Source organism: Camarhynchus parvulus, chromosome 1, assembly GCF_901933205.1.
Source record: "Camarhynchus parvulus chromosome 1, STF_HiC, whole genome shotgun sequence".
Taxonomy (NCBI): Eukaryota; Metazoa; Chordata; class Aves; order Passeriformes; family Thraupidae; genus Camarhynchus; species Camarhynchus parvulus.
The window spans coordinates 14,516,709-14,650,897 of record NC_044571.1 but is presented as its reverse complement, the minus strand read 5'-3'; the positions used below and the strand labels follow the sequence as shown (position 1 = coordinate 14,650,897).

The 134,189-nt window shown below is 40.4% G+C and overlaps 1 protein-coding gene across 1 annotated transcript; it reads left to right on the top strand.

Moving 5' to 3' along the window:
• Positions 1-13,599: 13,599 nt before the first annotated feature.
• On the top strand, positions 13,600-114,889 carry PHEX (phosphate regulating endopeptidase homolog X-linked). Its single transcript, XM_030952775.1, has 22 exons — positions 13,600-14,226; positions 18,337-18,405; positions 19,575-19,736; positions 35,454-35,540; positions 36,589-36,815; positions 39,930-39,998; positions 40,552-40,668; positions 43,717-43,800; positions 44,100-44,245; positions 50,866-50,959; positions 55,923-56,051; positions 59,513-59,614; positions 75,583-75,660; positions 77,243-77,346; positions 84,641-84,699; positions 97,034-97,088; positions 100,171-100,238; positions 101,610-101,740; positions 104,671-104,736; positions 104,849-104,953; positions 106,651-106,727; positions 109,852-114,889. Exons 1-22 carry the CDS (start codon positions 14,115-14,117, stop codon positions 109,952-109,954), a joined length of 2,244 nt encoding a protein of 747 aa, XP_030808635.1. The 5' UTR covers positions 13,600-14,114; the 3' UTR covers positions 109,955-114,889.
• Positions 114,890-134,189: the final 19,300 nt, after the last annotated feature.

Genomic DNA, 134,189 nt, shown 5'->3' with positions numbered 1-134,189 from the left:
TTTTAGATGTGAATTCTTTGAAGTTCTCTAAGTGGAAGTTTGAATTTTTCTGCTGAAGCAGTAAGTTGGCTTTGGGGGATGGTGACTCATTGTGTGGCACAGAGAAAAGACAGGCTTAGGAGAAGTCAGTGTGACATTGAGAATGATGGAAACTGGCACAGAAGTTTAGGAAACAGGGAGAAGGGCACAAACAGGATGGGGACATCAAAGAAGTTAGCCTTACCAAATCACACCCCAGAATAATGTCATACAATGAAAGAAAGACATTACTCCCAGAAAATATAGAGAGGTTTACATGAATTCCAGCCAACTGGAAAAGAGAAATATTCACATCTGCATTAAGTACAGTGATAGCAGAAAGCTTGCTAGTAGGGAAAAAGAAAGGGAGAAGGCTTAACTTTGAGGGGAAAAAAGTCTGACATAGACTTGAGGGTAGAATAAGGAGTAATTTTGGAGTGCCTGCATGCACAGTAGGGAAGATAGGTATCTTGGGTTTTTATTTTTGCTGTTTGAGAGTCTGAGGTGTTGACAGCTTGCTGGAGGGAACAAGGTGAGGGGATGGGTGAGAGGAAGAGAACTCAATTTCTTGTTTTAATTGAGGAATAGGAGACTGCAGATGATGTTGCCTGTGGGTAATAGGAGAAAGCTGAGAAACTTTGCCCACAGAGAGAAGAGTAGTTGGAGTCATTAGAGATGCCAAGGGAGCAAGTGAGAGAAGTAGCAAAGTAAGCAACTGCTGCAGTGATTAATAATAGCACTGAGCAGCTCAGAAGTGCCTTTTTGAAATGTGGAAAGTTGTAGGAAGCAAGGAATGAAGCATGTGGAATGGGAACTGGGAGGATATCAAGAAGTTCATACTGTGGTCATACGTTGCAGTAAACTTGAGCTTCAGAGGTAGAAGGGGAGAAGGTAGAAAGAAGGAAAAGTAAAATGTGAAATTGATTTCATAATTGGAAGTGTGATGAGAAGTATTCCTGTGCAGTGTCAAGAGCGGAAAGGATGCAGGGGCAAGAGACATTAAGTTGAAAAGGAACTGAGGAAATGAGCCAGGAAGAAGAACCAAGAAACAGGACAGCACAACAGATGTGGTGTGGGGATTTGGGGAACACATCTGGACATAGAAAAAAGTACCAGTCACACTGCCCAGCCTGTTCTCTGATGCTATTGGATGGAGAAAGAGGAGAAATTGGAAACATTTGGATTTGTTTTGTTGTTTTTTTTCTAACTGAGTAATGAGTGCAAGATGTCTTTTAAGTATTTTAGAAGGAAAAGAGCTTAACTGCTGGAAATTAAATGAAGACTAAAAGGAAACTTCAGATTAAGGAGTGTTTAAGGGTAGACTGATTACTGAAGCAAATAAATACAAACTTCATGAGGTCCAAGGGCAGGGCAGCTGTGGGATTTAACTGTTGTGGATTGTCACTGAGCATGGAAGGAAGGAAGGCAGGAGGATACCAGTGGCATCTCTACTGCCTTCAGCTCATGGAACTGGAAATGCTGATCAGAACTGGCAAATGTATGATAATAACAAAAAAGCACTGCTACAGCCATCTGACTTCAACATGCCATGATAACTTTGTGTGTTACCTGAGAGGAAGTTGACATCAATGGTGAATGCACAGCACAATGTGCCATATTGCCTGTGCAGCACCCAAATACAAAAGTATGTTATTGGTGTATAATGGAAACATTTTAATGCAACTGTTCTTTGTATAGGCACAGAAATGCACCAATGGAATAAAACAATGGTTTTAGTAGATGGGAATAACAAAGATGAGTGTGTACAGCTCTGTGAAGCCTTTTGTTCTTCTGGTAGCTGCTAGTGTTATCTGACACTTCCCTGTTTAACTTAATTATCAAACCTGATGGCTTTGATTTTAAAAATTATTTTATGCCATGCTTTGTCCTGATTCTGCTCTTAAGCTCTTCACTGGACATCCTGTGAAATTACTTCCTAGTGATTGGCATGTCTTGTAACACTTAGGTGTTTTCAATGATGTGTTATAACCACTGGTTAGTTAATTGGGGTGGAAGGATGACAGGTTTTTTTCAGGAAACAAATTTTTGACAGTTCATTGTTTAAAATCACAATGAAGACTGACAGAACACTTACAGGAACATGCCATGACTTTTCTTTTTAGAAAGGACCAAATACTGTTAGAAATTTTCACTTGTGTCTTGAATTAAAATGTTTATACTAGGATTGTAAAATTCTTGCAGTATATATAACAGTTAAATACTAAGGAAAGGAAAGTTATGTGCTGGCATTTTCTGGAGCTGATTTGCAGACAGCCATGTGGCTTACGTTGTAGTCTAGATGCACGTAATAGAAGCATGAAGATAATCAACAATTAACCTAATACTGCCAATACTAAAGCATGTCCCTGAATGCCATATCTGCTCCATGGATGGTGACTCATCTGCTTCCCTGGACAGCCTGTTCCAGTGCTTCACAATGCTTTCAGTGAAGAAAATTGTTCTTAATCACCAGTGTAAACTGCCTGTGGCACTGAGTGAGGCCACTGGCTCTTGTCCTGCTGTTTATTGCTTGGGGGAAAGGAGTGACCCCCACCTCTACAACCTCCTTTCAGGTGGTTACAGAGAGCAGTAACGTCTCCCCAGTCTTTTTTCAAGGCTAGAGAAACCATCTTGCCTCAGCTGCCCCTCCTGAGGTTTTTGCTTTTAGGTCCCAAAAAGTGAACCCCCAGAGGCCTGTGGAGGCCCCTGAGTTATCTGTTCCTGACTGTCAGACCTTCACCCACTGCTGGAGCCTCACCCACCTCTGGATGCAGTTTGATGGCTTCTGAGAGATGGCCTTGTGTACAGAGACTTCTGGTTTTTGCTTTTCTTTCTGCATTGCTCCAAAGTAGAAGCATTGCCTGTGTCTCCTGGGCAGCTCCAAGGGTCGCTCATGGTGCAGGTAAATAAATGGGTGTCTTTGGCCTGGGTCTCTGGGCCTGGGAGCAGCGAAGCTGCAGGAGTGGCTGGGCTGAGAAGTGACAAAATGCTGCACAGTGGAGTTGGGAACAGTTCAGTGAGCAGCAAGGTGGGAGGAGGAAGAGGGGAGAAAGTACTGCAGGCCTTGGAGGAGAGATTCCCCTGGTGCCCTGGGCAAGGCTCCAGTGGAGCATGGGCTCCCTGCAGCCCTTGGAGGGAGCTAGGCCGGAGCAGGGATCCACACTGCTCTCCACAGGACTTGCACTGGGGCACGTGGCTATTTCCTGAAGAAACTCTCTGGCCTCAGGTTTATCCTGAAGGACTGTGGTCCTTGGGTGGGATCCCACTCTGGAGCAAGGGAACAGTGTGTGGAAGATGGGTCGAGTTGGTGATAGTGACTGAGCCCAGCTTGGTGCCTTGCACCTCTCAGGGAAGCGGGGCAAGAAGGGGCAGGAGTGAATTTGAGCCCAAGAAAAAAAGATGAGGTGTGAGAGGTGTTTAATCTTTGTTGCTCCCTTCCCTGCATTTTTAACTGGCAACATATTGGACCAGTTTGGTAACTGGTAAAATGGTTAGTGGAACAGAAGCTTAGCTGGAAGGAACACTAGAGCAAAAAGAAGTATCTAGTCCAACTTCCTGACCACTTCAGAGTGACCAAAAATTAGAGCATGCTGTTAAAGGGCATTATCCAAATGCCTCTTAAATGCTGACAGGCTTGAGGCATTCACCACCTCTCTTGGAGGCCTGTAGGATGGACATTTTTCTTAGGTCTCCCTGGAACACCTTCAAGCTTTAAAAAAACAGGTGATACATTAGGTGTGACTGGGAAAACAAGAGAGGAATTTAGTGCTCTTGTGGGTAAGTAGGGCAAGAGACAACCTCATTAAAACTGAGAAGTCCAAACCATTTTCAAGTTGCTGACTGCTTAGCCTGGAGGCATGAAAATACTAACGACTTGTGGAACTTCTGGAACAATGAAAGAGGTTGTTCTCTTGAGCTAAATCCAAAGAGCCAAACTCCTGGCAAACCTTTCTATTGCAGTGTGTTTTCAGCCTAGGGGCTGTGCTAGAACTATTTTAAGGGCTTGCTCCCAGTACAGACCTAACCCTTAGATTTGCAGAAGCTAGAGGGTAGGGTCCCTCTTTTCCCCTGTCCCTCTAAGCTTCTGTTTCTAGAAGTGCTGCAAATAATTATGAGATGTATGGAAATTTAATTAGCTGTAACTTCTCAAAGATAAATATTTCAGACTTTCTTGACTGGAGTGTTTTCTAAGCTCTGTTTAACCCAGTCCCCCCAGTGCTACAGCTTATGGGAAAGGGTTGCTGTGGAGTCATTTCTTGCACTAGCTGTGCCATGTGAATAGTCCCAGCCATCTCTGCCCTCTCATTGCTATGGCCTTATGTTGTCCCCTCTGCCACGAGAGTTTCAGGGAGCTCTCCCATGGCCATGTGACAAACCAAGTGGGTTAAAAACAAGCAAGCAGAGATGTTAAAGGTAAATGGGAAACTGATGTTGCTCAGCTACACTGCTGAAATGAATGGACAAAAAAAGCTGTCTGTGCTTCAAATAGACCTGTCTGGCTCCTCATGTGCTGCCAGACCTCAGTGGTGAGCAGGATTGGGAACTGGTGGTGGGATTGAGAAGCAAGTCACACCGGGTGTAGAATATGGGAAAAATGCTTAAAGTAAAGGCTGCAGGACACCATGGTTTATACTTGCTTTAGAAATAGGGAGAGGATTATTAAGGGGGCTACCTCTTGTTTTTTTCTTTTCTCTGACCCCATCTACTGAATTACTTATGGGTCCCTTCCAACTAAAGATATTCTATGGTATTTTGATTTCAGTCATCCAGGAGTTTCAAATCATTTGAACTTTTGACAGCACATAAAAGGTGAGTTAGTAACTTTGATCTAGTGGGAGTTAAAAGCTTTATCTGTGTTAGTACTCTGATGGTGGTGTAGCTTTGTAGGGGGGATGTGTTGTTTTTCAGTTTCTTGTTGCCATTCATACCTTCAAAACTTTTAAATAAAATTTTATGTCAGCAATTTGGCTGTCTCAGTTGATTTTGGTTACATGGACTGGTTTTCTTCTGTTCTTCTGAGAATTAGATTAAAAATATGATAATACTACTCAAGCTTTAGATACATTTTCTCACAAGGAATTTATTTTAAAGAATATGGGGACAGCACCCATTTTGTGCAGTGTGGGCTTCCTTGCTCTTGACCTTCTTTGCTCTGTTCTTTAAAAAAAAAAGAAACGTGAGGCCCATTATTTAATGTCATTTTTACTACAAGCAAAATTGGCAATGTGGTTTTAGATGCCTTTGCACAAGGAGTGCTGTTATATGCTATCATAAAGGCAAGCCATTTCTCAGTGAGTTACAGTGGCAGGGTACCTGTGTTGCCACTGTGAGTTCCTTCATCCAGTAGAAGTGTTTTGCTGAATTGAGCATGCATTATTTGGGAGAGCAGAACAACATGGTCTAAGTCTGAATCATGTCTGGATCATGCTTGTGACCTGGCTTTCCAGCACCTGCTTGGCTGTCTGGTGGCAGTGAGTAAATAGTTTTTCCAGTGAACAGAAATGTGGCCATATTAAAGCATTTAATTGTGAACAAATGATACTCAAATACATCTGAACTTCAAACACACTAAAATGCATTTTATGTCATGCTGATCAAAATATATTTGAATAGCTTTAAATATTTTATAGTGCATCCAGATTCATGCAACAATGGATGAGTTTCATTCAGTATTTTATTTAGCTTAAAATTATGTTTTATAGTTGCTTTTATGCCCAGATATAGGGAAGAAAAATATGTAGTTAAAATAAAAGCAGCAAGCCATAAATGTTTCTATGAAATGAGGTTGAAAGCATTCCATACCTCTTAAGAATGTGTTTTCCAAAGGCAAAGGCTTCAATATCCCAAGAAAATGTAGTCATGTCATCACACTATGAAAGCCTAGACAGGAGTGTGAGTTCATCTGATTGACTCAGAGTGAAGTGAGCTGCATTTGCATCATTCCTGGTAATGTGTTCTGGTGCTCTGAAAAGTGGGAGTAGTGACAGCAAAGGGAATGAATTCATTTCAGCAACAGTCAGCACCTTGGTGAAAAGCAGGAACATGGCACTACATTTTTTCAGACTGCTTTTCCAGGGAAAGACTTGGAACCAGAGAAAGTTAGGAAAGGCCTGTGTGAGGGGAGCAGGTCTGAGCCTCTAGGAAGTGTAAGAAAGTCCTGTGAGGAAATGGAGGGCTTTCACTTAACACGGTTGATGAGCTGTGGTACCACATTCTGGCTGGCTACAGCATAGCCTGGGATCCTGATCTCTCTGATGCCCATGGCACATGGGAATTCTCATCAAGGTCTTCCCAGTGTTCTTCTGTCCCAAGCTGCCCTGAACATGCTGGGGGCTGTACCCAGGTGAGGAGCTAAGGTTTGGGAAGCCAGTAAGAAATTCTTTTGTGTGTCTTAGTCCAGATGTAGTCTGGCTCTGAGTGCTTTTGCTCTGCTTTGGGGAGGTGGAATATGCCTGTCTGGGCTCTTATTTTCTTTCATTAATTGCTGCTTCAAAAGCCATGATACTCCTATGTTGTTTTTAGAAACTTACTGCCAGTCTGCAGACTTTTTCATCATCATGGAAATTTTACTTGAGTATTGTTTTAAAGTTGGATAATGAATGTCCCATTTCAGTCAACCAGTTCAACCAAGGAACGGGCTGATTGTGTTTGCAGCAATTTCAAAGAACTAGCAACAGAAACAGCATTAAATTATTAAAACCCCATGAATTTATCAGCATCTTTTAGTGGACTAAGATTCTATAATTTTCTTGGGAAGTGCATATTGAAGAAGTTAAGGAAACTTTTTCAGAAGAGCATGGTTCCTTCTGCAAGTTGTAGAAAAGGATTTAGCTTTGATCAGCATAGTTTTCCTTCCCTTTAAGCAAGCTTGGGCATGACTATTTTTGTCATTAACTTTGCTGACAGTATTGCTAATTCCTTTGCATGGTTATTTAAATGTCTAAGAGTAGCTAGTTAGAGCCATACTGAGGCCCTTTCATGAGTTTCCCTAGTCCAGCTACTTGTTCTTAGGTTAGCGAAAATTTATAGGGAGAAATACCATGTAATGATCAACTTTTGATCTATAGATCAAACAAGTAGTTTGGGTATGTTTAGTAGTACAGAAATCCTTATCCTGTTCTAAAACCTTGTGTTAATAGTAAAGAAGACAACAAATCTTTATTTGAAATAGAGATGTTGGAAACTTAAGGGAAGGGCTGTCAGAGACATAGCAATTTGACTTATAAAGATAATTATAGTTGGTGCCTAACTGATTTTTGAGGATTTCAGGAAAGCAAATGTTTGGTCTCAATGATCCTGTCCCATGGGGCCTCATGCTGTGGTTTCAACCTGATCCGACTCTGCTCTCTCCTTTCCAGAGAGCTCGCTGACTAAACACATTTAAACTCTGCTGAGGGGCTGCTGCTTACCATTATTAGATACATACATAGTTACTGGAGTTGCATCAAGATGAGGACAAGATGAGAAATATCTAGAAATACCTCCACTGAATTAATACACACAAAATCTCACATTGTCAAGGGGCGTTTTATTTAGGACATCATATTTAATGTGAGATTTTTCTGGCTTTTAGCTGTGTGCAAAGTGAATTTTAATTTCATTTTGAGATGAAGGAAAAGAACTCAGTGGAATAAAATGCTTTGAAATAAAACTAACTTCAGTAAGACCCTGAGCTGGTTGTAGCAAATGCCCTGGAAGAGCAGGATTTGGTTTTTCAGGTTTATGGGTGGGATTTTTTTGTTGTTGGTTTTCTTGGTTTTTTGGGTTTTTTTTTGCCAGGCTGATTTCTTCTGAAAACAGAGGTTATGCAGTCGTGCTTTCCTGTCTCTGTATCCCCTCTCTCCCACCCAGCCTTGCTAAATAATGCTGCATCTTGTCAGCCAGCTTCAGTCAAATTTGACAGAAGGGATTTGGGTTCAAAGACATTAATTCTGACAAGTCTTTGCCTGGATGAAAAGATCTCTTATTTCTGCTACCAGCCCGTGGTTAGGTGCATTTGTTATACAGAGGGATGTGACCCAACAGCCCCTGTGTGAGAAGAGCTTTCACCAGAGTTTGTGCCTGATGGGACTGCTGAGCTCTACTGCCTTGGGGTTAAAGCACTTGGAGGAGTTTCTGCTTCACTTTTTTTTGTTTCCTACAAAAGTTATCACAAGCAGGCTCTGAGTAGATAGCAGTGACACAGTGCCTGTTACCTGCTCAGTGGCACCTCTGTGGAGCAATTGCTCTGCTCCTGGCTGCAGCTGTCTCTGAGCTCTGGTGCTGCCAAAGACAGATTTGGGCTGCTGGAGATCCAAGTGGGAGAGCAGGCAGAAACCATTGCTTCTGCAGAGGCAGTCGTGCTTCTCTGAGAGACAGGAGCTCACAGTGTGGAGGGATCTCTTTGGCAGATGCTGACTGCAGTCACATGCAGGCCTGGTGGCTCTCCTCCTCTTTTAATTTAAAATGCTGGTGAATGTGTGTCTCATTGCACACCTGAAAATTCATCCGTGGGACACAAACTCCTTGGTAATCAAGCTTTTTGCTTCCACTCATATAAAGAGACTTTGACAGCTGCCAGCAAACATCTGGACAAAGCAAAATAAGTGGGTAAAGCCCTGGTAGAATGATGCAATATTTCAAGGAAACAACAGATATTTATTTGTGTTCTATTTCCCTGTACCTACAGCTGTAGTCACTGGAAAAGTGATATTTCCCAGCAATGTCTTTTTCAGTGTCTTTACAGCCTATGTACATAGTTAGATTATATGAAAAAAAGCAAAAATTTGCTCTGAGTTATGCCAGGGTATTTTGTATATTTCTTAATCCCCAACTGAAATGCCTTTCTACAGCCCATGTCAGCATGCACCCTTGTTTAATCTCTGCAGCAGGATGACAGATGGGAAGGATGCCCATGTGATGGCTGAGTGTAAACACTTTCTGGCTGTAGTGAGAATGTGGTCTTTAGGAGAAGTAGTGTTTGGTTTAGCCAGAATTTAATGTGCTTCTTGACGAAAAATTGCCGGAAGACCTAAAGCAGTTCCTTCTGCTTGAGAACATATGCATTGCTTCATTAAAGTGCTTTTTCAAAAGAAGCAAATAAAAAGCTTGCAAACTTGAGTGGCGTAACTTTAATCATCCCAGATGTTGGGTTTCATAGTCAGTTGCTGTTTGGGTTAGATATAAGCACCTTTTGGTCAGAGAATGCAATGTTTCCTGCAGAAGGGAAAAATTTTTCTTGGAGTAATGAGAATAGCTTAGTCTACTTGGAATTGAAAAAGAAAAAATTGATTTGGGTATTAAATGTTGGAGAACAAAGTTTTCTGCTTTGCAGGCTGTTCTCCTTACAGTTGCAGTTATAGTTAGTGGAGAAGCTTGCCACCAGCAGTGTTTAGAGCCCTGCAAATCCTGTTGGCTCAGTATTGACTCCTAATTAATGATCCACATTCTCACAGATGCACTGAGGCCTTCTGTGATGTGGCTGGACCAGTGGAAAACAATAGAATCATTTATTTCCAGCTGTATTTGTCCCATGAATAAAGGACATGAATTAGTGCCAGCGTGTGGTTTCTGTTGGCTGCTGTACAGAAATTTGGCAGCTTTTGTAGCCAAGGGAGTGTAATTTATAAAATTCAGAGATCTGATGACAACTGGTCAAGCTGTCTTCAAATGCAACATGTTGGGCTTTTCTCGAGTTCGCTTTGTGTACATAAAGCCCAGCTCTGGCTACAGCAGCTGCATAGTCCAAAAAACAGTTCAAGGCCCAGGGTGAAATGGGATGGAATACAGCCCTTACTCTGACCCACACTAATTAATCTCTTTCAATGAAGCCAGCATATACCTCTGTTTCCACGAGGAAGCCACTCAAGCTGTATCTGGTGTCTCTGCTTCCATCAGTGTGATGGTGACTGTGTTTTCCTCTTACCATGGGCTAAAAATGCTCAACAGTACATCACCAAATCTTGATGCTGTGATTGTGGACTGCTTCTGATAAGCTGTCCTTGCACTAAAGTACTTTAGGAACCTCTCAGGTAGGGCAAGTCTTTAATGTGCCCCATGAGGACAGTGTCCTCTGAGGCAATGTCTGTAACTCATGTGTTGGTGTAACCTAATATGTTTTACCTGTGTTACATTGGGGTTGACATCTAGAACTGAACTGGGATTTTTCTCTCTTTTTATAAATAGTATCAGTGATTGTTTTAATATGTTTTGAAGTTATCTAAATGCCAGTAAGATGAAATATTTTACAGTACTCAAGCTCATTGCATGCAGGTTCTTTAAGCAAACTTGGGCTGACCATGTGCTGTCCTCAGGGTGTTTTGCTGTTCCAGACATTCACCAACACCTATGCAACTGGTTTGGACTGTTCCAGTGAAAACTGAGCAATATGTGTGATTTTGTTGATAAATTGAATAATCAAACCTTGGGCCAAGCTATATGAGGTGAAGCTGACATGGTGCTATTGATTTTAGTTCTGATAATGCTCTTGTCTGACTCTGACATAATGGCTGGAAGTGAGAATTGTGTCTGCTTGTGGAAGAGCAGGATAACACACACTTCTGTGTGTTTGTGAGTGTATGTTCATGTGCATACACACACACACACACACACACACTTATATTCTCAGACAGACCTTTTCTAGAGGCTGGGACACTTGCTGTGGTTCAGCCCAGAGCATGTTCCAGAGGGTTGGCCAGCTCTGGCACATGACCATGGATAGAATTGTTTATGCATGTCCTGGCTTTGTTGTAAGTGCCAGAATGATCCCATTGTTTGAGTGGGATCTTGGTCAGATGGAATTCTGAGTGAATGAAGCGTGGTTTGGAGCATGTAGCATTTAGTTATTACTTTTTTGCCTGTTATATCTGTTCAATGTTTTATGAATGTTTAGCAGAGTCTTTGCACAGCCTCATTAAGTGCCTTATTGGGCTGCAATGGCCAGGAGTGCTGTTGGGAGTTCCAGCAGGAGGTGTGGCCATGTATCCTGTACCTGCCAAAGAGCTGCTGGACTTGGGAAGAGCAAGACAACCAAATCCTAGAATGCTCATCAAAAACACAAATTAAATTCCACAAGCTTCTGTCACAGATCATCAGTATCAGGAACTTACTCACATGTGCTTTGTGCACCTTTTCAAACACAGCCAGAAATGGACTTCTGCAGCTGCTGCCTGCAGCTGTTTGTGGTTTAGCTGTAATTTCACAGTTCTGTACATGCTGGACAAACCAAGATGGTTTATTGACTACAGGCATGCTCTACAGCCAGAGGAAAGGACACTTTTTACTATGCCACAGTGTAAATAAGCCCACAAACCCAAACATGGAAAAGTCATTCTGTTGCTGACAGCTGATTTTTGATTTTTCTTTCCACAAGGATTAGGTGCTGCTTGGAGCTGATTTGCCAGAAGACTTGTGTAGTTGGAGCTTGCTGGATTTTGTTGGGGTAGCTCCATGTTCCCATAGTCCTCAACTTCTTGTGTTTGGGAAAGGGGAATGAATTATCTAGGTTCTCCCTGCTCTTTCTCTTTCCCTCTTTCCTTTCCCTCTTCCCCTGACACAGATTTCCAAAGAGAAATAACAGGTTGCTGCTTTGTCTGTTGAAAGCTGTTCTTAGTTTCTGGCTTGATGTTGTCCTAGAAAGAGCTCAATTGTGACGATGCAGAGTGATGCCGAGTCCCAAGGCAGAGCAAAGGAGAGCTGCTTTATTGCAAAAACCAGGCCTTTTTAAGCAGTTAGCCATTTATCAGTTTACCTAATTTTAAGGCACAACAAGCCCAAGTCAGCCAACCACTGTGCAGCACGATGTGGACATGCAACAGTCACACAGCACATCTTTCACATCTCTCACATCTCTCTACCCCTATTCCAGCTGAGTCACTCTCCCATAGTCCCTTCTACTTAGCCTAAGTAGCAGGCCTGAGCCATGATTTTACAAGGGTAACAAGGCCCTTATTTTATAAGGCTTTTCCTATGTGCAACAATTGATGAAAGCAAAATCCTGCTAGTGAAACACTGACAGAGCATGATGTTCAGTACATATAAGTACTTCTCAAGGGGGAAGAAGCTGAAATTTAAAAATTCTGGGGGAATTGAATAAGCATATGATAATTCAGTGTTGGTTAGGGGGACATAAAGCTGACAGTATGAATAGGTCTAATAGCTCAGCACTTGTAGTGTTGGGGTTCAGTAGAAAAACCATCAGGTAGCCAACAGCAAATACTTGTCAAAAGGTCCTTCTGAGATTTACTCAGTGTTCAGGTCATGGATAGAGTGAATTAAGTGTTGAGATCACATGGTGTCCATGCATTTTCTGTCAATACCCTGCCCTTTTGGCAGCCCCTTTGAGATCATAGTGGTTTCTGATATGAGGACTCAATTGCGCCAATGTCACAAAAATACCTTCCCAAACCTGTGCTGGTAACAGTCTTGTGCTGAGTATTTCTTATAACCAGGTATTTGCTCACACCCATGGAGTCATTCACACATGACTGGGAATTTTTATAGTGGGAGGCATGTGGTCCTCCTGGTTCTGCAGCAGCATTTCCCTCTCCTGCCTCAGCAAATGGATGTCAAAATCATGGGTTATATGTGGGACAACAGGCAGGTGAAAAGGAGCAAATGTTTTTTTCCTGTTCTGCATCAAGCAGAGATGGGAATGCCCTCTTGGAGCTTCCTGGTGAAGAGGGACGGGAATAAGAACTGAGGGCATTTTGTTTGCAGGACACCAACAAGGCAGTAGAGGGGGATGAGAAGTTTGGATTTCAGGACCTTCAAACTCTAAGTCTTCTTCTAGCTAGAGTGGGCTTTATGTCTGTGTGACATCCAGGACAGCTTGTGTGCAGGTACTCACATGGTAAAAGGTTTCAGTCTCCAAGCTGATAACTGCCATTACACACATTTTGTGACACATGTATGTCTTCTCTCTCTACTTGTGCAACTTTTTATCAGGATGGTTGGGGGCTGAGATAAGGACTTTTAAGTCCCCATGAAAGTAAGTAACTCAGTAACATAAACTGTTGTTGAGAGCATGAGCATGATTCTGCCTCTCCCTGCATCCTTATGCTTTGTATGAGAGTCCAGCTCTTGAGAAAGCAAGAGCTCCTCAGAGGGCTAAATGTCACACTCAGCTCAGAGAATTCACCCTGAAATGGCTATTTTTTTACTTGATGAATGGAGAATGTTTGCTACATGGAGGGGACTACCATGTCTACTCCACTGAGAAATATAAATAAGTTGGTTTTTTTAATCCCCCATCATCTTAAAGTGCCAAATAGATAGTTTTCCACTAAGCTCATAGTAGTACTTGACTTGGAAGCATAGGATCGTCTCTTAAAATGTGTTGTGTACCAGCAAGGACTGAAATATCTTGCCTAGAAAAAAACAGATCTAGCTTTTAGAGCAGGACTTCTCTGTAGGTTGGCTGATTACTGCTTTGTGCTGCTTGACTGTGATTTTTGGCACACAGTGTCACATACCAAATTCCCGAAATAAAATGCTACATGATATTCTAAGTGTTCTTAGGAAGCTTTAAAAAGGGATTTGCCTGCTGAGTGGGTACCTCTTCTGAAGCCAAATGATGCAGCAGCAATGGTTTAAAAGGAGAAAACTTTAGTCAGCAGATAATTAGTCTTTTTAAATACGTGCAAAGAGAAAAAAATAAAACCTTCCATCAGACTTGTGTTTGTAGAAGTTGTCAGCAATCCTGCTTTGATTGGAGAGGGTATGCAGCCCTTTGAATAGTTAAAACATCTGTTCAGCGACGTTGTGAAATGCTCGTGTTGGGAACCCCTGATAAGGGGGACTGCTGAGCGCTTGGCTCTCACAGGCTCTACAGGCAGCAAGGGCTGCATTAACTGTGGCCACTGCTTGCCTTTCCTCCTCCTGGGCAGAGCACAACGTAGGAGACAGCTACTATTCTACATGTGATTTTGCTTTGAGAGGGAGAGAGCAGGAAGTGCCTAGGAAATGGTTCATGACAGAAACCTGGAGTTTTAAATAGGAGAGAAGAGGAGGAGGAGGAGAGCACATGGGCACAGTTTGTGAACAGTTGAAACACTGACACAACAGCAGCAGGGGAAAACCAGACTTCTGAGAGAGCAAGCACCTCCCAAGCTGTCCAGATGGAAGGAGAGACAGTCCCCGAGGCCAGGGGAGCAGGCAGCAAAGCCACTCGGATCGCCCTCGGTGTCTTTGTGAGCGGCACTGTTGTGCTTGGCACCGCTCTTTTCTTGGGTAAGTGAAAGCCTTGACACTAACCTGAGCACAACCTCCAGCCTGCCTGCTGGGTGCTCGTGTTTGTGTCTCATGATGTCTTTTGGTGAAAATCGAAATCTCTTTTTCTTCCCCCCCACTTTTTATATTCATCCTGGAGGGGATATGTGTCAGTAAAGGAGTTCTTGTAGTGGGAATGCTAGAGCTGGGAGATGCAATGGGAACTCATGTAATGTTTTGAATGCTGAATTTAAATTTTGATACTCAGTTGAATGTGTTCTGACCAGACTTGGGTTCTTCCACAGGACAGAGAGAAGCAGGTGAGAATATGCTGATTACGGATTCAGTGGTTGTGACTGATGTGGAATAATATTCTCTGTTTCCTGAAAATGAATCTGTGTAGTGCATGCATTTTATGGAAACTTTTTGGATTTTCCTTCATTTGGTTTTCATTTAGGGCTTGACTAAAACCCCTGTAGAAATCTTCAATGGTGCATATGTGTGCACATTTTTTAGATCTTTCTGTTCTTCTACAATTAATTGCAAAGTTGCCTTTACAAAAGTCATAAAGAGTGCATCTAGGATGAAATCGAAATATTTTTGTTAGATATATAAGCTGTAACTAGATGCAACAGAGAAGGAAATGGTTTTTCCTCTCCCAGATTTGGAATTACCTGTAGATTGGTTTTGTTAGCATAACTTGAAAGCATATGCCTACACTTCTGAAATTATGTGTAGAAGTATAAATATGCCCAGAAACTCCAACCAAAGATGAAGCTGTGTTTTATCCTGTAAGAACTTTGCAGAGTTGGTTCCTCTTTTGGAACAATTCTGCCCAACTTTTTGTTTCTTTAGACCAACACAGATTTCCCTAGATGGGTGGAAGCCTTGCCTCTAAGTGTATCTTTTTCTTTCATCCAATCCTTTATGATCTTGTTTGAAAGGTCTGCTTTGTTTATAGCCACAAAACGATGTCAGGTTTTCTATAGAATATTTAAAGCACCAGGCTCACTCTTGGTTAGAGCTTTTCTGCTCTAGAGCAATTTCTGCAACATTTGCAGGAAAATAACTTCTGTGTTAGTGATCCCATTCAAGTTAACTTTTTATAACCATGAGTGAGTTTGAATCTCCAAATTTCTAGATAAAAGAAAAAGTTTTTCCCTTAAAGAATGCAGTATAAACACCAGGGAGTAATAATGGAGAGATTTTATTTCTTTTTGCCTGCTCTAGATTTGTTTGTTTATTGCTTAGAGCAACAAAAGGAATTGACATTTGCCACTACAGCTTCTCAGAGATAGAACTGCTTTATCCATAGGCCAGGTGTGAAAATTCAAGCAAATATATTAATTCTTGCAGAGAGTTTTCCAAGTGTGCCTGTGGCATGTTCTGTAGGCAGCGATTCAATATCAAAATTTTCATTGGCATAACTGCTAAGAAAATAAAAATGCTGGCATTGGGTCAGCCAAAATGCTTTTAGGATTTCTTTGGAAATGGTCTGAAATTTTCAACCTAAAGAACCAAGGGAAAAAAGTTAAATTGTTTTGGTTTAACATTTTTTCAATTAGATGTTTCCACACTTCATCGTGACATGGGTTTGTTTGTAAGTTTGAGCTATTTTGTTTTTTAAGTTTTACTTAACTGTAGAAATGGACATCATTTTTTCTGTCCATATGAAACATTTCAGGCACCTCAAGATGTTCTTTTTTCGTCAGTTTTCATTTCATCTGCAAAACTTATTGTTTCTGGTACACCTCAAATTAATTTTCCAGCCTGAGGAGTGAAAGGTAGCTTTCTCCTGCTTTCTTCTTCTCATAGTTCCTACAAGCCTGAGGAGGATGCGGGAGAATCAGGTATTGTTATAACTGTTCCTTGCTCGTGCTGGCTGTGAGCTCACTGTGACTCCAGTGGGGAGCATTGCTGGGGCCCTGCCTGTGGCACTCTGGCAGGAGTGGGGGCTGTGGCAGGACAGGGGCCTTGGAGGAAGCAGATTGCTCTCCAGTGCCCTTGGGTGAGAAGTCAGGCAGCTTTGCATCTCAATTTGAGAGCCTCTTCTACAGACTTGGTAGTCCTTTAGGCTGCTCAGATCACAGGAACATTATTTGCATCTGTGCATTTGTATTGTTTTCCTTTCCCCTTATAGATTTATTTTTTTAAACTCAGTTGTGGAGTGTATTTGCTTAAGAATCTGGAAACAGGATTATCAGGGAGGAAGCTAGGATGCTGTGGGTTATAACCATGACTCTAAGTAATAATGTTGTGATTAGTTATTTTAACAATAACACAAGAGGAAAAAACTGTGCAAAGTTTTTTTTTTCTGTCAAAATTAGCTGTTATTTAAAATGGAAATATTACTACCAAAAATTTATTCTAATGATAAAATTGTAGGTTTCCCAGTTAAAATGGTGTTTTGTGTTTGTTTAGAAGTATCAAAAGCACAAGGGCTGCCTCAGATTAAGCATGAAATTATGTCTGGGCTTTTCCCTTCTTTCTCTGCTTTGTTAAGAAAAAAGTCTAGCAAGCATTCAACACCTGGATGGATTCTAAAGGACTAAATTCTAATCAGGGAAAAAGGTGAGTTGGGAGGAGTGCAACACTTAATTAGAAGGGACAGTATCTATTATTTGTAGTTCGTCTTTGGAGTGGCTCAAAATCATATTCTGGAGATCTCCACTTCTCTGTTTTCTCCTGGTTTTCAGTATTCCAATTACAACCTTTGTATGCCTCAGAATCTTGTGTATTTCTTGGCTAATTGACAGAGGTGTTTGAGGTGTTGTGTTTCACTAAACCAATGAAAGCTTTGGAAAAGCTGTCCAGAAATAGTTTTACATTCCCATTTTTTGACAAACTTGGATTGAAATCCAGCTATTTCTGTCATTAATTGCCATTAAAACTATGAGACTGGAAAAGAGGAAACAGCTTTATATTCAATTCTAGCTTTAGGACGCTTTGCAAAAAAATTTTCCTGGGCTGAAATGAAATTTCACATTTTTCTATCACTTTAAAACAACATATAATTACAGCAGAAATTGCTTTAGAGCTATCAACACTGTTAAAGCTATGGTACCATGATATATTCCATTGTCGGGTTTTTCGTTCAGTGTTATTTGCTTTTTTTGTTTTTGCCATGTACTGTTATTAAGATAATGGATATAATGAGACATTTCTTTATGCCTACTGAGCACATCTAGTGAGAACTATTTCACCTATCCCTTGGGATTCTCCCTTCCTAAACCCAAGTATTAATTATCTGCATATTTGCTGCCTGAGAGCAGTGTCTGAAATTAGCAATTCCTGTGCTTAAATTTCAGTGGCAGTTGTAATACATGTTTTTAAAAGATGAGCAAAATTAACTGACAATTTCATAGTTCTTCTCAGCAAGGCTATTGGAAGCAAATGCAATTACAATACTTTTGGGAGACAATTCAGACAGAACCTGGGTTGTGCCGTATGAAGCGCAGCTATCCTTGTGCCCATTGCAATCTGCTCTGTTCCAGGCTGGAATGAGGAGACCCTGGGAGGGTCCTGTTGGTGCTGGGTTGTGCTGGGCAGTGCAGTGCTGCTGCAGGGCAGTGTGGGCAGCACAGCTCAGGGGAGCTCTGGAAACCCTGCAGAGGGTGGGGAGACCTCTCCAGGTTGCATTTCCAGCCATGGAAGGTGCAGCCTGGTCCTGTGGAAGGTCCCTGCCCATGGCAGAGCATTGGAATTAGAGGATCTTTAAGGCCCCTTCTAAGCCTAGCCATCCTGTTCTCCTGTGTTTCCCAGCTCTGGAGGATGATAACAATGCTGAATAGTTTGTATGTGGTGGTGCTCACTGCCAGTGAGTAGGGCTGAAGTGAAGCTACTCCAGGCACTGTGCACAGACAGCCCTTCCTCTGTGCTGCCTGGGAGCAAAGAGGGGCAAGGAGAAAGCAGGACTAGGAGGGGGAAGTTATTTGTACAAGCTGCAGTATTTACATAATATATATTATAAATATTTACTTAATATACATTCTAAGTGCTCTAAATCAGTGCAGTCAGAGAGGCACTGGGGCCAGAGGCTACACTGATATTGGAATGATTGAGTGTACAACACTTGGCTGCAGCTGTCAAAATTCATTGCAAATGATCTCATTATGGTTTTCCATTTTGCAGTTAGCCAAGGTCTTATAAAGTTTCATCCGAAGCAACAGTACTGTTTGACTGCAGAATGCATTGAAGCTGGTAAGCAGCAATTTTATCTTCTCAATTATATCATGATTATAGTATGTTAATGAGATATTTGTACCATTTAATTTTTTCCCATTATACAGTTTACTCAGAAAGCTCAATTAATGAGGGAGAAAGAATGACAATCCCAAACTTTTTAGAAAGTCACTGCTCAAGTTGCTTCTGTTTTGTTTATTTTGTACAATTAAAATTCGTGTTTTAATTTGGTCTAATAGTAGTCTAACTAGGTTGACTCAAAGTTTCCCATAGGGGTTACTTTTCTTTTTTTTTTTAGGAAACAAAATGTTGAGCGACTAGACCTTCAGGAATATTTTGTTGCTTCCTTTCCAGTTATCAGAAAACTAGCAAGTGTATTGTTAAGCACAGAGATGCTTTTGTACCAGATCTGACACACACTTTATATGATTTTATATAAAAAGAGGGTAGATTCAGACTAGTTATATGGAAGAAAATTTTTATGATGAGGGTGGTGAAACACTGGCACAAATCACTCAGAAAAGTTGTCAATGCCCCATTCTGGAGGTGTTCAAGGTCAGATTGGATCAGGGACTCTGAGCAACTTGGTCTAGTTGATGATGTCCCTGCTTTTGGCAGAAGGTTGGACTAGGTGACCTTTAAGGGTTCCTTCCGAGCCAAACTATTCTATGATTTTATGATTATGGACTGACAAGCTACTGAGTCTTGGGCTTGTCAGACTGATCTCTTTCTTACCACCCCTCTTTCACTGACAATAGTAACTGGTAAGGAAGCAGTCACAAAATGGAGCTGAAAATGCTGAAAATCTTTTCCAATGAATGGTAGATCAGAATTTGATTTGTTTTCTGGTGCAGTATTGAACTAGAGGTAAACACTGCGTAGTTACTGAAATGCTAATCACAATCGACTTAGTATGTATCACTACTACATTCCTCAGGCAATTAATTCTATCATGGCAACAGTGGAGAGCCTGTCTTCAAGTGTCTGGCTCCAGCAGCTCATGTTCATGTAGTGCTAAGTTCAGTCATCATTGCTGTATGTGTCTCAAGAAGATTCATTGCAGATATTTTGTCTTTTTTGTTTGTTTGTTTGTTTCTCATTAATCATAATTTCTGGACTGTAGCCCTGTCTAATTCTCTATTTACGGAAAAGTGGTCCACAAAATCTATGCGGTGTCTTTTTTACAGCTGCTAGCATCCTGAGCAAGATAAATCAATCTGTAGATCCATGTGAGAACTTCTATCGATTTGCATGTGATGGCTGGATAGATAATAACCCCATTCCTGAAGATATGTCCAACTATGGTGTTTATCCCTGGCTGCGACACAAAGTGGACCTCAAACTAAAGGGTAAATAGATAATTTCTCAAAGTATTTGGTTGGCTTGTCACTGTAACCTGTTAATTGGCTGGGTTTGAGATGACCAAAAATCTTCACAGTTCTCATCACTGGATAACATCCAACAGCCTGACTTGTTCTCTTTTAAGGATATTTTTTTTTTTTTTTTCCTAACTGAAAATTACATTGAGAGATAATGAATTTAAACATAATTTGGGAGGAAGAATAGAACTGCTTGGAATTCTGGTAATTCCACCAGTTAAGAATGAATGGATGAAATTATATTGATTATAGCAAAAGGCAAGGACAAAGGGATTTAACTCTTTCCCCCTTGAAGCAGATGGTTAGACCAGAGTGCAAGAGCTCAGCACACACAGTTAAGAATGTCCCAAAATCAATCATCAGTCCAGGGTAGCAGGCTGCCTCTAACAGTGGCCAACAGCAGGGAGGAATGTAATAAAGCCAAACCAGGATGATATTTTCCAGTACACTCACCTAGCCCTTGGCAGAGGCAATTCTCGGGCTTCTGGAGGTGGAGGTTGTTTGGGTACTGGGTTTCCTTCCCACTGCCATTCAGGCTGCCACTGAAGTACCTGAGCTATCATCAGTGAAACAGAAAGTTGCTTAAGAATGTGTTTCTGGAGGAAAAAATAGATCCAGGGTGGAAATGTGTAGGAAGAAGGGTATTTTAATTTGTATGGGACTTGACTTTGGGCTATACTCTGCAGTGTGGCTACCTCGCCAGGAAGCCCTGCAGGCCAGCTGGGCAGAAAGGATGGTGATTATTGTTAGGTCGGAAAATCTCACTAGATTCTTTTAGTCTCGACTAGAAGTGAGTCATTCAAAAAAAGGGAGACATGCAAGATTTAATATTGTTGGTGGTGTGCTTGAGCTTTGCCCACCTTGAGTGCATAATTGACATAAGAGCCCAGCCTGAGCTCACCACAGAACAGAGGTCAGTTTTAGAATTTAATGCTTAAATAGAGCACTTGTTTTTCTTTGGATTTTGTGTAGGTACCAAAGCCCTTCTCCAATTGCTTTCTTCAGTCTTTTTGTACACAATTTTCACATCATTAAGTATTTTAAAAGCTGCATTTGGGTTCAGAATATGTGTTTTGGTTTTCAGCATAATACGTGATCTCAAGACTTCTGTTTAAAGTCTGCTGAAGATGTCACAAGGAAAGGAAAATAATATTGCCAGATCCTGTTTTAAGTTATGCTTTGCATTCTAATTGCTCTGATGCCAGAATTGGGCTGTATTAGATGAGTGCACGTCCATAGCATGAACAAAGAGGCCAGTCTTAATTGAATATAGAGTAGCAAGCTGTCACTGTCATCCTTAATTTCCTCTTTTTACAGGTCCTAATCAAGGACATCATGCTAAGCCAGATTTTTATTTGGTTTTCTTTCTGCAGTTCCTTTAGAAGTTGCTAGTACATAGCTAGAACAAATGCAAGACAAAGAAAGAAATATCCAAGTGGGAAGTATTTGCTTAATGAAAACTCCATATCAGATAAAGGGAGTTTATACAAATTTATTTAATAAGAGGCCCTTGGCACAGATAGACACAAAAAGATGTGAAATGCTGGTTGGTGTACAGGAGTGTTTTTAAAATAACATTTCCCATCTCTTCCTTAACTTTTTACTTCATGAACTTTCCAAAATATATTTTTTGTAATTAAAAAAAAGGAAAACAGAAAGCATCAGTTGCTGAAATAATAAGCATAACTTCAGCCTCTAGGTATATTTGTGTTTTCTCTTGAGTTATTTCAATATATTAGCTCAACACTGTGTTATTAATTTGTGTATGACCACAACCTTGCTAGCAGTTTTAGTAAGAGGAAGAACTCCTGCACAGAGACACAGTTATAGGGTCGAATAGACCTTGGAAGCAAATTTAATCTATCCTTTCTCAAGAACTCTTAGTAGAACTTTGCACCACATGGTAAATATGCCTGTTTGACATTTGGTAGATTAAAATAAACCTCGGTCTTTAAAGACCTGGTCATTATGCAAGTTCTATGCTCTGAAATACTTATCATGTTAAAGAAAACTATTAATCTTAAAATGATAACATGGCTTGGCCAGAAAGACACATTTTTCATATTTGATTTTCTTTGATGGTATGGTATAGATGGAAACATTTATTCAGGCTATATATTAAAAAATATGTTACTTAAAAGAAGCTATTTGGACATCTAATCTGTTTTTGGTCCCTCAATGTTCCTGAGCCTACTCCTGTTCCGAAGAAAGGGATTTTGGGCAAAGACCTGTTACACAGATTGCACAAGTGTATCTTCAATATTCTGGAAACTTTTTTGGTTTTTTTTTGTTCAGGAGCAATTGCTACACAAGAAGATCTTCCAGTAGATAATGCATAGCGAGTGTAAGAATTAATTTTGTCTTAGCAAAAAAAGGTAGTTGTGGCTGTGTAATGTAATGTACTGAGCCCTGCATTAGGTGTTGGTGAGCTTGAGAACAAAGAATTTTTTAATATTTTTGGTGTGCTTTTGTTTGTTTGTGGTTTCTTTGTTTGGTGGGTTTGTTTTGTTTAGTTTTGTTTGTTTTTTGTTTCTTTTAGTGTGTGTGTGCAGTTTTGGGTTTTGTTTAGTTTTCTCTTTTTCTGGTGTTTTTTTGCTGTGTTTTTGGAGTTTTTTTGAGACTCACAAGAGCAAACAGCTTTTCAGGTGTCAGCTTCAAAAAAGGGTAGAACATTTTCTGTATCAGTGAAGGTTTTTGGCGCCTTAATAGGGAATTCCAAAGAGAGGAAATCATATTAGGTCAATCCAAAATAGCTAAGAACTACTGGGTGGTAGATTTTTTGTCTGCATATCTCTGGCTGATTAAAGGATCAGGATTAGAAACATTAATTTTGGAGTTCTTCTAGATATCCAAATTGTAATGTGATAGTTAAAAAAACTCTTTTTTTAAGATTTGTGTTTATAATGGGGTAGGAATATATATATATGATGCTCCCATGGGTTTCTCTAGCAGCCTTAAGCTGCATTCAAGCTAAAATCGTATCATCATTTCCCCTTCAATTTCTTTTCCATACGTTGTTTGAGGGTACTTGGGTTTATTTTTCTGCGCTCAGAGGAATCCACAAACCACATGTGTAACTTGCTTTGATCTCCTGACTATACAAAATAAATAAAGCTCCAGCCTGGAGAAAGTAGTGGTAGGCCTTTCCTTGGATGTGACCTTCAGCAGGATTTCAGGCGTTGTGGAGGAATGTAAAGGAGATAATTGTAGAGAGCCAAAAATACCTCAAAAGCAGAGGCCTGTGGTTTGGGTTATGATCCAAACCTAGGTAAGGGACATGTAAAATTTAGGTTAAAATTTCTTATAGAGCTGTTCCTTATAGAACTTTCCTGGAGAGGACTGACATACGACTACTTCCCCTTAACCATTCCTGGCTGCACCAGGTTGTCCCTGACCTGAAGCCAGCCTTTCCTTTTCAGCTACACCACAGGCATGTTAAAAAGTACCTCACTAAAGAAGAAATTCTCCTAGTGCCCAATAGGCCTCTGATGAGGAGGTTCTTGGAGTTCTTCAAAATGGAAAGAATAATTTGGCTGTGGCCTGTGTTGAATGAACAGAAGCAATCTCAAACTGCAACAGCTTCAGTCTCATGTCAGGTCAAGATAGCAGTAACTCTAGGAGTTACTAAATGGTTTTTCCAATTACATAATATTTCCTGCAAAGCTATTTGTGTTCCTGATGAATTTTTCCATTTTGATTTGATGACCTCCATTAAGGTTTTAGGAGTACTTTGTCTTACCACTGAAAAGCAAGTGGCATTTTGTGAACAGTTCAGAGCTGGAGATCTGAGGCACATAATTCAGTGCTTATTACCCGTGGTGAACGTCGACAGTGAACCCAGAATCTTCTTTTCCTTTCTGCGAAGTACAATGGTATACAGCTGGCTTATTTGTTCTTTCCGGGAGTGATCATACAGGAAGCAATAAATTAAAATAAAAACAACAAAACAAAACTCCACAAACATTCCTAAATCTCAGCACTACAAAGGAGCTGATTTAAATTATGTGAATAATTTGTGAACATGTCTTCCAGATCTTTTAAATTATGACTGTGGAAACCAGTTTACAAATTAAGTTTCCATTCTGTTCCTGGTCCAGTGAGACACCTACTTCAGGCTGATTTGCTGTGCTAAGCTTTGTAGTGTGGCTGTTTTCTGAATGTCAGTCAGTTTAAAACGAGGAATTTCCAATGTGGTAAACAGAAAGAAATGGAGGCCTTTTAGGAGGATATGGTGTGTGGGTTTATGAAGAATGAGACAGACAGCAAACAAAATATCTTGGCAGCATAGGCAGCTTTTCCCAAGATAATCTACAATGATTTCCTTTGGAAAAGAAATTGTTTATAAGTAAAACCGGTAAGTAAAAATATCTCTTTGGAAATTGATACTGTTTGACTATAGGATATCCTTTCAGACTGATCCCAGGAGTTGGTGTTGAGCAGTTGTTGCTGTTGAGTGGTTGCTGTCCTGCACAGAGGACCCTGTGCCACAGGGCTCTTTTAGGGCTGGGTTTTGTCTCCCACCATCCAACTGGTGCTCAGCTGGGTCCACTGGGATAGTTTGGATGTGTCCCATGAAATCTGTAATGCAGCTGCTGACACTCATCCCCAGGTTTCCATATTAGCTCACCTGTCTCTTGTGATTTGTTTCCTTCAAAGTTATTTGGGCTTTTTGAGAGCTGTCTCAAGTATGAGGAAGAATACCAGTAGCAATTAAAATAAAAGAGGAGATTTATGGTTTTGCCTCCAACATATTGCTGGCTAACTGCTCTTGAATAACAAGAAGGCAGAAAAAATCAATAGCACTTCATGCTGTTTTGCTTGGTCTTTTCTGCCATAAACGGATCTCTTTTCAATGGTACAGACACCTTTTCAGTGGTCCAAATCTTTCCTATAGTGACTTATTTACCTGAATGTAAGAAAAAACAAAAGTGACACAAATCAGGTAAATGTCTCCAGGCAAGAAGTTGGTAGCTTTTTGGTAAGTACCTAAGTCAAAAGTGGAGAAGCCAGGACTTTTTCCAGGCTTTGTGGCTGCTCAGAATGAAAATTGTGTTTGTAATGGGTGATTTTTGGGAAACCATGAGTACAGAGAGGAGACAATTTTGGTTCCTAAATGAGGTTTAAAGGCAGCACAGCAACTGAGCCGCAGGATTCCCACAGCAGCTGCCTGGTTTGGAGACAAGAATGGCATCCTCCTCTGAGCCCTCAGCTAGAACCAGAGCAGGGCATCCTGCTCACTCCTGTTCCACATGTGGCACATATTTCCCTTAAATTTACAGTGAACCTGGGGTTTGTATGATATGTGCCACTCATACTTGCTGATACTGAATTTCAAAATTTTTGATGGCTGTGTTTGGGTGGGTAATTTTACAGAACCAGGACTGATGCCTTGGAAGGCACAGCAATCCATGACATATGATTCCCCTTTTTTACAAACAAATTTTCCACAAGTACATGTTGAAAGTATTATTGTAATGAAGTAAATGTAATGCTGCCATTTAGTATGGAGCTCCACCTATATTGTAATGATTGGGAAATTTGCAATGTTCTGGTGTAAATGCGGTTTAAAATCTTTTGTTTAATGTTATAATAACATGTGTTATCCCCTAAAGCATAATACTAGGAGGCCAGAAGGGCAGGGCAGCGAAGAGGGCAATTCTACTCAAATGAGTAAGATTTATTATTGAAATTTAATTTATGAACAGAGGCTCTCACCTCCTTATAAAACATTTTTGTTTGGTCACAGTGTGTGTACAGTTATGTTGACTTTTGGAGGAACTCACATGATGGGCTTATCTCTTGATATACAAACTCAGAGTATTTACCAAATGCTGAAACTGTAAACAAACAACATTTCCGTTTGGGAAATGTGCTGTGTGTTAGGGCACTGAGCAGCACTAGGAAGCATTTATGTAAGCACAGCTGTGTGAATGCTATTTCCATGAGAACTGCCATATTGCTAAAATGGATATTCAAGGAAAGAATTTGTGGGGCAATTTCTTTTCAAGGGGCGAGGGGGAACCCTAGAATGTCAGTATATTGGTTAGGTTTATTTGTCTAAATAGAGAATCCTTTAATGAAATTTGTATTTGGGAATATTTTTTTGTTCTACTTGGTTTATGTTCCTTGGGAACTAGAACCTATATGAATAGATTAATTACAAGATTGTCATGAATTCCTGTGGAAATGCATATTCATATTAATTACATCCTCATGAGTGCAAAATTAATTCATAATGATTTAAATGTTCCATTGGAATATCAGAAAAATTAATAACAAAGGGCTGTTATTTTCAAGAGTCACTGCTCCATCCATGATGAGGTGAATGCTGCCATCAAGAAATTGGCTGATGGACATTAATTGCATCAAATAAAAAAGATAGTTTCCTGAATTGATAACTGGTGTCTTGATCATGATTAAATACCTTTAAGAAAAACCAACAAAACAAAACCCCAAAACAAACAAAAAACCCCAACCAACCCCCTAAAAACCAAAACAATGAAAAAAATAGCAAACAAACTAAATTCCTCCCAGCAACCAGCTGCCATCCTCAACACCAACAGCCCATCCTCAACACTAAAAACCCATCCTCTCCCCACAGCTCACAAAATAAAACAAGGGGAGGAGGGAGACACAGTTTATCAAAGCAAGGCAGACCTAGATAAAGGCATCACCTCCACAAGGGCTATTCTGAGGAATGAACTTATGGAGCTGCAGAAAACACTGGTAGTTTTAGTAAAGAAAAAAACCAAACACAAAGTAGTTACTGGTTTGAAAATAGGGAAACTTTTATATTTCATATCTAAGGCATATCTGAGGCTATGTAAGCCAACACAAGGCCTTCCAAAAGTGACTAATGGCCCCGTCCATTGACATCCTGGGTGGTTCTGCCTTCCAAAGAACTGGGAATATACAATACAGCAGATGTAGGGCAATCTGAGAGAAGGCTAGTGCTCTGCATTATCATTTCATATTTCTGTGTGAACAAGGGGTTTGCCATTATGAAATTTGCATTGAGTGATTATTTCAATCGCTTATGTACACCAGGAAGATGATTCTGGTGATCTGATTATTAACAATGGGGAGCCGAGAGAAGAAATGTAAGAAAGTAGTAGAAGGCTGGTTAAGAAGGGAATGCAAAAGACATGAAAGTGGAAATAAGGTGTGCTTTGGAAAAATTTAAAAACTGCATTATAAGCACCAGAAAGGTGTATTGATTTGCTATCTTATTTTACTTTAGACACTCAAAGCAAAAGGCTTTAATTAGGCAAGGATAGTTTTAACCATATGGAGAAGGATTTTTTTTTTGCAAGCCTTTGATGCTAGCTTGTTCTCCCATATATATATTTAGCAAACAGTAGAGAAATATGGACTATAATTATTCAGAAACTCAAAATAGGTATTTATAAAATGCAATGAAATATATTTTGTACTGCATTAGGCTTGGATACTTTCCTTCCTATGCTCTGAAACTGAGAATTCTTTATAGCCACCAACGCACAAGGAAAAGGAAGAAGAGCCTTAATGTCAGTAACAATTTAGCAATTATTTAATTTATTTACAGTGGCGAGAAATTTTTTCATCACTTTTCATGCTTGTTTCCTTGTGAGGGAGTAAAGATTTTATCTTTAGATTGTGTATTTTTGTATTTTGGACTTTTGGAAACAAATTTTTATTTGAAAACCAATTATTTGCAGTTCACTTCTAATAAAGTGTCTGGTGGGGAAAAGGACTCCAGACTTCACATGTCAGACTGTGCATAAAATATGTGAACTAGCAAGAAGCAATGCAGAGCAATTAGCAGAATTAAAAGTTTACAAAAAAGAAATAAATTTAGGTTAGCTCATATTTTAGGGAAACCTCAGAAACCAAATATTGCTATCAATTGCTACTAGAGGAAATTAGTGATTTTGCACATTTAAGTTGCCTATCAGGAGACATTCTCCGCAGAACTTGTGTTTTAAAGGCATGGAGGAATTTAATGAGGCCTTGAAATTATGAATTTGAGGTTAGGTTGCACTGGCATCAGACGAGAACTGTGAGCAGTCATCTGCACCTCCACTGAGATTTGCCTCTGTGGTATTTTCCAGGCAGGCAAGATCTTGCTTTGCTCTCCTTCCAAGGCTTCCAAATGCAAAACAATTCTGAAATGGAAGCTGGGCAGGTGCATTAGTGTGGGAGTTTGACCTGTGCTATTAACCTGCTAAGAGGGATAAAGTTGTACTGAAACATTAAATGTTGTGTCCTACAGCAGATGTCCATGTCTTTTTCAGAAGAGTGCTCTGAAGAAACAGATTTAACTCTAAGAATAGCCTTGGCTTGATGATACTTGTCTTGTTCCCCAGAAATATGTTCAGCTTGAAATATCAATTAAGTCTATCACTTCCATTTAGAACATATATACATACATATATATATATAAAATAGTCTTCACTCTCCCCTCAAGACCCCATTCCAGTTATAAGTCCCTTTTCCAAACTGATGAGAATAAAAATATATGTATCAGATTTTCTTCTTTGACTATTTTGTAGCCTGGAATTTTGCAGTCTAATTAAATTCTTATTTTCATATATCAAGACAGAAATGTTACCATTGGTCAAAAGATCTCAGCAATCTTGTGTATAATTTTATATGCTGTGGCCAGTGCTTTTATTTTGGGGTAGAACATTGTGCCCCTCGTAGGAACAATGATACCTAGCACTGCCAGCTCTCCTTCACTTTGGACTCTGAGAAGGAGGAAGTGGAAACCAGATACTCTAAATGAATGTCAACTGGCCCCAAACCATTCTGAAATGATCACTCTTGAAACGTGTAAAGCTCATGTTGCTTCAGACTGTACATTTGTCTAGCTGTGATTCTGTAATAGCAGTGTGGTTTCAAAGTTCTTTGTGTGCCCTTTGGCATCCTGGCCAAATCTCTGCTCTGTGAACCATCCTGACCTTGACTTCTGAAATCCAGAGTGCTGGGAGTTCGAAGGGGGTGATGCCTTCATGCTACAGTTGGAGGGCTAAACAACCCCAGTGGCACAGGTGGAGGTGGATACTTGGTTTTAGAGGTTACTTTTCAGGAACTCTTTTGCCATACCTCTTAAGCATGAAGAAAATGTGGGAATTGAAGATTTAGACATTTTTAAGGAAGACTAGATTAATCATAATTATCTTATAGTTCAGGGACCTCAAGGGATGACATTCTGTACATGTGTTGTGTGTTTGGTTTGACTGCTAAACTCCAACTAAGGTTTGAGAAGGTTTTTCTCTACATTTAAGAGGTAATTCCTCACAGAACATCCTTAAAAGAACCTGCTGTTGGCATCAGAGGACCATGTGCAATTTTCCAAAAGATAACTTGGTTTTTGTTTTTTCACAGAGGGAGCATATAACAGTGCTAACTTAGGGAGGAAACAAAGGTTGTCACTGATAGCTGGAGATGGGAACAGCTCTTTTAATTATTCTTCTCATCAGTTAAGAAACTCAGTTCTTATAGCTGTAGAGCACATTGAGGGCAGGGTGACTAGCAGAGTCTTTATTGCACAAGTATTGAAAAACAAATTATCTATCATTGGGTATTTACAAAGAAGCCTGCTGAATGTGCAGGCCCTTGGGCTGCTTTCTGAGTCTGATCCCAAAAGAATGCATTACAAGCTGCTTTCAGTTTAGTGCTGAGCATCATCTGGACAATGCCAAGCAACTCCCACTGTCTCTGAAATGAAAAGGGCTGAGGGGCATTCACTGTCTCCAAAGGATCAAGCTCTTTGAGTGTGTGGATCAAGTTCAGCAAGCCTTCTGCTCACAAAGGAGCACTATTCCAATCACTAGGAGGCTGACATTAGTTAGATAAGGAGCAATCTGTGGCTCACTTTCTTTATCTGCAACAATGGATAATGGCTGTGTCTCTGCTCTGTCATGCCTAAGAGTGCTTTGAGATCTGTACCCTAAATGTATGGAGTGCAATTGCAGGAGTAACCGCTAGATTATTTCCTGTGACCTTTTTTGTGTCACAGACAATTACATTACCCACGTAGTGCAGCTCAGTAGCTTGCACTGGGATAAAACATAATTGACTTTGGGGTAAAGTTTATCTCCCAAAAAAGCGTGAAGTCTTGAAGATATTAAGGGGCAAAGAAGCCACTATCTCCTCTAGTTGCTGGTTCCAGTGGTGAATCACTGTCACTGATGAATTTGTCTTCATTGTTCAACTGTTGGCTTTCTTTGTGCCTTTTTGCCATAGACTTCTAAAGACCTCTCTAGCACCAAGCATTTTCTAAAAGTGTTTTGATATCGTGTTCCCATCACCCTTTCACATCTCTTGTGAGAAAAATCATGTTCCCTCACTGCATGCTTCTTTTGTCCCTCCCTTCTATTTCTCAAGCCACACCCTCTGAAGAAAAAACCCAATTGTTTTGATATTTTTTTGCCCTCTGTCCAACTGTCCAACATTGTTTTTACAATTCAGACAGCCAAAGGGCAGGCTGTGTTCCAGTCTGTCTCACCAGCCTGTGTACACACTAAGGTCATCTCCCCATTTTGATACTTCTCTGGTTTTGCAATCCAAGACTCCTGTCTGTTCTAACATTGCCCTGGGAGTTCACACTGCATTATTTGTCTGCTGCTAGCTTTTCACTCCTCCAGGGTTACAACTTTCCAGGAAATAGGATGTCCCTCGGGGTTCTTGTATAATTTTTGGGGTTTTTTTAGTCCAAGCATATTCCCTGGGGGATGTTTGCGCATGGAGTTCTTTTTCTTCGAGATACAAAGCATTATAATACATTTTAGATCATTGCCAGATAGCACTGTGCAAACACTTGAGCTTGCATTTTCCACACAGAGCAAATGTTTGTAAAAGGATAAGGACAAAAACTAATGGAAAAAATGCTACTGTCTTTACCAACTAGATATTTCCCTATATTTAGGGTTGTAAATTGCAGAGAAAACTTTTATTTTTCTCACTAAAATAGGAAATAAATGCCATGAATAACACAGTATTTCTCAGGATTTAAACACAATATATATAGAAAACTGCCTGATAGTGTACAGTATATATACAATATGATCAGGACACTGATAAATTGAATCAATATTTCTAATCTGAATGAATGGTGTGCATGTTTCTTTTCTCTGCAAATCTGGCTTTACAATCCTTTTTCATGCAGTCCAAGTCAGAAAAAGGAAAGGTACAAGATTTCTTTGTGCCATAAATAAAATATGATGGTAGAAAACCAAAGTGAAGCTGTGCAAGACAGTGGGCTGGAAAATCAACAAGGGCTGGAAATGGAAAGTGAGATTAAAGGTAACACTTAGCCACAAGACTATCCTTAGCAGCTTTAGAATAGTATGCAGTTAAATAAACACACATGCAAAGCTTACTTTGTAATGTGCCTCGCTCTCACTTTTAACAGCAGATGATTGCTATTTACTCAAGGGTAGTGAACCACAGGAAGCTGGCCTTTTTTAGCCCTCTTGCCTTGGAAAAGAACTATGTGAAGGCAACTCAATATAAACTCTCTTCCTTCCTTCCTTCCCAGCTCCCCACCCACAGCTGTGCCTTTTTTTCCTTGGCTGTATATCTGAGCATCTCCAGTTCAGACAAATGAAGAGCACTCCCAGCTATGGAGTGGTTTTTGCTGGTGATGCTGAGACTTTGTGTTTTATATGAGAGTCAGGGAGTGCAGTGATGCAAACCTGCCTGACCTGGGGTGACAGAAATTCAAGAACCTTGACTGAAATGGGAACTTCTACACCCTCATCTCCTTTATACAAGAAGGTGAATGATGAAGCCATTTGCAACCTCAGGAAGTTTAGGATATTGTGCAAACCTTTAGCCAGTTTCTGACTGTGCAAGTGGTAGTTGCTTAATGACATGAGTTATGTTATTACAGCACTGTGGAGTGCAATAGCTAATAGGTGTTGACACTTGCCATAACCAAGTTTTATGTGAAGGGAAACATAAATCTTGCATTTGAGCATCCTGTGCATATGGAAACATGAACAATGAGGTGCTGACGTCAGTAATAGAGGCAAAGGTCTTTTTTTATCCCAAAGAAAATGACTTTGGAAATAATTTAGAAGTGAAGAAAGTGAAAGATGTAACTGAAAAAGAACTGTTTTGCTAAAAAAGCTATTCAAACATATACTTGATATTTGGCTAAGGAAATGAGATCCAAACTGTATATTCAGCTGGCTTAAGCTATGCTGGTTCACTTTGTTTGTCCTGGTGAATTTGGTTATGATATTCTGCTTTGCAGGCAGGCTAGCAGTATAACTCAGTAGCAGCAAAAAATTGTTAAATTTTGGTTGACGTTAAGAACAATTCTGAGCTTTGTCAGATGCCTGGAAATCAGCTTGGATTGTGGTTTTTTTTTAACCTCTGCAGATTTTGTTGGAGTGATGTGTATTTCCTAACCTGATCAAAACTATTTATTCCTAACAATTCTTCTTTAAAGGTAAAAAATGATGTCCTAAAATGAAACATTGCTTTAAGGTATTATAACTTTTAGTTTGAAACAAGAAAACAGAAAGCAAGCAAGCAAAAAAGCTCCAAGAAGAAGCTCAGTGTCCTTCTCAGTGCTAAATGAGCTGTTTTAGTCAAAATGTTGGTAGCCCTGATCTCCCTAACTAGGTCAAAGTTTAAGGAAACTGTACTTAAGTAAAGCCTATCAGACTGAACCTCTCAGTGGATTTGCATGAATACACACAATTCCTTAGTGAGGCATGAGTTGGAGCTTGGAAAGACAAAGTAAAAAACTAAACAGCAAATCTGTGGTCTCTCATGATGCACAACATTAACTGGTCTTTGGTGGTCTTTCTCTCCCTATCCCTCGAAAGACAACATAGGTTTTGATTACATTTTGGTGTCAAAACAGAAAATATCTGAAGCTATTACAGTTTTTTAAAATGGAAAGACAATTCTCCCAGACAAGTGTAGTTCAGGTGAATTTTTTCAGAGGGGCTGAATTTGCTCTCTGTGTGTCACTGGCTGGCATTTCCCTTGCTGCAGATGAGAGCCTGAAATCCATGTCACATGCCAGGAGGTGAAGCACTGCTCAGGGTGTGTGGGATGGCCCTGGGGCAGGTTTGCTCAGCTTGCAGAGCCCTGGGAGAGCCGACTGAGCTGCTGCCCTGTAGAGAGCAGCGTGCATCGACCCACGCAAACAGATTTGCTCTGTTGGGTGGGTTTGTCAGAGCCTGCAGCTGCGACCAAGCTGCTCACAGCACCCAATATTGCTAATTTAAAGAGAGCTTGATGGGCCTACATTGATTTCAATCACAGTAGTGACTTTCTTTCCATGAATAAGCAACCTCTAGACAGACTAATTGATTACATATATCTTTGTTCAGTATGCTGTGCTTCTTGCCTTTTCTTGCTGTTCTTGCCTTTTCTTGCTGTTCATCTTTAAGAATTTAAATGCTCAAGCACACGTAAAATCCATATGTATTTGTGAGCTAAATGAGCAAATTTCTAATTTCTGTGTTTGGATTTTATACTAGCTAAAGTAGAGATCATGTGGATGTGAGCAGCGCTCCAGGTTTAAGCTTTTAAATCTTTCTGAAGAACTGAGATTAAGGCTGGGACGCCTCCATAGCCTAAAGACCATCCATGGATCACACCCCCTATTTCAGTGTCCACAGGATTCAAGTATCTTATTGAGTCTTTCATATTTGATCACTGGATTTTATGTTATCAGAACTGAGAATTGTCTTCATAAAACAATTCTGAGCAAGTTGCCAGCATCTACCCCACCTCACTCTTTGAAGTAATGAGGTGGGGTAGATGTCACATTAATGAGATGGTTTGATAGGAAAACACCAGGTCTGATTTTAACACAATTTGATGCAGTTTTATCTCTAGAGTTGATTTTATTGGCTCTTATAATCTGTTTCTCTCTTGAGCTTTAGCCATTGGATTTTATTAGCTTCAAAATTTCATGGTTGTACAGCTCCCTGGCAAAGACAGAAATTATTGTAATGGCTTTAATGGGAGGGTAGTTTTTCTTCCTTAGTTTTATGAAGGATTCATTTATCATTTCTTTCAAAATCCCATTTTAAAAATGTGAAGAGGTCTGATTATGCTGCTATGAATTGTACACATTGAACATATATATAGGTGCTTTGCATTACATTGGATTTAACTATTTGGGAAATATTTGAGGATTTGAAACCAAAGCTATCCTCTCCAGAAGTATTTTTATGGAAAAATCTTATTTATAACTAAGAGAGAATAATCTCATTAAATCTCTTAAGGGTCTAAGCAAACGAATTGGGCAATGAGGTTTTTTGTTTGTTTGTGTAAGGAGAAAAGGGGTCAGAGGGGGAGAAAAGGGGTCAGAGGGAGAGAAAAGTTGCATTGCTCATCACTATGGTGTTCCTTGAGTAATAAAGTAATAAACAGTGTGAAGTCTGCATTATGGTCCCCTGAGTGCTCACATGAGCTCAGGTGGGGAATGCCTAAGAGGCGCAGCATGTCTGGTTCCTCAGGGGGCTAGGGAAATTTTGGGAAATAAGTGCCTTAAGATCCTGCCTCAAGCTGTGAGCTCCTAACACTGAGAGAAGCTGTGCAAACCCAGGCTGTTCTCAGCTGAATAACCCAGCAGTCACACCCACCTTTTGCCTCCCTGAGAGGAGGCATTGTGGGGTGGAAGGAGCAGGGCTGGAGAGTGAGCACCTGCCACTGTTTGCAGGAGGGTGCTGCTTTTGGATGGCAGTGCCACCATCCCTTCTGTACTCTGCTGAGGAATAACGTTGCATTGGCCCTGATCCAGCTGTGTGTGGGAGCTGTTTGGTCTCGCCATGGCTGGTGTTATGGAGCCTCAGTGGTTCTCTGCATTCACAGGCCTCTGGGACTCTTGTTTTCTTTGTTCCCCCTTTTGTGTGGGACATGCTTCTCTGCACACTTGCACTTTGCTGCCTCTGCTAATTTGAAACCCAGAGCCAAGGGTGGTGCTTTGGTGCTGGGAAGGGAGTCTTGAATTTTTCAAGGCTTTCTAGCTCTGGCTGAGCACATAACAGGAGGGACTTGATGCCAGCAAAGCCACTTGTTCCAGCGGTCCCAGTAACATTAAGGTAAGGCTGTGCAGGACCTGCTTGGGTCTTGCAAAACCAGACGAGGTCCAACAGAGTTTGCCAGCCCTGTTCCTGTGCTGTGCTCAAGTGCTACCTGCTTCTCTTGGCCATGAAAGTGCTTGTGCTGCGCAGCACCTGAGCTGACAGATCTCTCTGAAGCTTAGCTGCCTCTACATTTATCCACAGTACTTTGTACCTGCAGCTGCATTGTGGCTGATTTACAGCTTGCTCCTGGAATCCTGTAACCTTCTCCATTAGGTCCTGATTTCATAATGTACCAGCACCAGCAGCTGAGCCACTTGAAAAAATTCCTGACTCCCTGCTCTGTATGTTGGTTCCCACCCTACAATTGCCTGTCGCCTCAGTTTGCTGAGGGTAGCTGGTTGTGAGGATGAGTAACAAGCTGCATCTGTCATTTGGCTTTATATCAGTTTTCCTTAAAATAAAGAAATAAAAAATCCTTCTCTTTGGGGATTGAAAAAGGTGCAATTATGTCTGTGCTACTGCTTAAGAAAGTACACATGGAGCCTCATACTTAGTCAAACAAATCCTATGGTTAAAGCCAATGCTGAAACAGGCAAACAATATCTACATTTTCCATAGTATTGAAAAAAATTACTTCTTTTTTCAGCATTGCTAGAGAAACCCATCAGCAAAAGACGAGACAGTGAAGCTGTACAGAAGGCCAAGATCCTTTATGCATCCTGCATGAATGAGGGTAAGTAGATTGATTTGAGGAGGGCACAGATGCATTCCCTGCATTTATAAAGGCAGGCTTTTTGTCTCTCTGCAGAGCTCTGTGAAGCTCTGTGCATATGCATGGATTTTGCTGATATGTATTCAGCTGGGGTTGAGGGTCTTTTGCACATTTAAAGCTGTGAATTGAGACTGAGGTATACTCAGGCACAAGTCAGTTTTAGAGAAACCCCTGCTTGTCAGAAGTGTGAAGAGATATTTATCTGTGCAAAAGGATGTTAAACTGTGCCCCAGGGTTGTGGGGTTAGTACCTGGGATTATTAAATCAGAAGAACCCTCTGATGAAATTCTCATATTGATATTTTCAAGAGCCTGTTGCTCATCATCTTCTACATTTCTCTAAATCTGTTTAATCAAAACACTACCCCAGGGCTGGGTATAGACAGCCCTGGACTCTTTAGCTTTGGTATCTGCATGTCAAGCAAGTCAGCCATGTTTACAGAGTGCTTTTCCTCGGCTTGTAAATGCTGCTGTAAGGTAATGTTCACTAATTTGGGACACATCACTACTCTTAGGTAGCTGCACAGGTGAAAGAAGGCTTCAAAGTCCCCTTTGTCCTTCGGACTCTTTCGGGATTTATTTCCTGCACAGTTTTCTTCCAGTGTGGCCTGTCTGACTGCCAGCAAGTGAGATAGCTTGCTCTACAGATTTGGTGCCCAGATATTGGCTCTCTAGCTTTGATTATGAGCAATAACCTCCCAACTTTCCCTAAAACCAGTGAAATATCTATGCTAGTTCCTAAGCAAGGAGTGGTTTTTTTTAAAATTTCCCTAATTCCAGCCTTTGCCTTTTTGGAAAGGCACTGACTTGCCTCTCTTATTCTTGATACAGATAAACAGGATTGGACTGCTATGCTGCTGTGCTCACAGGCAGAGCAGAGGCTTTGACTTTCAGCTATTGTGATTGCTCTGCCTGGAAATCAATTGGTGCCAATAAATCTTTGTCTCGTGTGGCTGCTGCTGGATTTGAATTGTCTGGAATGTAATTGTTGTCACACTTTGACATTTCAGATAAAATTGAAAAAGCCGATGTGAAACCCCTGTTAAGTATCCTGAAGCATTCACCTTTCCGCTGGCCTGTGTTGGAATCCAATATTGGACCTGAAGGGCTGTGGTCAGAAAGGAGGTTCAGCTTAGTCCAAGCCTTGGCAGCTCTGCGTGGCCAGTACAGCAGCTCTGTCTTCATCCGTTTGTACGTGGCTGCTGATGACAAAATCTCCCACCGCTACATCCTGAAGGTGTGTACAACACAGCATCTCTAATAGCTTATGTTGCACGCTGTTTTATGGTCTCTTTTTTTAAAAACACGTTTACATACCAAAGGTTTACATTTGATTGTTGTTGTTATTATCTACTGGCTTACAGATGTATGTAGGTGCTGGTTTATGGGAATGTAGAAGCCACTAGCAACCACATGCTATTGGAATGTATTTCTGTACAGGTTTTCTTCTTTCAAATGGAAAAAAACCCCATAAAAATGTCCCAGTAGACCAATAGCCAGGGTCTACATGCATGAGAATAAGAGCTCAATATCTAATTCTGTGCGCTGCTTATGAGTCATTGGCTGCATGAAGAAGGCTTTTTGTCTGTGAGGATGAAAAATGGTCCATCAGTAGCAGATATTTTGAACTTGAGCTGTTTTTCTTGAGATGGAAACACTTAATCTGGTGCTTATACAGAACCTTACAACACAGATTTATCCCAAGTGCTTTTAAATGTGAAATAAGAGAATTCACATTTTTCCTGAAATCCTTTTAGACCTGAAATTGCTTTTCGACCAACTGAAATTTTCCTGAAATTGCTTTTAGACCAAAACATTACCAAACTGTTAACAGTGCATGGCATTAAATAACAATTTAGTAAGAAAAAGACTCAAGAAATGTTGCCTCCCTGTAGTCTGACAAAACTCCAGATAAAATTGTATAACTGTGGCAAGACTGAGTGCCTGGGCCAAATGCATTGTTGTTTAAGAACCTCAGATGAGAAGCCAGAGCAGACTTTCCCCCCACAGCTGCAAGAAAATAGTTCATGAGGGCAAGAGTGAAGAAGCAAATAAGAAAGTTATGATGGCATTCATCACAGCAAAAAAAGGATCTAAGATCCTTATTTTGCTGGCATCTTGGCTAGCTGTAGGAATGTAGCCAAGAATACATTGTATTTAGGGACCGTGGTGGTACTGGAGTGGATGTCAGTTCTAAGTCAGTTCTTCATTATGTCTTTTGACTGAGGCATTTAACTGGCATAAAGTTAAAGGGTAACTTTCCCTCATCTCTAGGACATTTTCCAGGATAATCAACAGCAAATCAACAGTTTGCTGTATTAAAGGTGTCATTCTGCTATGATGCTGTTTAGATCCTGTCAGGTTTTCTTCAGCTGGAGAGTCACTCGAAAGAACTGAAGGTGTAGAATCAGGGAGATGTTTATCCAAGTGTCTCCTGTCATAATATTTCAGTTCAAGTCACCTGGCAGCAAATGGCTGGGCAGGGACACCCTCACTGCTGGTCTCCTGGAAATGATTTACAAGCAGCAGCACCTTCACTCTCTGTGCTTAGGGGCACCTAGGAATTAAATATCTAACTGGAGCACGGCATGCTGTGAGTGACGTATTATTCTGTAGGGTGTTCTGATGTTAGTTTGATTAGGACCTTGATCTGCAGAATGCATCAGCCAGTGCTCTACTTTGTCCATGTTTTAACAAATTCCCTGAGGTGTAGATGTACCACACACTATTTCAATCTGCTTGAAAAATGGCTTTATTGCAAAATTCTTTTTGTTCAGCATTGCAAAATCATCAATGGGTCATAAAAGAAGTGGAAACTCCAAATAAAACTTTGTTCAGCATTCAACGTGATTTTTTTTCTTTTATTTTCATGAGTGCTGAAGCTGTTGGTTAACATTTTTTGTTTATTTCTCATATTTTTGCTCTCTTAGTTTAATGTGCTGTCAAATCTAATTCTTAAGATCAGGGAATTTGAATGAGCATTTAATGTAACAGTCACATTATTGAAATTCCCCAAATAATCAGGAGTTAACTATTGCAAAGACACATGTACAAAAAGCATAAGAGTACATTCTGTTTGCACCATTGTGCTGAGAAAAGAAAGTGATGCTGTTTTTCAAAGAATGAGGATTGCACTGAGCATCACAATTACTCCTTTCTGAGGATGGTTTGTTTTGTATAGGAAAAGATTACATTTATTCATTCACTTTAAATTCTAAGTTTTATTTATTTTTCGCATGTAGAAAATGTGAACTATAAATCACTTAACCTAAAGTATTTAGATTAAATAAGACTTATATGAATTGTCTGAATAAATACAGTCTATTGTCACTAGACTTATCTTTCAAAAACAATTGCAGCTTCAAACCAAAAATGTTTAGAACATCTAAGAAGTTGTTTCTGCTCCAATCAGTATCTTATTCAGAGTTTGGAAGCTGGTTGGTGGAAGTTTTCAGCTTTGGCTTCCATACCCTAACCTAACTTGATCAAACTGAAAAGTTCTGGGAAATCTCTGTTCCCAGTAATTATTATAAAATATGTGCTGCGTAGTGAGTTTTTCCTGGTTAGGAAAATTCCTATCTTTCAAATGAAACAGTATGCAAATATTCCCATGTAGATGTTTTACTCAAGACAGTAAATGCAAATCTCAAACTTTCAGGCCTAATTCCAATATTAGGGTGAATGTAGACCAGAAAATCTGATCTATGTGTAGATGGGAAAGGTAAGTGAAGGCCAAAGATCCATCTGGACTATAAGACACCTTTAGCTAAAATACTGGGGACATAACAATATCCTGTGCATGCAATCCTGGCAGGTAGGCACTTCAGTTTCAGTTCACCTGTTCAAAAGACTGAGTACAGCCCTCAGTGCTGGTCTAGGGTGAAGCTCCAGCACCTCAGGGGCATTTGGTGCATACACTTGACTGGTGTGATCCCAAGCGGAATCTTGTACCCCTGAAATAGGCATGGGATGGATGCATGGTCATCAGAACCAGTGGTTTGATCCTGTAGACCCAGTCCTTTTGCATGTTCCACTCACTGATGTAACTGTTTTAGACACCTAAATCCCACCTGTGATTCTTTTCTTTAGGTGGCTTAGCCATTGCAGGGGTCATCTGAGGCTCCCCAGATCACAGTAATGTGATTTAGTTAATACCTGTCAGACAGCATAGCATTTTCCTGTTTTGAAATCTTGTCCAACTCAGACTGGTGCAGTGTTTTAGGTGTTAGGTATTTGCACACAACTACTGTAATTGTCAAAAAAACATGAACCCTTCCAAAGCTGCTTGTCAGTTTGTCTTTGAATCTGATGAATTTACCTGTTAAATGTTACTTTTTGTTATTTTTAACAGCTTGATCAAGCAAGCCTCTCTCTGTCATCTCGAGAGGATTACCTAGAAAATACCACAGAAGCCAAATCTGTAAGTATTGTCAGCTGGATAATAGAGCCATCATTTCCTCCCTCATCTCTTTTAATTGTTGGTTTTGTTTTGTTGAGCTCCAAACTGAGAAAGGGTTGTGCTTTGTTTGGATTTGGGTTTTGCAGGGTATCTAGCAGCAAACACACTTCTATCAAATACTCTTGCAAAGTTTCCTAAATGAAGCTTGCACTTGTATACAAGTACTTCTGTCCCATGGTGGTTACTGTATTAGTTGACCTAAAATACTGGTGTACACTTTTACACAATGTCTAATCCATTTGTAAGAGCTGAAAGTTGTCAGTCTAATCCAGAACTGTCTTTGCATTTCCTGAGACTTGAACTCCCTGAACCACAGCAGCTGTCTCTGTCACGCACGGTATTTTTACAGTGTTATTTCTCCTTTTTACCTTGCTTGCCATTCAAGGTAAGGAAAGCACAACCTTGGCATGAAAGTAATATACCCCTTGCTATAGCTGGGCATTTCTGGTCTGCTGCTGCAACTCTCCTCAAGAGCAAATTCTGTTGTCATTTCAGTCTTTCTCTTTCTTTACAGTACCGAGATGCCTTTTTGAAGTTCATGGTTGATACAGCAGTGCTGCTGGGTGCAAATGCCTCCCGAGCTGAATCTGATATGAAATCAGTACTAAAACTGGAAGTTAAAATAGCAGAGGTTGGTAATCCAATATAATCCTTTCTTGAAATGAAAAGCCATTGTATCAACAGCTTTAGCAAAGAGATTTTAGAAGCAGAAGGAAAGGAACAGACCCTGATGAAGAAAGGATGAATAATATTTCTCCCTTAGTTAATTGCTAAACCAAATAAAATTGCTAATTTTGTTCTCAGGGGAAAAACTTTACCTATATACTACCCTTGGTGTTTTAAATTGTAATGTCACCCAGGCTGACCAGAGGCAAGCCTGGGGGTGGCATGGCAATGTTTAAGGGATGGTGTATTAGCGAGGCCCTTTGGTCTGCCATCTCAGTGGAGGTGGGGGATGGAAATCCATATGGCAACAGAGATACAGGGGCTGTTGAGGGTTAGACACTGTGGAAGTGCCTGAGGATGGTCCCATAGGAATTAGGGCTTCTCCTTCCAAAAAGGTGATGAGATCAAAATCCCAGCTGAAGTGCATCTACACCAATTCACTGGTACTCACTGGGCAGCTGGAAAAATATGACATAACTCAAGACCTTACATGTCTTTTTCAATCTAAGTGATTCTATAATTTTGAAGCTGCATAGAATCTGAGCTCTGGCCACACACCTGTGTTGAGAATACACAACACCTCTGTTGTTTAAGAAGCAGACTAAAAATTAATGGGATGCTACAGCAGACTGGACTGATTCTCTTTGTAAGAGTCTAAAAGCAGTGCAAGACTTAGGTGGGATCTTGGATCTTGGTGAGAGGTGGTGTTTACAGCATTACCACCCTTGGGTCCTGAAGTGTTTTCATGAAGTAGTCTGGGAGAGTGGATGTTTTAATTTAGGGGATCAACTGAATTGAGTAAAGCTAAGCATATTTAAAACTGGTACTTGGTTCTGACATTTACTTGGTGACATTTTTGCAAGGAGTTTAATTTATGCCACAAGATTATTGCAGGTTGAAGGAGCGTTTTTGCTTCTCTATGTCTCTGTTTCAGTGTGGCTACTACAGGAATCCCACTCATGGGAGTGGCAAGTTCATTATCATTTCAGCCTGTACTAAAACTAGAGAGAAAGGTTGGCCTCAGTGGTCACAACCCTTTGTGGTTGGGAAACCACAAAAAGTAAGGGTACAGACTTGATGCTGGTTTGCAGAACTGGCAGCTGAGCTGAGTATTCCTTCATATTGGCAAGGAAAGGAGCTATCCCTGTGAAATGCTGGTCTCCTCTTAGCAGAGAAGCCTGTTGCACAGGACAGGTGATGCAGCAGATGTCTTTTATCTGGATCCTGCTGTTGCAGTCTACAGGATGCTTCTTAATGCCGTGTTTGTACAGAAGTGAGGGCCACCCACAATAGTAGCCAATCAGGGTTTCTATCTCTCTGCTGAAAGGGATGAAATTTTGTTAAATGTCTAAGCCAAACCCAAAATTAATTTTCAGTTACTTAGCATGGATGGACTAATGCACAAATACTTCCTTGTGACCCAGCATACTTGAAAAACGGTACATATTGGTTCTGTTTATCAGAGATGGCATAAGAAGATGTATCCTTAGCTCTGGTAGCTCTAATGCTTTTCTTAACAAGTGTCTTACAGGGCATTAATCCACAAAGTATGTAAGGGGAAGCTGGCATGTAAGATGACATGGATCATGTAACAACCCTCAGCATCAGTAATGCACATCGTTATGCAACAAGCCATGCTTGCTTACAGGTTCTTTTAGTAAGAATAATCCTCCTAACATCTGTCCACATATTAGGCATGAGTCAATGGACATGGATTGTTGCATAAACCCTAATAAACATAATGATTATATAAACATCTTACTCTGTGATGGAGGTAGTCCTGTTTGTCACTGGAGGTTTTACTGTATGCATTGTTCCTCTGCATTTTTTCAAGTAAACATATGTAATGGAGAATTTCTGTGCTCAGGAAGAGGCAGCAAGAATACTTTGGATATAGGAATAAATGGCATGCTTTGAGAGATCTTATTGTGTACAAGGAAGATTTTTTTTTATTAAGTTTGAATCACTGGAGCAAGAGGGAAGGTTTTGAGGGGAAGGGAGTAAATGGCTTCAAGAAGTGTTTAAAGATTTTTCAGATAAATGAAATTTGCAGAAAGGGAAAAAAAAGTAATTTTTTCCCCTATGGCTTAAGCAATACTAAAACCATAAACACTTACTGGAGAATTTTGATTGGAGAAGTGCCAGCTGTCTGGTTAGTCTGGTGTCAATCTCTGTCCTTTAGACTGCCCAGCATGCAGCCTGTTGTATAGGATTTACCTTACAGCAAGGCTGGAATTGCCATTGGGAATTTTTGTTTCTCTTGAACACTGAGAAAATTTTGAGCTATATCTTGTACTTAGTTTGTTTTACTAATATGAACCACAGGGGTGTCTTGGAGTCTGCATGTCCTTCTTGTCAGTTATAAAAGGACTTGCTTCATATTTAGGATTTCTTTTGCTGTATCCTTGGAGGCTGCAGAGGAACTTGACATCCATCTCCTCTGGTCACACAGATGAGAGGCCCGGTTGGGGAATGCTTTATTTGTGTCTGGCCTATAGACTCAGGTTTCCTGCTATGGAATCAGGATGATGGGGTGAAATGGGGAGAAACTTGTGTGTATATGGCTCTTCCCCCAGGTGGAGTAAATCCCTAGGAAGAAAACATTCAAAGACATGAGATGCACTTCTAGTTAGGAAGATGCACCTATCTCAGATTTGACCTGTTAAATCTGACGTTGGCTTCTACTCGATAGGAAGGAATGAATAAATATTAATGCTCAAGGTGTACTTTTATCTCTTATGTATTAGCATAATCAGAGCTAAATCAGTCTGAAGTCCAAAGAAGTCATGCAGCTCATTAAATTTCCCAGCAATAAGTTAAACATAAAAGGAACTATGTTCCATTTCTTCCAGTTAAATGCAATCCTCAGAAACAGAGGTTAATGCCATAAATGCTTGGAAAACAGGTGGTGAGATATTTCTACACCAGGATTATGAAGGATGGTAATGATGTAAGAGTCCCTGCAAGATAAACCTTGTTTTGATGGTTTTGTGCATTTTTTTCTCTTCACCAGATCATGATTCCATATGAAAATCGAACAAGTGAGGTGATGTACAATAAAATGAACATATCAGAGCTTAGTGCCATGATTCCACAGGTTGGTTGGGGAGAACTGATTTTTTTTTAATATCTGACCTGTATAATTAAAACTGTCTTTAGTGTTCAGAGCAGCATGTTAAAAAAGTATCACTCGGAATGTGCCTGCTCATTTGCAGTGTATGCTCTTTTAAATATAGTTCCAACTTTAATGAGGATTGAAAACATATGTAATGACAAAGTGTAATAGTTTCTAAGTTTTTAATAAGTAAAACATTGAAACCATTAATTTTATAGGTGTAACTTAGTTAAAAAATCATCTATAATGTGCTTTAACCAGCCTTCTCTTTGTCGTTGCAGTTTGACTGGCTGGGATACATCAAGAAGGTGATTGACACCAAACTCTATCCTGAGCTTAAAGATATAGGTCCTTCAGAAAATGTGATTGTCCGTGTTCCCCAGTACTTCAAAGATTTATTCAGGATACTAGAAAATGAAAGGAAAAAGTAAGGATCCTATGATGGTTTCACTCACACTTGTAAGGGGACATCAAATGCTTTTTCTATTTTTTTTCCCATGAGTTTCAGCTATTCTTGGAATCAAGTCTCTAGGCAAACAGTCTGTTTGGTTTTGTCTGAATGAGGATTTAGATATTACCTTGTGCACAGCAAGAGAATTTTCAGTTTCAACACATTTCTTCTATGGTTAACACAGGTTGCAGTAAAGCTGCTCTTTCCAGAAGCATTCAGCATCTCTTACTTTTATAGGGTCTTGTATCTTGTGAAATCCTTTACACTTGTAGAACATAGTTGTAAAATGCAGGTAGCTCAGATTATACATGGTAGATGTGCAAGACAGCTTTGGGCAGTAATGAAAAAGTGACATCCCACTTGAAACATCCTTACTGACGACATCTAAGGGATTTCTCTGATAATTTGGTCTCTGAGGCATGTTACTGAACTTGAAAATAAATTTTGTTAAGATATTGTCTCCAAATATCAATCTGTGCTGATTGTACAGTATGGCCACAACCAAATGTATTTCAGGAAAAAAAGGACAAAGATTATTCTTGTATTGTCTCTCTCTGTCACTAGGGATGGAATGCTTACATTAGTTCATAGTACCTGTAAAAATAGAACACAAATCAAACAATCAGAAAAATAAAAATTACTGATTTGCCTACAGATCATCAAATATACTTTCTTTAAAAAGATTCAGATAAGTAGGATTACTGCTGTCAATATTAATCTATTGAAGAAAGTTTTTAAAATTATTTGGTCTGTCCCTGCTCTCTAACTCAAAGTTTGTTACATCGGTGGGTATAAATGATTATTTAGACGATGCATATCTAGCAAGATAACAGGGAATTAGTTATTTCTTGCATAAAAATACACTTAGATGCAAATATATTTTGTAACTACAGAGTAAATACCTGGAGATATTTTTCATTAGTTTCTTATTTAAGGAAAATCTGACTATTCAAGAGAATTTAAGCCAGCCTGTATGTCTGAAGGCTGGAGTAAGACCAGAAATAATTGCAATGCCTGTCTTTAGCAAAGCTCAAGACCAGGTTTCTGACCTCACAGGTCAGGGGGAGAGGGTGAGCAAAACCAGTTCCAGAATATTCACACTGCATATTTTATAGGTGTTAATGGCATAGGCATTTTCTGTCCAGTCTTATCCTAAGAAATTGGCATCATAAATGTTAGAAATGGCAAATAGTGCTAAACTGAACCCAAGCAGGCTTCAAACTCTTGTGTGTAAAATGTATCCAAACAGCCCAGGCCTGATAAGCAAGATCATGTTCAGCTATTAGGTGAGAATGTTCATTACTTAAAATGTCAGAGTCTGCTCCAGAGGTAACCTTGCTATCTGGCCTGAGAAAATTTGGAAATCATTTCGATGTGGACTCCTAACAATGAGGTCTCAGCATTTCCCTGTAGGGTGAACTGTGAAATCTTAACAAGAATGCTTTCTTTTAGATAATCTCATTTGTCATTCTCCATATGACGTTTTAAAGATTTATTTAATGTAAACAACATGAATTTGATTTGTTACTGTAAATATCTAGACCTGAAATTCCTAGAAAATAATTTAAAAATTTTAGATTTTCTTCAGTGTTCATAATGGGAATTATCTTCTCATCACTTTAGGAGATGGAGTGTCATTAGGAAAAGCAGGTACTTTCACCAAGTTCATATTCTTTTCAGTTACAAGGCTATCCCTAAAATATACTTTTATTCCACTGCCTTGTGTGTCCTCTTCCTGAATGAGCACCCTGCTAGCCTGGATACTATTTAAAATGTTACAAAAAGATGGCTCATGCCCCAGTATTTTACCCAGTGATCTGGTAAAGTATTTCATGAAGTTTATTTCAGGTGGAGGAAAGAATGGAGTGAAAATTAAGTCTGGCTACAGAAGCAATTTGTGTTGGAGGTGGCAAGTTGTACAGACTCACAATCCTTGTATTAAAAATTTCTCCCTCAGAGAACCTGCTGAGCAATCTTGAATTGTGAAATCATTCATGGGGCAATACTACTAGAAGAGAGCACATTGACATGGTGTAGCATGAGTTTAGCAGAATTTTTCTTAACTGCATATAATCAAGTTACTGTGGGGAGCTTGAAATAGGTGCAGCAGTGTCCAGAGGTCAGTCTGAAGTCCCCAAGCCAGGGCACTGCTGTGACTCCAGCCCAGGAGCTGGGCTCTCCATGGTGAGCTGCCCAAGAAGCTCAGCACTGGCCTGCAGGAGTTTCCACCAGCTTGGGAATTGCTAGCCCTAGTCATGTCAGGTGCTGAAGTAAGTCACACATTTGTAAGAGGCCTTCAGAGATTCCTTCAGCTTTTTGGTGTACTAATTTGTTTCTATGGGGTTTATCTCTATTAGAGGAAGAAGAGAAGTGTGTATGTAGCTGTGATGCAAATGAGCCATGGCAGAGCTCCAGTACAGCTGTGCCATGTAAAGGGAGAGACAGAACTGTGCTGGCACTAATTGGGAGCTTATATCCCTTCCCTGTTACCGGTGTGCTGGTGCTTTATGGGAGCCATAAATAGGATACCCTAAATCCATCCTTTCTGGAGATCTTTGCAGCTGTTGAAAGAAGCAGCTTTATCATTCTCATAGATGTCAGAATGCATAATTAATTTAATAGAATCATAGAATGGTTTGGATTGGAAGGGACCCTATATATGGTGGATCATCGATTACAGAACAGGCTCCTCTAGGTGGGTTTGGGGCACCACCAAGTCCTTAGAGTTTTAAGCATTAGTGCTCATAGTTCTTGGGCAGATGCTTTAGTAGGGGTAAGCATCAAGATTTAGGGCCAGGCATAGTGGGGTATCTAATCCCAATTTGTGCCCTGGCTTTCGTGGAGTTCAATTAATCATTGTTCTAAGATCTTCTTTGCTGTGGAGGCCTTATTGGCATCTTGGGCTTGTGACAGCTCAGTTGCTTTTAAATCTTTGCTACTTGGATAACATGTGACCATTCTTTACACCAATATAAGGTTAATTTGGGTTTCCTGTATGACCGACCACGGTGGCTGGCACAGGATTTACCAACCCTAGATTTGCTATGGCTAAGTCGAGTTTACCCTTCTTGCAGCAGCCCTGCCACAGGCAGGAACTCTTGCTCTAGGCTGGGCTGCTCAGAGCCCCATTGTGATGACCCACTCTTAAGGGCAAGGGCAGCCTGGCCTTGAGCACTTCCAGGGATGGGGCATCCACAGCTTCATCTTGGACAACTTGTTCAGTGCCTCATCTCCCTCACAGTAAAGAATTTCCTCCTAACAGATGATAAATCTGTTGTTTTTCAGTCTAAAGCCAGTTCCCCTTGTCTATCACTATATGTCCTTGTAAAATGTCCCTCTCCAGCTTTCTTGCAGGCCCCTTTTCCTTTTGTCTTACCCTCCCATATCTTTGCAATATGGGGCTGATCATTGAGAAGAACTCTAATTCATATAGCATATGAGGAATTTTCTTCAGAGATGGAGGGAGGCTCTGGATCTCTTTTCTGGTCTTAGTCTGTGTCTGAAAAATCAGAGAAGTTACAATAATTTGCCTTGAATTAGTGCCTCTAGCAATAGAGGCAAAAGTTTTTCAGTACTTATAATTTGATTCGTGACTCAGTTCTGAATAGAATTTTCAAACAGATCTAAAATTTGTGAGAGATCTTTTTCTTAAAATGTCAATTAATTTTTCCACCTATCTCATATTAAATCTGTCCTCTTTAATTGCTACCATGTCTGTTGATTAAAATATTGCAAACTCACAGAATTTTACATGAGCAACCTACTTTATTCTCAGACAGGACAGAAAGTGCTTTAGTAAATATTCATAAGTACTGGTATAATTTTAACTGTCCCAGCAAACAATCTCTCTACCACTTCCTTTGGGAGTGTGTGTCATAATAAGGGTCATACTGGTTAAAAGTGAGCCTACACTTTCTGCAACAGGCATTTAACAGGAAGTTAAAATAGAGTGTACTCTTCTGAAAGGTTACAACAACAAATAGTCTGGTCTCATTGAAAGAGCAGAGAGGATTTTTATATTTTATTTGTGTACTGGATTTTGCTCTATGTGTAGAGATTAACTTCTCTGAGCCTCAGTGAACTTATTTGTGAAACTAGGATGAAAATCACCCCAAGATCTGCACTGTAGTAACTTTATCAGCAAAAAGTGTCAGTTTTTAAGCCAATTGAAGATAATAAAATGATTTGAAGTTTGCATAGTTAGTCCAAAATGTAAAATAATCGTTTCCCAAATAGGTAAACAAATTCAGTTAAATTAACATTTTATTTTGTTTTGAAAAACAAACTAAAGCACACTGGGCTTCAAACACATGACAACAAACCCCCTCAACCTTTCCACCTGTTTCCCACCCCTGATTCATAAGCATTAAGTGAAACTTCCCTGTTGTTTAATGCATTGTGGATTCTGTTGTGGTTACAATCTGGAATTATTACTGTCTCATCAGACAGCTTGGTTTTAGCATGTGTCAGCCTTTTCCTTCCCAAATTAAAACAATCTCCAATTAATTATATTTCCTACAACTGTCATCCACCTTCATTACTTATATCTGACACAAACATTTCTGGATTCTTGTTGATATTACTGACTTTCAATAAGTCACCTTTTGACTTATTTTTATGAATTTCAGTCTTTTCATTCATTGCCATTTTGAGAGAGGTTCCCCAACTCAAATGTAAGGACAAACATTGCTGTGTGAAAACAAGTACACAGAAGACAGAATTGATTTTGGTTTTGTGAGCAAGTTACAATTACCAAATTGTAATACATAATTGGTGCGTGATATTGATTTATTTAGCTAAGGATTTTCCCCAAGGCTTTTGACTTGAAGCAGATCTTTAACCTTTTAATCTGTGAGATTTGTATAAATGCTGCAGAAGTTCCTACAGCTGGAGATTCTTCAGCTGTGCTGAAATATCTGAGGCAGATTTTTGTGAGGTTTCTGGAGTTTGAGTAATTTAACAAAACAATGAGAGCCGAATGCTTTTAAGGCACTTCACTTGTCATTGAGTAAGAAAATTCCACATTGTCTGAAACTTGTTAAGGGAAAAGTCTGAACTTTGTGGCATTTCTCAGGTTGAAATGAATTTTTAATGATCCTCAACATTATCTAAAAATGGTGTGATTATCTAAACAGAGCTAACTGTTTTGGCTTTTGTGACTTGTACTATCTTATAAATGTACATGTCACATGCTAAAAAATCTTTTCCAGATATGTTTTACAATTATTGTGGGCATTTAGGTGCATTATAGAATATATCTGTGTACTAAAAGAGGGAATATATCCAGTGTGAGAGATGCAACAACACCTCTTGAGCTGAAGGCTTTGTGTGGGTGGACTGGAGCTTGGTTAGAGGCAAAACCAAAGTTATGTCTCAAGCAAATGCTGCTGTCAAGACAGCGTGCCCACAAAGTGTGTTCCCAAGCTGTTATGATTCAGAGGAGGGAGCTGCTTGGGATGTGTCTCTGAGTGAAGTGATGTGTCTCTAATGGAGTGACGCTGCAGCAACAGCTGCATTGCCCCACACCTATGGCAATGGGAGATTGCAGAAATGGGATTTTAGAGATGGGGGAGTTGTTCAGACAGCCCATAATAGCACTCTTGGTTGCATAGGAGCCATTTTCCTATTCACAGAGAAGTCTATGGCCTGTCAAAAATGTTATGTATATCCCAGTGGGGAGCAAATAACATTTGAATATCCTGGCTTTGAAGCCATGACTGTCCTTGAAAAATATGTCATGTATAAAAGAAGGTGAGAATAGTAAGTGTAGGCCATTGTTGGACTTGTTTTGAGACTGTTTGAGGTTGAATTGTGTATTTCAGAATGCACCTTTAGCTCATACAGCCACTGCTGAACATGGAGAGATATCAATCCAGGCTGGATAAATCCTCCAGTCAAGTGCCCAAAGTTTTAGAAAAGGGGCATGGATGCCTGATCTCCTGGGAGTTTTAAACAAGCTCTTCCTTGATCTCTCAGCCTAATTCTTAAGAGATTTTTGTTACTGATACTTCTCTTTTTTGGTATTTCAATTATCCATCTGACAAAATAGGAATGGTAATACTTTAATAACTTTGTGAATAGTAGAAGTTTTCAAAGCATATTGATAACTTCTAATGAAAGATACAAATATGAGATAATGACAGTGTATATGGGATGCACTCTTATCTATTCTGTTACCATTTATGTGCCCTACTAATGAGGGGAGATAACATTCACTTTGATCTACAAAAGAAAAACCAGTTAGTCTCTGGATAGAACTTTGATGCAACTATTATTATAACACGGTTCTTGCCACTTCTAAGGAAAATCAAAGCTGCCTTTTGAAAAAAAGTTACCTAAAAATTACATACTAGGTGATCGTCCTGTTATAAATTATCCCTAGCAGATGGTTATTATGGGGCAATTATATATTAAATGGCTGCAATCATAAAGATTCTTCCATGTAATTGGGATTTATCAATTTGGCCATCACTCATTAATTTTTAAGGTGAAGTTTCCACCATTGGGGTAAAATGTTTGGGGAGCTATTTCTGTGAGTGCTTTGTGGTACATCATATGTGATTACATGTCTGATAAAAATATGCCTGATTTAACAGGACTCTTGCCAATTACCTGGTATGGAGGATGGTTTATTCAAGGTTATTTAACCTCAGTAGACGCTTTCAGTATCGGTGGCTGGAATTTTCTCGGGTAAGTTATGCTTTCACAGCATTTACAAGGGTCCTAATGTTAACACTGTTGGTTTCCCTTATAGTTGCCTATACCTTTGCAAAACACAAAATGTTTTCCATGCTGGATACATTTCTTGAATAAATTTTTTTATTTTTGAAGACACACTATAAAACAATTGATATACATATTTTTGTGTTTGACACTAAAATATTTATATGACACTAAAACAAAAAAAAGTCTTTTAGATTATGTTAAAGAGGTTTTGAAATCTCCCCTTTAAAAAACTTAGTCTTCTTTTGCAGAAACTTGAGGTTAGGTGGGCTGTGACATTCAGGCCAAACCCTTTTGACCAAAATCTATACTTTTTGAAAACTACTCTTTGCCCATTTATAAATACAGCTGTACTAAACCAGAAGTCTAGGATTTCAATTTTTTAAAGCTTGCTCAATGCTCTCCCATGCTCTAATGCCATGACATGAGCTCTAGCACAAGGATATCCAGCCATTTCCACAGAGAAGATGATCAGATGCCTTCCAGCTTGGGGTTGCAGAAGAAGCAGAAAAGTGCCACAAGCTGTGAGAGCAGAACTAATTATCTGTTCAGTAATATGGGCATCTATGTAAAACATATACATTTGATTCAGTGAACCCTGAATAGAAATCCACCTTGGTAATCATGTGGGCAGTGTGAGGGCTCCTTAAGTAAACCAAGGATGAAACTGAAACTGAATGGTACTTGGTCTTGTGTCTAAGCTTCTTTGGATGGCGAACTTTATTTGCCATTATGAAAATTAGCAGACAACAGGAGGCTGGCATGGTGCAGGAGGTATGGGTGTTCTGTCCTCCCTGGTGAGACATGCAGGTGACTAATTAAAGAACCTATACTGTTTTGCTTTGAGTAATACTGGAATAGTTCTGAGTTGATCACATACCTAACAATAAACTCCAATAGCTTGATGGAAACTACATAGGAAAGGCAGTCTCTTGTACTTCTGAGATCATATTCAAAATAGTCTTGTTAAAGATGCTATTTTCTTCATGTAAAATATGAGAAATTGGCTGTCAGAACAACAGTGACAAGTTTGTAGGTATCCTCTCCTGGGACATTTTTTGCTAGTCAGGTAAAATAGACTGATGCTGGCTATCAGCCAGTCTGTAGCACAATACTGAGTTACACTGAGTTATGTAATGGCAGAAAAAATCCTGAAAGGAAATATTAAGCTTTGGGTTACCATATTAAAAGCTGTGCATTTTAATATGGTAACTGGCTGCTGTTGCATCTCTGGGACATAGAAGCTTAGAGAGAAATCAAATTCAAAGTGATTCGGTGCTTAATAATCTCATCAAGGCTGTCATAGAATTACAGAATGGGTCAGATTGGAAGGGACCACAGTGGGGTCACCTGGTCCAACCTCCCTCCCTGCTCAAGCAGGGCCATCCCAGAGCACCTGGCACAGGACTGTGCCCAGATGGTTCTTGAACATCTCCAGTGAAGGAGATTCCACACCCTCTCTGGGCAATCTGTGCCAGTGCTCCTTCCCTGCAGAGGGAAGAAGTTCTTCCTCATGTTCAGGTGGAGCTTCCTGTGCATCAATTTCTGCCTCTGGTCCTATTGTTCAGCATCACAGAAAAGAGCCTCCAAAAGGCTCCATCCTATTGGCACCTCCCCTGCAGACACTTTAAAACAGTGATGAGCTTCCCTCAGTTGTCTCTTCTCAAGGCTGAGCAGGCCCAGCTCCCTCAGACTTTCCTCATAAGAGAGATGTTCCAGTCTCTCCATCCTTGTTTCCCTGCACTGGACCTGCTCCAGGAAATCTCCGTCTGTCTTGTGCTGAGGAGCCCAGAGCTGGACACAGCCCTCCAGACACCTCACTGGGGCTGGGTGGAGGGGCAGGATCCCCTCCCTGCCCTGCTGGCACTGCTGTCCCTGATGCACCCCAGGATCCCCTTGGCCCTCTTGGCCCCAGGGCACTGCTGGCTCATGGACAGCTCATTGTCCATGGGGCCCCCAGGCCCTTCTCTGCAGAGCTGCTTTCCAGCAGGGCACCCCAGCCTGTGCTGGTGCCTGGGCTGGTCCTTCCCCAGGGCAGGACCCTGCATTTGCCTTTTCTGAATTCCAGACCATTCCTGTGCCCCTCTGTCCAGCCTGTCAAGGCCCTTCTGAAGGGCTGCCCAGCTCTCGGGGGGATTGGCCACTCCTCCCAGCTCTGGGTCTGCAGTGAGCTCACTGAGGAGGCCTCTGCCCCTTCCTGTAGTCACTGATGGATAAGTTAAACAATTCTGGCCATGTATATCACTGTAGATTTCACAGATCAATAGAAAGGATACAAAGAATGGAGCCCAAGGCATTGGACTAGTCTGTTTTTGAATAAGATTTGTCTAGTCAGAGGATTGAGAACTAGAGGCACTTTAAGATCATAAAAAGGATCCACCAACCCCTCTGCCAGGTAAGAGAATAAAACATTGAATTACTACTCAAAAGATATGACCTTGAGACGAATCAGTGACCCTTAAAGGAAAGGATGTATTTTATACATTTATTGTTTCATTAATTCAGTCAGCCTCAACCATCATAAGCAGACTATTTTTTTTCTCCAGTTTCTCATTTTCTATCGGTGGCTTTTATACCTTGTGTGTAGAAATCTTGGCACCAGGGCCTTAAAATCTTTGCAAAGAGAAGGAAAAATGCATGATGAGACTTTAAAAAAACTTCAGGTTTAGAAATAGAACAAACCTGCTGACTCTAGAGAAAGTGCTTTGAGTACCACACCAGCAACTATCAGCAGCTCCTCTGCAGTGGCACTTTGAGACCTTGTAAATGTGCAGTGGCACTTGGGGAAGAGGTTGGTTAATTGTGTCGTGAAGCTCTGAATTGGCTGGGAGGGCTTGAAACCTGCTATTTATAGCCACTGTTACTACCTGAAGTACTGTGTTTTAGAGTGGTACATTAATATTAGGAGGACCATTTGAGGGAGTTCCTGTTGGCTGTTGTGACATAAATACCAATAAACCAGCTGTGAGATATAATCTGTTCCTCTCAGCTCTATTTTTATTGGTCTCACAGCCTGTGCTGCCTTTATGTCCTCCTTGCAGTCAAGCCTCCCTCAAAATAATGATAATTATTATGTTGTAATAATAGTATGCCACAGTCTAAAAGCCAGCTCCATCTCCTGACTATTTCTATGGCTGATGCATACTCACAGCTTTTGGAAGGAATTTCAAGCTCTGATGACTAATACCATAACTCCCCTTCTTTCCCCTGCATCAGGAAAAAGCTCCATTGCAGGTTTACTCTGACCCCAGAGAGAAATTTTCTTCTCTTTTGTTCTTATCTTTTTTTGAGTGTTTTGTTTTGTTATGTATAAAGGTTGAAGAATTTGGAAAAGGAGTTGATTGTCAAATTTGGCTTTGCTTAGAAAAAAAAATCACCTTATTGTGTATTGGTTTGACTAATAGGGGTTCTTTTTAGAAGCAATGTACTCTTTGCCATCAAAAATTATTACTGCATATACAGTATTAATAAAAAGCACTTGGAAATGCAATTCACTGGTGTATTTAAGTGTGAGTCATTGATTATGCTTAATTACAGACAATATGATAGGGAAAATCAATCTTTGAACTACCAAAATATCTCACCTTCAATAGCTGAGGGTTAAGCTGCTCTGGAATTTTCCAATGAAATATTTTCCTATTGGAAAAAGACAAATCCAAACCCTTAATTTTGCTGGACATTTAATCTTGTGCTCAAAGGAGGAGAATAATGGGAAAAAAGAAAGGGCTCAGAAACTGCAAAATTGGTGCTTAAGAGGCTTTTATAATCTGTGAGAGGCCAAAATCTCTATCCCACCTGCTCTGGTCTGATGCTGACTATGGTCTGCCTTTACACTGCTGTCAGGTGTTGACTGCTGGACTGGAATTGTGCTTGTTCTCTGTGGAAAAGTTAAGAAGTTCCTTAAGTGGGAAGGAAACACTTTGAACATTGAAAATAACAAAAGTTTCTTAAACCAGTGCTGTTTATTGCTCACATGAGCTCATCTTCTATCTTGTGTGCAGGATTTATTTACACAAACTGCATCTTGATGAGCAATTTAATGTTAGCTAGGTAAGCACCCACAGTAATAACTTTGCTCCTGAGAGAAACAGAAACCAAGGCACCAAATGCTCTTGAGTTCTGTTTTACCTTGTTCCTTGTTGTGTTGACCATTCTCAACTGTTTCTTTTGAAACTCATTTATCAGTGACATTATCAGAGCCTGAAAGTATGGATTGAATACCATTCCTTTAGTAAAACATGCAAGTTGTTCTACCAACATCGTTCTACTGCAACATAGAGTGATTTTTTAATTTTTTTGGGGGGGGAGACAAACATATTCAGTGTTCTTGATGATTTAAACCTCAAACCTCTTTTCTCCTGAAAATACTCCATTTGAGAAAGGAACTGAAAGCAATTTTACTATATTACACGAACTGCCATAAAAGTAGTTGGACAGGTAAATGACAAGAAGGTGTGAACACGTACCTATCTGTGTTAGATGTCATTAGTTCACGGCAATGGAGGGCTCTGCGGGAGGTGTTTCATAAGGACTAACCCAATCTTCATGAGGACAATATTCCTAGGCTTCTCACCCTGTCAGAGGAGAGGGAAACATTTTCAGGAGATATCTCACAGCACAGTTTTTCCAGAGGAAATTGTCTCTCACACAGAAAGAATACCAAGATTAGTCCAAAGTAAGCACTACTTCTCAAAGCCTAGTCTCTCTAAGTCACTGCTACCATTGTACTGTTCTGAAGTTTAAAACCTTACAGGTATTTTGTGGTGTTCAAAATATTTGTCATAGCATTGGATGAAAATAGAAATAACTGTAGAGTATCATTATTGTTTTCTTTTGGTGGCTTTTTGACAAATATGCTTTGGTGAATACCCTGTGTGGATTCTTCTTAAACAGCATGATGTTATGGCCTAATACTTGCCCCTGTCAACAGGTGATCCATGGGACTACAACTTTGCTGCCTCAGTGGGATAAATGTGTGGACCTTGTAGAAAATGCCCTCCCTTATGTTGTGGGTAAGATGTTTGTGAAAGCCCATTTTAAAGAAGACAAGAAAGAGATGGTGAGTCCTCTGCAGTCTCTATCTGGAAATTTTCAGTTCATGGTTTCATCCTCACAAATTGCCTCTGATGTTAGAACAAAGTTTAAAATGTGATAAGATTATTGAAAATGTTTTTATTTAATTTAAAAACCCCAAAACTTTAGGAGAAAATGGAATGAATTTGAAGAAGTGTTACCTTTCTGCCCATCTGGGCCCTGCCCCTTCTTTCCATCTGCAGTCCCACAGACAATTAAGCAGCCAGTTCAGAACCAGCCTGAACACCATTTATTTATGTAAATAGTGACAGCCAGGCTGTGCAGGAACAGACTGAGGGCTATTGATGAGAAATGGTTTGTTATTGCTAATATAATTTATTATGGTAAAGTTTTTACTGAGTAATCAAAAAACTGGTTGAGATTTCTCTGCTTTAGGATTGCTCTTTGAAAACTGTGACTGCTACCCAGTAGCAGTCTGTGTAATCTGAGCAAGAAACATGTGACTGGTATCTGGCCCAAATTAAGGGAAGCTGAGAGTCACATAGTGAGTGTTTATATCTGGGATTCAAATTTTTCCTGCTGAACAGTGAAAGGAAATATTCTTCCATACCTTTGAGTCTAGAGAAATGTTCATCCTCATTCTAAAATTTTCAATATTCAAATAATTAATTACCCTTCACAATAATTTATGATTTATTTTCAGTTCATGCTTTCTTATAAAGTTTTCCAATATCTGCTTTTACAGCCATTGATTTTCCAGCAGTAATCAGGTTTAAATTGACTGATTTAGTCATTGAACTTAGCTCTCCATGCAGGAGAGGTACAGTTGTTTAGGAGACATGAGATGGCACCCTGCGCTGGGAGCAGCAGCTCTGTGCACTGCCCTGGCTCAGTAGCCTAAGTTTGCCCGTTTGGCTTTATCCACTTGGACTGCTTTCTCAGGGAAGGATTCCATTTTAGAAGGCACATGCTTATTCAACTTGTCCACATCTTTGTCATCTGTTTCCCTCTCAGGTTCTGCATTTCTTTTCATATTTGCCTTCAACTGGAGTTTCCTCTCTGAGATCCAGTTTTTCAATCTCCTTCTTCTTGATCTAGTTTGTAATGTGCTATTTGGCCGTTTTGTGGCAAAAATATGCCAGGCATATGCAGTATGTTATCCTGCACAGATAAGTGGGAAGAGTAGGAGTATAAGAACTGTACACTTTATGGAGGGGATGGACATTTTTTCCTACTTGCATATGTGAGGAAAAATTATGAGAAGCAGATAGAGCAAAGTTTCTCTTGAAATGCAAGTTAATTAGAATGTTTCTTAGTATGCACATTCCTTTTAGACCAAAGCTTTGGAAAATTATCAAGTCTGAATTTGCTGTAGCACCCGTAGTGAGAAATGCATATAAAGTTCATAGTGTAGGTCACAACATTCAGTCTTAAAATGAAAAACCCACGGAGACAAAATTACATACAGATGAAATTCGTTGCATTTAGAAGTGTGCTTTTCAAGTTAATAATTCATGGTGTTATCATTTTCATTTCACTGGTTTTCAGTTCTATTTCTCTTTCTTAAGCAGTAAGAATGTGAGTAAAGCACTCTCATTTGTACAGGGTTTTTTCTTCTTTTTTTTTCTGGCTTATGGCATATATCTGTCTATGATAAGCAAATCCTGACTTACAGATGATATGGATTCTTCCCCCCCCCATGTTTTGTGATTGATGTTTCATACCTTAGATACTTTTATCAAGAAAGACATTATTTGTGTTGTCTAAATATAGCACTGCTTCTAACTCAGAGCGCCTGCAGTGTTTTTTACAGATACGCCTGAGCAGTTTCAGTAATAACTTTGATAGCAGGAATAGGTTTCTGCCCCTGCCCCCTGCAGCTACAGCTGCTGCATAAAGCCTAAGTATACACCAGGGCCCAGCTGCAGAGCTTGAGTTTGAACTTGTAACCTCCAAATACAGGGAGTTCACCTCATTAGTGAGCAAAGTTAATTGAGTCAGTGCTCTGTCATCAATATCTTTAAGTTACCCTATTTTCTGGGATGCAGTTTACTGTGAATGTTTATCTTTAGTCATAATTAATGCTAGACCTGCTCTGGTTGACCCATATTGCCTCTAAAAATGAGAAAATGTTTTTTGAAAAGGGTAGGAAAAAAATGAATAATCCATAGAACTTTGCTACATTTTTTCTGACTTCACCACAAATAAAGGACAGTTCCAGATTAAAATGTTCGTCTGATGCATTAATGACAATTTAGCTAAAAGAAATGTTACTTTTGAGGGTTTAGTCCCTGCTTTTAATGACATTTCAGATCTACTAGATTTATAGAATAAGATTATAGAAATCTCTGCTGCTTGACATTTTCATTATTTTTAAATGTAACATAACTGATAACACAAAGTTCCAATAAGTCTTCATCTAATGGGTATCTGTCATGTCTTGTGTGTGTCTCAACTCTGGTTTGTGCTAGAGGACTCAGGCAATGGCTGGATCCCTCTCATTGCCTCACTCTCACAGCATTCCCATGACTATTTGTCGTGGGATGCATCTGCTGATGTAAATAGAGACAGCAGGTTGCAGACACTTCTGGGCTGCCAGACAGATCCATAGGAATGAGGGCTCTTTAGGCTCATATAATGCACATCTTAGCCATTATATTTCCTGGTTTTTGTCATTTCAGGGTTTTCTTAGTGTGCATACTCACTGAACAGTCCTATTATTATTATTTTTTACTTGCTTGAGATGTGGTCTTGGCTTTGCAGAGGTATCTCAAGAAGCAGCTGAAGTGAAGTGGTTGTGGGCTTTCCCAGTTTTGCACAGATCCAAGCTGTCATTTATGGTCCAGGACCACAGAAGCAGCTAAGGCTGCTCAGTGGTGGGAGCCAGGGCCTCCCTCCCTGCAGTAAGTAAAGGGTAGCAATGCCTCACAAATGCAGCTAAATACAGGCTAAATATTTGGATACTGCTTTGTATTTGGATCATGATGCTGTCAGCCCAAATTCAGTTCTTTGCCAGTATTAATAAGGCGTGTCTCAGTCTCACATAAACCAAACCAGGCCACAGACATTCTCTCTGCAGGAAAGGCTTTATTTGTGCAAATGCCTTTCAGCTGGCTCCTTCTGCATGGGCCAGTGATCTAGAACCTGAGGCACAGAAATCTCCCCAAAGGACTGCAAATCTCTAAAAATGTTTTTTATCATTTCAAGATGGGTATTCTCACAAGTATGACATGAAATGATCAGCAATGAACAGGGTGTGTGATGCCAGAAGGGAAAGAAAATGGAAAAAAACTTGCCTTCAGAAGAAGCATGTTACTACTGGAGAAATCAGAAATTAGCCTTCGAGAAAGGAGAGCAGCTACCATCTGATCTGCAATTATTTGTGGTCTGAACATATCTATCACTCCTATATACACCTAAACTTTCCTTACAATGATTCTGCCATGATATATTTTACTGGGGAGGGATTTACTAAATATTTTGCAGATGGAGGAATTGACTGAAGGAATTCGCTGGGCTTTTATTGACATGTTAGAAAAGGAGAACGACTGGATGGACTCTGAAACAAAAAGAAAAGCTCATGAGAAGGTAATAAATATAAATGTTGAATAAATGAAATCCTGGTATGATAAAGATTTGACTTGAGTGATAACAGTATGCCATGGACTGTATTTGCAGTTCCAGTTGCTTACTGATCATTTTCTTCGTGAAGAGACACATTTGTTTTTTTGGATGCGGAGCCATCTGAGCTCCTACTTCTCTGCTGAAGTTATTTTTGTTACCTTGTTCTTCTTTCCTTGCATCCACTGGCTCTGGCTGATGTAGACTATGAGCTTATTTCAGATTTGGCTGTTCTTGACAAAGTCTTCACCTTGACTGGGATCCCAGGGACACAGCAATCTATAGACAGAAAACAGTGCCTGAAACACCTGTGACAGCCAAGGGTATTTGCTGTGAAGAGGGAGGATCTAGCCTAGAAGGGGATATGAGAATAATTCAGGTTTTCACAGTTTTTCCAGTGCTGTGGTGGGAGGCCTAACTTGAGAGCTGTCTTTTGAGAGCATAATGGTGATCCCAGGTGAACATCCATTTCCTGACAGAATAATGCCAGTTATGAGGTGCTGTAACCAAGGATGGCATTACTGGCCCTGATTGCTTTCAGATAAAGTCACAATAAAATGCAGGAGGCAAAGGTGAAGGCTGGAGGATATACTCAAAACCTCCTTTTCACCCTATTCCCACATTTACAGCATGTGATGAGTGGAAAGGAAGATTGTCCAGATGCAGAGCCCTGCCCCCAGAGCAGAAATTGGAGGGGGTGAATAAAAAGACAAGTGGAGGCTGTTGTGTAGGTCTGTGTCCTTATTTACCGAGGCAATGGGAATCAGTGAATCAGTAAGCACCCTCTTTGAATAAACTGACAGGCAAGTGCAGCTGAACTGTTCCTGCTCTCTGTGCTTGAATAAAAATAGCAGTGGTTTAATTTAAAAGCAAACATGGACTTCAAAATTTTTAGTAATTCTAATGAAAAGGCTGTTGAGGAATTTTATCATTGGAAAGATTTAAATTCCATAAGCAGTCCATTTACATTTTATAAAGCAGTGCTCTTCATATATGTGCAAGTGAAATAGAGCTGCATAAATGCACCAATAAACTCAATAACAAGAGAACAATAGTGAAATGACATTTATTTCCTGCTAACCTGGTGGTAAATGGGCTGCAGTTATTACTTCTGCCTGGCTGTTACACTTTTTTTGCTAGAAATACCATTAGAAATATAATAATCTGTAATTTAGATATTTGTTAAAATTGATGCAAAGTAAGAGCAGGATGATTTTCTAATGATTTCCTTAATAAAGATATTTCTATATAACAACATGCTTAGTGACTTTGTTCAAAATTTGCTACCTGCCTTTCAGCAGGGAAATAATACAAACATTGCCAAAACCCAAAACCCTAAAAAAAGCTCTCCCTTTTCCATTTTAAGGAGGATTTTCATCAGAAGATAGGCTAGATCTCCACTAGGTAGAGATGGCTGTTTCCCTCTGTTGACAGATTTTGGAAGCACATGGCACTTTGCTACCAATTTAGACATGTCATTGAAGGTTCTGAATTTAGGGGGGTGAGTCTGGGCTGAACAATGCACGATAAACTAAATTCCATAAGTACAACAAAAATAATACTACAAGCCATAGTGCTATGAAATGTATAGCCAATGGTTCAAAACCATTCTCACTGAACTGAAAAACCATTTCATAGTTTGCTGACATAGGAACAAAGTCAAACTTGTAAGACATGAGTGTTATGTAATGCCTTAGATACTGCAGCAACAATTACATGATACAACTTACGTCTACAAGTAAGTTCAGATCCACAAAAATAGCTGCTTGGCTGGAAGGAAAGAGCCTAGAGAGACATTTGGTAGATTTCCAGGCGTGGAGAGTGTGTATGTTTATTAAATATTACTTATTGTTAATGATAGATATTCTATTTGTCCTGGAATTTTTGGATGAGCATGTTTTTAATTCAAGAAATAGATTCATTACTTGTAGGGTCAGATAATTCACAGGGGAAATCTAAGTTTTATAATACAGCAGAACCTTCAAAATCTGTTACACAGTTCTAATTAAATCTCATGAGCCTAGCACTTTCTGCTGTTACTTTTTCAATACTTAGGCTTTAATAAAGCAGCACAGACAAGCATGAATTTTATGAGGGAGATTGGTTGGTTAAAAAACCCCCACTATTACTTTATTGTAGAGTTCTGTAAAAGTTGCGTTTCTATGTCAATAGATGTCACCCACATGCTGGACTGTGCACCCAGGATGGAGAAGCACCAGGCACCAAGTATAAATTAGGAGAGAGAGGGTGCAGGGCAACAGCTGGGGACTTGGGGGCTGTCTGATTTGGAGAAAAGGAGGCTGAGGGGCCACCTCTACATCTTCCTGAACTGGGGAAGTGGAGAGGGAGGTGCAGATCTCATCTCCCTGGGAGCCAGTGACAGCATATGTGGGAACAGTTCAAAGCTACTTCATCAGGAGAGGCTGGACTGGACATTAGGAATCTTATCCAAGTGGGTGGTCAACCACTGGAATAGGCTTCCTGGAGAGGTGGTTGTTGGCCTAAACCTGTGTTTAAGAAGCATTTGAACAATGCCTTTAACATTGTGCTTTAACTTCTGGTCACCCAGAGGTGGCCTGGGTGTTGGACAAGATGTTCTTCCTTCCAACCAAAATGTTCTAATTCTATTCTATCAATTAAGTAAAGAAAGGATGCTATTAGTTAGGTAAAGGATGTTTTGGTCATTTATGTTTTCATCAGTAACTGTCACATTGTCCCTTGTAGCAGTGCAGATTGGAGGTTCTGCCCTAAGTTCCATGGCAGAACTGTATCCTCCATGGAAATGACTGATTCAGATATTTTGCTCATCCTCTGTATTTTTAATCACACTTCATTTTTGAAGTGTTCAAATGCTCTGAAAAGAAACCAACTGCAGAAACCTGATGGTGGTTTTGTTTACTGTGCCTGCTCCATGTGATCTATTTAAATTCCTTTAGTTTTTCTTTAATTCCAGGCATATTTGGGTCATTTTTTTATTCATTTCCTGAAAGAAGAAGAGGGTCAATACGGGATCTGGGTGTCTGGACAATGAGCATAGAGTCTTGTGATGATTGTATCTTTAGATGACAACATTGTAATGTAAAGGACGTGGCAGGTTTGAAAAAGAATTAATTGCAAATCCTCTCTGTGATTCAGATACTCGCTGTTTCTTGTGTTTTCTGCTTCCTGTTTTCTGACTGATGCCCTCCTTTCTTTTGTGCTTGGCTGAGGCCAAATTTGTAAACCTTGCTGTCAGCCTGATGCTTTGCAATCAAAGTAACCGTCGACCTCCAAAGGACTTACAAAAGACCCTCTGGTAGAAACTATCCGTGAATTTTGCTTTAGGCAACTTGTCAGCTCTATCTGTTCACTCCATCTGTGACTCTTCGTGTCTGTCCTGTTGTTTTATGTTACTCAGACGGGACACTGCTAATTTGATGGTAAAAGGATCAAATCTACTACTCCATGTGACACAGGGAACAATTGTCTTGCAGCCTTGATATCTGAGAATAATCTCTTCAGCTGTTGTATAGTTTGGAGTTAAGGTTTGACATTCCTTTTGTAACAAAACAATATCATGAGATAACATCTAATAATTTACCTCTCTCCCCCTTCCACTGCTTTCTTTCTGCGATCGAAAGATGAATTTAAACCAGACCATCTAAAAGCCAATCTCACGGAAAAGGTTTCTAAGAGGGTGAGGTGGCTCTGCCTCCACGTGCAGTTCTCACCTGGCTCTCTGGATGGAGCTCACGCTGCTTCCAAAGGAGCTCGGAGTCCGAGAGAAGCGCTCAGCTCTGTGCTGCTGTTTTCTCTCCTGTTCTTATCCTCTGCTATAGTCAAGCCCTTCTTTATTGTACCGTATTTGACTATCATCTCAAATCTGCTTCAAGTATGTCAACCCCCCAAATTTTCAGTGGAATGCTCTGATAAAGAAACAAACAAACAAACAAACAAACAAACACCCCAGACGGGTTTCTGTTCTTGCCCTTTTAGTCTCCCTCATTACATTTTGCCTTCATTTGCAGAACAGAGAAATTATTCAACTGGATGCAGCTCCAAGGGTGTCTGGCAACACTCTTCAAATGCATGTTCTGTGAATTACCCATGGCCACGTCACAGCCTCTGAGCAGGACTGCAGGGGTGCAGGAGTGAAGGGACACCCTTTAGTTTCCCTTACAATGAAGGTGCAGAATGCAGCCAGCTATGATGGCTAAATGCTATTGACAGCTGTGTTTTGGCATGGTGGGCCATAGGGGAAAGGAGGAACCCACAACTGATACTCCACTGATGTAACTTGTGTGATGAGGGCTCACTTCTTTAAAATGGTAATTTATTGCTTCTGCTCTTCAAAGGATAATTCAATGGAAGATCATCACTGACATGTTAAATTATTCCCACTCCTGGGCAGGAACCATTATTTTATTAATTGCTATTTTTCCTTCCTAAAATGTCCTTTGTTCTTGGGTTTAACTGGAGGCTTGAAAAAAGACATTTTTCTTAAATTCTGCAAGTCTCTTCTAAAAGATCCTCTTAGGCTATGGCACAGGAATGACTTCCTGTTTGGAAGTTAGTTCTTTTGCTTTGCAGTACTATTTTTAAAGCATGGATTATAAGCCAAAAAAGAGCTTGTTTTTCCTCTAGTAAGATTTTTCTGTAACATTATTAACCTCCTTAAGTCATGGAGCACAAATCCCAAGGTCACTGTGCAATCATTTGGCTCCTGAACTTGCCTGCTGCTTCGCTTTATTTCTAAGTTCTATATGCAACATTTGTTTTCTCCACATCTCTGAGTCTGAAGATTGAGTCAAGAGGAGCACAGGAAAACATCAGGACTGTGCTTAGCTATAGGTGGCTCTCTTGGGCAGTGTTAGGTACCTTTGTTTAGCCTACAGGGCTTGTTCTGCTTCTTCAGAGAACCGCAGTAGAGCTCCCTGGACAACACAGTGTAATTTGGGCCTTAGGAAGTCAAGAGCCATCTGTACAAGCCCTGACTTTACAAACCATAGGTACTTTAAGGGAGGAGGGTGTCTGTGGGTTTTCCCACTGAATCCATTCGTTTCCCAGCCAGAACTTGCTGGCCCTGTCCAGCCCTGCAGTCACTTATCTGAGCCACAACCCCCTTTCTTAGTTCTCCTTGGTCTCTGTCTCCTCACAGTTGGGTGATTTCACCATGACCATGACAGTTTTACTGCTCAGAGCAGAGTCCAGGCTCTGCTTCGGACAGCGGCCAAACAGTAGCAGATGTTTAGAGACGAACTCGAGGACAGGGCAAGCATAAAGGGACACATTCCCACTGTCCTTTCCTGACCTCTGACAAACTGCAGCTCACTTGCTTCCTGAGCCAGAAGTGGTGTCTCTGTATTTACTCATATTTTCCTCCTGTGAGTTTGTCTAATGACTTTTTGAACCCACAACAATTTTCATCATCCACAACTTCCCAAAGCAATGAGTCCCACAGCCTCACTGTGCTCTGTGGGTAAAAAGAATGTCTTTTTTACTTGACTGAAAAATGTCACCTTCTCCTGTGTTATGGTAGTGCAGAAACCAGAGAATCATCATCACCTGTTCTCTTTTTGTGCTCACTCTTGTGCTAAAGTCTTGGCACAGCAATACATACTGGGAGAAAGGAGACTCCTGCTTTTCTTCACATAGCCTGTCCAAGGCATACACTAGGCGCAGTTCTGAAATATAACATTTCATTGAGATCTGAGGCAAGCCCAGACAAGAAGGCCAGGCACCACAGCTTCAGGAGCTGAAATTAATCTTGCTTAATGCCAAGCTACTTTGCACAAAGAAGACAAATCATCCAGTCTTGAAAGTGGTTATTGGGTGCTCTGCAAAAATTAGAAATTACTTTTGAGTCTTGTGGGGTCTGTGGATCCATCCTATGAAGACGAATGCAAAAATATGACAGTGGAACCAGCCCTGAGACTCAGGGCTTCTGATTTCAGTGGCTTTTTCTAGAATGAAAGCCAACACAAAACTGATAGATATACTTGGTAAAAGAGAGGGATGGAGTTTCAAAACCAAAGCTTGCAAGACACCTTTTACGTGCTCCTTTAAGATGACTTTATATCTTTGCTTCAAGGATGTCAGAGAACTTCACAAAGTATAAGACTGCTTCAGAGCAGTCATAGAAACTGCTAGACATACTTCAGAAGAGCTATGAAAAGCAGGAGAAATTTCCAAAGACTCTAATTGCAGTTAGACACTTCATTCCTGTTCAAATGCCTATAGGGGAGACTGCTGACTTTCTAATTTACTGGTTTTAGTGGAAAGTTTGATTCAGATATTCTTGAAGCAACCTTGCTATTTCTCAGTTGGAAAGTGTACTTTTGTTGAGTGCCAATTAAACCTTAGCCACTCTTCCTCTTTATGGAAGTGAGCATTCTGAAATTAGGGAGGTCTCTGTCTGGGTGCAAAAAATTCGAGGGCCTGGTTGTACTGTAATAGTTGCATTGCAGGGAGCAATGAGCAAATCTCCTCATAAGGTTGGAAAGTGTTGAAGTTTGGAAAGGGCAGAGTCACATTTTAATTCTTTTCCAACATGTCTGCAATTCCTTTGTGCATCACTAGGGGTTTATCTTCCTGATTTAACTCATCTTTCACAGAATCCCAGCGTGGCTCAGGTTGGAACAGACCACAGTGGGGTCATCTGGTCCAATCTCCCTGTTCAAGGACGGTCATCCCAGAGCACAGGATTATGTCCAGATGGTTCTTGAACATCATCAGTGAGGGAGACTCCACAGCCTCTCCAGGCAATCTGTTCCAGTGTTTGGTCACTTCCACAGGGAAGAAGTTCTTACTCATGTTCAGGTGGAACTTCCTGTGCATCAATTTCTGCCTCTGGTCCTGTTGCTTGGCACCACTGAGAAGAGCCTCCAAAAGGCTCCATCCTCTGACACTCTCCCTTCAGATACTCAGAGGCATTGATGAGGTTCCTCCTCAGTAATTCCTTTTTGAGGCTGAACAGCCCATTCCTTCTTTTACCATGTCCATGGACATATGAAAAGAAGGAGACAACTCAATAAGATGTAAGGAAAGTAGATGCTTCTCAGACATGATGTAAGGGATTTGAAAATTTGTGCTACTTATCTAGTTTGGAGTTTGGTCAGGATTTTGAGGCTGCCACTCCTACACCATTCCTTAGATATCTGTTTGGAAAATGCCAATTTTTAGAGTAACATTTTTTCACCTGGAAGAAACAGAGAATGGTACTTTTCTTCTAGAGCAGAAGTGTTCCATGCTTTTCTCTGAATAAAAATAGGTCTTCACTTTCCATCAGATCGACATTCCCTTTTCATTCTTATCCATTTTACATCAAATATTTATTTCTCATCACACACTTTAATTTTTGAACTCTAAGAATAATCTATCACATCCTGAATTTAATTTAACCTTCAGAGGAAGACTGGGCTTTCCTGATCAGTAACCACAGGAGATGTTCTTCTCCATTGGCCAGAGTTGAAACTAATAGCCATGGCATGTTTGCTTATCTCTTATCTCTGGGGTTAGATTGCTGCTGTCAGCTTCTCCCTTGTTATCTGGCTGCTGCTACTGCTCACTCAGTTGTGCAGGGATGTCGGTTCCATTAATAACCTGAGCACCGTGCAAACAGATAGTGGAAAACAGGTGAAGGGAGAGGAAATTGTATTTAACCCTGATCTCACAGCTGTCATTTTTCAGACTCAGCCACGACTACATAAGGCCAGAATGGGTGTGTGACGTCAAAACACTTGTGACAAATTTCATGCTTGAAGTAGGAGGGAGACAGATGGACAGACACCTGCAGATGCTCAGGGACCAGGGTGAATCTGAAGGTTTTATGGCAGAAACGCAACATGAAAACATTGTTATGCTAAATGACAGAGTAATTCTTCCAAAGAGCAAGAGATCTTCCACCACCCCTGGAAGCCTTGGGTTGTTTCAGCTTTAGCTGAACTATCTAGTTCAAACAACTATCTTTGTTGTTTGAACAAGTAAACCTGTCTCCTGCAGAGGTACAGTTACAAAGACAGTGTAGTCCATCCCCTGCTCAGCAGTAGCAGATATGGAGGTGCAGGAAAGCTGTTCTCTGTGTGGAGGAGAGCTGTTCTCTCTGTGAGGAGTCTACAATGGCATGCTCAGGGATCTGCTTGGCATTGCCTCGCTCTCTGTGATGAAGGTGCGTTTCCTGGCTGGGGTGATCTCCACCTGCTGTAAACGCCCACTGAGGAGAGCTGCCTGCTGCCTGGGAGTGGGTGAGGAGCTCAACAGGGCAGGGCCATGTGCTGGGACCCCACCATGGACCCTCAGTCTGGGCACTGAGCTGTCCACAGCCAGGTGTGTGAACCAGCAGCACTTCAGCTTGCTCAGGTATTGTACCAGTCACTGGGGTCTGAAGCAAAGTAGTGAGATTTTAAATTGCTTCAGGTACTGGTATTGCTGGAGTTTACCTGTAAAGGAGCTATACCACAAGAAGCTCATCAGACTCAGGAATTTGTTCCTTTAGTGGCCTTTTAGAGGCCAGGATGCTGTGACTAAGAATGAAGGCTTCCTCAGCTGCCCTCATTTGTGAGGGAGCTGTGAAGGATCTTGTGCTTAGTTTTCTGCATATGTGATCATCAATGTGAAAATATCTAGATATAATTTATTTAAAACTAAAAATATGTAAAGGTTTGGGATAGAGAGGAATTTGATCTTGAGGAGAGAGTAGAGCATTTTCTGAATATTTTTTCTCTATGTTCTGCAGCCTATGTATTTGATTATGTGCACATCTGCTTTTCCCCCATATATTACAAGGCATGGACAACTGAGAGTGACATGCTTACTGGTACAGTGCTGGTCAGGCCCCTGTTCAAGCCAAAGGAATTCCTCCTCAGAGATAAAACATGCAAGTCATGAGTACTCCTGGGGTTTAAGTTCTCAGTCACTATTTCAGTTGGAGAAGTGTTAAAAAGGGTCTCTGCCATGTCTGGTCTCAGTTGCATCAAGACTGTGGCTGAAGCTTACTTGTGAAATGAGAAATGAAAAGGGATTTTTTCACATGCTATTCTTTATTTTTTAAAAAAGTGCTCAGCAACCTTTGCTTAACCTTGAAAATGTTAAATGAATGTAAACTGATGCAGGCAGAGACTAAGGTCAGAAGTTGTCCCTTTCTGGAACAGGTTATTCAGAGTTTTACATAAAACTGGAGAAGAAATGCTGTGGTGAATCATATCCCATACAGTTATGATGGGAGAGAGCTTCCTCACCCTTTCCTGATCTCTGAGCCTGCCCCTCTCTCAGTGCACCGTGCCAGAGATCTTAGCACACAGTGGTTTTTTGGGTCCCTGTGAACTTTCATTTTGCTAGCACAGTGGGTTTTCTTAAGCCTGCTGCTTGCCCTGAGCTAAAACAAAACAGCAGAAAAGATTTTTTGATCAAGGTGAGTGTGTTTCTAATGAGGTGGCGTGAACATGGGAGTATGGATCAACTCATGAGGTGCTCTGGGAGTGAGCAGTGAAGGAGTTCCTTCACTTGCAGGAAGGAGTTTCTGTAGAAAACTGAATAGAATAACTTTTGCAGCTCACCAATGTGACAAAGACCAATCAAAGGTGGCCTTTTTTTTTTTAATTTGGAGTTGGGGAGTCCATTTGGTTTTTTGATTTTCAGAGATTACTATATTAGAAAACATGGAATGTTGCCTGAAAATAAAGGCAGGAGGAGTATGGTTTTTTACAGTGCTAAGTAAGAGTCCAAGCCTAGCTTGGCATGAGTCCTACCAAAGACAGCTTAGCAGCACATGCTGTGGGGCATGTATCTATATCTGTATCTATATCTATGTCAGCATGATACTAATGATAGTCTGTGTCTTCAGAGCACAACACAATGGTTTCTGGCTTGTTTGAAGTGCAGCTGAAAGAGCTCCCAGCTCTCCACACACCCTGGTGCAGTCATGCCCCAAGTGATCCTCAGGTGTGCAGGAGGGAATCCAGTGCAGAACGCCCCACACTGGAGCTGACCTGTCACTGCTGGTGGTGCCATAGCTGAGTCATTTTGCATATCTGGGCATCATCCTTTCTTCTGGTCCATGGGCACAATTTCAGCTTCACTGAGAATCCCAAGACCCTTAAAACTCACCCATGTACTTTGGACAGGAATAGTTACCAGTTAAGGACATCCTGTGCCAGGAACTCAGTTGTGCTGGTCTGCAGTGTAAGTGCATTTATATCTTCAAAGATGAAATTATTTTCTGTGTGCCACAAAGAAGGGGATTGCACATACGATGTTCTGTTTGTGAAAGACAGAATATATGTCTCTCACATATAATATTCTGTATATAACATAATGGAATCATTCTAATTATCATACAGAGGTTGCAAGTGGAAAATGGAATGAAAATAAAATGGACAAAGAATATTTTCCTCAGCAAAATTAAAGCAAAGCTGGCAGCAGAATGAGTTTCTGGTGGAAGGAGAAAAAATGATTGAGTCTATTAATTGTAGTGCTGCATTGAACTGAGGAGCTGTGCTTATGAAAATATCACAGTCAATTAGAATGTTTATGTAAGTAAGACTGAAATAAAGATCTAGTTTCACACTTTCTCTGACTTTGTCCAGTTCTATTGCTTAAAAAAACTAAAATTAATGTGGGATTAATTTAAACTGAAAAGTGAATTCCAGTGAAACTTTCGTCACAGTGCTTGAACCAATGACTGAATATTTGTATTCCAGAGAGCCAGTATGGATTTAGAGCAGAAAAGAGTAGCACTGATGTACATTGTTGCTTTTTCTGACTCTTTTGTCCATGGTAGTCCTACAAAACTTTTAGATCCTTTAAACTTTATGCTGTGTAATAATAATATTGTCTTGCTGAATAGTAGATATTAAGACTCAACATATAATCTCAATGAACATTTGTCTTGGGAATTGCTGTGTTCCTTTTCCTCTCTGTTTCCTAGGATTATAAGGTATGGTATAGTATTTTTAAGTGTACTAAATAGTATTGTAATAGTATTGTCTTGACAGTAAGTTTTGTCTGAGTGAGGCTTTGGTTTCCAAAGATCATGTGGAGGAGGAGGTAACCACTGTACCACATAAACCTCCACTTTGTCACATCATGTGTCCCCAGCACTCGGCTTGTAAAAGTTCCAGAATTTGTTGGGTCTCTATGTGGTGAGTGAGTGATTCAGCTCAGTGATGTGGCTGGGGAAAAGCTTGGTTAAATTTCTGCTGTGTTATGGGTGTGTTAGGTGGTCCCACAGAAGGGGTGTCGGGGAGCTGAGGCAGCCTTTGGAGGCAGTGGGTGCAGGCAGCATGAGAAGAGCTATGGACAGGGCTGAGAGGAGTGGGGAAGAAGGACAAGGACTAGGGATTTTTTCCATTTGGCAGCACAAATTTGTTAAATGGACTCAGCTACTTTTGGAGCCATAATGTGTATTTAACTGAAAGCAATTGTATGCATACATGGGGGTCATTATTCACACAAGTCACTTGATTATTTATTTTACTTTTTCTTTGACCTTGGCCTCAAGCTATTACAAAGATGGAATGATAGCTGTGTTTTCTGTCTTCATTATTTTAGGAAATATTTTAGAGCATTCAAAACAATTATTGTAATAGAAAGGGAATGGTTATGGTGCAGTGTGAAGTGGTGATATGTGAATTGTTATTAAATTAAACACTAGTTCTTGAAAAGTCTACACAGCTTCTATTATTGTGACAAAACAAAATGAGGACAGTTATGTAACAAAAAGAGGACAGTTAAGTTTTAAAAATAAATAATGATAATCTGTATTCTTGAGCATGCATTAGACAGTTCACTGCAGATCAAGTACTGTTAAAAATTGTAATTTCAGGCCAAGTGTTCATATTTGAGTTGCCACTTCACTTTCCATTGTAGTTGACAATGTGAAAATCCCTGATATTTGACTTTGCCACAAAGGAAATAGTGTGCATCATTAGGGTGAGCTCAATCCATCTCTCACTCAAGTCAGTAGTGATTTCCTACTGACATCTGTAGGATTGGGCTTTAGCCCTGTGATGGAACTTTCCTGTGTTTTGCCAAGATCCACCACTCTATTTTCCTATTTTTTCCATATATAAACCCTAGAAAGATGCAGTGATATTTATGCAGCAGTATTACCAGATGGCTCTTGAATCATCTGTTCTCAATGAAAAATGAAAAGACTGGGCACATATATAAAGGCTGAATTAATCTTTGTAATTAAATGGAACATTACTTTGCCATGAATGATTTTAGCTTTCACAATGTATTTCATGCTAATTTTTCAGTGAACTGTAATTGTATTAATTTTTTATATATTTAGAAGCTTAAAAATGATCTTCACAAAGTTATTGAGTAAGTTAATATACAGAAGATCTCTGCCAGACTCATAAAACTTTGTTGTGAAATATATGTTTTGTTTTGTTTTCTCTTTACAGTAAGTAAAATATGTCAGTACTTAGTGTTGTATAAAATATCCAAGTCATACTCAGAGGCAAAAAGGCTCTCAGGATGCTCACATGCTTGGTTGTCAAGTGAGAATTTGAATAGGCTGGGAACTGGGCTGCTTTGGAGCACTGAAACATGTGTGCATTCCCACGTTGGCAGGTTGTTAAGCAGAGTGAAAGCTCCTTTATTATCTTGTCTGTGTAGTAAAATGACTTGCAGTGCTCTGCCTATGACAGAAAGACACTGATGGTAAAATCCTGGCTGTGTTGAAGTCAGTGGGGACACTTCCATGCACAAGGAGTGGTGGAATAGTCCCACTCTGGCTCCTCTGCCTCAGAGCCTGCTCTCTCTGGCTGCTGGGATAGGAAAGAGTTGTCATGACTTACCCTGAAGCACCCTGCAGCAGTGAGTTTCCTTAATTTACCCAGCAGCCCAACTCAGCTGAGTGCTTAATGATGCCGGGGGGAAGTACCCCGGTGCTTCTTTTCTTCCTGCACACATGGCTGTTTAATATGCAAATTAGAGAGAGGAGTTAAATGAGCCTTTAAACCATAAAAAGTTGTGCATGGTGGATTTATGGTGGATTCATGTGCAACTGCCACATGGCTGGTTCCTGTACATTTGTCACATTTCATTTGACTCCCTGTGCTTGCCTCCTGGTGGCTGGTCTCTTATACATACTTTTAATCCTATCAAGGGGAAAATAATGACATCATTATCAAAGGGTAAGCAAGCTGTAGAAGAGTTTTCCACTTCCTTGTGCTATGTAAATAAGGAATCTCCCAACTGCTGTTAAATATTGCACAAGTGAACAGAAAAATTGGCACAGAAACAAAACTTCCAACATGCAAATTTAGAAACCTGCTCTCAATATGATACTTTCTAAGTTGTCAATTGTGTAAATAAATTGTGCTGGGCTCTGCTGAAAAGGTTTGTCCCTGATGCAAAGCTTCTAGGAGGAATCCCAGTCAGAGGAATTCCCAAGGACTTCAGAAGGCTTCCTGTGTTCTCTCATGAGTTTTGCTTTGGCTATAGGAAACAGTTTATCTAACCAAGAGCCAAACATCTTTCACTGTCAGCATCAGCTTTGTCTGTCTTACTTGCTCAGATCTCTAAACCACACCTATTGTGTTATTGTCTTTTAATTAACAAATGCAATAATATAACATTTCCCCTTATCTATCTATCTATCTATCTATCTATCTATCTATCTATCTATCTATCTATCTATCTATCTATCTATCTATCTATCTATCTGTCCATCTATCTATCTATCTCACAAAATACAGACAGCTTTAGACATACAGAGCATCGAAGTACTAAAAGCAGCATTACCTTTTGAGGTTGCTTTCCAAAATCTCAAGATACGCTCTGTTATTTACTAGGGTTTTATATAAACTTTATAAAAAAACTCCTTAGTGTCTGACTATTTTATTCTCATGCTTAGAAATCTCAATCTCACAACATCAAATGTGAAAGTCACAAAGCAAATGATGAACTCACGCAGAACATTTGAGATCCACCCGATTTGTTTAAGTAGCTGACTTAGCAGAAGTTAAAACAGCCGACCCGAGAGTTGGGTTTTGCTTTTTCCTTTTACAAAGCTAGTTTGAACTGGTATTGAAACATGGGAAATGGTAAAGGATATTTTCTGTTTCCTTGTGAAGGTCAGTCAGTTGGACCTGACAACACCACCAGGAAAAATTTAGATACTCTTGATTATGTACAAACTTGCAGATGAGTTGTGTTGCCTTCCTGGCTTTTTATTCTCCCTCCCCACCACAGCCTTTAAAATATCATGAAAGACTGCTGAACCTTCTGGCAAAGTGAGGAAACATTCTGTTGAGAGTTAATTTGGCTCATTTCATATTTTCCATTCAGCATTTTTCTTCCATGGCTTTTTTTATTACTAGGGCAATTTGCATGACAATGGGATCTTTCTTGCTTAAGAGATTGTCTGCTCCTGCTGCTAATTTCCTACCTGAAGTTGTTATCTTCTGTTTGTGACATCTTAATTATCTCAACCACAATTAATTGTGATGTCACAAATGGAGGATTATGACTTTGGGTTGGAAGTGAGATTGAGAAATTGAAGGAGTTTGAAGACAAAAAGAGGCCTTTCTTCTTGAAAAATAAAAGAGGAGACAGAATGACTTTGGTTAAATGGAAGCAATCCTCCATCACCTTTCTTCTGAAAGCTGTGGAACAGCTGGTTTTATGCCTTGCTGTATAGGAAGCCCTGCTGTATTGAGATGCTGTGAAGTGGGAGAAGGGGAAAGGAGATGTGGAGGAAGGGAAATCTTCCCTTAAGCAGCCAGTCCCTGAAGCAAAAAGGAAATAAAAGTTGTTGGACCCTAAAATAGGCCCAGGCCCAGCTCATAGAGAGCAGAATGCAGGGTTGGTATGGTTGAACTTGGTTTAAAGGCCAATTATTTATTGTTTTTCATATCTTGCAATATTAATTTGAGTTTTGACATCAAAGTCTGATGACCACAGAGGAGCATTTTTGAAGGATGGAGGGAATTCCAAAGACTTATGAGGAAATTATATTCAGCATCATGAAAACATAAAAAAATGAAACTTTTGTGCTAACCTAGTCCATCATAGCTGTAATTTATCCTGTGGACTTGTCACATTCCACTTCTTGGTATGTCACCTTATCTTTTAGCGTACTTCTGCTTTTCTTCTGTAAACTTGTTTCCACAGAGATTCTGGGTGTTGGAGTGGCCTGCTGGTGTTTTTGGGAGGACATTACCAAGGCTGTTTATAAACTCACACCATGATTTACAAAGTGGGAATACTCACTACAGCTACTTCACACTGGACTGTTTGCACAGGTTGTGCATAAATGCTGGGACCAAATCACAACTGAAAGAGGATTAATGAAAAATGAAGTGTCTTATTTTAACACCTCTGCTGGCATTAGGAGAAGAGCAAAGACTGCAGAGTAAAGGAGGGAAACTGGAAAACTACACACAGATCGGTCCTGTGGTTTTCAGAACGTACAGTGTCCTTCAGAAAAGGACCCATCCTCAGGTGCAAATGGAAGTGGCCCTGGTGGAAACGCCAGGCTGCACTTGCTGGGATCAAGCTTGATTCACATCTGTGCATCAAATCTATTTTAGCAGTTGGCACCAGCTACTGTGCCATAGCAAAACAGGCCATTTCCTGTTGTCCTTTGGAAAACAGTGTACAAACAGGCATTTGACCATCTGATTAACACAAAACCCTGTAGGGAAAATCAGCTGTTAAGGTTTTGCACTCAGGCACGTTGCTGTAAGTACGCAAGAGCTCTGCAGGCAGTGACAGACCCACTGTGATAATCTGACAACAGAATCTGGACCCTCTGCCTTGTGATGCTGAGCTCATTTGTGGCACCAAGTTTACCTTGTAGACAGGTTGTTTTGAAGTTACATTAGGATGGCTCCAGGGAAGCGTAATAATACCAAGTGGAAACTGAGCAAGAAAGAAAAAAAAGCTGTATGCTGAGAGGTGGTTTTATCTGTCAAAACTTTTTTTTCTCTTTTTCTTTTTCAAAGGCAAAAGCAGTTATGGCGAAAGTTGGTTACCCTCAGTTTATAATGAATGACACATATATTAATGAAGACATCAAAACAGTAAGTGCCAGGCTTGCAGCTTTATTCATCTATTGCAGCCATTGTTTGCTCTGTTTTGCTGCTGTCTAAAGTCAAAGCTAGTCTTTTGTTTGGCATGCACCTGGACTCGTGCTTGCCTGGTTATTTTTATTTTATTTTTGAAGCGTGCTAGCTCTAAATTTTATCTAAATAGTCAATGCTGTTGTATCTAAGTGAGATCATGAGGCCTGCTGGGAGTAAATTCTGCCTGGATGCAAAGAACCTTCCTGCTATTAAGCATTTTAAAGGTTAAGCATGCACTGTAATGATTTCGCATTTAATTATGAAAATGGAACATACCAAAAGAATTTTTTCTCAAAATAATGATTTTCAAAAAGCCTAATGCCATTTACCTCACAATATCACAATTTAGGATGCTTGTATGTATGTTCTCCTCATATCTCCAGGCTATGAACTTAATTTACAATTGATGTTTATAATCATGCCAAGAGGTCCTAACCAATGTATAGGCCTATTGTGCTGCCTGCTGGACAAAGATACGGTGGGGGACTCCTTCCTGCCCCAGCACCTGTTCAGCCTAACTAAGGCAGGAAGGCAAATTAATAATAATAATATATTTTACTACTTCCCAGCTGTGGCATGCATTTGATGAATTGTATGGCTGAAAGTCTCAGGCAAACCAGAAACACAAGTTCAATCCTGAAGCAGTAAAATACAAGAGCTGTCATCGTCTTTGCCAGAGCACATGAACAAACACTAAACAGAAGCATCATTTACTGGGAGAACCAACTCCACCAGCCTAGTCCTTGTCCAGGGAAGCTGTAGGGTGAGATGATGCATGAAAACAGTGCAATGAGACAGAGCATGTGTCCAACTCTATCACTCAGTGTATGGCATTATTTGCTCAGATAAGTGGCAATGGCTGGTGAAAAATACTTGTTAATCATGGTTTCAAAACCAAAGTTTACATCTGAAGAGCAACTTCCTCAGAAATCCTAGAATTGTTTTAAACTGATGAAAGGGATTTATAACCTATTAACATCCCTTTTCCTTGCCTGTTTAGTTTTGTGTATGTGAATGCTATTAGATTTGGAAACTTATGGAAGCATGGAGCCCTATGGCTGTAAATATTTAATGTGGTAGAACTCTCAGAAGGCACAGAATATGAAGTATTTTTTATAAAATGTAAAGCCAACTGAAAAAGGGACTTCATTACATTGTTGGAAGTGGTTTTAAAATGCACTTTTAAAAATAAAAGTAAGCCTACTTCCTCCTGGGAAAGAGGCTCTCTTAATAATAGCCATGGAAATGTGCAGTCTGCAATGCACTGTTGGGTGCTTATGATTCTTTCAGCAGCACTCTGCACAATGAAGAGTTTTCCCAGTGTTCCAGACCCTTGTGCAGATCTGTTCAGCCACTGTGTTTTTTTTAACTAAGCTCATAAAGTATTTATTCTTCCTACCAAGTGTGAAAATTTTACTTGCTTTGATAATCGCAAAAAAATTAGGTAATTATCTCATATAAAATAAAAGTTCTGCTTGTTTTATGTCAGCTTTTGTTTCTTTGGACATGCTTTAAAAATGTCTGTGCTTTCTTGGTACAGCTGAAGTTTACAGAAAGTGATTATTTTGGCAATGTATTGCAAACTCGCAAATACGCAGCCCAATCTGATTTCTACTGGCTTAGAAAAGAAGTTCCAAAAACAGAGTGAGTAGACAAAAGGCAAATTTACATAATCTTCTAACAATATTTGAACTTATTTAATTTATATATTAAATACTGTTATATATTAAGTTTTAATAGAATTATGTTAACAGAAATATGTTATGCCACAAAAGGCCTATGGGCAAACTGCCATTATTCAGAAACTCCTGTGAATTTTCTTTTTGAAGGTATCCCTGTTCATATGCAGAGTAGTCATGTGCTTGAAGCTTAAACTTAATTTAATGAAAAAAGGGGTAATTGAATTGCAATTAAAAATGGATTATGTCTCTTGGTCACAGTTAGAGTTTGAAATGGTACAGCGGGGATTTATGAACTAAATTCTGTAGGAATGAAATCATAGTAAGAGATAATGCTATTATTAGAAATACAAATCAGCATTGTTAGTTACCTGCTGTTGATAGCAATGATACAGAATGAAGCATAATTGAATCTATGTATGTTATTTTTATTTATTTGTAAACATGAGAGTGCAGATTGTGTCACAAACTTTCATAAAATACATAAGAGAATCATTCTCTTTTCTTACTGGGGGTAATCAAATCCTTAAAATGCAAATTAAAACCTAAGCAGAACTTAATTAGTCTAATCATGCTACTTAAAAATGACTTCTTCTATACACAGAATTTGAAATCAGTGCCAGTGCTTAGCTCCAGTGGTTTTATTTCCTTAGGACTCCAGAAACCCTGCTCAAACTGAACCATACCTTGTTCTGGGGGTGGCTCTGTGCTGTCCATGAGATAGGGGGACAAACTAAGGTTGCTCATGGTTTAAGTGTTTTAATTTGGCCCTGTGTGTTCAAGGCATTATTTATAAGTTAGATTTAATTGTGAATTTTACCTTCTCATCACAGCTTTCTCTGACATTGCACTGGTCAACCCAGGGGTATGATTTTAGGGATTTTCCTGCATGCCAGGACCAGACCATGATGGTGTGTTCTCTTCAGGGCAGCAGTTCCAAGAGAGCAGTGGAACAGCACTGGCCTCTCTATAGCAGTGGTCAGCCTTGGGGCAGCCAGCACTGATGCAGAACCTGTAGATTGTTGGCACAATGGGAAAGCTCCCCTGAGAGGAAATCAAGTGGCAGGCAGCCCCTGACCCCAGGACTGTATTCTGAGAGCTGTCACATGGGTATGCTTAAAAAATGAAAGTGTTATCCAATTGCTCTCTACGAGATTGAACCCTTCTCATGCCTGTCTTACCTTCTTGTTCCCAGGACTACATAACAGCCATCATCACCTTTGTAGCTCTTTTCTTGTCAGCCCTCAGAGCACATTCAGGCCTGGGGGATGCCAGTTTGATTTCTGGTCCCTTCCCTTTGTTAGCACAGCTATTTGCTCTGCCTTCTGCAGGGCTGGAGGTAATCTCACCTGAGCCCTGGCAGGGAGGGATAATTAGGGCTCCTGCTGGGATATTATTCTGTCTCTGCGACTGTTCAGTGATAGAAAAGAGCTCTGAAAGTGGTGTCACTCTGCCTGCTGAGGGACACCAAGGCACAGAGTCATTGCTGCCTCCAGAAATTTTTAAAAAAATTATTTAACTAAACCAATAACTCCCACTTACCAGTCTAAGTCTTGTCAAACCTGGCCTCAAACATATCAGCCACTTTTTAGCTACTTCCCACTTTTAAATCATCATATTCCACTGCTTTTTGATGCTTTTGCCTTCTTTTTTTCCTCCAATTTTCTGTTTTTGTTTTTTAAACATTTATATTTCATATAACTCCACAGAATTTTTGATGAGGGTTGGTGCTATGTTGATAGCTAATTACCCTTGGGGTTTTGTTTCTATTTGCTTCATTTCTTCTTTTCCCTAGTTTAGTAGCTTTTAGCATAACATTTATATTTCGAGATAGATATTATAGGATCATCAAAGTTGTGGACCAAAAAAGATAAATAAGAAAATTAGTGTTTAAGCAAATAAAATAAAAGTTGCTAAAATAATATTACACCTAAAAGATAAAACACTGTACTCTTTTAGCAGACAGTCCATGTTTCTCAATAATTATTTCAAACTGGAATCACTTTCCTCAGCTAAATGTGAAATTAAAATGATAGTTCAATCAAAACACCAGAGAAAAACCATCAGGGGATGGACAGAGATGGGAGATACAAGACAAAGCAGTTGGGTAAAACAAGGGGGAATATGGATAACAAAGTGGAAGAGAATTGTTTTGGAAATTCAACAATTTTTAATTAAAAAAAAAAGAAAAAAAACCTAAAGCAGGAGTAATTATCAAAAATCTTTATTCTCTCTTCTGTTCTCTCCATCCCTGGCATTTATCTGCCTAACAGGAGAGGGGAGCATGGAGGAACTCAGATGAGCTCTCATTGCTCAGGGCGTGGGGGATGTGCCACACCCAGCCCTACTGGTACCCTAAAGCTGTGACAAGGCTCTGGGGTGCTGGAGCTGCCTCTGCTGCCAGTCCTGGGGCCAGGCTCCCCTGGGGACACCACAGCTCTGGGAGGTGTCACTTGTGCTCAACACCAGCCTTGGTGCCAGCTGCCATCCTCACAGCTGGCTGGGGAGGTGACTGTCACCTTCACAGCTGGCTCTCTTCAGCAAGAAAAAAAGTGCTCAGGTATCAGCAGAGAGTGAAATCAAAGGGATTTGTGCAGGAGCTGAGGAATGAGGTGCACAAACCAGCCCAGGTTAGGTTGAGAGGGCCCAGGGAGGAGTCTGGAAGGGGCAGTGTGGGCACCAGGTGTGAGGACAATCGTCATAAGCCAGCTGGAGCAGAGGAAAGTGAAAGGCAGTACAGGGGGAAGTGGTGGCCATGGGAAGGGAAAAATAAGGAGAGTCAGGGTTTTAGTTGCATTTGCCTATCCATCCATGGAGTCACACACATTCATACATACAAATATCCCTGTGTGTGTGTGTGTGTGTGTACAAACACATGCCTGCACATTTTAATCAGAGACAGAATCTGTCCTCCTTAACACTGGTATCATACTTGCAAATAACAAAGCATCAGAGGACTTCTTGGCCCCACCACTTCATTATTATTCATCTTTCTCCTTTGAAGTCAGTTCATAATTCAAGATTTTTAGACCTGGCCAAATCTTTCTCAATTTTCACTAGACTTTCAGAGGTGGGGATGCAGATGTCTGGTATCCCAATAAGATGATACAAAGGAAGGATGTTATGAGAAGATTCTGGGGTCTCCTCCAGGACTTATCATTATTTTTCTTGACCACACACTATTGTGTGTAAGCCCTGGCTCTTGGTTTGCCACAAGGGAGGGCAGCTCTGAGAGGTTCTGGGTTGGATACCTCTAAGGATGGTGCAAAAGCTCCTTCTGCAAAAAGGGAAAAGCAGCCATCAAAAACACTGGGCAGGCTGTTGTCTGTTGGAGAGATGCTGCTGGAAATTGTGTGGCTGGGACCTGCCCTGGAGAGGAGAGGCTGGAAAGGAGCCTCCTGGAGCCTTTTCCTGGTCTTTGAGCCTCATTTATGCAGTGATGTGGCACTGAAGGCTGGGCCCAGCCTTACCATCCTAGCTGCTTGTCCATTCCTGAGGGAGACAGATGGCAGCCTGGCCTGGAACAATAATCTGTTTCTACATGGGCAAATATATAAGAGACTAACAATGAGAAGAGGAAATACAATTTTGAAAGTCACCTTGAAGGTTGCCTCCCTTATAGTTTTTTTTCTTAGTGTTTTCTTTGGAAGACATTTTCCAGCTTCCAGAAACTTTGTACAGCTTTTCACTTATAACCAGCTTAATTCTTTGTACATTCACAAGTTCATTTTGTTTGTTTACATGATTATTTATTTTTTATTTCTTACTTTGAATGTTGAACAGAAAACTGAAATATTTCTTCCAACTCAGAAAACTAAGGATCAAATTGCAAACTCAATTTGTGCTTTACAGAGAATTAAATAAACTAATAAGCTTTTTTCTGTGTTGTAAATGTTCCCAACCATCCCTGTTCATGAATGGCAATATAGCACACTATACTCTTAGCAAAGAAAGAAAATATCAGAGGACATTTCAGCCTCAAGAACACAGACTAAGAGAGTTCCTGCCCCAATTGCTATCTCAGTGTCTGTTTCACATTTTATTTCTGCAAGAGAAATCTCAACCTTACAAGTGACAACTCTGCAGAATTAGGTTCTGACTGCTGCAGAAGTAGATAGGTAGTGCTACAGGACATCATTCAAAGCTGTCCCCTTTTCACAAACTTATAGCAAATAAAAACAGTGTAAACAGTTCTAGAATTTTTATTTATTTACTTTGTAGTTAATAAGAGCTTGGAATGTGTAATGCCTTTCTTTTTTTTCTATCATTCTGTGAGTAGATAAAGCACACAGAAATTGTAGCCAGACCTGGAGCAAATGATCAGGGAATCTGACTTCAAGCAGGAATGGCAGAGTTATTTCTAAGTTTGCTTCACCTTAAAATTTAACAGCAACAGCAGCTATTTATTACACCCCTTCATGTTGTAATTTGGTGTGTTATTAGTTAAGAGCTGTCCCTGAAGGTTCAGTCATTTCAAGGAGCTCACTGAAAGAGCATGGCAGAGGAGAAGTTGTTCTGCTAGTTTGAATGGAAGCAGTCTTGGTTATTGCTACTCTTTTGTGGAAAATATTTCCTAAATATTTTTGAGAGGGCTCAGAATGGTACAACAAAATGCTAGAATAGAAATATGTCAAATATTAAATTCTCTGCTTGTTACTAGAGAACTCATTCTTCCTTATTCCTCTGTGTGGCTGCTACATGTCCTCTCCCTAACTGCTTAAAAGCAAAATGAATTCCATACAGGATCATTCTTAAGGCATTTTTATAAAGGAGCAACTTGGAAAGAACTGAGTTCAGTTTTGCAGTGGGAAAATCAAGGCTGCTCTCAGCCTTGGGCTCATGCTAAGCTCAGCAAACAGGGTGGGCTCTGCAGTTCTGGTGGTAGATCATGAGAAAAGCAGCAGCCTCAGGACAGGGATGCTGTGATGTGTCTTCACCTGCAAGATACACATCTATGAGTTCATAGGTATGAAAGTATGGCCAGAGGATGGTGTGAAGTCCTCTCAGTAAATGTGGACCAAATGTCACCAGCATTCACTGCTACTCTTGGGCAGACTGAGGTGCTGCTGTGGGCACAAGTTCCTGCATCACCACTCCTCACCCAGGAAGAACAAGAGCAAACTTGTGCTGTTAGAGAGCTGTCTCCAGTCAGTGAAGAGCTCTTTGCTGCTGCTTGTGGTGGTTCCTCTCTGCAGCTAGCTGTGGTAAGCCCCCCCAGAGGATGGAGAGAAGAGCCACAGCACATTAATCTGTTTTGAAGTATCTGTTATACGTCTCAGGCCCTTAATCCTCTGACTGGAAATAAAAAGCTAAGAGGAATTTGCAAAAAGGGAGCATTTTCTGTCCCAGAAGCCTTTTTCATGCTTAAAAATTGCTGTTTGAGAACAGAAAAGCCATTGTAAGCAGAACAAGCCAAGAGGGTGAGGTGCCAGTCACAACACTATGTGTCTTTGCTCAAACTTACAGTAAAATATAAATTGAAGTCTTGACTCTTTCAGATGTGTTTTCTCCTTGTCGAAAAAGGGACAGTCCTCCAGATTTACAGCTAAACCTGGAGCACCAGTCCCAAGGCATAAATGGCAGGTTTGCATCCTTCAAAACAGTTCAGCTGATTGCTGCTGTGAACAAACATCAAATTGAAATGTAGTTAATTAAGCCCCTAATTTTTTTTCTTTGTCCCCTCACCATATATATTCTTTTCACTACAGTACCTCTAACATTTAATCTCCTTATTATGAAGAAAGCAGAAAATAGACCAGAAAACAACCTCCCCCTGCTCCTCCCTTTCACAATCTCCTAATAAACAAGACAGGGAAAGTTATCTCTGACAATTAGAGGCTGTAATGTAATGGATGGTTAAAATAAGTACATGACATCACTCTTATAGCCTTCATTTATTACTTTTTCTAGTTGATGTATTGCAAAATAAGCTGCTCAGCTTGGAAAATAAACAAGCAGTTAAATTTATTGATAAAAGACAAAATGCTGCCATTTTTGAATTATCCCCTTTGTTACATGGTTTAAATGAGGGCATCAGTTGTCAGAAAAACAAGATCTGCAGATGATTCTTTTAAAAATGGGGCTATTTAAAAGCATGAATTGTGTATACATTGTCATTGATACCACACATTTTCCATATTCTGATAGATCTTCCTTTGGAAAGATCTCACTCATTGTTTTGGAGCTCCTTTCTCTTCTCTTTAAAAGAAATTTTCCAAAGCAGTTACATTGCATTCACATGGCTTTATAAAACTTTTGGGTAATATTTTGCTAATGACATCAGGATGTTCCTGTTTGAACATTTACTAGAGGTGCTTCTCAGTTATTATGAACTAACCACTAATTATCATCATCTTTATTTCTTTAACCAAATTTCTTCCTTATAAAACCACAAAGTGAAATTTTGGGCTCACTGAACTCAGGGTTTCATCTGAGGGGATTTGGATCTAGCTGAAGTCAGTCAAGATTTTCCATTCATATGGTTGAAGCCACTGTCAATATAGAAGAGCTTAGGCTAAGGAGATTCATTTGCTATTCTTAGAATCATAGAATATCCTGAGTGGGAAAGGACTCACAAGGATCATCAAAGTCCATCTCCTATTAAAATCTAGGGTTTCTTCCAGTATACATAAGAATTCAAACTATGAGAAGAAATGCCTGGCAAGAGGTCTCTTTGTTTAGGATGGTCATGTTCACTGCATAGGGTACAGAACATGAAGCTGTTTATTTTGAATTTACATTCTCAGAAATTAGCTGTTTATGTTGCTGGCATAATCCTAATTTTTCAAGTAGTTGTTCAGCAAAGCCTCTAAAGCCACTTTACTTGTTTCAAAATGCTCTCCTCTGATTCCAACAGGGAGTTCCTCCACACGTGTTTGAAGGACACCCAGGAGAGTTTTCACAGCTGCTGTCCGTGTTGCAGCCTCTTCTGGGTGAATTTTGTTTCATCAGCATGGCTGGCCTCACAAGCACAGTGGCCACTTAAAAATTAAACAGATCACATGATGGGATCACTAAGAATTGCCCCTGTTGGGCATTTATTGACTGCATGCAGTTAAAGTCATTAAACAATAGATTTCAATGTTTTAGAAAGTGCAGATAGCATGTACTGAAATGGAGAAATATTTAAACTTTAATGTATCTTAAGTCCTTAATGTTTTTACTTTCTTCTACTGAGTTCAATTTTAATCTTTGCTCCTTTGATTCATAAAGGTGAATGTCAATGTACTGACAGACAATTTCTTTTGTTCTTACTACAGGTGGTTTACAAGCCCAACTACTGTAAATGCTTTTTATAGTGCATCTACCAACCAGATCCGTGAGTATCTTCCTTCTGAGCCTCCTTATAAAGTGCTTGTTTGGGAATGTATGTATCAAGCTTCAGATAACAGCTGTACCTGTTGTGTTGTTTGTGACTGAAAAAAGTTCAAACCCGGTAATTCAGCTGTGAGACTTAAGTGTGTGTGTATGTGTGTGTGTTTGTATTCTGTCCAGTGTGAATGATAGCTTAAATCACTTTTATTAAAGCCTAATGTTTCTATTTTTTGTTTTGTGTAGCAAAAACGTGTGCACACATCTCCATAAATACACAGTGATAGCAGTTCTGTCCTCTAGTATTGACAGATATGTAACAATAAATGTGACTAGAGAAGACTGTGATATAGACCAGAAAACATAAGAAGGTGTCTCCAGTGGATTTGTTCAATACCTTCAAGGGCAAGGAGTGATATCTGTAGTTAACTGAAAATTCTTACCTGTATGTGCAGTACTACCTGTCTGATTCTAATTTTTGTTACTGGCTGGCTTTAGGCAGCATATATTCTAGTGTGGAAACAAATAAGGTAAAAGAGCTGAGTTTTTCAATGATGTGTAATGAGTTTGGATGTTCATTCCTGTTTGCTTTAATGGGACTTCGAATTGAAATTGTCTAACAGGCTTTAAAATTCTATAGCAGGCTTTAAAACTCTATGCCAGTCTGCGTGCAACAGTTTCACCTTTACCCTGGCAATTCTCTTTGCTTTTATTAGCTTTGCATGTTAAATCAACCTTCTTTTTCTGTGCTGTTAGGGTCTGGAAAGTGGCTGCCACCACATCTGTGGCCTCAGTCCCCAGAGTCAGGATGTCAAAAATTGCTGAGTGATTCCCCCTTTTTCTCCTGAATCTCTTTTAGTCACAGAGAGAAAGGCACAAAGTTAATGTATCACACTGTAGAAGCTACAGCAGAGAACTGGCAGTTTGAGTCTGCTGGTATTTGCTTCTACCAGTTTCTGTAAACAGTTTTGCCTTCAAACCACTCACTTAAATTTTTTTGTGTCTAAGTGATCTCATTTGTAAAGCATGTATTATAATTAAGTTCTTTTGATTAAAGTTAGTGCTAGATTTAGATAGCTCTGCCTTAATTAGAGGGCTGCCATCATTAGGCCATCACATTTTTGTTGATCATCTGAGGGAGCATTGGCTGAGGTGGTCCCAGCTCTGAGGTACCCCTGAAGCATTACAGCTCCTGTTCCTCCAGCCACCCCTGCTGCTAGGAAGGTTTTGTGGGAGTGGAGAGGAAGCCTGCTCAGAAAAATGAGAGCCATTTCTGTTATACCTTCTTTAATATTGGGTTCTTTCAAATTTGGGCAGTGCTCAGCTGTCCCAGCCTCTCTGCCATGGTACATTAGAGAAAACTGTGATGAGAGGCTGGAGCCACTGAAAATGTCAAACTTGCTGTGTCTGAAAGAGTCAGGAGGCAAAAAAGAGGCAGTTGTCAAACATAACCCATCAGTCATAGGTGTAGAGGTGATTGTATTTTCTATATCATAACTGCTGAACTTCTCATTCTGCTGGCAAGTGACCTGGAAGTTTGGACAGTGCCACTGACTCTCAGTCCTTTTAGGACTGTTTCAAAGAGGAAAAGGGTTTAGCTGGCTCTTTCTGAACAAAATCCTCTCATACCTGAGAGAGAGGTAAAAATGTAATCATGCCCTTACAATGATGTGCAACAGGAGGGAGGATTCAGAGAAAGGCACAGTACTGTCTGCTGCTGCTGGCTGGTGTGTTTTTATGGGGCAAGAGGCCCTGGGTGATGTGGGAGGAACATTCTCTGGTAGAAGTTGCTGATAAACATTTGACACATGTCATGGTTTGACACTGGCACAATGCCAGTGCCCCATGAAAATATACTTCCCTGGTGTTTGCTGTGAGATGTGACCAGGAAATAAGCAAAGCAGGCCTCTACCTTAGAAAAAAAAGTTTATTAACTAAACTACAAAAGAAAAAAAAACCACACACACACACACACACACCTGGAAAATGAAAACTCCACAAAAGCATTTCCTCCTCCCCCCACCACATTTCCAATACATCTTCCAGATTTCAAGTCTCCATCCATCACCCTGTAAATACTCAATTTCAGTCCATCAAGAGGAGAGGAGTCCTTCTTGGGGCCATGGTGACCTCTTCCTTGCATGCCCAGCGCTCTCACCACTGGACATGGAACAGAGCTGCTTCAAGGGTTATCCTTTTAAGGGTGCTTTGACCAGTTCCAAAAAAAGCACAGTTTTCTCTCACTCTCGGGACCTCTTGTCCCCCCCATACTTGTCTACCCCCTGGGGCCAGGGGGTCTCCAAAACTGAACCCTCTCAGTTCTGAGCCATCGCCTCCCCCCTGGATGCAGCCTCTGTGTCGCGAGGAAGCATGGTTCTGTCCATGGCTGTACCAAAAAGAGTCCAGCAACCAGCTATCCATCATCTTTTTCCGGCCTCTTCTTTACTCTCCCAGCCTCACTCACTGCTCCGACTGTCATTCATTTGCTCATTTCTTCTTTATCATCCACTCCATCTCCCCTCTGGGAAAGGTCCAAATGCTCTGTGAGGTCTTCATTGTCCAGAAAGGGGTTAACAAACTCCTGCACTCGGCCAGGCTCCTTCCCTGCTGCACTCCCCCCTTCCCCCTCCTTCTTCACAGGCCGATATCACTTCAAGGCCACAGGCCCGTACCAGCTTCCTCTCTCTCATCTTCTAGCTGGGTGTGGGGGGGGCTGCCCAAATCTTCTCGGGGCCTCTCTCCCTCTGTCTCTCCTGGGGGGGGGGCTGCCCAACACCTCCTGGTGCCCCCCACCACCCTTCCATCTTGAGGGGTCAGGCCTACCTCTCCCGGGCCGCAGGTTTCCCCTCCCCCGCCCAGCTCGAAGCCGGGCAGGGGAGGCCTTGCCTCTTTGCTGGCCGGAAATCAAAGAGAGAGCCCGAGGGAGCGCTCTGCTTCTAACCCCTGTGTTCTCAGAGGCGCATCCACCCTCAGTGGCCAAGCCTGGTGTCAATTTAAAATCTGAACACCTATTGGCCTCTGGCCACTCCATTCCCAGAAAACCTGCTTCCTGTAAACCCACAACACACATCACTACTGATTTCCCATTAATGCTGTGGGGAAGAACTGCTACCTTCCTGCTTTGTGTTTTCAGTAGTAATCTGTACAACGTTCTGGGGCTGCTCACATGCCACAAGAACTGTAGCATTTTTAAAGGCCTAGTTAAATAATAGAAAAGAAGTTCTAGAAACCAGAATCATTTGAGAATAAGAATTAAGCTTGAACTCTAGCAAGTTAGATGTAAAACCGTGATATGGCAAGCCCAGAAAGATTTTGAGGACCAAATTTCCAGGAGCATAAGAACTAATACTAAAACCTCCTCATCAAATTCACTGAGAAAGGAGAGTCTCTAAGGCATAAAAAATAAGATAATTCTTTGCATTGAAAGAGTTTGGGAAGTTCTAATTCTGGAGTTTTTACTTGTGAGAGGTTAGTCCCAGAAATTGTTTAAAATTTAGTGTCAATAGAAGGGACTTTAGAAGAAATTCATACAAGGAACTGTGACAAATATAAGGACCACATAATATTGTCCCAGGTATTTCAAAGGAACTTGAACAAAAATTTTCCAAACAGCCATCTTTGATGTATAGCCTATGACTTATAGTGGCCTCAGCACAGAAAGAAGAGGTGTGACAAGTATCAAATCCTATTTTTCAAAAGACAATTCAGAGGGATCTGCATAACAAGTCATTTTAGCCTTTATATGAAGGAATCTGGTTGTGACCACAACATGATTGAATAGAGAGAATGAATAAGCATATGATATAACTGTGAAGAGTGAACCTGAGAATGTGAGATGCTTTTTGCTTTTTCTTTTAGAAAAAAATCATTCTTTCTTAATCTACTAGAGTTTTTTTTTTTAATTCAGAAAGCAAGTAAGTATGCTTGATACCATTATATGCTTTTTTCCATAGAACACTATTGATGAGGTTCTTTCCCAATACTAATAACTGAAAGTTGTCATGGGACAAGAAAGAAGGTCCTTTCATAAATTAATGGCTGATTAGAATAAGAAAAGGAGGTAGGAACCAATTACTTGTTGGCAAATTGTTGACTTGTTGTGAGGGTCTGTGCTACTCACTGCATTGGCAGATGAACTGAGAAGAGGGTGTTGTGTTCTGTTCTGTTCTGTGCAAAAGAACAGAGGGATATAAACCCAGTCCTGGAGGACAGTTCCTTCTGCTGCTGGCTGCTCAGGAAGGCAGGAATGTGTGCTACCAGAAGAATTGCCTCACAGGTAGTTGCCTGAAACTCTTTCCCATCACATCTACAACTGATCACTCCTGTAAATGAGTGAATGGACCAGATATCTTCTTCACTATCAGCTTGAGTGCCCCTGCTCTTGAGTGAGAAAACTGGACTTTATTGCCTTCAAGGCCCATCCATTTTTGCTCTTTATAAGAGAGTTTACTAAGAAGAATTTGAGAAATAAGAATTTTAAAATGTGTAATAGAATTTGATTATGGAAAGTAGTTTCCATGTGAACTGGAAAATCCCCGCTTCCAAAATTTGATTCTAAAAATTAGATCCATTAGTTTGGAAATGGAAATGTACTCTGTGATGATATCAACAAAACTACAGCAATTGCAAACTTGATTAGTGACTGGAGGCTTCTTGAAAAAGTTTAGAGAAAAAGAAACATCAGCGCCTGGACCCATGGATTCTGAAAAGCAGCAATCATCAGGTGCCTGCACAAGGGAAGGGGAATGTGGATGTCCTGAGCACTTCTAAGCTCTAGGCAGCTGCTTTTGCTCTCTGTGTTCAGAGCACAGGGATGTCTCTGACACTGATGGAAGGATCACAAATTCTTCTCTCTCTGTATTCTGTATCACTGACATAAATGTTGGAATATTCATGCAAGTCGATGTGATCTTCATATACAGGCAGGCTGTTAGTGTTTTTAACTTGACTACTCAGTTACTTGAAAAAAAAGGTCTTATTTCACTAAAAGAGAAAATGAATAGAGAATAGAAACTGGGTGATTTAAAAATTACTAGATTTGGGAGAATTTAGCAAATCTTGCATATGCAGTAGATGTACCAAATTTTGCTGTCTTTTAGTGCAAACACTTTTGTGTTTGGTGTTGCTTTGTTTCATTTTCATTACTAAATTATTGATAGTTTGAATGACCAATGATTCTATTAGTATTTCAAAAGGAGAAAAAAGTAGCTGCATCAAGGTGAGATGTGCCACAAATAGCAGAGTTAAAAAATATGTTACATATCATTTACCTTAATATTATACAAGGTTACTCCTGATGTTCTCTGTGTGTTAGTTTATTGATTTATTTCCTCTTTTTCCATAACTCAAAGTGTCTTAGAGGAAACACTATGCCTGTTTGTAATGGTTGTTAATTATTTTTTAATCCTAGTTTGGATCATTTTTCAATTTTCTGTGCATTTGCTCGTCAATTTCCCCTTTAATTATAGGTACTTAACAAGGACAACAGGTATGTGTCATTGCCTTTAGAGTCTCAAAATGTATCTAAGTACACTTCATATCATCTAAGCAGCATGAATACTATCTTTTTAATTATCATAATTGGAACACCAAAAACAATTTCTAAAGGATTAGTTTATTTTAATGCACTCTAGAGCAGTCAACAAATATGTGCTGAAAATAGACACAAGTGATGATCAAAGTGTGCAAGCATACTTCTATGCAAGAAAAGGTTTTATTTCATTACAGCACTAAAATATTAGCCTTTGAATATGTTAAGGATAAAAGGAACTATTCATCAGACATTTGGTGTGTTTTGGATTTTTTTTAAAGCGTAAATATGTATACTTCTAGAATATATAAAAATAGTCACACTTGTGGGCTCTGAACAGTAATGAAAGGGAGATTTACAGTGAACTGAGGCAAATATAAGCAATGCACTCATGAGGTGTAAGCTTGAATAGATGTACTGGATAATTAATGTTGATATTATCTCTGTAAGTTTATATCCATGCTCCTTCTGAGTCATTTGTGCTGTTACTGCAGTTCTCTAGTGAAAGTCAAGAGGCCTCTTTAGAGAGAGGCCTCAATACGTGTTACAGGAGGCAGATATGATCTACAACAGAATTCAAAAATTGCATTCAAATTAGCATCCACAGAGAAAACCACAGATGAGAGCTCATATTAGCCAATAAGTCTCATCTTTGCGGGAAGCATCACGCAGATATTGACGCTGGCAGCTCACTGATGCTGGGAGTTGCAAGGGAGAGCTCTTATCTTGCCAGGAGCCAGGGAAGTGCTGGCAAGCAGCACCTGGTGCCATGGCCAGGGCAGGATGAGGGGAATGTGCATGGGGCATTTTCTCTTCCCTAAAGAACTGGACTATTTGGAAGGTTATTGATGAAGTAGTTTCAAGTGTGCCATTAGTTTCTTGGAGGTTAATGAACTTAACAGATTTGGACTGAACACTTTCTGAGCCCTGTTATTAAGTAAACTTTAAGTGTCTTAAGTGAGCCCTCATTTTCAATTTTCCTGATTTACTAAAGACTACTATTCTCTTTTATTTAACCATGGTGCATGATCCTTACCTCCATTCTTTATTTTTTCTTCCTGAAATTCCTATCTATGAATGTATAAAATAGAAGAACTCTTTGTTCTTCTCCCCCTAGCCCCCATTCCCTCCCCCTGGGGAATCCACTGAGGCTTTTTCCTCATAAAATAAAGATTTAAGTTTCTTGTAAAACAGATGTTTTCACATTTCCTACTCCCTTAGCAGACAGTCTTCCTTGGCACCTCACAAACCACATTGTTGCTCCACTGAGGTTGGTAAACACCAGGTTCTCACTTTTTCATGAGTAGAAAAAAGCCTCTTGTCAGGTGAAGGAAAAACTGAGCCAGGAATTGAAGCAGGGGCTGGAGAGTCCTCTGCTTTCAAAGAGCATTACTTCCCTGTATCTCTTTAATGAATTTATTCACTGAGTTCTTCATAAAATTAAGCTTTGTGTTCATGCATTGCATGGAACAGTTACTCTGCTTTAAACAATTGATATTTTATGTCATCTTTGTCCACAGGATAAAACCTGAAATAAGGTATGATTCAGGTCCATGTAATGACAGACAGTTTGGTCTCTGTCACCTACATATGGGTGCTCAGAGCTGTTTGGGTGTCTCGAAGTATCTGAGAGCAATGTGTTTTTTCTCTTGTGTTTTATCTGAGATAAAACTTGCAGGAGCCAATGAGACTGACACCTAGACCCCAAATATCAAAACCATCACTGGGTTGAGATTCAGAAGTCTGTGGAGCCATTTTAAACAAATGTATCCTGCCCTTTGGGGTGTTTTTAGACAACTCACCAACATCCCAGCTGTCTTCACATTTAATTCCCTATGTGAATTCAATATTTGATTACTGACCAGCAGTTAGTCTTCTGCTTATATCTTATCCCTTTAAAACTCTACATCTGAATTCATTCAGTGAATGGATGTGACTTGAAAAAAGCAAGCTAGAGGTTTTGAACACATCTGAGAACTGCCAGCACACCAATTGGCAGAGTACCCTGTATATCACCCAGTTTAGCACAGCTGTCTCCCATAACTGCTACTTATCTATAGGATTCACTAGCCTGTCAGAAGTTGCTTAAAACAAACCAACCTCATTATTGGAAGTAGTAAATCCACTAACTTGGAATAAGGCTTTTCATTGCTTAGTTAAAAACAGCATGCTATATAACTGAATAATGTAAGTGAACTATACAATTTGAATTCATATTTAGACTTGAACTCCAAATTTCCTCAGGATGTGGTGAGTCTTCTCATGTGTTTTTGGTTTTGTTTATCTATAATTGATCTGCATTTTTCAGGAAATTATCAGATCAAATGTAGTTATTTGCATCTTCTTGGTAAACTAGCAATATTATACTGAGGTAAGGGTATTTATCTGCAAAGTGTGTATAATAATACCAGAAGGTTTTAGCTAGGATTTATTAATGGCAGTAAAGCCCCGGCAAAATTGAAAAAAAAGAAAACATCTTCAATTTTTAAATACATTCTGACAAGCTTTACAGCACCTTGATGGAGAGAGATGCTGAAAATAACATAATGGATAAAATGAAGATAGAAACCTTTAATTACATTAAAAGTAGTCCTGTACAGGCAAAGTTCTGCCAGAGCTTCAAGATCAGCCTAAATTCAGAGTGAAATATCTGAAGTAAGCCATGTGTTGGCTCCACTGCTTGAGGTGCCCCTGCATTCCAGAGCAGTAAGGTGACTAAGGGGAAAGTTGAACAGTCACTGTGCAAGACACAGGGGTTTGGAAAGCCAAAAGCCTCCCTGGAGATGAATCTGGCAAGGGATGTGAAGAAACTTTTCTGCAAGTGTAACTGCAGCAGCAGCAAGTGGAGGGAAAATGTAGTGCTGAGTGAGGGCAGGGGACCTGGTACCAGGAGATCCACCCTTCGTGGAGGAGGAGTAGGTTAGGGAATGTTTGAACACACTGGGCAAGCACAAGCCCTTGGGCTCTGACAGGGTGCGCCTACAGGCTCACCACATCATTATAAGGCCTCTCTTGGTAATCTTCGAAAGGTTATGGTGACTGGGAGAGGTTCCTGAGGACTGGAAGAAAGCCAAAGTCACTGTTATCTTCAAGAAGGAAGATCTAGGGAATTACAAGCTAGCCAAGCTCACAACAGTCCCTGTGTACATGATAAAGTAAATCCTGGAAACAGTTTCTCTGACCAGCTTTCCACATTGAGATTACTAGCTCAGTGGAGGAGGAGAGAGATGTGAATATGATTTATTATTTTGAAAGAATTTCAGCACTGTCTTCCCTAACATGCTCAAATACCAACTGCTGAAGAATCAGCAGCTTGAGAGGATGGTCAGGTGCACTGAAAACTCCTTGAACTGCTGGGCTTGAAGGGCTGTGATCAGAACAGCTGGTTCCTAGCATGGTGGGATCAGTGGCACAAAGTCCATCCTGAGGATGATGTAGCCTGGCTGTCCCACCTTGCCACCAGTAAGATGCATGGATGTAGGGTACCAGTGCTGTTGTGTGACAGCCCGAGCTCAGCTGTCCACAGAGCAGTGCTTTTGTGACATGTGACGCCAGTGCCCATCTCAGAATGATGCTGCAGCCCAGTGGCATTGCTCCAAATTTAGGTAGGTTTTAAGAAAGTAGTCAAAGCACATTCTGCAAGTCCAGGTCTTGATGGCAGATGGGTTTGTGTGGGGTCTGTAATAAGATAATACAGTTTTCTTCCTGTGTGCTGTTGGTGAGTAATGGCCTTGGTGTACTCTCTGGACCTGCATTTGTAATCTAGTGTATAAAGAGAGAGACTGTCAGCCTGTATCTCTCTTCTGGGGCTGTGTACAGGGAGAAAGCTTTAAAAGATGCACAACACAGGCTAAATTTGTGGTCAAGTGTTAGCTCAAAACATACATTCCTACTGCCTGTATCTATTCCTTAAGAGGTGAAATTCCCTGAAGTCTGTCTGTCTTACACCTTCAGATCTGTCCTTTGCCTGCTTGAAATCCAGCAGCATAGAAGTAATCCCATTAGTATTTATTGCATCTGCAGCCTACTATGAGCTCTCTGAGTTTTTTCATTACTCTTTTAGGTGCAATATGCCAAGCAAAAAAAAAGAAACAGGCTTCACAAGGGAATTGCCTAAATTGAGGGATTCAAATCAGCACAAAATAAGAAACTGTCTGGTGATCAATCTCACGTTACAATTTCAAGGACATTCTAGGTATAAGACATTGTTATCTTTGATCCTCCCAAGGATGATGTAGCTGTTGCTTGCCTGAAGGAGATGTTGCATAAAAAGTGTTGTCAGCTCTCAGTGTGTTCCTTCTAGTGTTGGAATAGTGGACAAGCACCCTCAGTGTCCCTCAGTGCTGCTGACCGCTGGAGAATGGGACCGACTTGCTTTTCTAGCTTACCAAGAATCACTTTCAAACCTAGATTTTTCTTTATTACCAACAAACAAACAAACAAACAAAACCACAAAAACGTGCACTCTCCAAACAAAACAAAACCAAACTCCTACTGGTGATAATGTATTCCAGTTTCCTGAGGTTTTCTCAAATGTGTAGTACATTCTACTGGCTTCTCACTCTGCTTTGGCCCAGAAATACTTCCTGAGCTTCTTTTAGTGCAAACTACAGAGATGTTTTCACACATGTCCAGAAGCAGAAACCACTCCATCAACCAGCACTTTTCTCAGTGATATCTAACCTAAAATGGATCCTGACTCTAACTAAAATAATTACCAACCTGTTGTACAGACTCAGCACTGGAGCTTCCTACCATTTGTGCACACTGACTTGTTCAGTGAAACTATCTCATGGCTCACTCACAGCTGACTGTGTTTCAGCAATGCTCTATGAAGACACATTTAGTGTAGCTGGATAAGCCTGAGTGAAGATTTGCACCTAATTTGCTGTAAATAATGCATATTACCTCTACTGCAGACAAGTGCAAACTCACTACAAGTTTATACCTGGAAAAATTAATTGCAGCTCCTTAAAAGATCTGGATAGCCTCTTGGTGCAGTGACAGGCTCCCAGGATTCTGTGATCATTAAATATGATTTGTGGGGTGACTGTGCTGCCTTGGTTCACACTGCCTTTAGTATGGGCTCATTTGTTCATTTTGGCCACAGTTCCTCTCCTCTGTTGTTGTGGGGATAGGATCATTTAGAGTTAGCAGAACCTAAGCTTTCCAAAACCTTTTCTGAATTTCAGTGTTTGGAGGGAACCAGTTCAAACTAGATTTTCAGCTTTGAACACAGCTCTTAAAGCCCAACAAGCAATTTTCATCAGGTTGTATGTGTGTACCACTGCTGCTTAAAATGTTCAAAACATACATAATAAATAATATTCTCTGTGCTCTGGGAGGCAAGGACAGTTAGATCAGTAAAACTTTGTCCTTGACATTGGTAAAATTGTGGTTTGCAGTGTTGGAAAAGAAAATTATATGCTTGAAACAATAAAACAACATCTGGAGAAGTAAGAAAAAAAAAACAAAAAAGCTCAGGCAACACTCAGAAAATTTTGTAGCCCACAGTTTTTATAAGCTAATTGCAGATAGGGAGTGATGGCAGCTATGGAGGAGCAGCAGAAAAAAGCAGCTGGGCAGGCCAGGAGGACCTGTCTTGTGCCACATCATTTGGCATGAATTACACTCAGCATCCTGGGTCTGTTTTGGGGAATTTTTTTCTTTTTTTCTTTTTATTTCATTTGAAAGTAAGTTTTTAAAGACCTTGTAAGGAAAAGACAAAGATCTTGCCTGACAACTTATCTCAGATATAAAGAAATCCATAACCAAACTATCAACAAAAAACTGAATAGGGTTAGAATCAAATGAATATGGTTTTTGTATTGTTCTGGGTGTTCAGGTGATTTCTTAAAGAGGCACCCTTAGGGTAAAGAAGAGTTCCTGGGAAAACAAGCGAGTCACTTGAGGAAATGTTCTTCCTCAGCAAGGTGATGACCATGTGGGTAACTCTCTAAGCAGGTGCTTTATAGATGAGAGTTTGTGACCCAAGACAGTAAATTCCAAATTTGGGCCTGGAAGGATGGCACCTTTCAATATCACATAAGAACTTTGACCATGGTTGTATGTTTTATTTAGCAATTATTTGGGCTGTTAAACTTTTACCATGTGCAGTTCCACTGTCTTTAGTATCCTGGCACTAAAATGTTCCCCTGGAATTAAAAATAAGCCTGTGACTTTGAACAATTTTGTTTCCTATGTAAAACATCAGTAGCTCATCACTCATCAGAGTGTCTCCATTGCTGTTTTTTTTTGGCAACTGGTTAGTTGCCAGAACCAGAAGCAGCCAGGTAATATCTGTAGCTGGGCTGACCCTACAGCCCTAATAATCTACATTTTTCCCTTACAAAAGTGCCTATGTTGATTTACCTCTGTTTTTCATAGACTAAATAGAATCACGCTTACATTTTATTACTTCCACATTTCTTGCTTCACTGAAGCCTCACTAAGGTAACAGTACTTTAATTCTTACTGCACTTTACCTATGTATTGTCTATTGATCAGTCAGCACATCTGAGGATAATCCAGGACCCTTCATAGGAAGCCTGAGGTGTGTTTTTCACAGGAATACATGCATTTACTCAGACCTGCTTGTGGCAGGATCTCTGCTGCCTCTCTGAGATCCTCTCTATTGCATTCTAAAACCCAGGGGAAAGCTCCCCTTGAAAAACTTTCTGAAACCAAAAAAATGAGGTTGTAAAATCTAAACCCTTTGCTCCTTTGCATTGTGACAGGTATTCAGCTATATTCAATTGACCTCACCAGATTTTTCTTTTCTTTTTTTTTTTTTTTCTTTTTGTTATTGCAGGATTCCCAGCAGGAGAACTTCAAAAGCCTTTCTTTTGGGGAACAGAGTATCCTAGGTAAGTAGTGCACAAGAGAACCTCACCCACCTAGAAGTGAGGAATAACAGGGAAAGGTATTGCAAACACAAATAGACAAAGAAGAGGGTGAGGAGAAGAAGGCAGTGGTGCTGAAGACAACTGAAAGGCAGCCCCTAGGAAATCTGTGCTGTCTTGCTGTAGGGCAAACTTGGTCCTTGGGTAGTGTGTTCTCTCCTGCTGTATCCTGCTTTTGCCTCTGGAAGGGCTGACTTTGAGAAGTGCTGCTTTGTGTGATATTTTCTTACCCTTGGGAGCTGTATGTGTTGCTGTTGTCTTAAACTGATGACTGATTTCTCACAGGAATTGCTAATTAAGTGCACCCAAGTGGAAGTGTTTCAATGCTACAGCATGCAGATGCAGCAGTGTGCACATGGCAGGTATTAAAAGGAATTGTAAATCAGATAACTGACACTTCCTGAACAGAAGTGAATACCCTGAGAAGCCAATTATTATCAGTGTATTGTTCACTTTCTGCTAATATCTAAGATTAGCAGTGGGCCCTTGTCTGTGCCTGTTGAGGTGCATGAGAATATCTTCATGTGCATAAGTGATTGCCTGAGCAGGCCCATGGGCCAGTGTAGCTGAGGAAGGGTAATTATAGGTCACATACATTAAATTTTGAAAAATCACTGCTTTTGTGCAGTTCAATAGCTTTCTATTTTAGGGTAGGATAAGACCATGAAAAATTTCTGGTGGCAGTTTCTGAAAGTTATTTTGCAGTTTAATAAAGCCAGTTTCTGGTGAAATATATCCTTAATAAATCATTGTTAAAAAAAAAATCAAACTTTTCAAACATTTTGTGTTTGCCATCATCCAATCTGGACTGTGTCCTTGTAAACAGGAAATTTGGCAATATATGTAGAAAGACACGTTCAGTTTATGAACTAATTAATTTGTATTCAAAGAGAATTCTTGTGGGCCATGTGACTTTGTAAGTGGTAATTGGGTATAGAAGAAAGTCCTTTCTTGTTAAGGTGAACTTATTTTCTGTTGTAGTTATTGCAGACGAGCTTTGCTTTCTGATTTCTCTGCATTCTGACCTTCTGCCATAGTGATAAAACTGTGGTTCTTTCAAAGTATTATACTTTGCTCATTTCTCTTCCTTAAAGGTTACCTTAGCTTAAATTGGTTTTGCTTGAGTACGTATCAAAATGTAATTTAGTAAACAAATGTAGCTGGTTTATGTCAGACAACAGATTGCTTTTGTCCTTGAAATATTCTGGATGTTTTCTGTCTGCTTAGAAGAAACAGTACATGGCAATGGAGCAGATAAACCATCAAAAAGTCACCAGTGCCTGCTGAAAAACTAATTTAGCAAATATTTAACATTTAGTGGCATTTTAGTGTCCAGTTCCAGCACAACCACCAAAACCCAGTTACATCTATTTGCAGAAAGCAAAGCTTAGTTATCACTTTTATATCTCAGTGCATTAAATAAAATAACACTCAAATGCCACCACTCACAACTGTGAGTCTCCAGTGCCATATATATTTAAATAGAGACTTCAAACTCCCTGACCTCACAGCTTCCTTTCAGTTCTGAGCCTCCCCAGTCCCAAAGGGTCCCCTTTGATATGGTGTCTGCTGGGCTGCACCTTACCCTTCCATCTCTGTCCTACTGTGCCCAGAAGTGACAAGCATGAACAGAACTGGGAAAATTTCTGGAAAAAATGTTGTTGAGCTGGACAAAATGCTGCATTGGGGTTCACAGATATAATGGCCAAAATTCACTGCAGCCTTAACCCGATGTTTTGGAACTTAGGAAAGCTCCAGGGATTGGCAGAACACCCGTCTGTTCTTTGTCCCTGCCCCTCATGGTGACAAAGAACCTTAGAGGAAAAATAAGATGTATTTAGTAATAAGGCTTGTTTCTTCTAGATCTCTTTACATGTTTTGTGTCATTATTTTTATGCTTCTCCAGCTGCAAAAGATCCTGTATAACCCCCTTTACTTCAGATATGGAAAACAAGTCTTACATAGTGCATTTGTTAGGGGTAATTATCACTGTGTGCTACACAAGATTACAAACTTGTCACACAAAAGGATGGTATTTCCATTGCTGAAACATATAATTTCAACCTGCATTTTTTGGAGATGGTTTGTAACAGTACTTGGACTAAAAAGCAGTAGGGGAGATTTTAACACATGCAAAGAACCATTCAGGAAAGAAAAAAACAAAGTGAAGGATTTTCATGGGAGCAGAGGGAATTAAATGGTATAATAGTTTTTGGGCATGACTGAGATGAGCAATTAGTGCACTATGGATCATTAAGTCCAATAATGTTATTTCAAAACCCTCTGCCTTTCTTCTATTTCAATACAATGTCTTAGAAATACTATAAGCTACTTTGAAGTATAGCATCTCAATAACTGAAATAATTAAAATCACAAAAAGTAACTCCACAAATGAAAGATACATTGAGTAAATCACCTACCCCATGATACCCACTGCATTTGGTGTAAAAAAGCCCTGAGCTTTTCCCTCTTTCATCCCTATTTCTCCTAAAAGCATGCTTATTGGGATATAATAACGAAGATATAATTAATTGTCAGTCAGGAATACAAAGTATTTCTTTTTACTCTGTTGTCCATGTGCCTTAGATCTGACTGTGTATCATGTCCTATTCCAGGGCAGGTGCAAGGGAATTATATGACCTTTCTTTTTAGAACTGAATGGAGATCTGTTAATGCTTTGCAAAAGATAGTCTTTGTTTCAGAGTAGGTACAGCTGTAACTCTGTCCTGTTCCCAGTCAGAACGTTCAGAATTCAGTCAGCTGAAGGAGAGTGGAGCCCATATGATGCTGATAAGGGATTTGGTTGGAAGAGTGAACCATCACAATGCTTTCAAAGTTTTAGATTAAATGCTACTTTTAAACAAGAATTTAACATTAAGACTTTCAACATCTTTAAGTAAAAATTGTGTAGGTCTGATCTTTAGACCCATATCCCCCGCCTCCTCAGCTTATTTTTACATCAATAATGATCTTTCCTGATGTCTTTTGTCCTTTAATGTTCATGACTGTGAACACTTTCTGAGGAAACTGCTTTTTTGTGTTCCAGGTCATTAAGTTATGGTGCCATAGGAGTGATTGTTGGCCATGAGTTTACTCATGGATTTGATAGCAATGGTGAGTATTTGACTGCACTTTGATAACTTTTTTTATTTACAGAGCTGATAGATTAGAAAGTTGACTTGTACATGCTGTAGCATTTTTATTGTTTTGGTTTATTTAATGGTGCTGAGTTGTGTGAAAAAATTATAATCTTGTATTTATTAGATTTATTTACATGGATTCTTGCTCGGCTGAATTGGATTTTACTTGATAAGAAATACCACAAGTTTTATTCTTTCTGTTTGTCTTGAATGAAAACTAAATCAGCAACAGATTCTGAAAGTCCTAACAGGGAGAGGGGAGAGTGGGAAGGACAAAGGGATAATTTCTGATTGATAAAAATTACAAAGAAAACATTTCATTTCAGATTTGACATTTTTCAAAAGATAATTGCAAAAGTTTTAAAATACAATACTGTAACAAGGGTGGTACAGAAAAGGTGTTGCAAAATATTAAAATTAAAAAAAAAAGAGACAGGAAAAAAATAGTCAGAAAATGTCAATGCAATTGTCCTGACAAACTGGGTGGAGTGGGGCATTGCCACTACCTAGGTTTGGCTGTCTCAGCAAAGTGCTTTTAAAAATTGGGCTCCTGAGAGAAAGTTAGGGGAGAGGGGGGAGGAAGGAGATGCAGGGAGAAAGAAACTTGAGCCTTCTCCTCTAGGGAGTAATTTTGATTTTGCTTATGTTGTGTAATATAGAATACCTTAAAAAAAGAAACAGCAAACCCAAAAACCCCACGTATTCTGGTATCCTGTTTGCACTGTTCTACAACACTTCGTGTCAGCAAACACTCCAGAATGGAGACATTTTTCTTCATAAACTCCTACTTTGTGTAGGTGAGCACCTAATCTCCACCTTGTTTCCTGCCAGTCAGAAAGGAACCTAAAATTTGATTTCCTCCTTGCCAGGGTCATACTTTCCAAATACAGAAATAAATACATCTCTAGGGAATTTGTCACCTTGTGGAAATTTTAGAAGTTTGCATGAAATGGATTTGTTTCCTGATCAGGTGAAGAATTAATAATAAATTAGTTATCATCACATTATCAGAATGAAAGACATATGGTCTGAGGATGAAGAATGCAATTATACTTGCAAGAAAGCTAAGTGCCTCTTACACTATGTAATTATAAAATGTACTGTAGAATTCATTAGTTATTACTATATTTTTCTGCAAATGGAAATTATGACAATAAATAGAATGCCAGCTTTTCACTGCTTATTTGAGTGGGGCCAAGATTTTGCTGACTGATCCTATCCATTTTGTACACACACTCACATGAGAACATTCACTCTCATTCACTCTCATTTCTGTGAAGATGAAAGATTCCTAAACTGTAAAAGGATTTTCCTGCAAAAACATTTGTTTTCTTTCCTTTTTAAGGTCGGAAATATGATAAAAATGGAAATTTAGACCCTTGGTGGACAACTGACTCTGAAGAAAAATTTAAAGAGAAAACAAAATGCATGATTAATCAATACAACAATTACTACTGGAAGCAAGCTGGCTTACATGTATGTAAACCACCAGTGACTGAAAATAGTGGTACATGAGGAGTTTGGGTCATTGTGTTTTTTTTCTTTTTTTTTAAGTTCTCTTTTTATAAATCCCAACATATTAGAATATTAAAGTACCAACTTCATTTCTCACAACAAATGATTTTTTGAGGTGAATAATTGTGTTAAAAATTGTCTGTCAGTTTTGATTAGTCCAGTCAAGTACCACTACCCACACTCTGGTGACAGGGTTAAACCATTTCTCTCCATCACATCATTTTGGAATCAGAGGAAGAGGATGAAGTCACTCAGCAGGGCTGGTCTAATTATTGTGACCATGTTAAATGTCTTCTGAAGATGAAGTCTGTAATGAAAACTGAGCAGTCACTCTTTTAGAAAGAATATAATAGCATGTTTTATAGATTCCTTTTACAATTCTGCCTGTTATTTATTGCAGCTATAAAATGGATGCATAAGCCCCACTTTATTTCAGATTCAACTCTTGCTATTTCTTCCATGTGTGCACACAGACCCCATTTGTATGTTTAATCAAGGGAATATGACAGCAGTAGCTCCTAGAAAAGGATTGAGAAAGTGCAGGGGAATTTTTTCTGTTTTGTTGTCTATCAAAGGAATGGGCTTCCCTGAAGTTGTGTACATCCATATGTCTGTCCAAAATGAGGATAAACAGGATATGTCCCAGACCTTCAAAATGAATAGCTGAAATTCCAGTGGTGTTGTCTGGGACACGATTTTAATCTTAGTTTTCAGGATAAAACACACACTCCAGTCCCCACTCAATTCTATCACCTCTACCTACATTTTACAAATGCTAGCATATCTTTGCCTTTTAAGAATAGTGAGGCCCCATGAAATTCTTATCAACAATTCTAACACTTTTCCCAGGCTTGTTTTTGCTGATCTCAGAGATAACAAAGTCATGTTGTGGTCCAGTCTGAAGTCCAGCAACTCAGACTTGAAATACTTCATAATAATCTAATTTACAAATAAAAATTCTCAGGCTCATTCCTGAATATTTGTAGGATAAAAACTGTCATTACAAAAATGCCACTCAAAGAAGATCCTTAAAACCTTCCCCAAGGTGGCTGAGCTCTTCCCATGCCTCTGCCATTGGCTTGGCCATCCCCTTTAACTTTTGCACTGTCTCTTGAGATGAGTTAGGTCTGAATTTCCTCCCAGTGTAGACACTGCCTTTGAAGTCCATGGGCTTACCAGAGAGATCCTGTTACCCACAGCCTTGTCATCCCATTCCTTCTATATCCACAGGATAACCAAAAGCACTTTTTAGATGATAGAAGATTTTTCCAATTTTTGGACATATTTTATAGCTTTTGTAGGAAGAGCTATGCAAGCAAAGACCTTTTATTATTATAATTTTGGCCTGTCATTTGCATTGATACTCTGCAGGTTTTTTACCCTTGTATGAATATTTTCCATGGATTAAGAAACCTATTTATTCTTCTTCCTTCTCATCTGGTATGCAATAAAAATGTGTCCAGAAACGAAACCTAATGAAAGAAAAAGTGAGATAGAAATAGCTTCAGAGTGCCATAATCACATAAAGTCATCTCATCAAATAAAGGGCTTATCATGGTCCATGATCCCTGTCACAAACTCTCTGTGCAGAGAAGTCTCAAATACCTGATCCCCAGCTGCCTGAGATCAGCAGAAAGAATTCTTCCACTTTTTAGCTGGCCTGTGGCCCTGTTAAGTTACTCTGATCTTGTGCTCCAAGTCAGCCTCCCTCACAAGCCCAGTGCAAGTGAAATGTGTGAGCAGGAAGGCCAGAGGAAAAGGCAGCTGTGTGCTGTCTGTTCCCTGGTGTCCCAGCACTTTTTCTTCTAAAAGCTTCTCTCCCACCTCCATCTCCACCCTCCTGAGGGCAGGGGAGGGCTGACAGGAAAGGGCTGCACTTTCCTCTCTGGCTCCCATTTTTCCTGTATGTTGTACCCAAGGCATCAAGGTGTCCCCAGCCCAATCTGGGTGCTCATCTGCACTGAGTGTGGGGCTGTGCACAAGTTCCTGGCCATTCCCTTGAGTTTTCCCCTCATTTGCCATCCTGCAATGAGTCCTGATGCCAACCACTGTACTGATCCCTGTGGCAGGGGAGAGCTGCTGGCTGCAGCCAGCATCGACCTGCAGAGCCCTGCTCAAAACCGTGCTCAGTTACCTTGCTTGTTCGAGACACAGGAGACAGTAAAACTGCTTAATCACAAATACAGTTGATAACACAAGGATCTTAGTAGGCTGGGTGAGTAGAGATAATTCCACCTCAGCAGAAATTAGGATTTCTTTGTAATGATATTGCACTTGGTAATGCCAGGAGACCAGTTTCCTCACAAAGTTTATATAGTGCAGTTTCCCACAACACATTCTTGTTGCTATTGCTCCTGCTCTTGGAATCAATACCCAGGACAAGCAACAGGAATCTCCTTTGCAGATATTTTTAGAGCACTGAATATACTACCAATTTTGATTCTGACAGCTATTTTTAATTAAGCTTATTTATGTTATGACTTAGAAGTTATTTTTGCATCCCAGTAGCATATTAAGAGTTATGTAGAGAAATAAATATAGCCTTTTAGATAAAAGTTTAAGAGGCTACTGGATATCACATGTCACCAGATATAAACAGTCCTTAGGGGAAAATTACTGACACTCAGCTCAAAGATCAGGGACTGGATTCTTAAGTGCATTCTATCTACTATATTTTGTGCTGCAGAGACCTATGACCAGAGCCAGGATAACTCATCACAGAAAATAGTTTACTGGCAGTATTCACATGGAAACCCAGTTTTCTTAACCAAAGTTGGTTGAAATTGACTGAGGTGTTCTTGCCTTGTTTTGCTTTCCCCCTCTTTTTGAAGTTGATCAAGTAGGAAGTTCAGAAATGGGTCAAATGACTGATGTTCTTTCATTCTGCCAAGGTGAAAGGGAAGAGAACTTTGGCAGAGAACATTGCAGATAATGGAGGTTTGCGAGAAGCTTTCAGGGTAAGTAGATGGAAAATATCTAAAACATCATGTTACTTAAAAAATAATTTAAAAAAAAAGCTGTGGTTATCTTCATGTTGCTGAAAGGCACTTGGTATCTCTTTCTTATCAGGCATACAGGAAATGGATTACAGAAAAGAGGGGAGGAGAAGAAGAGCCTTTACTGCCAGGCCTTGAGTTCACACATAACCAGCTTTTCTTTCTGAGTTATGCCCATGTGAGTAGAACAAATGTGTTTCAAATCCCCATCTATTAACTTCAACAATGTGCAGTGCAGAGATGAGCTTGCTTGTTTTCAGCAATCTGCATCACCCAAACACAGATTTTGAGAGTATAAGGAGAGACTTCTCCCACAATTATTATTTCTTTCTCTTTCCCTCTTTGTCCTCAACTACCCATGGTGCCAGAACTGCTGAAATGATTCTTGGTTTTGCACAGTGTTGTCACAGCAACTTTCTTTCTTTTTTCTACTTCCCTGCCCTAAAAGGGTCTTCCTGCATGTATTGACTCCCCAGCCTCCTTCAATTTTAACTCACACCATTTGTTACTGTGTACATTGTTCAAGGGAACTAAGCAGCAGTGAAGAAAGTCTTAGTTTGTTTTTTCCCATCTGTACACTAAATATGCTGTGACAAAACTTTGATAAAGGCTGTGAGATTTTTAGAAAAAAAAAACATAGAGCGAGGGAGGATCAGAAATTATTTATTTGGGTAAACAAATTGGGGCAAACTCCCTACATGAGAAGTAAAAGGCTATAAAACTTTGCCACCAGTTGAAGGAATGAATCTTCCCAAACTGAAAAAACAGGACCCAATGCCACCAGTCCTGGCTAAAAATAATTTCCCTGCTGAGAGTCAGTGTCGCAGTCTGTGGGCCTGTGGCTGTTTCAGTTTGACCATATTGAACAAAGAAAATATTCCATTTTCATTGTTTATGCTGAATAAAGTTTCACCTCATGTCAGTTTTTCTCCAATAAAATTTTGAAGCTATAGGGAACATCTGGGGCTCTTACAGGACCACTGCAGAAATCATATGTCCAGTAGTCCCTCAGAGGGAGGGCACACTCAGTGAGAGCAGTGTATGCAAGGTACCCTCGAGCTCAGTCTATTTTCACAAAGCTCAAGACACTCAACAGACTTTTATAAAATGTCAGGACTGTGTTCAGCCAGAAAAAATTGCACTAAAGTCCACTGAAATCCTATGGGCAATCTGCCTTAAAGGATTTTGTTGATAGGAACATTTACTGTAGAGACTTAGGTAAGGTAGGGGCAGTTTAAAGGAGATTTTTCGTGCAATGGATACAGCATAAGAGGGGTTATTCAGTAGTGCAAATATTCTATCTTCCCTGTTTTTTGGTCAGTTATGATTGAATTAAGTATCTTATCAGGAACAGCAAACTGGGGACCACTGATGGAAATGTGGAATATGTATAATTTCAAAAGAAACTGACATTCCAACATGGCATAAATATATCAGGTAATATAGCAGCAGTTCTAGAGATGATAAGTATTATTATGTGTACCTTTTATACACATTACATTGTTTTGAGACCAAGAAGCATGTTTGGTAGGTGTGAGATGCTGCAGAGCAAGCTGAAAGACAAGCTACCATTATAGAGAACTTCAAAAAAAGAACTAGTAAAGTCACTGTGATTAGATGATGTGAAAGAGTGTGTGGAGAAAAACAGTGGGTGGACACTGGATCCATTAGGGGGTTTGAAAAACAAGAGAAAACTGCAGATTGGCAAAGGTGAAACAAAGTAGGAATTTATGGTGTCTTTCCATTTTATGTATTATTAGTAATAGGCATCTTAAGAACAGTGACATTACATTTTGCTGTGCATAAAAAGTCATCTCAGGTAATGTGCTTGTTTCTCTTTTTTTAAAATTATTTTTTATTTTTTTATTTTATTAGGTAAGATGCAACTCCTTCAGACCAGAATCTGCGAGGGAGCAAATATATACTGGAGCTCACAGCCCTCCTCAGTTCAGGTAGTGCAAATATAGTATTTCCTCAGTGTACACACAGAATCAATCACTGCAGAACAGAAGTGCAGAAATATAGCATTTTAAGAGAGGTTTAAGAGCAAGCACAAAATTGGATTGTGCTTTTGGTTTAGATGGAAATGGAACTGCTTTTATTAGCTTATCTCTCACTATTATAAATGCTCTTCTGTAAAATTGAGGAGCTTGCATCTACCTTCAAAAGCATTTGAACCAGAACACACTCTGATCCCTGTGATGTCCTGTAATCATGGCCTGAGTACCTAAAATGCCTCATCTATCACTTTTTTTCCCTAAGCAATTCTAGTTTAGAAAACAGTGAATATAAGGAGGGGCCTTGATTTTATCTGTCTGAGTTCATTAAAAGCTCCTTAGTCTTCACCTTGAAATACATTGATAATGCAAAGCAAAATGTGCCCTGTGAGTTCAGTTCAAGCCCTGACTCTTCCATTGGCATTCCAGTGACATTTTGCTTGAAGGAGCTGTGGTAATCCAGCCATAACAGAGGGAGCCTGTCCTGGCCAAAAGGCTCCTCTGGCCACAAACACTCATGAACTCCCTGCCATGGGAAAGGGGGAAGTTTTAGAGACTACATAGGAATTAGGAAGCCTGAGTTTATTTTTCTGCTTCTTCACCAAGAACATGTTGGTTTTGTTGGGATTCATGTTGGTTGCATTTACTTAACTAAGAATTCTGTGTTTGCCCCTGGTCAAGTACTACATTACCTCTTTATTTGGACAAAGGATGTTATATCCACGAAAAAATTCACACAATACAGTGGATTATTTGCCTTCTAGAAAATCTCACCACTTTCTGTTGACTGAAAGAGTGTTATACCAGCTAGTGAGGGTAAAAGTAGTGCAGTATGCAAATCTGTATGCCTTTTAATATTGAAAATATATCATGACAATGAGGACAAGAGCATCAGGCTGACCTTCAGCCTACAGAGATATTATTTTCATAATTCCTATCCATGTTAAGATTTTGGTAAAATAATCATCTGTTGTATTTTAAAATCCTCAGGTTTATTTACCTGTATGTATATTTATATTCTGAATAGTTTCATAGCTACATTCTCATGAGATGGTGATACACATGCAACTCTAGGGATGGAGTATTTATTAGGAAAACTCCTGAAGGCATCAGGCTATGAAAGAAAAGCTCAGAGTTTAGGTTAATTTGAGATCTAGAAAGATATTGAGAACTGGTCTCTTTTTCACAACTGAAGAAAAGCAGTGGTGCTTATCTCCTTGCGAATCATATCAGCTGTGCTAAAAAAAATATCTATTTCTCCCAGCTTGGTTTCATTTATGTCCCAAGACCATTATAAGCATAACTGCAATACAGCTAGCTCCAACACTGACAGCTCTTTCTGTCCAAAAAGCTCAAAGAGCCCTTTTAAAAGTAATCATAAAAGGTAACAATAAAAATTATAGAAACGAACAACACGTCTTGAGCACAGGTGTATACATCTGAACTACTCACACCAGTTTCTCTTCAAAGTCAAAAAGGAAATGTCATTTTAGAAGTTAATATATATATATAAATAATCTTTCAGCAGGTAATAAATTTAAATTACTTAAACTCTGCAAGTACATCTTTCTATTGATTACCAAGGGCCGCCAGTGTGACCTGCTCAAGGAAAGGTGTCTCTACTATAATTCAATGGGAAGAAATCCAGACACTCCACTCTGATTTCAGTTAATGTGTGACAAAATCAAACCATGGGTAGAAAAGTGGTGTGCATACACACATAATGATTTTTTTACTGGATAAATTCTGGGTTTACTTGGTTTTAATTGGCAGATTTTCAGTATTAGCATGTGTCTTTGCTATTTTTGAATGCCAATTTCAGATTGAAATCCCTGGCACGGCAGGCAGAACTCCCACCAACATCAGCAACAGCTCTGCATGACCAACTCTTGCTGTTCCAGCCCCTGAATATGTATCTGCAATTTTTTTTTACCATAAAGCTGCATATCAAATTTAAGCCTAACCTAATCTTTGCTACAAAACTGACCTTTAGGTATCTTTGTGCCAGATGACTGCAAATTTTCTTACTCACAGAAAGTCTAATCAGGGTAATAAGAATATTTTCTACCATGCTGAGCTACACTGAGAAGCAAATTGTCTGCAATATAGAAAAATGCCTCCTCACTGCATAACAGAGGCAAGGTATACAATTGCTATCACAGGAGATATTTTTTCTGCTTTTAACTCAGAAAACTCTTTACAACCATTGCAAGTTTCAGGTTAGTAAATCCCAAGATAGTTGAAAGCATAGGAAAAAACAGCAAACACAAATACAATCTAGCAAAGGTAAAATAATAGTTTCTGACTGCATCAAATAAAGCAGACATGAAAGCAGGAGCCAAGGATGACTGCATGCAAAGTCCAAGCTCTTCCCTTATGCCTAAAGGTGCCCGTCTCGAAGGCAGGCACATTGTCCATCTTGTGTCAGGCAGGGATGTGCTGCTCTTTCAATATCACGCCGCCTGTGGTAGAAGCAAGAGAGCCTGGGAGCTGTTCAGGGCAGAAGGCTCGGAAAACATATTTCCAAACTATCAGAGGAGTCGAGATGTTCACAGGTGCAAGGCTGAGCTGCCCAACAAGAGCTGTAAAGTCCCAGGGACCCAGTGTGTGTGGATGTGGGTGTGTGTGGGTGGGCAGAGCATGCTGTTAGGAGAATCTGGAGCCTCATGAAACCACTGCCAGCACAACCCCAGTGTGTGCTTACATCCTCCTGCCTGCTGCACTGCAGCTGTCTGGCAGGGCTGGAAGAAGAATTCCACCATGCACAGCTACTGCTGATTTCCCACCTGTGCTGCCAAGGGTTACACTGGAAAATTGTTCTAAAGGACACAGTATCACAAAATGAATTTGTTTTTCCTCGAGTTTCTAGCAAAGCAAGATATTTCTCAAAGCATGAAACAATATTTGCCTCATATTAACTTTAACTGGGAGCCCTTCTCATGAACCTTTTGCTTTTATTTGTGGAAAAAGTTATATGAAAGCCTGAAAATTCAGCCTGAAGTGAAAACACTGAAACACTTGCAGACCTGTAGTGTTTGACAAAAGGCAGCCTGCATGTCAATCACCTTTCTCTTTGCAGAGTGATCGGAGCCATGAGCAACTTTGAGGAGTTCCGCGAGGCGTTCAACTGCGCGGCGAACACGACGATGAACCGCGGGGCGCAGTCCTGCCGGCTCTGGTAGCTGTCCCTGCCAGCTCTGGTAGCTGTCCCTGCCAGCCCTTCTCTCAGGAGGCTGCAATTGAACTGCTCAAACCCATTGCCAGAGCTTCAGAATGATGCTCTGAAGTATGGAGAGGTGTTACTTCAGATGCACCTTCCTCACCCATGTTGATGATCTGCATGGATCTGATCATTCCTCACTTACAGCCTAGAAACATTCCAAATAGAAGAGCTTTTCTTTAAGTATAATAATAAAAAGTCACTCCTTTTAACGATAAAACTACTCTGGCTCATCTGCAGTATCGCTGCTGTTGATGGATAACTGCCATTATCAATTCTAATTCCTGATTTATGGTGGAGCAAGACGTAAATGCTAAAATCCAGTTTTAATCTATTGCTCTGCAGGGGTTCTATGCAGAATGCTCCCACAGTAAAATTTATTCTTTCTAGATGAAGAAATTCATGAGACCTGCTATAAAGCCAGCTCTGATCTGCTGCGTGATACTGCATTTTCATAACTTAAGCTGTCACTGCCCAGCATGCCATAAATGATGTTGCATGATGTAAAGACACAAGACTTTATATAAGTTCAGTTTAGTATGTCAGATTAGTGCCTCTGGTTTTGGAACAGTTTCAAGCTGAGAAAGTACCTCATGGTATTCATCTGTAGGACTAAAACATAAAGGATACTTGTCAGATCATGGCCTCTTCTAATTTTAGACCAGCTTATGATAAAAATCAATGTGTGGTGAAAATCAGAGGCTCTCAGAGGGGATTCCCAGCACCACGATACTCATAAATATTGCAGCATTTATTCTGGTTTACAGTGTAGGCAGTTTTTCCCCAGCACCTTGTGCTGAAGATAGCTTCATCCACATTTATTTTTTTAAGCCAGAAATACTATACCAGTTTTAAATGTTGGATTTTATTGTTTCTTGGTTTTACATGGCATTTTGAGTAATGCCCTCATGTTCTGGATGGGGCAGGATGACTTGTGATTTTAAGATAAGAGTTTGTGACGGAAAAACAGAGTACCGGCATCATTTGAGTTGCTGGATAAAAAGAGCAATTGAGGAGTAGAGGACTTAAAAATACAGTAAAAATACAGACCAGTTGAGTTTTCAATTTGATTTTTAAGAATATTCATGAAAAGATATTTTATTACAGCAGAAAAACTTTAACACATAACTATTACTGGGGGGGGTGAGATGGAGGGTGAGGGAGGATGCGCACACAGCTCTTTTTTCCTATCAGAAAGGTACCTATATGAGTGGTATGTATTTATACCTTGTGCATGATTTCATTTTTACGTGGTGGAATTATCTCAAAAGGAGTTTCTTTAGACTGATTTAATTACTGCAAATCTATATAGAGTAATATACATGTGTATATACATATATACAAAATATAATTTTTATATGCTTTTATTTTATCAGTATAGAAGTGTTAGTAAGGGAAACTTTTTTTACAAAGATTGGTCAAATACTGTTGGATTTTTTTCTTTTTTTTGGTTGGATAAAGACTAGATTGGATGGTCCAGAGGGTGATGGTCAATGGCTCAGAATTCCGAGGGACATCAGTGACAAGTGGTGCCCCTTAGGGGTTCCTACTGGCGCCAGTGCCATTTAATATCTTCATTAATGACAGATAAAGGGATCAAGTGCACCCTCAGCAAGTTTGCAGACAACAGCAAGCTGAGTGGAGTGGTTGCCACACCTGAAGGATGGGATGGCATCCAATGGGACTTGGACAATGAGAAGTGGCTCATGGGAATCTCATGAGGTTTAACACGACCAAGTGCAAGGGGCTGCACCCAGGTCTGGGCAACTCCTTGTGTCAGCAAAGTCTGGGGATGAACAGATCAAGAGTGGCCCTGCCTAGAAGGACTTGAGGGGGCTGGTGGGTGAGAGGCTGGACATGACCCAGCAACCCAGGCATCTGCAGCCCAAAAAACCAACAGTGTCCTGGGCTGCATCCAAAGCCCTGAGGGCAGCAGGTCAAGGGAGGGGAGAGGAGGCCACCAAGATGATTTGAGGGATGGAGCACCCCTCCTATGAGGAAAGGTTGTGAGAATTGGGATTGGTCAGCCTGGAGAAGGAAAGGCTTCGGCGTGACCTAAATTTCAGCCTTCAGTACATGAAGGGAGGCTCCAAGAAAGATGGAGAGGGACTTTTCACAAGGGCATGTAGTGACAGGACAAGGGGGAATGGCTGTAAACTGAGAGTAGCTCTGGATTAGGAGGAAGTTCTTTACTGTGAGGGTGCTGAAGCACTGGAACAGACTGCTCAAAGAAGTTGTGGGTGCCTCATCCCTGGAAATGTTTGAGGCCATGTTGGATGGGGCTCTGAGCAACCTGGTGGAAGTGCAAGGAGGTGACCTTGCCCATGGCAGGGGGCTGGAATTAGATGATCTTTAAGGTCCTTTACAACCCAAATCATTCTATGAATCTGTGATTGTCCAACAGTCATGGTGGAGGAAGGTTTACTGAAGCTAACTAACTGAAACAAATTGGGTTATTTTCCTGTGTGTCTTTAGAAAGAAGGGGGTCACAATGGAAGCATAATTTATGGAAAAGGACAGGATCTCAAACTACCTTCCAGAGTTAAGGAAATAGACATTCCTGTCCTTAAGGCTATGTTGCCACTTCTAGAAACAAAATATTGTGATTTGGGATCAGAATATTCTTTTATCTTTTTCTTTCCCTGGAGAATTCAAAGTTTTCTTAAGAGGAAAGCATTTTCCCTTCCTTCATTCCAGCTCAGTTCCTGAGTTCCATGGATTACAGTTTATCATTTGAATTGCCACTACTAAATTTTTTTCTGCAGGTATTTTTCCCATAAATAATAGTGGCAGTATTTTCATAGAGCTTTTCCTCAAACAAGCAAACTGAGTATGTACTGACTTTATTTCTGTGCTTATACAAGCACTGACATGACTTGATGTTGGCTGCTTTGGATCAACAGCACAAAGTTCAGGGTTGATGTCCTGGCCCAATTAAAGGTAGTACCAATATGGTTGTTGTCCTCAGAAAAATAAGGACATAAACTCTGGCACTTATCTGGATTTTATAAATTACTGGAATAGGCAAAGATGGTTTCACAACAGTCAACTCTGCATTTTCTAATTTTATCTCTCAAATCAGAGATGTATTTGCAAGAATTCCCCTCTCATGGTTATTTTCCAGTGGGACAGATTCTGTCATTTTGTGATTTATGAAGTTGTTTCTCTGTACTGAATTGGATTTTTTTCTAAAATGTCTGATGTTTCTTGCCTTAAATGTCACTCTTCCTGCTCCTTGTTAGGCTCAGGTCTTTCATGTTTAATACCAGGGATTTCTGCATGGTCTTGTGTGTATTCCCAATGGCACAGGAACCACTGCAAACTCTTTCATCCTTGCTAGGCCATCTCCTGCAGCAGACAAGGGACAGGTCTGGGCTGGGGGACAGTAGGGAACTGGGTGTTTTGGGGGCAATGCACTGGGAGAAAGGGAAGAGAGAGCATGACCTGATTTTGGCAGCTGAGAGGGTACGGATACACTGCTGGGGGAAGCCAGAAGTCCTTGCTGCTGACTGGTACGTTCATCAGTTGTATCCTAATTCAGGAAATTCTTGCTGTTGACTCAGGTTCTCAGTGTTTGGGGTTTAGGTCTTTCCTGTGTCCCCACAAGGACCCTGGCCTGCCTCACCTGCTGCTTTTTACCTCAAATCAAAGAGTTGATCTTACAATTTACAGTTCACTTTGGATAAGCTGCTTAAGTACCATTTGGAAAGCAAAGCAGGAGGTAATTAAACAAGTTCTTAAAACTTTTGTCATCAAAGACAGCCAAGACATTGGTGATGGTTTGTGAGGGCTCTGCCCATTGCCTCTGTTTTATCAGAGCACCTGGCTGTGCTTTGTTTTTGTGTTGTGCCTCCTGTGTCTGTGCCAGCAGTGCCTTCCTGCATTGCTCTCAGGTTCACTTGTTACATCTATGCAAAAAATCCTTCACCACATATATCCTTTCTCCCAGAGCTTTAAAATTGTTATTTTGCTTAATTGTAAAATAATATATCAGTAATATTGGGAAATGTTTCTTCCTGTTGGCTCAGTAGTCTACTTCTTCAGTGACCAGGAGGGGAAGGGTCACCTATGAATGAAACATTTTTACCTTTGTAAATCTGAGGAGATATTTTTCTACTGTGTAGACATAAAGAAACAACCTCTACTCCTGTCCCATGTCTCCTTCTTCAGGTCATAAAAGTATGGAAACTTTTTCTCTTCTAGTTAATCTAATCTAGATTTTGTTTTGTTTTGGTTTGGTTTTGTTTAAGCCTGAAATGCTAAAACACCAGTTTATACACTGTGAATATTTCTGCTGATCATATTGTGGAAGACTAAGCTCTCTGAAAAGGCACCTGTGCTATTCACCTGTATAAACTGCTTTGGTACATAAATGATGTCCAAGCTGGGTCTGGACACCAAAGGACCAAAAAACTCAGCTGAATTATAAAACTCTGCCTCATGCCCTGTGCAGCTGGACTTCACTATTCTTTAAGTAGGAACATTATCATGTCACTAATTGGTTGAATAATTTATAAAATAATCAGGTAGGTCTGCATATAACTTTTCATTGAGTATTATTCAATTAAAGACATGGAAGTATATCTCATAACAATGTTATATGTTATATGTATATATATATATATATGTATATACACATGTATCTGTCAATGAAATGTTAAAAGCCTGACAACTCAGGAGGCAGAACTATAGTGGTTTAAAATGTCTTTTGTCTTTAAGTCTTTTTAATCTGATTTTTATTTACTGGTCAGTCTATTGTACATTTGAATTTTTCTACTTGCATAGTACATTGGTTGACTGTTTTAAAGACAATTGTGTTAGCAAATAAAGCTAAAGTGATGAAGAATTTTCCTATGCTTGCAGTATGGTAAAACCTGCTTAGCTTGGCACTGTCCAACTCTACAATATTACTTCTATAATATATAGTCTTAATGAGATGTAATAAAGAGCATAATGATGTGGCCTCAGGCTCTCAAGACTACTTTTACTGCTTGACAGGCTAAGAAGGACCTCCTCTCTCTGCCAGAGAATTGTGTAGGCATCATCAGCCAGAGTTTAGGGTCCACTTGCCCTCATTACCCTGCTGGAGGTAATCAAAATGAACATCTGATGAGCTATTGTGGATGAGGGCTGGATGCTGTAAAAGCTGCAGAAGGGCAGAGCTGTCTCAACCAAAAGCCACTGGAGTACAAGAAAGAGTGAGAAAGGATCTGCCTGCCTATCCGCCTCCCTCTTCTCCTCTTCCCCAAATCCCTGCCTCTCCCAGCCCACTTTTTGCTTTGCAGCTGCTTTAAAGCATCTTCCAGAGGAGTTTTTGATAAGACAGTCTATTGTAATCAGGTCAGCCCTGACAATGGGGGAGAATGCATCTGACTCCATTGATATCAGAAGGCTAATTAATTATTATGCTATATTATTCTATACTATATTACACTATATTACATTACATTTAATCTGAATCTGCACAAAGCACTCAGCTCAACTGCGCAGAATCTCGTGACTGTCAGCCAACAGTCCCAACAAACACTTTTTGGCCCTGATAAGCCAAGGAAAAAGCCACCATCATTCTGGGTAAACAATCTCCATATTGCATTCTACTTTGGCGCAGCACAGGCACAGCAAATGAGATAAGAATTGTTTTGATCATTCTTTTCTCTGCTTCTCTCACTGCTTCTCTCAGGTTCAGAGAATGTGCGTCCCACAATAGTCCTTGTGCCGTGCCTGGGTTTGATCTCCAGCTCAGCACACAGTGTATTTCATGAGCGTGACCAAGCATTGCCAAGGGCTGTTTGGGCACAGGGGCTGTGCTGGGGCCTCGTGCATCCCCAGCTGGGCTTTTCTGGGCTGGGTGCTCCCTTCCCTGGGCTCTGCCCTGGCCAAGTTTCCTGGCACACAAGCAGTGGTGCTGGCCCCTTTCAAGGCAGCACTGTGCCTGTGAGCATCAAGGAGCAATTTCTGCTGGTGGGAACAATGGGTGATGTGGGTCTTGCTGCAAATTTTGGATGGTGCTCTGTGGTGATGCAGCCCCTTGCAGGCCACTCTCCACACAGCTCTTGGGTTTGGGGTGGCAGGGTGTCTCCCAAAACCTGCATCAGTTCTCTCTCCTACTTTACAGTGCAGCCTTCAGACATTTCTAAGGGCAAAAGCAAAGGTTTCTGTGCAGGAAGATGAATTAACAAAGCAAAGGCTGGGGTCAGAGCATGAAACCAGCCTCAGCACAAGGGAAGTGTTAGGCTTAATTCTCATGGGTTATCAGCACCTTGGCAAGATGCTTTAACAATGTCTATAGAACACCCTGAGGAATTCAGGGTTTAACTGCTGCAGCAAGAGCCTGCTTCACTAATCAGACAATTTAATCCCATTTACAGTGTAATATATATTAATAAAAAAGAAAAGAAATTAAAGATACCCAAGGGATTCTTCAGCACAGCATTATATTTTATTAAATATAACATCAAAGTTGGAAGTTACTGAGAATCAAGATAATGTGTTACACTAAATTGTGATCAAAGAAAGAGATATAATGATATAATTTTAATAATCCATAAGCAACCAAAGCTGAAACACTTTATGAGGTTAGACACATAACACAGCTGCATATATTAACTGTGGTTGTGAACTTGGATGCACATTATAATACATGTCTCTAAAAATTTTATCACATCCATATCTACTGTCCAAACTGGTAAACAAGGCTAGGGGAAAGGCTTCAAAAGGGATCTTAAACTTTTTCTACCACTAATTTTATTTAACATACCAGTGCTGCAATGAGCAATGACCAGTGAGGTTGTTTTATGTGGATAATGTATAGTCCTCTTCTGAAATGTGAGCAGCAGACATTTAAGCATAGAAATCTGAAAAAAATATGATGTCACATCCTCTTGACACTAAAAGAGTATTTGGGTAGAACCAGGAAAAAAGAAAAATTACATTCTCAAGTACAACAATTAGGTAAACACAAACATGTGAGTTTATGCCATGATATGCAATGAGAAATAAAAAGCTATTGTAGGATATGAAGTTGCCAGACTGGGTCAGGGGAATGGTTTATAACTTGACAGATTATTTTTGCTGGGAGAAAAACCTGAGTGCAGGAGACTTATCTGCCTTTGTAACTTCCTGGGGTACGTGTGTGTTGGAGCTCTGTCCTTTGGTGGGGGTCACAGCACTGTCTTCTGAGAGTTCACCCCAATCAGCCCTGGGGCTTGCGGGGCTATTTACTTTCCCTTGGATGTCTAGAGCATCCAAAAAGGCTGCAATTCTGCCTCTGATTTCTAGTTTTATATGTATTTTTTGTTATTTTCACCAAGGAACACGTCATTTGAATCAGCCACTCTCCATATCATGGCATTTGAAATGAATAAAGAGGCGCTTTTGTAGGTCTGTGCTGCAAAACCATGCAGTGCTGCTGCATCTCAAAGACATCTGTGTGTTTTGTGGAATGGGGCTGCTCTTCACCAAACAACACACGTGCTTCCATGTCCTTCTGCTAGAGTGGTTGGTTTGCACTGGAGAGAAGAGAGCAAAATAGGGAGTAATGTCTGAATTGGATGACAAAGAGAAATTAGAAAGTCTTTAGTGTTGTAAAGCAGTAAAAGATTGCTTTAGTACAAAGGCATTAGTACAATTACTGGTATACATGTTTATATATATGTATATATGGGCACAGTGTGGGAAGTCTGTAAGTCTGTGCTATGTGAGTGCATATAAAAGTGTCAGAAATATGAATTATTTTTTAAAAAATTGAGTCTCAGGGTAAAACTCTGACCTCAGTGAGTTCATTGAGTGATTAATGTCTGTGGGGCCAGCATTTGATTCTATCTGGATAATAGCACATAAAGTTTACCAATTGAAAACTATTTGGGACACACATTTTTTCTAGGCAGAACAAAATTTCCTGCCTCTGGTATTTTCAGAATCTGCCCTGTCCTCAGTCATTTGCGTAGGACTTACTCTATTTGCTCTTGTTTAGCAGCTAGTCCATTTTCATATTTTTAAACATTTCAAGAGTGAATTTGTCACTGTTTCAGAATTGCAAAGTAGCTTTTTCAACTTGCCCTTTCCAGATATGGTTCTATTAATCATTAAAATAAACTTGCTATGCTCTATCAAACTAAGTGTAGGCTTATTTATGACGCTGAGATCATAAATATTTTTGTCTCCATAAATGTTTTTTGTCTCTCCTGAATGTCTTGGTCTCCATGATGAGGCAGAAAAGTTTTGCGGTACTGGAGTGACAGGGGAAGCTGTTGGTGTCTGTGGCAAGGTCAGTGCTCTTGGGCTGCAGAGTGGCTGGGTGGGGGGAGATGGGTGATTCACCACGGGCACATAAAGCTGCTCAGCAAGAAAAAGTCTGTGCTTGTCTGTGTAACTTGCATTGAAATGGTACTGTCTGAAAAAACAAACAAATCTGTTGTCCTGACCAAGAAATTAAAGTACTTTTTTGGACAAATTAAAAAGGTGGGGAGACTTTGAGCCATCATGCTGACTGAGGCAATAAAAGCACTTGCACTTGCTTGTGCAAACTCCAGCAATGTTACAGCCCTGCAGAGCTGCCTCTGCCTGCAGCTGCATCCTTCCCCTTGTTTGGAGATGACTCAAATTGCTGGGTGGGCTGGGCAAGGAACAAAACTGACTGCTGTGGGGAGTGCAGCACAGGAGGGGAGCTTGTGTGAAACAGGGCACCCCCTGCTGCCCAGAGAGGAATCAGAATCCTTTAGGCTGCAAAAGATGGTTAATCTACACTGCCAAGTCCACAACTAAGCCTTGTTCCTAAATGGTACACCCACAGGTCTTTTAAATGCCTCCAGTGATGGTGACTCAACATCTTCCCTGGGGAATCACCCACCAGTAGCTCCACCACCAGTTTCCACTATAGCAGTGGGTACAATGCACCTTTTTACAGCACACCCCTGTAAAACACACCTTTTTACCGTGTCACCCCTGTGAAACACACCTTTTTACCGTGTCACCCCTGTAAAACACACCTTTTTACAGTACACCCCACCCAGTCAAACCTCCTGCCTCCTTAGGGAAGCCCACCTGTGGAAAACCTGATGCAATGGGAAGGAGGAAGGGACTTGGCCCAGAGAGGTCTGTCTAAGCACTGGGCACACCTTGGTTTGCATGAACGCTGATGGGGTGGCAGGACTGGTGTGTTGTCACCACGATATTTTATGAAAAATCCCTTCACCAGGATTTTTCTCCTGAGCAGCTGAGAAGCCTCAGAGAAGAAATGTGAACAATAATTATTTGATTGCTTGGAATGTGGTCTGGAGGTTGCTTACCAACAGGTTCATCTTTGATTGGTTCCATGTGAATTGTTTTTAATTAATGACCACTCCCAGTCCAGCTGTGTCAGACTTGCTGGTCAGTCGTGGGTTTTTATTATCATCCTTGTCTAGCCTTCTGATGTCTCCTTTCTCCTTCTTTAGTATAGTTTTAGCATATCATCATAATATAACATAATATAATATATATAATAAAATAGTAAATCAGCCTTCTGAGAACTTAGAGTCAATTCTCATATCTCAGCTCATCCTGGGGACCCCCACAACACTGCAACAGTGTGCCACCTCCCCAGCTGCAGGGCTCATGCAGTCATGCAGGGCTCCTGCCAGGGCTCATGCCCTCCCCTCCCTCCCATGCACGGGTGCAAATGCCTGTGTGCGCTGTACACACAGTGAGTTAATGGTGAGGTGAGCTCTGTGCACCAGCCTCTCCTTATTCTTGCTCCCTCCTACAGCCCGGCAAATCCCCACCAAGCAGGAGTGGGAAGCAAGCAGGGTGCCCCCTTCCCAAGCCAGCCCAGATGAGGTGATTCCCTGGGAGGCGCAGCTTGTAGCAGCAGCATGTGGCAGCACAACCTCCGACAGTGGAAAGGTGTCAGGTCATTTTAGAGACAAGATAGGAACATTTCTTCTAGCATGGGTTGAAGTAAAATGTCATGGTATGACTTCAGCTTAATAATTATTTTAGCTCTTCAGTGTATGATAGAAGGGCAAAATATGGAACCTTTCTTTAGTGAACAGTTTCATTCCTTCAGCTGGTTTTTCCTTTGTTCTGCCTCAGTTCAGTGACAGCCGGCAGCTCAAACCTGCTTGCACGAACATGTGTTGAGGCAATCACTGTGGCTGCATCCAGCATGCTTATTCAGCTTTCTTTTAATAAATCCACTAATAGACTTTCAGAGGCAATGAAGGGAAAAGAATAATTTGGAAACAAAGCTGTTGAAAATAATACAATGCAGTAGAGAAGAATGTGATTTTGGAGGTCTCTGCAGCTGTTTTATTTCTTTAGAGGATTTTAATCAACCTGATTACACAGGGAAGCAAAGGGATTTTAAAAACAGTATTGTGATAGTCAGAAGAGAAAACAAAGGGGCATTTTCCCTTTCTCGTATCACTCCCTTTTGTTTTCTCCCTTTCATGTGATTTTACAAGCAAAAATCACATATTAGCTCATTTTAATTAAAAATACATATCCATGCTAAGGTTTTCCTAGAGAAGCAATTTCAGTCTTTGACCACTCGATCATTTAATCAAAGATATCCTAAATGCTTTCAAGATTGCTGTGGCTGCACCAATCTGACTGCCATCAGTATAATGGCTTTCCCAGTGGATTGGGAAAAAAATGTGTAATTGGACATGAGCCCATCCTTTCTAGTGGGATTAGCTGCTCTGCTGCAGTCTTCCCCTAAATTTTGGGGTCTGATGTTCTTTTCTTGCTCCTTCTCTACTTACTGCTGCAAAGCAACCCTCCAATGCCATCTTTAGAGTTGAGCTGTACAGGCACAGCCAAGGAAGGAGGGAGGAGTTGCACTCCTGCAAAAAGCCTCCCTTCTGTGTCACTAGGAGCAATTGGTGTCTGGCTAAAACTGAGGGTGACCCTACACCATTCCTCACAAAAGAGAACTGTATGTAGTGGGAATTTGCCACTTGTCACTCCCAAAGGCTTTTGGATAGGTTTTTCCAACAACCTCCTCCTACCTACAGCCTCTCCCCAGTGCTGTGCATGTCAGGACCCTTAAGCAAAGGACTGGTGACATTTCCCCTGCTCCAGCAGGGTATTCTGCAAATCCCAGCTGGAGGGATGAGGCTTGGCTGCTCTCTTACCCTGCCCTGTGCTCACCCAGCTCCCACAGCACTTCCCACAGGCCAGGCCAGCCTCTCACCCCAGGGCAGACACTGAGTGGCTTCCCCATGGTCACCAAAGGGCCTTCAGGCACCCCTGTGAGCAAACAACCACAGAAACCTTGGAAGATGTGGGACTTCATGGGCAGCCTTGCTCTCTGACTCCTTTTATAGGTGAAAGAGTATTTGGTGCCTTCTGTCCAGAGCCCAGAGATGTCCCTGTACTCACCCTTTTTGCTCTGTAATGTGTTAGATGGAGAAATTTAGGTCAAAATTTAGCTTTGTCTTTTCTGTCAATAATAATGGTTCCCTAACTAGTCTTTCCAACCCTCCCCCAGTGTCAAAAATTTTAGAGCCTAACTTTTAGTTGACTGGCATTGGCAAAGTTATTCAAGTGTTTACGTTGCCAAAAGCAAAGGAGTTCCAAGAGAGGAATGCTTAACTTGGGTGGGGGAAGACCTGCATCAGCACAGAGACCACAGGCACGCTGTTCTGTCAGGACCCAGGACATTCCTCTGGCTGCCCTGGGTGATTCGAGACCCTGGCAAGGGGCTCAGAGACCTTGGCACAGAGTCAAAAACACCTGTGCCTTCAATTTTAGTCCAGGGAAACAATTATCGACTTTGTCTGTAGATTTACAAGCCACAAGAGTTTGAGTAGAATGATAGTTAATTTGTCACAGGGTGAAAAAGTAGAATTTTGGGGTTTTAGAATAGGAGTTCAAGAGGCAAGATGGAGGAATCTGGGTGTGTCATGTCCTTCTTCTCCTTCTTGTCCTCCATCTTCTGCTGTGATGGTGACACTTCTGGATTGGTTTAGAGTAGAGACAGACTGTCTAACATTATTGTAAATAAAGTACACCTAGTTCTTAGTATAAAAAGTTAACACCACCCCAAGGGCAGACGCTGTGCCACGTCCAACCCGACCAGGACAGATCTCAGCAGGTCAGAGAAAGAATGTCATAGATAAGAAAAAATAAACAACCTTGAAAAGCAGAACTGACGAATCTCAACTTCTTTGGTCGCAGTGCTGGGAAACAAAAGACTTTCTAATACCTTGGGGGTCATCTCAATCACAGGAACCCAAGACTGTTCCCCTTCTCCCAGCCCTGTGCCATGTCCAGGTCACCAGCAGATGATGTGGCAGCACCTAAGTCCTGACCAAATTCCAGGACAAAGGCGAGCCCAAGGGATGCTTTAGCTGGAGAGAGATGATTTCACACGTGAAAATACCGGTTTCCATAATGGCTGATGTGGGTTTGATTCCTGTTGTGGAAGGCTTTCATTTTAAGGCATTTCCAGATCAGTTTGTTGGGCTCATGTTATATCAGGTGACAGCTCAGGAAACGAAGACAGATCAGGCAGAATTGAAGGTGACAGGTCCTTCTCTTGGGATGATTGAGTGAAATGTCCTTGGTGTCAAGAGGACAGTGAGGGGAAAGAAAGAACAAAACCACTGAATGTTTCCTCATCAAAGTTAAATTTCCCAGGATATCAAAGGACACATGAAGAATGCCTAAGATTTGCTTGGTTCTGCTGGTGCAGAGGTGGACATCACCACAAATACAATTATTTATAAGGAACATTTACTTCCAAAAAGAGCTGGCTTTGGTATATGTGAATATAGAAATATTTTCCAAATAATTCTTGCAGGAATTAACTAACCATAATTATGTAGTGCAGGAACTACAAAAGCCCTGCTCCCCATGTGCAGACAACATGTATGAAGTAAGATTCAAGTGTGATAAAACAGAGATGTAAAACTGTGATAGAGATCTTAAATGTTTAAATGCAAGAGGGCAGAAGCCAAAATACCACATGAAATGAGAAACAGAAAGGTGATTCTCAAGCTGATGTGGGAAGAGGCTTCAGGAGCTGGAAAAAACATGCATGATGTAGGAAATGAAGGAGGTAATAGCCCCATTATCCCAGAGGAGCATTTCACAGGAGCAATGTACAGCAGTGCAAGACGGGATGGATAAATGGACAGCTTCAAAGCAATGCCCCATTTGCCATTTTAAGCTGTAACACAGCTGAAAACCTGTTGCCTCAGATCCCTGCCATGGAAAAAGAAATGTGCCTGAAGGCAGGGACTAAAGGAGGAGCCAGGCTGGCTCTGGGCATTACTATACCAAGCAGCAGATGTGTGACTAGGTGTGTGCTTTGTTTTGTGGAAAATGAAGTGAAACTGGAACACTTTCCTTATGCATCAGGGCAAAAAGTTCAAAAGAAAAAGAGATAAAACATTTACCATCAAAGGGAAGAGGAGATAATTTTGGCAAGACAGCTGATATGAACTCTACTCTTAGCTCTACAGTGACAACCTCAGTCTGGAAAGTTACTTGAAAAAAAGGCAAAAGTCCAGTCCTCCTTTGATAGCTACTGTTTTCTCTTTCTGCTATTTTCATACCTGATATACTTAATGAGAAAATGTCAAAAATTTCTCATAGCAAAGACAGTGAATGTGTTGAACCCTCTGTAACAGCATAGTTCACAAGAAATATGAAAATTAGTACCTGGCAGCAAACTAAAATCTTCAAAGAAAAGATTGAAAACACATTTCATCTTCTATGGTTTTAATATTTGCATGTTGGAAATACTGTAGCCTTTCATTGTGAAGACTAAGAGGACACTCCTATTGTTTTCCAAAATTTTATTTGCACCAAGATTCTCCTAGGAAGTCCTGAGAGAGCAAGGATTTGAAGGACACAGTGATTTGTCCCTTGAGCATGTACTCAACCATGGATTTTTTTTCTTTTTTTTGGAGCTGCCTGACATCTTTCCAAACAATGATGTTTCATACTTGACAGAAGTGGTAGCACTCCCAAACATCGGCATTCAATTCTGGGCAGCTTAATTAATTAAGTGCTTATCTTAATGTGCCATGGGAAGAAAACCCAAAAGTTTTCTTAGTGGAAATAGATATAATGTGCTGACGGAGTGTTAAAATACAATTGGTAATTAGTGTGCACTGAGAGTTAAAAATATAGAGCAAGAGTCAGAATTTGGGAAAGGATTTGAGCTGCACAGTAACAGAAGAGAACAATGGTTTTTCTTTCTCTGATGTTTCTTATAAGATGAATGTTCTATGAGCTGTTTTCTTTGAGGATTTGAAATCTTCCATGGAGGGTTGGCATCTGGAAATTGTCCCTTTCCATCTGGTTGCTGCTCCCAAGTCTTGAAAGATTTAGATGTATTTGGCTATTTCCCTTGTGTGAATGGCTCCAGTGAGTTCTCCCTCAGAGTTTTTCTTACTACCAATGGGATGAATTTATCTAATTTACTGTAATATAAGAAACCAGGGAGATACCAGAAAAGCAGCTGGAGTTTAAATTAGGAAGGGAGGTGAAGGACAAGAAGGGCTTCTATAGCAGAATTGGAAAAGGAGAACTAAAGAAATTGTGAGCCTGCTGCTAAGAACAGCTAGAGATTGAGGGACAAAGGACATGGAAAAGTGGAGGAGGTTGGTGCCTTTTTGCCTCTTTTGCTGTGCAAGACTGCCTTCAGGCTCTGCTGCTACTGAGGCTGGCTGCAGTCTCCTCTGCAGCAATACCCAGAGGAGAGGAAGGCACAGTAAGGGAGCATTCAGGTAAGCTGGGCACATGGAAGCCAGATGGTCCAGAAGGGATGTCTCTGGGAGCCCCAGAGGAGTGGGCCAGCATCACTATGTGGCTGCTCTATGGCAGCTTTGATGGGCATGACAGAGTTTATGGAGTGAGGCTTTTGGAGGTCCTGTCCTGGTGCTTGAATGTCAGAAGGGTGACTGGGAGCAGCCTGCATGGAGTCACCAGCAGCACGTTGTGCCTGGTGAAACTGATTGCCTTGTGTGACCAGACAGATGACTCACAGTGAGGAGAGAGTGCTGGATGCTGTGTATTCTGACTTTAGCAAAGCCTTTGGTGTGGTTTCCCACAGTATCTTGGTAGCCAAATTGGTGAGATATGTTTGGCTAAGTGGACAATAAGCAATAAGGTGAATGGATAATTGCCTGTATATGTCTTAAAGGATTTTAATCAATAGTATAATGCGCACCTAGTTGGTGGTCACTGTGAAGTCTTCAGGGACTCATATTTGGGACAGGACTGTTTGATATCTTTAAATTACCTGGATGATAGCACAGTGCGCACTACTCAGAAAATTCACAGCTGATACCAAGTTGTGCAGAGGGAGATCTTGCTAGACTGGAGCAATGCATTGATTGGACCCTCATGAAGCTGAGTAAAGGGAAATGCAAAATCCTGCACATGGGAAAGGAGAATCCCTGCAACCATCTGGGCCAGGGACTTGGTGGTTAGCAGGCAACCTTGCAAAAAGGGAGCTATCAGTTTGGTGCTACAAGTTAAATATCAGTGAGCAGTGTTTCTCTGTGGCAAAGGCAGCCAATCACATCCTGCACAGTTTTAGCAAAACCATACCCAGGGAGTCCAAGGAAATGACTATTCCCATGTATTTGGCATTTATGAGGTTGTGCTGAAAGTTCTGCATCCAGTTTTGGGCTCCCCACTACAAGAAAGATACAGACCTTCTTGGGCAAGTTCAGCTCCAATCCCACGATGTTCATGGGGCAGGAGTACCTGATATAAAGGAAAGACCATGGGGATTGTTTTTTTCAGCAGAATAAAAGGCAAAGGGGAGAGTCCATAGCAATTTAATGGGAGGGTGTAGAGAAGACGGATCCAAACTCTGCTCATAGGGGTGCAGTGAAAAGAGGCAACAGACAGAAACAGGGATAAGAAAAATTATGAAAAAATACTAGGACGAAATCTTCAGTGTAAGGAAGGTCAAACAATGACACAAATGCCAATGCAGACTGTGGAGTCTCCATCCCAGGAAATACTCAAGCTCAAGAGGAGGCACCCAAGGCAACCTGCTCTGGCTGCCAGGCTTCTAGTGGGAAGGGGACTGGAGACTGCCAGAGTTCTCCTCAACCTGGAATACTCTGCAATTCTCTGGCAGTGTTAATCCTGTAATAGCAACACTGTGTGAAACTCGAAGATGGTGGATTAGAGACCATGATAAAAGCAACTGTTTTGGTTAGCCAGTCTAGGTATGGGGATGTAGAGAACATCTGAGATGCAAGGGCAGACAGAAGAGCACTTTGGGATTTGTCTGATATGGTGAGCCAGTCATGCAAGAGCTGGGGGAAGGAACTGCTGTAGGGGCCAAACATGATGATTGTGAAGATATTAAGAGCCTGATGGAAAATCCTGACTCGTTGCATGGTAAATGCTGTTCATATCAAATTACAAGTGAGAAATGGGAGAGAGATCAGCATTTCATGGCTGATAACTGTTTCCAAAATGAGCTAGACTGAGTGCCACATCCAATGCTCCAGAGCTGTGAAAGCAGCTCAACCTGAGACCTCAGCAATACCTTTGAGAAAAGGCTGGTGGTTCTTTCAGCTGTTCTCCTGTACAAATTGCTCCTGAAAAAAAACAAAGTGAAAAATCTTAAAAGATGTCTTATTTAGTGAAATAAATCTTCAGAGCTGTCACTTGAACAACAATGATTTTTAAACTGACTTTGAACAAAGAGTTTGTGTGACTATTCATTGTGAACTGACTGTAGTCAGTGGCTTGCTCACTCTAGCTGTAGCTCAGATGTTTGCCTTGTATGCGCAGCATGACACCCAGCCTGTTCTCAGTGGCCCAAATTCATAGTGCTGATCCTCTTTTTTCAGTGACAGGCTCTAATTAGTACTGCATTTCTCCAAAAATGCATTTTTCTTCATTTACAGAATAAAATAATTAATTCTGGGAATTAATTTTCATGATAAAAAGTAATATTTCAACATATTATTAGTTATTATCTAAAGAATGGCTGGCAGCCTCATGTTACAGGCTAGTTTTTCCTGGTTATGACTTGCAAAATTCTTTTCTGAGAGAGGCTGCTAATGTACTCTGGCCATTACCACATACCTAATAATTGCAAAGGATATAACTACCTGAATTCAGGATTTTCCTTAGTAAAATTGGTGTTCTCAGAGTTCTGAAAGGTCTGTGTCAAATGGAATCCTAGAATGCTTCTCCACAAACCCATTTCTAGCAGCAAGCTCACAATGCTGTTTCTGTCTCTGCTGACACATATTGATTCTAAGTTTTCACGACAGAGATAATGGCTTTGCTAATGGCACAGTAAGCATCACAATTTACATCGGCCATAAATCATCAAGTATCTCAAGAGCATATAATCTACCATGAATGAGCTGAGTCATAAATTGTGTCCCTGTTACATTTGTGTCAGTCCAGCCAATCTATATCACTTATCTCTCCCCAGCCTACATATTTCAAAGTGCTACAGGCCAGGGGAAAAAAAAAAGACAACAGATAACTCTAGAAATTGATTTTCAGACATGTAACAACACATCTAAGAAAGGTCAGCAAGTAAACTCCTTCCTGGGGTTGTTGGCAAAATAAAGTAAAATTGACACAAACTAAAAAGAAAAGGATGACAGTAAATTTATCTATCTTCCCCCTGGCTTTCAAGTATACCTGTGGCCTCATCATTTAGGAGGAAAGACATGGAACCCAGAGAGCACCACACACATGGACAGTGCATTAAACTGGAATTTTTGTCCTTCCTCAGGAGCAGGTGGCTTTGCCAGCTGCAGAAATGGTGTGGCACTTTCCCAGCCTGCTGTGGAAAAGCTCTTCACAGGCAGGCGAGGAGTTAATTTGAATGATGCTCTCTCTGCTCCCTGCCAGGAAGATGAGCCTCCCTGGCCAGGGCAGAGGGCAGAGTGACCTGCTGCTGCAGGGGACACAAATGCGGTCTCAATTTTACATAACTGCTTTAAAAAATTTAAGCTGTCATGCTTCAAGACACAAGGACTTGACTGAATGGAGGGAGCAACCCTTGGCCAGTTTTCCACTAATCTCTGTCCTGACTGCTGTGCATTTTATCCGTGTCTGACATTGACAAATGCAGTGGTTGTAAAAGCCTTCAGCAAAAGGAAAAGATTGAGGTAGGCAAGCAAATTAACACAAAGTTTAGCCTCAAGCTGTTCTCTGCTAAATGTTTTCCTGGCATTCTTTCTGCTGGGGCAGTGCTGCTTTGAGACTCAGGACTGTCTCTGTGATGTGCTCTGCCATGTGGGCTTTTAAATAAGCTGATGTCTAGTCAGACTCTGGTTTTGTCTCCCATGAGCACCAGTAGTTGTGAACACTTGCCAGGGTTTCTCTTCAGACCTTCAAAATTTGTGCCTAAATTTGTCTTAGTACATAGATTGTATCTTGTCAAAGTCACACTGGGCTCTTGGATAGTTCAGCTTGGGGGAAAACAGATCAGTCTGCTGGATGGTTTATCAGGTCTGAAAAAATGGATTGCTCTCTTTTTGAGGGTTTATACAGGGCCTTGGTGGAATCAGCAATGCAAGCCTAGTTGTGCTGATCATGGAATCATGGATTGGTTTGGGTTGGAAGGGGCCTTAAGCATCCCTTAGTTCCACACCCCTCCCCAGGGAGCCAGGAGCAGAAGCCAGCCTGACTGCATGAGATGCAAAACATTTGGCATGAATAACATGAAGTGAGTCTACAGAGCAGGCAGCTGCAGTAGTGCCTTTCAGCAGAGCTTGAATGGCAATGCAGAGTATTTTTAAATGTTTTGATATCTCTCTCAGGCCAGGAAAACCCAACAGATCACCCCACCCATGCTGCAGAAAAACTTTCAGCTGATTGTGGAGGATCCTCATTTCAGCTAGCAGGCTCCACAATGCCTTCAGCTAACTCTAACCTTGACAGGAACTGAAATAAGATATTTTGCAGGATAGGTATTCACAAATGACTGTTCTATCTCTTGATCTTTGCAAGTACCTCATTTTATTTAGAAGTATTGCTAATGAAAGTTGGAGCTGTTGCCACAGATGGTGACCACGAAAAATTTACAAATAACAACACTGACATAAATTAAATTGTTGAATAGTGAAACAATGGGCTAACTTTTTGCAATGTCCTTTGCTAAGACTCAGCAAAGCCATGAGAACCCCAGGTTAACCTGAGTTCCCCAAAGTCATCATAAGATCCTTTTCTACTCTGACCAGAGAAGCACAAGCCAACATATGGAATTTTCTTATTTTATGTAATGCAGACAATTAAGCAAAAATTAAATTCTGAAGACAAAAGTAAGCACGAAATCTATAAATTCCCTTCACATTGGACCTGTGTAGTCATTTTTTTGATATTGAAGACATTTCACAGAAGTTTTGTTTATTTTTTACTTAAACTGTGCCCATATGAAGCCTGCTGTCAAGCACAGGATTCCTGGAAACAACAATTACTAGCTAGAATGCCTTCACATTCACAAAAATGTCATGTTGGAGTTTTCTGCCCTGCTGTGTATGTTCCATTTTAGAGTAATAACTCATTTTCTTTGTAGGTGAATAATATATGATCTTTAATATTTGAATAGCCCCTCACACTGTAAAATAAAGTACATTTTGAAATGTTTTACTCTTAAATAATACTATAATTAGTATGTGTTTCATTAGAAAGTGTCTCAAGAACCTTCCTATTCCTTTTCCTAAGGAGCATTCAATCAAATTCAGTTATTCTGGGGCTAGAACATGGGAACTACTGTGATAAGTTTATGATGCAGTGTGCTTGCTGTGGAATGGGATCATCCTGCTCCATAGAAAGCCACAAATAATTAAATAGAACTGGTCTCTTCATAAAATGCTTTTCATCTATGAAACATTGTACAGAAGTTTCTCCTTTCTTCTCTGAGCATTTGAAAAGAACTAAAACTCTTTTATTTTCTTTTTCTCCAGAAAGATTGTTTTAGGCATAGGCTATATTTCAGCAAAAAAAATTCATAAAGAAAATAAAAAATGTTTTTTAATAGCTGCTACCTCTTTTTGTTTCATCTTCAAAGTCAAATATTTTGCTGTGGGCCCTTTACCCAAAGACTGCTATGATAAATAATAGATGCTATACTATTTGTAAAATGTTCTTTTTATTTCAACAAATCCTGCCCTTTTCTAATATTAAGAAATCACCGTGGTTGGTATCTAAAAGTATTTTTCAGCACAAGAAAAATGATCTTCACTTTCCTTTACTCATTTGCTCTTGACTAAACTTTATGGGTACATTTCAGCTGAAAAGAAATTAATACCATGATTGGGGCTCCCCTGATATCACTGCAGAGCTGTGGGTGGGAGGAGGGGAGAAGAGAAAGGCATGATTGCCTCTCTATAAATAGAGCATTCTCTGCACATCACCAGTTCTGCACAGATGTCTGTCAATGACATAGATGCTGCTTCAGAAATTACCTAAACAGCTGCATTCCAGGCAGAGAGGAGATAATTAACAAATGGGTTTGGGTTGCAGAAATATTTCATTTGGTGACAGCTGTTTGGATACAGTCTTACTTTTTATTTATTGAATAAATGCTCTTAATCTGATTTCCTTCTATTATTTGCCAGAAGAACATAAGTAATTATTTTCTAGGTGAATGTGTTTATATCACAATCTAAGAGTCAATCATTTATTATTTTACTAGGAGAAAATAGATGCCTTTTAAGTACTGTTTGACTAACCACAGACCCACTCCCTGGGCAAAGGACATGCACAATATTTGATGAGGGAATATATAAAATCTGAAACAGAGGGACTGCTTTCCAAGAAGAGGACAGACTTCTCAGGGAGAGCTTTTCCAGGAGAGTGTTGGCCCACCTCTTAGAAATGTCCCTTTTAGGGATGTATACTCAACTTTCCAAGTTTCCAAACCCAAAGTAAATTTCCTTCTGGAAATTCACAGGTAAATGAACAAGTCCTAGATTTTTATATAAATACTTTTGCCTAGAAAAGAATTCTTTACATAATAACAAACTGCTGGATAACCTGGGGGAACATGAGACAAATTCAATATCCAGGATTATGCAGTCAGATTAGGTAACATCCTTGTGCCTCCTTGTCTTAAAACCTATACATCCTCAATAATTCCCTGGATAACTTTCAGATTTTGGTAAGGAGTACCACCATGTCCTGTTTAAAACAAGTTGAAATACCATGGATAAGGGTTTACCTTGCTTGGTAGTTCCCTCTCATGTCTCCCACTGAAACAAACCTGGAGCTCTCCTAAAGGGACTAGGATTGCGCAATTTATTTTTGCAGCTATTTCAAAAATATTTGAAATATTTTTCTTTTTCCCTGCTTTGCTAAATAATCTGCGTGGCTGTTCCAGATCAGGTGGCATTAACAGGGGGCTAGGGTGAAGGAGACAAGGCAAGGGGAACTGGAAAGGCATTTCAGGGAGCGTGGGGAGTGAGGCAAGTGCAGTGGGAAGGAAGCGGCTGCTGTGATTTAAAGCACGTGGTACGTGTTAGCGTGGAGCAAAGTACATGCAGGGAGCTAATGGAGCTGGTGTAGTCTCTCAGAGGAGATAATTTAGGTATGCTGGATATCTTAACTACCTTTTTAAAAGCCTGGAATAATTTGGTTCTAATTTCCGAGCGGGGACTTGCAGCCCACACAGCAGTAAGTCTTGATAATTATTAATTATATGTTTTCCTTCTGTTCTCTATGACCTTGTTTGTAAAAGCTGTGGGATAAAGCTAGAATATTAAGAGGTTTATGGGCTCTGGGATGCCACCTAGCTGGAATAGAGGAAAATATTTAAAGTACAAGTGGATAACAGAGAGTATAACCTTGAGCTTGCACCCTTTCAGAAGGCACTGAAATACAGAGTGCACTCATCCAGCACCCTTGGCCACTGAAGGAGTGAGGAGGTGATTTCCTGGTTTAGCTACAATTGAACTTCACACACTCTCTCTCCCTTCAGTCTGATCTAAAATGGCATCAGGCAGCAAAGGCATAGGGCAAACCACCCATGGAGGAAATTCTAGCTTGAAAACCTGTCCTAGCTTTATCCCAGCAGAGATCCAGGCTCCAAGGCTTTGGCTCCAGCATTGTGCAGCATCACAGAAGGAACCACTCAAGTACCATGGAGAGCACAAATTAAATCTGAAGAGGAGAAACTTTGGTATGAAATGTTTTGTTTCTACTTCATTACCTTACAAGAAGCTGCACTACCCTCCTACTGCAAGATCACTGTGTTCCTTTCCAAATGTGGATATTACTCTAAAAATCCAGCCTGCTGTAAATGTGAACACTTATGTTGTTTTTTATCTTGTACCTACTTAAAGAAATGCTGCCCTCTGATCTTTCTCAAGTTGCCTGACTCCCCCCAAAATATTTTTTCCCACTAGAAATAATGAAGCAACCTGACTTGCAATAGGAGAACAATGTTCTGGAAACCATGAAAGCAGCCTGTTTGCCACAGTTACAAAGAAAAAATATAATTGGACCTGGATTTCAAGATCCTGAGGAGATACATATTGATTTTTACTTCTCTGAAAAATAAATTGGCCTTCAATCCTTGACACTCTCAGAAGAAATTATTTCCTTACTAGTTCTGTCATGGTTTTCTTCCACAGGTTTGGAACATAATGTCATTCTCTGCATGGTAGTTTGTGTAGTAAGTGAATTATTGAAGTGGTGTTGGGAAGAGGCCCTAAGAAGTTCAGACACTATAAAACCAGAGCCCACCCACACTTTTAACATTATCACACAACACAAGCACAGAATATCTCAAATTAAGTTAGAAATCTCAAACCTTTTATCTCCTGCCCTTTTGACTAACAGTGTAATGTGTTTCTCAGCTCTTTAAATTGCAGAAAGTGGTCTCACTAGAGTAGCAAACTTCTGTGATAAAGATTTATGCACAATTATGACTAGTAAGAGAGGAAAAGCAAGGCAGTTTTATGAAAGCATAGATGTCTGCTGCAAAAGGTAGATTGAGCTGGGAAAGTTGGGCAGTAATAGAACACCCTTTCTTGCCTGAATAATATTTTAAAACACATCACTTTGCAGTGTGATGAGTGCTGCAAAGAAGTCACAGCTGGCTCTCAGAGCTGCTTGGAAAATGGAAGAAATTATTAATTCTTCTGTCATCTTCCCTTGTCTTTGTCCTCTCCACATTTGCTTTATCTCTCATTTGTGTCTTTCTGGTGAATCCATAGGTGTGCCCTCTCTGAGATAAAGTGCCTGTTTGCTTGGCTGGGCTCTCTAGTGAATATGGAAGCAATGACAGCAGTGGCTCAGCTCCTCCTGGTGAGGACTAGAAGGAGAAAACTGGTCAGCAGAACCCCTGACATTCAGATTAAGTGCTGCCAAAATTTGCTGTCTGGGAGAGACTTGGAAGAGATTGCACCTGGGCCACTAATTTTATTTCATAAAGAAAGCAGCTTGCTAATGTGAGGAAATAAAGGTTGGGTAAAAATAGGAAGGAGAGGAGGAAAGGAAGAGAAGAGAAGAGAAGGGAAGGGAAGGGAAGGGAAGGGAAGGGAAGGGAAGGAAGGGAAGGGAAGGGAAGGGAAGGGAAGGGAAGGGAAGGGAAGGAAGGGAAGGGAAGGGAAGGGAAGGGAAGGAAGGGAAGGGGGGGGGGGGGGGGGAGGGGAGGGAGGGGAGGGGGGGGGGGGGGGGAGGGGAGGGGAGGGGAGGGGGGGAGGGAGGGGGAGGGGAGGGGAGGGAGGGGGGGAGGGGAGGGGGGAGGAGAGGAGAGGAGAGGAGAGGAGAGGAGAGGAGAGGAGAGGAGAGGAGAGGAGAGGAGAGGAGAGGAGAGGAGAGAAGAGAAGAGAAGAGAAGAGAAGAGAAGAGAAGAGAAGAGAAGAGAAGAGAAGAGAAGAGAAGAGAAGAGAAGAGAAGAGAAGAGAAGAGAAGAGAAGAGAAGAGAAGAGAAGAGAAGAGAAGACCATTACTGTGCCCACCTGCTGCCAGTCAGGAGAAAAAGGAGGGAGACATCACCCTAAATACAGTTCCTGCAGCTCGTGAGTGCATTGAGGACGAAAGCAGAAGCATGGCAGGAAAATTTGTTGCCAAGGAAAGGCAACAGAGTCTTGAAACTATCTTTGGTGCCACCAATGGTTTGGGTCTCAGTCCTCAGGAGAGCAACAATAATTAATGGACTTGTTTGGATGGGCTTTAGAGAGCTGGAAATCCCTGGGAGAGCCATTCTCCAGGCAGAAAAACTCAGTCTGCAGCAGACAATCAGGCCTGATTGTGTGTATCTC

Excerpts from the sequence above, each read along its gene's own strand:
- PHEX (XM_030952775.1), top strand. The coding sequence starts at position 14,115 with ATGGAAGGAGAGACAGTCCCCGAGGCCAGGGGAGCAGGCAGCAAAGCC. Across the intron at positions 59,615-75,582 it reads AAAGAAAAGCTCATGAGAAG|GCAAAAGCAGTTATGGCGAA; the intron begins GTAATAAATATA and ends TCTTTTTCAAAG. Across the intron at positions 77,347-84,640 it reads AAAGAAGTTCCAAAAACAGA|GTGGTTTACAAGCCCAACTA; the intron begins GTGAGTAGACAA and ends TTCTTACTACAG.